This window comes from Zalophus californianus, chromosome 1, assembly GCF_009762305.2.
Source record: "Zalophus californianus isolate mZalCal1 chromosome 1, mZalCal1.pri.v2, whole genome shotgun sequence".
Taxonomy (NCBI): Eukaryota; Metazoa; Chordata; class Mammalia; order Carnivora; family Otariidae; genus Zalophus; species Zalophus californianus.
In genome coordinates this window covers 212,407,001-212,511,212 of record NC_045595.1, presented here as the reverse complement: position 1 = coordinate 212,511,212, position 104,212 = coordinate 212,407,001, and the positions used below count along the sequence as shown (strand labels likewise).

At 52.6% G+C, this 104,212-nt stretch overlaps 3 protein-coding genes across 19 annotated transcripts; 2 read left to right on the top strand and 1 right to left on the bottom strand.

Annotated features, from left to right (window-relative positions):
* Positions 1-2,344: 2,344 nt before the first annotated feature.
* Positions 2,345-59,323, top strand: RSPH1 (radial spoke head component 1). 13 transcript variants are annotated; one of them, XM_027582158.1, is made up of 10 exons: positions 2,345-2,482; positions 4,713-4,826; positions 4,931-5,036; positions 11,626-11,716; positions 12,201-12,336; positions 16,428-16,499; positions 17,810-17,972; positions 18,715-18,858; positions 41,793-42,026; positions 58,980-59,323. In XM_027582158.1, exons 1-10 carry the CDS (start codon positions 2,429-2,431, stop codon positions 59,078-59,080), a joined length of 1,215 nt encoding a protein of 404 aa, XP_027437959.1. In that variant the 5' UTR covers positions 2,345-2,428; the 3' UTR covers positions 59,081-59,323. The 13 variants fall into 13 exon arrangements, with proteins under 13 accessions (XP_027437959.1, XP_027437961.1, XP_027437963.1 ...); XM_027582160.1 differs by lacking the exon at positions 58,980-59,323 and adding an exon at positions 54,086-54,186; XM_027582162.2 differs by lacking the exon at positions 58,980-59,323 and adding an exon at positions 49,435-50,277.
* UBASH3A (ubiquitin associated and SH3 domain containing A) lies at positions 38,124-74,114 on the bottom strand. 3 transcript variants are annotated; one of them, XM_027582149.1, is made up of 14 exons: positions 73,997-74,114; positions 71,892-71,945; positions 69,288-69,489; positions 66,822-67,020; positions 63,510-63,679; positions 62,603-62,811; positions 55,878-56,004; positions 51,820-51,919; positions 48,575-48,697; positions 46,579-46,671; positions 44,346-44,490; positions 43,502-43,608; positions 41,092-41,201; positions 38,124-38,623 (listed from the first exon to the last, which is right to left on the bottom strand). In XM_027582149.1, exons 1-14 carry the CDS (start codon positions 74,107-74,109, stop codon positions 38,486-38,488), a joined length of 1,890 nt encoding a protein of 629 aa, XP_027437950.1. In that variant the 5' UTR covers positions 74,110-74,114; the 3' UTR covers positions 38,124-38,485. The 3 variants fall into 3 exon arrangements, with proteins under 3 accessions (XP_027437950.1, XP_027437951.1, XP_027437952.1); XM_027582150.1 differs by having other exon boundaries at positions 69,288-69,474; XM_027582151.1 differs by lacking the exons at positions 41,092-41,201; positions 43,502-43,608 and having other exon boundaries at positions 69,288-69,474.
* A 5,255-nt stretch (positions 74,115-79,369) lies between these two features.
* TMPRSS3 (transmembrane serine protease 3) lies at positions 79,370-102,788 on the top strand. Of its 3 annotated transcripts, none has more exons than XM_027585839.2 (13): positions 79,370-79,470; positions 80,867-80,999; positions 85,790-85,900; positions 86,732-86,848; positions 87,233-87,356; positions 90,917-91,042; positions 92,246-92,289; positions 93,015-93,180; positions 93,757-93,926; positions 95,651-95,746; positions 98,416-98,558; positions 99,190-99,342; positions 102,075-102,788. In XM_027585839.2, exons 1-13 carry the CDS (start codon positions 79,450-79,452, stop codon positions 102,090-102,092), a joined length of 1,422 nt encoding a protein of 473 aa, XP_027441640.1. In that variant the 5' UTR covers positions 79,370-79,449; the 3' UTR covers positions 102,093-102,788. The 3 variants fall into 3 exon arrangements, with proteins under 3 accessions (XP_027441640.1, XP_027441641.1, XP_027441642.1); XM_027585841.2 differs by lacking the exon at positions 79,370-79,470 and adding an exon at positions 80,268-80,311; XM_027585840.2 differs by lacking the exon at positions 99,190-99,342.
* The last annotated feature ends 1,424 nt before the right edge of the window (positions 102,789-104,212 follow it).

The window sequence follows — 104,212 nt, the reverse complement described above, 5'->3', positions numbered from 1 at the left end:
TATGGCAACTGCCAAGTACAAAGAAGATCATGATTATCTTTTTCCCAAACACCTCACTCTTCCCCACAAGAAAAACTGTTAAATTTTGGTATTTACAATCCTTTTTTTTTTGCAACTAACAAATAATGCTAATTGTAGGGTCTTGTGTGTTAATTTGCTTGTAAGTTGTTTCTTTTTTCAGTAAGTGATGTGTTTGGGCCTGAGATTTGGTTAAGATCACTACCTTCCATTATGTCACTGTTTCTGAGGGAAAGGCTGCAAAGTATGTGTGCTCTGGAAGATCTGTGGATGCTTCCCCTCATGGGTTTGGCATCTCTAAGGCTGTCGGCAAGATCAAACTGTTTCCTCCCCCTACTCGCACAGCAACAACAAACAACACACCTTGGGGTGGGTGTGAGGGGAACTTTCTTTTAATGATATGTGATTTCTTTGTAATAGTTTTATTGTTAACATTAGGTAGCTATCACAATAAATAACAATACATTAATAAAATAGTATCTTTGATCCCCACGGCACCTCCTTGAGATCGGAAGGGCTTATCCTCCCCAGTTTACAAAATAGGAATCGGAGGTTCAGAGGGCAGGTGAATTGCCTGAGGTCACCAAAGCCGTGGGAACCCAGAATTAGAACTTGGGCATTCTAGCTCTAGGAGAGTAATGTTTTCAGTGAACAATGATGACTTTGAGACCTGTTTCCCCTCCATTTAGATGAGTTTTTTTGAGTACTTAAATATTAGGTTTAAAGAAATAAAATGATTTGGGTTATTGTTATTGTTCAAGGTATTAAAACTCAAAACCCAACAATATTGAGATTTGAGACCACACAGTTATTTGTGTAATTTGCAAATGTGTAATTATACAAATGTACAATGCCAAACCACATAGAACAGAACTCTGACCCACAAGCTACAGCCTAGGAGACCAACCCATTATCTACAGTAACCAGTCCAGGAAGCCAGTGTGCTGTAAGTCAGACATGTAGGAAGTCATTCTGCTATCTCCACCAATTGATCTAGGAGCAAACACTAACGGCTGTAACAATTGGCCAGGACTTGATTAATAACTGAGCAATTCCTTAATCTTTGTCCCCACTTCCAGCTTAGGACCAACCAGAGAAGGTTCAGTTTGCACTGCTAACCAATCATCTAGGATGTCCCATTTCTAGATAATCACCTACAGCTTCCCTGAGCCAACAGCCTGCAATCGGGGCACACCTGAAGCCCCCTCTCGTTTCCACTGTAAGCTTTGCCGCCCCTCCACCTGCCTGTGAGCCTCTGCCAAAATGCAAGTGATGGCGGCTGACTTCCTTGCTAGGGCAAGCTCTGAATAAATGGTCTTTGCGTGTTCATTTGGGTGGTCTTTGTCTATTTACACATACAAAATAGAACTTCTTTTGAGTACCACCGATGAAGAAAGACCTCAACCATATTTCCATCTCACCTGGGATCTAAAGGCCCCGATGGACTGGATTTCACTGGCTTGGCTGAGCATCTACTGTGTGAAAAACACTTTTCTAGGTGCTGTGGGGGCTGATAGCTAGCTAGATGGATGATAGATAGGTGGACGGATGACCAGCAGGTAGATGATACATGGAGTCGAAGTCCTTTCCTCCTTGGGGTATAGAGGGGACTGGACTCAGGCTCGGGGTGGAGAAGGGATGTCAAACTCCGAAGGGCATCCGTGTGGACACGCCTCTGCTGAGGTTAGAGCTGACTCCTTGCGTCAGGAGGAGGTTTATAAACACGAGAAAAGCTCTCGGCGGACGTATCTCTCTGGACTGCCAACACCGAAGGGTCAGAAGAGCCCAGAAGGTGAGGAGGAGGGGGCAGGGCCCACGGAGGGACCCAAGAAGCCAAGGGGACGGGTCGGAGGAGGCAGTGCCCAGCGCCAGGCAGAGGTGAAGCCCTGTCCAGAGCTGGTCTCTGTGCGTCTTCTGTGCACCACGTCTTTATGGCCCTGGCGCAAAGGTGGCTCCTCGTTACAGCACCACCCAGCAGCCGACTGCAGGGTCCCGGGGCCAGCCACATGGGGTCCAGGTTTGACAGCTCGCGGGTACCAAGTCCGTCCCGAGTCCCGCCCCCCTCCCTCTGCCCGGGCGGCGATTGGTCGAGGTACCCCTCCCCGTTGCTATGATAGCACCGAAGGCGGCCAGCGGCTCCGCCCCGCGCCTTCCCACCCCGCCCCTTCCCGCCCCAGGCCACGCCCCCTGTCTTCCGGGGCGGCTATAGGCCGGGGCGCCCCTTCCCGTTGCTATGACAGCACCCGAACGCCGCCAGTGGCTCCGCCCGGCGCCCCCCCGCCCCTCCGCCCGCTGGGAGGCGGGGCAGGCCGCGTGTCCATGGCGACGGCGGACGCGGCGGTGCGGGCGGCGGGGACCTACCGACTAGAGACGCGCTGGTGGCGGCGAGGACCGACAGCGGGGCGAGGCCATGTCGGACCTGGGCTCGGAGGAGTTGGAGGAGGAGGGGGAGAATGACCTTGGGGTGAGCGCTCCGGGCGAGGGGGAGGCTTCCCAGCCAGGGACGGGGACCGCGCCGGCCCCAGAGGCGCCGCGTCCTGGAAGTTGGCGGTGAAAGGTGAAACGCTGACGTCTTCTTGCCACATCCCTTCTCGCGTCTCCTCCCCTCCGCATCCCGCCTCCCATTGAAGGCAACCATTTCCGAGTCAAAGCCCCTGGAAGCCTCCTCGGGCCTGCTGCCACTCTCCATCCAGGCGCTCTCCGCGGTCGGCTGGGTCACCCCGCCCTGCCGTGCTGTCCGGAGCAGTCCTTTCTGTGATGGAGCCTGGCTCCTCAGGATCGAGGTGGAGGGAGGAAAGCTGCTTCGCGGCAGCCTTCAAGAGATGCTGAGAAGGTCTCAGCGAAGGCTTCCCGAAGATTCTGCCCTAGAGACCCGGAATCCCATGTGCTTTCTTCAGTCTTGTGGGAACTGACCCAGGTCGTTGGCATTCCCCGGTTTAGGCAGCAGAGAGGCGGTGCCGGGTGCACAGCATCCGGCCGTGTGAGCTGGGCTCTCTGCGGGTGTATATATATGTCCACAGATTAATCACTCTACCCCAGAGGGTGACCATTTCCTGGCGGACAGGTGGGAACCCCAGCCGTGGTGTACAGAGTTCAGATAGTTTCAGAATTTACTGAGAAATCTATCACCTCCGCTGTGATAGATGGGTTGGTGCCTGCTCTGACATTTTTGCTAGCTCTGTGCGTCCATCTCCCAGCTTCTGCCCCGGTTACTGCTCAAGACTAGCATGTCTATGAAGCGGAACCACCTGGCCAGTAGGGAGGGCCAGAAGCCTGGGATCTACGTGCTCTCCAGACAGCCAGCAGCTAGTGCTAAAAAGCAGGACAAACTGCGGTGATTTACACTCCAGAATCCCCTGTGCGGTGAGGCCAAGTCGGGGACATCTCCTGACACCCCCCATGCTCCTCTTTCATGTCTGTTTCCCCCTTTATTGATTTCTCGGGGAGCACTTTTAAAAAATCACCTGCTCGGGGTCTGCTTCTGGGGGAACCCAACCTACAGCATCTGCCCAGTAAGCCTTCAAGTTTGTCTCCTCAGGTAGCCCTAGTGTTTTGTAACTCTTTTGTGCCCATAATTTTAGCTTTAAATCACAGCTGGGGTCATTTTTAAGGGTTCCCCTCCTGTTCAGTCACTCCAGCTCAGTATCGGGTGCATTGGGAGGTCTTCTGAGGGGTGGGGGTAGCTTCTATATATTTGGATTTAGACTAACCCTGAAACAAATCAGTAAGGTCACACATTTTTACCTTCTGTTCCAAGCAACGATTTCTGAGCTAGATAGTGCTAGGCAAGGGCAGACCGCAGAGGTGTTTGTTTCTGAAGTCCTAGTACTGTTTCCTAGTAGTGTTTCCGAGCTCGTGTTGCAGTAAGTCTTTGCAGATACAACTCCATGTCAAATCATTACTCTGTGCCTTCGCCCTTTTATTATTTATTATGTGCGCCCTGCACTCATGATTAGATGCTTGAGGAATGTTTATTTTGTGAAGGGTAGGAGAAAATAGGTGAATTACAAGCCTGTGTTAGTTTTTTTTTTTATTGATTTACTTTTAAGGTACATAATTATTTCCGTATTAGTCTTTGAGTGTTTGAAACTCAAGTCTCCTGATAAGGACTTTAAACTTGATAAGGAGATTGACTAAGTGGAGTTAGGGACTCTTGTGACAGCTGAGCCCTAGTTACTCCTCAGCTCCCCCATGTGGCTTCCCCTCCCACAGGCCCCTCCTGAGGGTAAAAGCTGTCAGGAGGCCGCAGGCTCCCAGGGATCCTTGAAAGAAGAGGTGGCTTTTTGCATTTTAAGTCCTGGATTGTTGGAGGAAGCCACAGGGAGGTATTTGTGTGGCTTGAGACCTATTCCACCTGCATCTATTACTTCCCACATGTTCCCATAAAGAACACAATTCGGAATACGTTGAGTTTTCCACAATTTGTCGATTTTGTCTACAGTGTAAAGGATTATCATGAGAAATTGCAAGCTCAGATGTTGGAGAGAGCGAGGGAGGCTCCCACCAGTGCCAGGTCCTAGGGATGTCACCTTGGACCGATGCTCCTCCTCGCTCAGGTGTGGTTACCTACCTCACCTGTAAGATGGGGCTGAGGATTGGGAGGGATTCCGTGAAATACTATTTACAAAAATGCTTAACCCATCCTTCGCGATTAATACACGGTGGCTGTAATTACCCCTGTCTCTTCTGCCCAGGAATACGAGGGGGAGCGGAATGAAGTAGGTGAACGACACGGACACGGGAAAGCAAGACTGCCCAATGGGGACACGTACGAAGGGAGTTATGAACACGGCAAAAGACATGGCCAGGTCAGAATGGGTGCCTTCGGTGGGTAGCTTTCTCCAGCTAATACTCTCGTGGTGAGCCCTGAATTCAGGAATGACATGAAGTGTCTGTAATCACTGTGTTTCAGGGAGTCTACAAATTTAAAAACGGTGCTCGGTACATTGGAGAATACGTTAAAAATAAAAAGCATGGTCACGGCACTTTTATATACCCAGATGGATCAAGATATGAAGGTGAGATGTGCTCACAAAGCAGAAGAAAGACAAGCGGGGAGTGGGTGGGAGCCCTCAGAAACTATGCAGGATTCTGTGTTCTGGACTTTTTCTGGGAAGAATGTGTCCAGTTTTCATCAGATTTCCCAGGAGGCCTGTGACCACACCCCTGGAGCTGTGGTGACAAGAGGTATGACCTCATGTAGGGAGGCTCACTGCTCGCTGTCCCAGCTTTTCTGGTCTGCAGCGTGAGGCCCGAACAGTAGGAACAGTGCCTGACGGAAGGCGAGCGCTCAGTACGCGTCGGCCGGGTACATCGCTTCCCGGTGAGGCCGTGTCCTTCGGGTGCAAGCCAGAGCTGCCTCCCTTGTTGCTGAATGAAAGTGGAACCAGGGAATTCTAAACCAGAGATTCTGCCAGTGTCCGAGAGCCAGGGGAAGGGTGCCAATGCTGGTTGTGTTAGAGAGGGAATTTCTGCTCTGTTTCCTATTTCTTAGAGGGCTTATTCCAGAAGGAGCACCATCTGCTTTTTAAATCAACCTTAAACAATTTAGAGTTTGATTTAATTCCTTTCAGACTGTTATGAACTTAATCGCATTGTTGTCATGTTGTGTTTGAGTGTAGACCTTTAATACAAGCTGAACAACATGTAAATGTATAAAAAAGATACTCAGAATAAGGGATCGAAGGAGTTTTTAACGTGAAAGTTAGCCAACATGTAAACCTTCTTTGGAAATAGATGTGAGTTTTTGTGTGTCCATGTGGCTTTGTACCTTAAAGGGTGCAGGGTGTAGTCACTGCTCAGAGATTTATTCTTGGAGGTCAGAAGCTACAATGTTAATTTTAGCTCAGTAAGTGAACAACCTTCCAGTCACAAAGTCTAAGTCAACACATGGCTGAATTCTTCAAAACTGTGTATGGGGCGACGGTCAGCCTAAGGGACGCAGAGTGGTTTCCTGCAGGTTAGCAAGAGCGCTCAGCCTCGGCCCGAGGTAGGGGGCACATTACTGATCTCCCAGCTCGGGAGCCCAGGGACGAGCGCACACTCCTGGTTTGGGGGCCACTTGAGCAGAGGCAGGGAGGCAGGGGTGCTTGGCGGAGCAGGGGATGAGGTTGGAGGGGTGAGTGGGTGCCAGACTTTGGAGGGGTGTTCGGACCACCTCTACAGATTGTGAGATGTGGGGATGGAGGGTCAGTGAGGGCTTGGGAGAGGAGAGGGAGCACCCCTCTCCAGCGCTGATCCTGTTGCCGGCCGCAAGGAGCAAATAAAGATGAAGATGTTTAGTAATAACACCGTGGAGAGACAAAATGCTATGATGACTTGAAGTTGGCTTTTCTGGAAGCTCTCAGGTGGCAGGAGGCGGAAGAAGACATGAATGCTTGGCCGTTGGTGCTTGTGGAGGAGAGCATGATGTTGGAGCCCAGGAAACCCTGATTTTCGTTTCAGTCCTGCCGTGTGGCCTTGGGCAATGTGCATGATCTCTCTGGTTTTGGGTGCTGTCCCTATAAAAACGTGTTTCAGTTATTACACATCCCTAAGGAGGTGGCCAGCGCAAAGACCCTAGTTGGCAGGAGCCACCACCAGAGTGATGCCCCACCAATGTCAGTTCCTGTCTCTTCCATGTTTTGCTGACCCAGCAGCGGAGGGACCCAGCAGGGCAGACAGTGACTAACCCTCATTTTAAGTGGGAAGAGAGCTTCTTGGAAGGGCATTTCATTTTATTTTTGTTTTGTTTTATTTTATTTTTTTAAAGATTTCATTTATTTATTTACTTATTTGGCGGGGGGGAGAGCGCTCATGCACACGAGCAGGGGTGAGGGAGCAGAGGGAGAGGGAGAGAGAATCCCAAGCAGACTCCGAACCAAGTGTAGAGCCTGACTCGGGGCCTGATCTTACGACTCAGGGACCATGACCTGAGTTGAAATCAAGAGTCAGATGCTTAACCGACTGAGCCACCCAGGCGCCCGTTTCTTTCTTCCTTCCTTCCTTCCTTCCTTTCTTTCTTTCTTTCTTTCTTTCTTTCTTCCTTCCTTCCTTCCTTCCTTCCTTCCTTCCTTCCTTCCTTCCTTCCTTCCTTCCTTCCTTCCTTCCTTCCTTCCTTCCTTCCTTTCTTTCTTTCTTTCTTTCTTTCTTTCTTTCCTTTCCTTTCTCTTTCCTTCTTTCCTTCTTTCTTTCTTTCTTTCTTTTCTTTCTCTTTCCTTCTTTTCTTTCTTTCTTTCTTTCTTTCTTTCTTTCTTTCTTTCTTTCTTTCTTTCTTTCTTTTTCTTCTTTCTTTTTCTTCCTTCCTTCCTTCCTTCCTTCCTTCCCTATTTTTTACATTTACTTATTTATTAGAGAAAGAAAGAACATGGGGGTCGAGACAAAGGGAGAGGGAGAGAGAATCTCAAGTAGACCCCCACTGAGCACAGACCCCCGTTGGACATGGGGCTCAATCCCATGACCCTGAGATCATGACCCGAGCCAAAATCAAGAGTCAGATGCTCAACTGACTGAGCCACCCAGGTGCCCTTATAATCTAATTATTTTTCTCGAAAATTTTCTGCAAAATACTTCTACGTTTTTCATGCCATGCTGCCCTGGAGACCAGCTCTCATGGCCAAGAGAAGAGGATGGAACCGTTTTATCATGGTCTTTTTTGGGGGACGAAACCAAGGGACGTCTTGGCCCCCGGGGCCCTGGCTGCTCAGCTCCTGAGCGCTCACACAAGCCAGCTCTGCGCTGCTTGTCCCCAGCCCCATACTCAGCTCAACCGTGGCCTCAGTGGGAATATTTACACCGCAGAAACCGGCCTGTGCTACACATCTGCCCTCCTTCTCCTTCTTTTAAACTGGTAATTTACCAGGACACAGTGACCCCTTAAAGCCCAAGTCCTCCAGGACTTCTGCACACTCTCTCTATCCTCAGGGCGGCTTTAGGTTCGAGCCCCTGTGTTTGCTGAATTACTTCAGTTTGGGTTCTCCATCACCCCTGCTCACGCTGCTCCTGGCACACATCACGCGTCTTCCTTCATTGGTACCGGCCCCAGCTCCTTCTCTCTGGAGTGCTAGCTGCTTCCTGAACACGCAGCTCTTTCTGCGGCTGGGGCTGCGACTGCGGGTTGGCCTCCCGCCCGGGTGATGGCACGCTCTCCCAGGGCAGCTCTGTTCCTGGAAGCGCTGCTTGTCTGTCTCACAGAGTGCTCGGGACCTGTGGGACTGAGAGAGAAAACATGTGGACGTGCCCTTCTGTGGATTTGTTGTTGTCGACAAACATGGGGTTCTCTCATGTAAACACATACTTCTTGGATGGTCCACATGTTCTTGGCATGCTGCGTTATGCTTTCTCTTCATGCGGAAGCGGGTCCAGTTTTCTTGTAAGCCAGGAGCTTATGCAAGTTTCAGGGGCTCTATTTAAGAGGCTCTATTTAACATTGGCATAAATGTGAATGTTTATTTGTGATAAAAAATCAAAGTAAATAAAAACAACTTTAAAATACCACAAACAGTACAAAATCTGAGGCAGTGACAAATGGATGTTTAAAAAAATTCATGTCTGACATGCCTGCTGCACTCCTTTTCCTTACTTTTCTAGCTAATAATGGAATGTCTGTCCGACAACAATTTTGTGATATCCCTTTCTACAGAGAAAATAGAGAATTCTATCTTTTGTCTTTGATCAAAAATTGATCAAAATTCATTTTTTTAAAAATTATTCATAGGCTCGAAAAGCGTCATTCAGGGTAACAACTTGTTATTAGCAATGCCACGTGTGTTTTTAGGAGAGTTGTCAACCTCGGAAGCCTCTATTAAGTTTCTTTCCTGTGTGAGCTGTATGACTGGAGGGCGTCGGAAGTGTCCTGGTGCAGGGATCCATCCTCAAGGATCGACTGCATTCACTAACTAGTTTGCTGTTGTCATTATGGTAGAGGGGTCAGGCAGTTTACGGTATCTTTGCCAATTCCAGTATTTCTCAGCAACTCAGCAGGAGGTTCGCGGGAACCGGCACGGAGGTGAGGAGGCAGGGACAATTGGTGAGGGAAGGGTCCAAGTAGAGGCAGGGGCTGGGAACGGTGCGGCGTCCGCACGCACGGAGCTGGTGTGCAGGTGGGGCACCCCGGGCGCCCGGGGCTGGAAAGCTGTGTGGGAGCCAGGTGATGAATGGGAATAGAGTGAGCTGCTGGCCGGGGCCTGAGGAGAGGTCACCGGGCCTTGGGGGTGGTGCTGGATCGCTAAATACATGCAAGCGGAGCGAGTGTGCTCTAGGGGCAGCTGGGCGGACAAAACCTGCGTCCAAATCCTTGCTCTGCCCCTGGCCAGCCGTGACGCCTGCTGTTGGCACGCTCAGCTCATTGCCGCCCGCGTGCCTATCCCTGCCCAGAGCTGCATCCGGGGAGCCCCCGGCTCAGCTTCCCTTAACCGGACCCGCACGCCGTGCCGCCCAGCTGGAGGGGCAGGGGGAGGAGGGGGGTCGCAGACGGGGGGGGGGCAGCAGGGGGAGGAGGGGGTCGCAGACGGGGGGGCAGCAGGGGGAGGAGGGGGTCGCGGACGGGGGGGGGCAGCAGGCGGAGGAGGGGGGTCGCAGACGGGGGGGGCAGCAGGGGGAGGAGGGAGGTCGCAGACGGAGGGGGCAGCAGGCGTGCCGCCCAGCTGGAGGGGCAGGGGGAGGAGGGGTCGCGGACGGGGGGGGGCAGCAGGCGGAGGAGGGGGGTCGCGGACGGGGGGGGCAGCAGGGGGAGGAGGGGGGTCGCGGACGGGGGGGGGGCCAGCAGGGGGAGGAGGGGGGGTCGCAGACGGCGGGGGGCAGCAGGGGGAGGAGGGAGGTCGCAGACGGAGGGGGCAGCAGGCGTGCCGCCAGCTGGAGGGGCAGGGGGAGGAGGGGGGTCGCGGACGGGGGGGGGGGCAGCAGGTGTGCCGCCCAGCTGGAGGGGCAGGGGGAGGAGGGGGTCGCGGACGGGGGGGCAGCAGGGGGAGGAGGGGGGTCGCGGACGGGGGGGGGGGCAGCAGGGGGAGGAGGGGGGTCGCGGGACGGGGGGGGGCAGCAGGCGGAGGAGGGGGGTCGCGGACGGGGGGGCAGCAGGCGGAGGAGGGGGGTCGCAGACGGGGGGGGCAGCAGGCGGAGGAGGGGGGGTCGCGGACGGGGGGGGCAGCAGGCGGAGGAGGGGGTCGCGGACGGGGGGGCAGCAGGCGGAGGAGGGGGGTCGCGGACGGGGGGGGGCAGCAGGGGGAGGAGGGGGTCGCGGACGGGGGGGGGCAGCAAGGCGGAGGAGGGGGGTCGCGGACGGGGGGGGCAGCAGGGGGAGGAGGGGGTCGCAGACGGAGGGGGCAGCAGGCGTGCCGCCCAGCTGGAGGGGCAGGGGGAGGAGGGGGGTCGCAGACGGGGGGGGCAGCAGGGGGAGGAGGGGGTCGCGGACGGGGGGGCAGCAGGCGGAGGAGGGGGGTCGCGGACGGGGGGGGCAGCAGGGGGAGGAGGGGTCGCGGACGGGGGGGGCAGCAGGCGGAGGAGGGGGGTCGCGGACGGGGGGGCAGCAGGCGGAGGAGGGGGGTCGCGGACGGGGGGGGCAGCAGGGGGAGGAGGGGGTCGCGGACGGGGTGGCAGCAGGGGGAGGAGGGGGGGTCGCGGACGGGGGGGGGCAGCAGGGGGAGGAGGGGGGTCGCGGACGGGGGGGGCAGCAGGCGGAGGAGGGGGTCGCGGACGGGGGGGGGGGCAGGCGGAGGAGGGGGGTCGCGGACGGGGGGGCAGCAGGCGGAGGAGGGGGTCGCGGACGGGGGGGGCAGCAGGGGGAGGAGGGGGGTCGCGGACGGGGGGGGCAGCAGGGGGAGGAGGGGGGTCGCGGACGGGGGGGGCAGCAGGCGGAGGAGGGGGGTCGCGGACGGGGGGGCAGCAGGGGGAGGAGGGGGTCGCAGACGGAGGGGGCAGCAGGCGTGCCGCCCAGCTGGAGGGGCAGGGGGAGGAGGGGGGTCGCAGACGGGGGCGGCAGCAGGGGGAGGAGGGGGTCGCGGACGGGGGGGCAGCAGGCGGAGGAGGGGGGTCGCGGACGGGGGGGGCAGCAGGGGGAGGAGGGGGTCGCGGACGGGGGGGGCAGCAGGCGGAGGGAGGGGGGTCGCGGACGGGGGGGCAGCAGGCGGAGGAGGGGGGGTCGCGGACGGGGGGGGGGCAGCAGGGGGAGGAGGGGGTCGCGGACGGGGGGGCAGCAGGGGAGGAGGGGGGTCGCGGACGGGGGGGGCAGCAGGGGGAGGAGGGGGTCGCGGACGGGGGGGGCAGCAGGGGGAGGAGGGGGGTCGCGGACGGGGGGGGGCAGCAGGGGGAGGAGGGGGTCGCGGACGGGGGGGGCAGCAGGCGGAGGAGGGGGGTCGCGGCCGGGGTGGGGCAGGCGGAGGAGGGGGGTCGCGGACGGGGGGGCAGCAGGCGGAGGAGGGGGTCGCGGACGGGGGGGGCAGCAGGGGGAGGAGGGGGGGTCGCGGACGGGGGGGCAGCAGGGGGAGGAGGGGGGTCGCGGACGGGGGGGCAGCAGGGGGAGGAGGGGGTCGCGGACGGGGGGGGGGCAGGCGGAGGAGGGGGTCGCGGACGGGGGGGCAGCAGGTGAAAGCCCCGCCCCCCCCTCACTGGGCTGCGTCGTGTCGTCCCTTCCAGGGCAGTGGGCGGACGACCAGAGACGCGGCTACGGCGTCTACCACTACGTCAATAGCGACACCTACGCGGGGGAGTGGCTCGCTCACCGGAGGTTTGCGTCCTCTCTCCCGTCCCGCAGACCCGCTTATGGAGGGGGCCAGGGCGGCGTCCTAGTATGGGGCAGGACTGCGGCAAGGGCCCGCTAGCCAACTCTGCCAGGCAGTCCAAAGCCTTCGTGGCTTTAAGGCGGCCACGCCAGATGCGACATTGCTGGGCGGGTGCAGACTCGCAGGGAGAATATGCGGTCCTCCGCTCAAGAGCCCCCGGGGCCAGGGGGCCACGGAAGCGCCCCCCTGCGCACAGAGCCACAGCTCCCAGGAGCGCTGCCTCTGCGCACGCGGAGCGGCTGATGCGCCGGACGGGCGTCGCCGCCCAGCAGGCGGTCCCCCTCCCGTGCCCGCGGAGCAGGAATGAGCTCTGGTGGCACAGATGGAGAAGTTAAGTGCAGGCCACCCTCAATTTAAATGTGTCTTATGAACCTGGAAGACTCTTCACTGCGCTGGAACAAGACGCACTGTCCTCTCTGTCTCAACCAGGCACGGGCAAGGCACCTACTTCTACGCAGAGACGGGCAGTAAGTACGTAGGCACCTGGGTGAATGGACGGCAAGAGGGTGCGGCCGAACTCATTCACCTGAACCACAGGTACCAGGGCAAGTTCTCCAACAAAAACGTAAGTCGGTGGGAAACGATGTGTGCCCTCCTCCCCCAGTCTACGTAAATATGTTGACGAGGAGTACTAAAAACTCAGGGAACCCTCCCACCCCCTCCAAATACAGAAAGTGGGCAGCCGCGCCTCTCCGTGAGCCTCTGACGCCGACAGAGCGCAGAGAGGAGGGGCACTGGGTTCTTTTTTTGCATCTCACCAAAATCCGCCCTCTCGCCGGGCAGTGATCCATCCCATCCTTATAACACGGGGGCATCCTGCCTCTCATACGCGCTCCTCATCATGGGTAGATCAGACGTGAAACATTTCCTGTGCTTGAGCATGTGGGTGTTTGGACTCTCTTTGCCCTGGGAGGCACGGGGCTGGAGCCCTGGGAAAGCAGACCCACGAGCTTCTTCCTTGCTGCAGGCTAGCCCACCCACCCTGGGCGTGGACTTGGGCATGAAGGTGTCCAGTCCGCAGTGCTCACAATTGGCCATTTCTTTTTTTTTTTTTTTAAGATTTTATTTATTTATTTATTTGAGAGAGCGAGAATGAGAGAGAGAGAGAGAGAGAGAGCACATGAGAGGGGGGAGGGTCAGAGGGAGAAGCGGACTCCCCGCTGAGCAGGGAGCCCGATGCAGGACTTGATCCCGGGACTCCAGGACCATGACCTGAACTGAAGGCAGTCACTTCAACCAACTGAGCCACCCAGGCGGCCGCAATTGGTCATTTCTGTTTGGAGGGCTCTATGGCTGTGCTAAGCCTTGCTGGGATGCAGAGAAGCTCTGCATATTCAGCCCCCACCATGCTGGCGTTCCTCGTGTCTGCGAGCCAGCGTTGGCCAGAAACTTTCCCTGAAGAGTTTGCCGAGCAAATTAAAGGCAGTAGAAGTTGACGTAGAGGGGGGCGCCAGGGTGGCACAGTTGATTAAGCATCTGATTCTTGGTTTCATCTCAGGTCCTGAGATTGAGTCCCACATCAGGCTCTGTGCTCAGTGGGGAGTCTGCTTGAGGACTCTCCCTTTCCCTCTGCCCCTCCCCCTGCTCTCTCTCTCTCTCAGATAAATAAATCTTTAAAAAAAATTGATGTAGGCAATATTGAACTAATTTAATGAAGTCACCTCAGACTCTCTTAAAACTCAGTTTTCATTTACATAAAATTCATTCCCTAATTACAGATTCTACTTTTAAGTCTTTGTAGAGCAGCACATCCTCCCCAAATCTATATGTTGCCTATGTAATTCTCAGCAAAATTCTCATGGGATATTTTTTGGCCCGGGGAGCTGTGTGGAGGGAAAGAGAATTTGACAGAAGTTAATCGGGAAGAATCAATGAATGCAGCTGAGCCTAGACTAACCTGGAGAACAAGAGCTTTGTTCTGCTAGTTAGTGAAAACTATGCAAATAGCACACAAGTACCGTTGACCCTTGAACAATGCAGGGGTCAGGGGCACTGACCCCTGATCTCCGCCCTCCGCCCCCCCCCCCCCCCCCCCCCCCCCCCCGCACAGTCGAAGATCCCACATAGAATTTGACTCCCCCAAAACTTAACTACCAAGAGCATGCTGTTGACCGGGAGCCTTACTGACGACATAAACAGTCGACTAACACATACTTTGTATGTTACAGGTGTTATACACTGTATTCTTAACCACCAAGCAAGCCACATACTTTGCATATGTATTATGTACTATATTCTTATAATACGGTAAGCTAGAGGAAAGGAAATGTTATTAAGAAAATCATAAGGGAGAGAAAGCACATTTATGGCACTGCTCTGTATTTATTGAAAAAAATCCGCATATAAGCGGACCGGTGCAGTTCAGACCTGCGTTGTTCAAGGGTCAGCTTCCGTTCCACTTGTAAAGCCCCCAGGTGCTCGGCGCTCCACTGCCCACCTGAATTCCAACCCTCCCTTCTCCCCCTGGCGTGGGACCCTCCGCACATCTTTCTGTGCAGCACGTGCGCAAACGCTTACGGACAGCACGGGGCTGTCACTATGTAAATAGGATCGCATCACATCAGGCCACAGAAATATGCACAGAGACGTCTCTCTTTTTGCGCATTTGGGAATATTTACATAGGTTAGATACTGCCATTGCTGAGTCTACAAATATTGACATTTTGAATCATGATTGATATTGCCACAGTTGCTCTAAAGGGCTCTGCCGGTTCATACTGTGGGGAATAGACTCTGAGAGCCTCTGTCACGTAGTCTCCAATGTTGGATGTCACCAGTCTTCAATGTTTTTGCAAATCTGATGGATAAAAAATGTCTTGTTGTTTTAATGTGCATTTTCCCGGTTCCTAGTGAAGTCCAGCGTCTTCACACAATTTTGCTACTGGTTTGACTATCTTCCTCAGAGAATTACCTGTTCGTATCCTTGCCGACAAGTTGTTAAAACATACTTTAATAAGTGCATTACCGTATGCACTTGAATCTGCCCCTAGACCTTCTAATCTGCTTTCATTGATCTCCATGGGGAAAATCTGTAAGCAGATTAGAAAGTCTAGGGACAGATTCAAGTGCATACGATAATTTAGCTCCTGAAAAGGGCGTCCTTTAAACTAATGAGGACATGATAGGGAGAAGTCAAGGAGTGGTGCTCAGACAGCTTGATAACCATTTGGGAGAAAAACAAAGTCAGTTTGTCGTCCAGCGTGAGATGAAGACACGCACTAGAGGGAGTGAAGGTTTAAATGTAAACAAAACCACGGGGAAAAAATAGGTAAATGTTCATTAACTTTGAAATGAGGAAAGAGGACTCTCCAAACAGAAATATAAGGGAAAACCCAACAGATTTTGCTTGCTCAACATAATCCCTTATTGATTAGAACGCGCCATAAAGAAAATTTAAGAGATAAATTACCAACGGGGTTAAGATATTTGTAACATTATATATAAATACATAAAGCATTTGCATCCATCAATGTGATTTAAGTGGTCAAAAATGTTGAAAAAAATCCAACCCTACTAATAGCTTAAAGATGTGACTTCATGATGAGATCCTGTTTTATATATCTTTAAAAAATGTAAAGATAGAGCACAATGTTAATGCCCAGGAAAAATAAGAGCCCCTTGTTTGAAGACAAGGGGCTCTTAAGTGCTGTTGTGGGAAAGAGAATTATTGGAGCCTTATTCTGGTCAATATATAAAAAAATAGGTGTGCCTATATATTTTGTGAGTATATATGTACACACTGTGTGTGTGTGTGTGTGTGTGTGTGTGTGTGTGTGTGTGTGTGTATACAAGAAATTCCACTTCTGAAAACTTCTCTGAGGAAAATATCAAGAATGTACATAAGACATGTCTCCGAATGTGTCTCCTGCAGTGGTCTTTGTCAGCATAGCATCGGCATGCCAAATATTAACAATAGTAGGTGGGTAAAATAGATTCTAATTCTTAAGTGAAAGAAAATACCAGATTGAGAACTGGCATTGTGGAAGACTGTTGGTAAACATGGGAATTCATTTATGCCATGTTTCTAAGTAGAAGTAGAGTATGAGTCAGTGTGTGTAATTACGGTCAAACTCTTATTTAGAAAAATCTGTGTACTGGAAATAAGGAATAAGGCTATAAAGACTATGTCACAAGATACATTTTTTAAAGATTTATTTATTTATTTATTTAGAGGGCAGCAGGGGGAGGGGCAGAGGCAAAGGGAGAGAAAGAATCTCCAGCAGACTCCACGCCTACTGCGGAGCCTGTGGAGGGGCTCGATCTCATGACCTGAGCCGAAATCAAGAGTCAGATGCTTAACCAACTGAGCCAACCAGGGGCCCCAAGACCATGTCACAATATTATTAGCACTTCTATCTCTACCTCGTTTGCCTGTGGGTCTGGACTTAGTGAAATTTTTGTAATAAATACATTACTTTTGTAAAGATAAAACTAAAGTTTAAATAACGAAGCAAACAGGCTCTATACTTGGTAATTCCATTGGCCATCAGTTCATAAAAGCTGTCTTTAATCCGCATTGGCTGTCCCACTGCCTGACTTGGGGCAGGTTTTCTGGAGGTGACACCTCTGCGGCATTTTGCATGCTCCGTTGGGTGGTGAACGTGCTCCGTGGAGTGGTGAAGAGTGAAGCCCTTCTTGGTCTCTCTTTGCCCGCAGCCTGTCGGCCCTGGAAAGTACGTGTTTGATATCGGATGTGAGCAGCATGGGGAGTACCGTCTAACACATGCGGTGAGTGGCAGAGTGCATAAAGCATCCTCTGTCTGTAGGCCAAAGAGCTCCCTGGGGGTATTGAGCCCACAGATCCCATCAAGTCACATGGAAGTCATGCCAGCTCTTGGCAACGTTTGTGCTGTCATCTCCCTGTGTGCGCGTGCCTCGGTCCAGACCCGAATTCCCGGAACCAAGCAGTATCACGTCACCGTTTCCGCGGAAGCCCCCGTGCAGCTGTGGTCAGGGGGAGAAGCTGGCCATTGCCATAAGCCCCCAGAACCGCTCCTGTTCAGGAATAAGCCTGGGGAGTTAAACACAACCTGAGGGCCTTACTCTCAGGCCGCACCTGAGCTTTCTGGGATGACGACCGGAGCTGTGATAAGCAGAGAAACCGGGTGTCCTGGTGCACAGAGGACGCGAGATGGCAGGTGCTCCGCGGCGGCTCTCCAGGTGTGGTCCGGGGCCTGCAGCATCGCATCACCTGCGCATCTGCTAGAGACGCAGGTGATAGGGCCCCACCCACGACGTCCTGACGCAGAAGCTCCGACCCCTGTTTTCACGAGCCCCCCGGTGATTCTAGGGCACTGGCATCACCCTTCCTGGGGGATGGAGCTCAGAAATTTGGCAACCAAGCCATCTAGTTCTGAGCGACTCAGTGGAAGTAATAGGTAGGTCTCTGTCCTCTTTGTCATAGGAATCATCCTCTAGGTGACAGGGACATTTCCCACATTTATTGATACTCAGATCTTGGGAAATTTGTGACAGTTACAAAACTGGGGAATAGGCTGGCACGCTCGGCCCAATGGGCGTGTGCCGGCTGCTCAGTTGCCGGAATTGTACACTCTTACAAAAGATCCCATGTTTAAAGAGATCAACTCTCCCTCTGCTTTCATGGGATTTCATTTCCCCCATAATCCTTGATTCTACAGCTTTGGTATTCAGGCCCTTCCATGCTGTATGGTGGTCTTAGGATGACTCCAGCCCTTTCCTGCCAGGGAGGCTAGCTAATTATACACAAAGAATCTGAGACCTGGACAATGTGGCCGAGCACCTGAAAGCCACAGCTGGTGTCGGTCACTTCTGAACTGCTCCAGAAGGCTGGGAGTGTCAGGGCCGGAAGCCGCTCGCGGCAGGAGCAGGAGCAGGGACGTGCCACGTGGCGATGCCTGTCTGCGCCTCGTCCTGGCGTGTCCAAGATCCACCTTTGAGCCGAGATCCCAGCGGGGGCAGCTGACAGCTGGGCGGACCACTGAGCCTGCCATCATGGTGGCCGAGTGTCCCCCCCCGTGTACACACATGCTGGTAATCTCACATTTCTGGTAAATTAGGAAAGAGGAGAAGAGGAAGAGGGGGAGGAGACGACGATGATGACCGTGGTTCCCAAATGGAGGGCCACCAAAATCACAGAGCTGGCTCTGTGGCCCCCAACCCTCCCCAACGAGCAGCCGCCTACGGACGGGCCTGGCCCAGAAGAGGCTCCAGGACCCGAGGGTACGGGGCACCCCCGGGGCACCAGCGCTGGGCGCCTCCTCTCTGTGGGCCTGTTCTGTGTGCAGGATAATGTGGGGGGTTGGACCCTCCTGGGGGTGGAGGAGGGGGGCAGTGGGACTGACTGGCTAGACGGACAACTGGTTGGTCCCATGGGAAGCACCGCTGCTGAGAGCCCGCCCCGCTTGGTCAGCGACTGCTGCGGGCCTGAGCCTGGGCCAGGGCTGAGAGCAGCCCGGTGACAGCCGCAGCTGGCCGTCCCCACCCCGGTGGTCCTCCTGAGAAGTAGCCGAGGTGCCGGGGGCTGTTAGAGAAGGCTACACCGGGCAGGAGTCCTAATGTATTGGGGTTCCTCCAGCCAGAGAGGTCTGGGGTGGAGACAGCCTCAGGCATGGCAGGGTCAGGCCTCCCCTCTCTGGTCTCTGCTTATGGGCATTCCCTTCCCTTTGGAAAGCAATGCTCATCGACTCTCGAATTGTCACCCATCAGTCCTGTTCCCTGGGGAACAGAGTGTGGCTTCTCGGTGGCATGTAGACGTGCCCCATCTGAACCCCTCACCGAGATAGGGCATGGGCACTCCAGATCTGGGCTGGACTGGGTGACTTCAAACAGGAGAGGGGGTCCCCGAAGGGGGTGGCGGGCACACTATCAGCAGGAGGGAGTGGGCGCTGACAGGCCAGGAAGCAGCCGTCTGAGACCCAGGCCCGCAGCCTCCGTGAGAGTGGTTCCTGTGGCTTCATGTCAGGTGGTGGGGAGCTCTCGGAGGAGGGCCAGGCTCTGGCAGATGTTTCCGAGGGGGAGACCGACTCCATGAGGCCTGGGCAGGACGACGGAGATGGCACCTGGGAGGAGGGCCGAGAGGATTTCCGATATGACGCCATCGACCAGGGTGAGCATGCACTCGGGCCCGGGGGGGGAGGCGGGCGCACACTGAGGAGGGCTCTCGGGTTCTCCTGTCTTTGACCTTGGCGTCCGTGGGCTGCCCTGGGGACTGGGACAAGATCTCAGGGGCCATGGGGATGTTGCTCTCTCAGGCACTCTCCGACAAACCCCTGACTGTGCGGGGTGGGGGTGGGGGGCCTGCTGCCCTGCACAGCCTCTCGCTCTCTGTCACATGCTAATTATCTCCATTTTCACCAAAAGAGCAGCCTCAGGCTGCAGAGTCTCACTAGAGATTCATAACATGACTTCATTTTTTTTTTTTTTTTTACCTGATTTTACCACGGTCGAATCACAGGGGTCTGATTAGGGGCCAGCAGTGCTGGGAATCAGCCCTTTTTAAGTGGGTTTGAATGTACCATTAATCCAGAAGCTTCTGCATCTGCAGGTCACAGGCCAGGGATTCGACTTTCAGTCTGCTTGAGGCTTCAGGTTCCTAGAATCTTTGAAAAATCTTCCAAGTGCTGTGGGCATCCCCAGGGAATTCAGAGAGGGCTTTCTTCTTGGAGCCCAGTTTCTTGTGTCTGGTTTAAGGCAGGTATCTTGGTGGTGAGGGACCCAGTGGTCTGGTGGTTGCTGGGCTGGGGACCCCGTGCAGGTTAGTCTGTCTCTATTGAAAATTAAGAACAAATACCTTTTTTGAAGATTTGTACTCCCCATTTTTTTGAAGATAATCTCTGCAATAATGAACTGTAAAACAGGTTTCTATCTCAAAGTGTTAGGCGCACATAGAGTTAGGCTTTTGTTGGCAAGTGAGTCGAACTACGTCGTGGGGCACCGAAGAAGCCTGTGCTGGTGGCTTGGCGGCCTGTGGCTGAGAGTGCGGGGGCTGACGCCAGGGTTTCCCAGCAGCAGCCGGGGGGGACCTCCTGCTTGTACCCCACTGCATCCTGCATTTGTCCCCAGTGCCCTGAGGTTTGTGAGGATGGAGGAGGCCTGCATCTGCAGAGCATTTAAATGGTATATGGATGCTCCCTACGTGGAGGCTATGGCTGATCCTGAGCACGTTCGGTGGGGGGACACCTTGCTTGCCCAACCAGGGGGCACTAGAGGCACCGAGGGCCTGATGGGAAGCGCGTGGAGAATCTGTGACTCGACTGCCGTGTGCCCGCCGTGTGACCACCACTGACTGCTGTGTACAGGAAGGTGCACGGAGCAAGTGCGGCAGCATCAGAAGTATTTCTGAGAGTGGGGCAGTGGGGGAGAAGGGAGGGATGGTGCTAGCACCTTCCAGGGTAGATGCCAAAATGTCAGAATGCCTTAAACGAAAAACGGGCTAAAGTAAACAATGGGCCTAGTAGGCAAACGTTTCAAGACAATAACAAGAGCTCAAGCTTTAACACGATTCCTACATTATGTCCGAGGTTCAGCCTGCTAATCTCTTTTCATCGCCAGCAGTGAGGGTTATAGAGTTTACTTCACAATAAAAAATAACTCTAACTTTCATGATACTTTCAAGATAGCATCTTATCAGAATGTAGCAAGTCCTTGCCTTTCTTTTGACTGATGCAAGGGCCGAGCAGTGCCGCCTCACATTTGTAAAGCTGGTCATATGTGGACAGTGTGTGCAGGCAAAGATAGTTAGTGAGCTCAGTCTCACGGGCATATTCTCAGCATTGACTTTAATTTATCTTTTGCTCAGTTTATTGCTGGTGTTACAGGATTTTTTGTCCCCTTAGGTCTGTGGTTCTTGGTCACACCACTTCAAAAGATGAAGAGGTGGACCAGTCGGAGAGTGGTGGGCAGCAAAGCAAAGTTTATTGAGCAAGAGCAGAAAGCTCCCGGAGAGGGAGGGGTCCCGAGAGATTTGCCCTTGGAGAGTCTAAGTTTAGGGGTTTTTATGAGTTCTTTTGCTATCTTAAGCAATCAGGGTGTGCTGAATCGTGCCAATCAGGGCTCTGGTCAGGTATCTGTCTACCTATTAGGTTAATGTCCATGTGCTGATTGTCTTTTTTTTGCTGCCATCTGGGGGCTTATGTCTTAACTGCCCCTTGCCCGTGATATTGACAAATGCTTTGGTGGTGAATTGTCTTATTTTAGGACATTTTGCAGAAGTCACTTCTGCAAAGGCTGCAAAGCAGAATGTTGGTCTGGTCCTGTCTAAGCTGCAGAATGAGATGTCAGTGCAATTTTATTTTAGCTGTCCTGACTCTGTATTTTCTTGTTGGGGACCCTGGCCCTGACTCCCTAACTGTCCAGTGTACTCCTAACACTGGTACCAGAGAAAAACTACAAAAGTCTGTATAAGATAAAATTTAACATTGTATTTTTTGCCCGATAAATGCTTAATATTTATAATATTATTCATTGCAAAAGATCTGTTAGCACACAGAATTTCAAAATACAAAAAAATGGGTGTGGAATATACTCATGTTTCTTTTCTCCCCCCAGGAATTGTTAGTTTTGAAGAAGAAGAAAGTAAACAGTCAGAACTACTAGAGTGAGATGACGTGAGTGGGAAGAATAGGAGATTTTATCCCCAAAACGCTCTGTTATTTGGCCCGTTGATGCTAATCCATTATTAATCTTTCTTATTAGTTGTTAAATAGTGCACAGTATGAATAAATGTCTTCCTTATCCTTTGTTTATGGATGAGCCTCTGCGAGTTCTTTAAGCTGGAAGTCTCCAGGTTATTTGGCTGTGGTTGTTCAGCCCTGTTTTCTCCGGGGATAAAGAACGAGGTCGTGCACCCCTAACACTGCAGAAGATGGTTCATGGAGGTGGCCTTCTGGCCACACTCGTAGAGTAACACTTACTAAAGCTTCTCTCTCCAATCTCCCTTGAGAGAGCTACGAAGACCCTAGAAAATAATTCTGTGTGCAAGGTGCACAAAACAGCACAGTACACAGACTTAGGGCAGGGCGCCTGGGCATCTCGGTTGAGCATCTGAATCTTGATTTCAGCTCAGGTCACGATCTGGGGGTTATGGGATTGAGCCCCAAGGCGGAATCTATGCTCAGTATAGAGTCTGCTTGTCCCTCTGCTCCTCCCCCTAGCTCGCTCTCTCTCTCAAATCAATCAATCAATCAATCAATCAATCAAGTCTTAAAAAAAATTAAGTTTGGGCTCGGGCAAGAAACCATCAGCTGCCACTGGAGGGGCTGCTTCTGCCCATTCCATGGCTTCAGCATCACAGTGTGGATTTCGGGGGTCCCTGCAGATGGTTAAGGGGCAGGGCTTCCCACAGACATGGCTCTGACCTGTGATGCACACTCCTCAGGTCCTCCGGTGGGCAGTGGGGCTAACGCCTAGGCCACACTCACGCTGTCTGGGCCCCTCCTGGCTCGCCGAGCACCACTGTGAAGACATGTGATTCTGGAGGGGCCCCTTCTCTCCCGCCACCGTCTCCCATCTCCCCAGGTTCACGTCTCCAGTTCACCCCAGAATGGTCTCTGTAGTTCGTGTGCCCAGCACCATGTGCTGCATCTATGGTCATTAGGTCCCAAAACATGGGGCTTTTTTAAGACCAATGCATTATGAACATGGTATCCAGGCCTCTTTACAAAAACACACAGAACATTATGAATATGAAATTGCATTAAGGCAGATACTATTTTAGAGTAAGAAATTTCAAAAAAACTACAAACTAAAAAGCTGGTGAATCCACAAATAGCACATCTAGAAAACTATCAGAATACTGATATTCTAACACTTCTACATTTTTGCCAGCATACTCTTTGTTAGCCTCTTCTTATGAGAATAATTTTGCAAGATTTCCTGTAGGGAGATCAGGGAAGTCATCACAGATATTCCTTTAGTGTGGTTTATAATTACTGACCATTGAGGAGATAGAACAACCCACATCTTGGGGTTCACGAAACTGCGTCAGGATTGTGTGCTACCAACATGCAGTCTGATAAAATCCTACTGTGTGTGATTCACATCAAATATTGTATATGCTGCATCATCACGTTTCTGACGGGAGAGAGTCCAACTTTATGTGTCTGGTGATTGAAGTAATATCCACAGACTAGAGCCTGGCGCTGTGCTCCTCAAACCTCATTCCCCCACTCCCATAGACGTGGGAGGAAACAAGGGCAGGTGGAGATCTGACCTTTGACCCCATACCTATGTGTCAGAGTGCTGGGCAAGTCACCAAAGTGGGTGGCAGGAGTATTTCTGGAAGCTATTCCAGAGCAGCTAGCAAGAACTGAATTACACGTGGAAGTTACTACAAATCAGGAACGTGCATATTTTCCAGAAACCCACACTGCCAAATCCATCCCCAGTTCAACTTAATTGGCGCTCCCTTAGTGTGTTCTAAAAGTGCCTGCGTCGGCTCTAAGTACCACCCATCACAAGGGGACAGGTGTCTGAATGCCTCAGAGGGAGAAGGGACAGGGGACTTAGGTGGTTGTGGTGAAGCACGCTGTGTGAGGCACGCTGTCAGGGTGTGGAAGGGCCTCGCGCTGGGGAGTCTTATGCCCTTTATTGGGATCAGTCCCTCCCACATCACTGGTTTGCAAGACCGAGCCGCTGCCCGCAGAATGTTGCAGCTCCTGGATGTGTCTGGGCTCTCTTAGCTTGTTCTGCTATCCCCAGTAGTTCTTATTCCTAGAAGTTACAGCTAAAGGCTTGGTGGATTCACCATTTGTGAATGGCTGACTAAATTCACCATCCTGTGCGTTGTGTTCTTCCTATGTCATCAGGTCAGGAGAGGAGTGTGTCTGGACTGCGTTAGTCCCCTGCTGCTGAAAGTGGTGTGCATGCTGTTGCTTTGGTACTGTAGAGCCTCCAAGCTCCAGGCTCACTTACCTCCAGGTTTCAACACGGGCTAATGATCGTTGTCTGGATCACCTTCATTGTTCTGTTAGTTTCCTGGGGCTGCTGCCATAAGTTACCATAAACTGAGCGACTTCAATCAGCAGTTCTGTCACGGGTCTGGAGGCTGGAAGTCCAAACCTGAGGGCTATGCAGGGCTGTGCTAGCCCAGAAGCTGTAGGGGAGGACGTGTCCTTGCAGCTCCTGGGGGCCCCGGTGCTCCTTGACTTCCTGACACCTCTTCTGTCTGGATCACCACATCTCCTTCCGCCTCTCTCGTAAGGGCCCTTGAGAGGTTTAATCACCCCTGCAAAGACCCTTTTTCTGAATAGGCAAGATTGACAGATCCCAGGGATTGGGACCTGAAATCTTTGGGACCACCGTTGTTCAACCATGATTGTAATGGTTACAATTATGGTTGAGCAATGGTTCTTCTAAATCTACTGTCCCTTCTACATTTATTAGGCAGGAAAGTTTTGGATTTCTCTGGTTCCCATGAAATATAGTCCTCCTGGAAGACAGGATAAATGCTTCTTTCCTTCTCTTGAATAATTTTAAAAGCAGGATGTTAGTTTAATGGATGCTCCAAATGCTGGCACGTTGGTCTGTCCTGGATCTCTCTTTTTTGAGCAGTCCTTGTGGACTCACGGATTTTCATTGATTCGGTGTGGTTTCAACTCACTGTGATCCTTGCCTTTATAGTGCTTAAATGGACAGCTCTGGCCACTGGTAGCTCTCCTACCCACTTCTGGTCCTTTTGACACAACCCCATCAGTCCTTGAAAATTTCCTTACATTTTCCGGTGGTTTTGATGTTTTGTAATTTTTTTTTATGTAATTTCAATCTTACAGAAAAGTTGCAAGAATAGTAAAAGGAACTTGTATATTCTTTATCCAGACTCCGGAATCATTTCTATCTTGCTCCATTTGCTTTAGGAAGAGAGCATGAAAAAGAGAGAAAGCACAGTATATGTGTGTGTAAGCATATATATGCAGTTCCATAATCATCCTTATCTGCGGGCAGTATGTTCCCAGACTCCTGGCGGATGCCTGAAACCATGGGTAGTACCGAACTCTGCATAGACTTTCTGTTCTCCTATACATACATACATGTAATAAAGTTAAATTTATAAATCAGGAACTGTAAGAGATTAGCAACAGTAACTAATAATAAAACGGAACAATTGTAACCATACAGCGTGATGAAAGTTGCATGAATGTGGTCTCTGTCTCACACAGTATCTTACTGCCCTGAGCTCAACCTTCTTGTGATGACCGGAGATAAGATGCCCACGTGATGAGGTGGAGTGAGGTGAGTGACATAGATTTTCTGACCTAGGGTTAGGCTGCTTTTGACCTTCCAATGATACATCATCTGCTTCCGGATGGTGGTTGACCGCGTCGACACAAAATGAATAAACCTTTTAGAATCTCTAAAAAAAGAAAGAGAGTTTTCTTCAGGCCCAGTTAGGACAGCTGCCTGGGAAACAAGCTCTTCACAGAGAACAATGTGCTCTGGAGAATGGACAGTTTTTACAGAGTTATATACTTTTTTTTTTTTTTTTTTTTGTATCTTGTGAAAGCCCAAGAGATTACAGATTAGCATAGAGGCAGGAATCACGAGTTTTTTCGTAAAGGAATGTGGGGAGCAGGGGCATTGACGGGAATCCGAAGGACGAGATGTTCCTCAGATTATTCATTCACAAAGCAGGTGCACGATGTGTGGGTGGTGGACCAGAAGTCAGCTTTTGGTTTGAACAAAGTGTACGCACCATCATGCTGACTTAGAAAGAAATCTAAACTGGCGTTATAGCCCAGGGCTTCAGAGGGTTTTTCTCTCAACTGCCGCAACCGTACCGTGGAGAATGGAACCACAGGCGAGGCGGGCTAAGGTAGACAGCTACTACTTTTTTCAGAATCATTTGAGTGTAAGATACGCCTAACTATTTCAGAGTATATTTTATAAAGATAAGGACATTCTCTTGCGGAACCACCGTGTAATTAGCAAAATCAGGACATCTCACACTGATAGGATTTGCTAGAATTTCCCCAGTCCACACACCTTCATTCAAATTTCATCAGTTGTGTCCATATTGCTCTTTCTAGCTAAGGCAAGTGATACTGAGCGTTAATGCACGTGCTTTTTGGATGTTTGCGCGTCATCCTTTGTGAAACGTCTTCTCAAATACTTTTCTGGTTTTTAAGTGGCTTGTCTTCTATTTTGGATTGTAAAGATCTTTATTCTGGATACGGATCCTTCCCCAGATGTGTGTTTTCTGTCTGTCCGCGGCTTGCCTCTTTGTTTTCTTGACAGAGTCCTTGATGAGCAGAACTTTGCAGTCTGGTGAGTCTAATCAGGCAGATGTAGCCACAGGATCTGAGTGTCCTCCTTTCTCGCTTTTTCTGCTCTTGGATTCTCCGTTCACCTTCCGGGGCTGTGTCTGCCCCGAACCCAGTCCTCTGGCCCTTCAGGCCAGGCAGGGGCCATCGGGGCCGAGGTCGCTCTGCACGGTTGCAGCGGCTGCAGGCTGAAGCCACACGAATGGACATCATGCTCACCACCTTTTCCTGTAGCTGTCAGCTTTCTTCTAAGAAGCTGGCTGCCTTTTGTCCCCTCTCCACTGGCATCCGGGCCTTGTTTTGTAACTTGCACAGAGTGGATAGCTGTTATCCACGGGAGGGCCGGGCCCAGAAGGAGCTCACCAGGTGTGGAACCCGCTGCGTGTAATGCTGGGGAGGGCAGAGTCCTGTTCGCCAAATGTCTTTGTCATGAATGGAACAATCACGACATTCCTCTCGACCTCAAGACGGAAACAGTTCATATTCCAGGATGTCCAACACCGGGGCTGTCCCCTGGCCTCCACCAGCCCTGTGGCTTTGTCTCCTTGGCCTCTGCCCTCTGCTGGAGCTGTCCTGGGGGCCACATCCTTCCCTGCATGATTGCCTTCCTGGGTGAGGTTCTTGGGGCACCATCTCAGACAAGCTCCTCCACCTGCTCATTCAACCCAAAGGGATGGCCTGGAGCCTGTCTACGCTCCCCTCCCTAGCTGGGGATCCAGCCTCTCAGGGCTCTCTCTCCTGCCAGGTGCACGAATACCAGTTCTTGCTTGCTGTTTGGTTTGGTCTCAGTTTTGGGTGGGCAGGTAGGGCCATCTGGGAGCCATCCTGAGCCACCTTGTTAGAACAAGAGACACTCCTGGGCACCTGGGTGGCTCAGATGGTTAAGCGTCTGCCTTCGGCTCAGGTCATGATCCCAGGGTCCTGGGATTGAGTCCCTCATCGGGCTCCCTGCTCCTTGGGAGCCTACTTCTCCCTCTGCTTCTTTCTCTCTCTCTGTCTCTCATGAATAAATAAATAAAATCTTAAACAAAAAAAAAAGAACAAGAGACACTCCTATCACCCAGGAAATTCCAAGGGAGCTAGGAGCTTTGTGTCAGGAACCAGGGTCATAAACCAAATATCTCTTATCACCTTGGAAACGACAAGGGTTTTAGGATGATCAAGAACAAAACCTCAACCGAGTAAATGGAAAGATCTAATTGGCTTTATTGGGGGATTCACGTATGGGGCAGCAACCCACTGGACAAGTGGAAAGGAGCTCCAAGGGGTTGCAGGAAATGGAAGGCTTTTGTAGGCAGAAATGGGTAGGACAAGGGAATTATTAGCAAAAGACGAAGAGTGGTTTCGGGCAAGGTCGCCTTCCCATGGGAAGGCAGGGGGGTCTCATCCTGCCGGCCACCGGCTAGTGCCGATCAGGGAATTCCAGGCTGAGGTTGGAAATCCCGCCCCTGGGGAAGCCTGCAACTCTAGTTCGGGTGGTATGAAGTCTTGGCGGGGTACAGCAACAGTTTTGCATCATTTGCATCTTGGTAAATATAAGGTAAAGGTAACCTATGTTCATAGTTTTTATTTTATCAAGATAGTGTCTAATCGAGCTGAAGCTTTCACTATGTACTTTGATTTTGGGTTTCTGTTTTACCTGGACTCTCTTTGTGTGGCTTTTCTTTGTCCCTTTGTCCTCTGCTAAGGAGAGCTTCCCGATTTATTTTTATAATGGCCTGTGTAATGACAACTGCCCCACGGAACGGAAGGCCCACCGACCCATTGTCCTCTGAGAGCGGGATCCCAGCAGGACACAGATGATACTCTCAAAACAGGACAATTCAAGGGGGCACGTCGTAAAGTGTCTCTCTGGAGGCGTGAGGACTGGGTGTAGAAAACTGGCTTCGGTCTGGGATCTGGGAAGGAGGCACGCGTCGGGCTCCTCGTCGGCAGACCAGGGCTTCCCATACCTGAACGTGTCACACAGCACTTGGTAGGCATCTCCTTCGTGCCTGGGGACTCCCGTGAGCAAGGAGCCAGCAACACACATGCCAAGTCACTGTTGTCTTGCCATCGCATGCCTCCTTGAGGCGCTGGGGCCCGCCTGGTCCCTGGTGCTTGGGCACTGCTCCCACTCTGGGATCCCATTATTCCTGCTGAGGTCGGAATCCAGTGCCCGCTCTGTATCCCCCAGCATCCCCTCCAGGCTGCAGAGGACAGCCCCCAAGGCTCCGTAAGGACCTCTGTGCAGTCTTGTCCTCTGGGCTCCCGCCGGGGAGAGGCTGTGATGAGGGCGCGGCTGGGTCACTTGCAAAGAACACTTCTGTGTCCCGGAGCCTTTGACTTCTGTCCTGTACGGCAGGCTGGGACCCCAGACGGTTTCACCTCATTAGTTCTGTAACACCCTTGTTCAGACTTCAAGTAGTCAACCTGGTGACTTATTAACCACACCTTTGGGGCTTAAGTCAACGTGTAAATCCCAGGCCAGGGCAGCTACGTCAAACACTTGAGCGAATCTTGACTCATGCCATCCCGTTTGGTCTGGCACTTGCTCCCAGGTTCCTGCTGGGCCTCTGGGGGACCCACAGTCCTCCCCTGTGCGGGCAGCTCCCTCCTGGAAAGGTCCGTGCCCCCCCCCGCCCCAGCCCGGGCTCCCTTGGACTCAACTCCTCTCTGGCACCGGAGCGATGAGACGTGGTGGCTATCCAGAGAACTAGCATTGGATCGGAGGCAACTCGCCCAGGAGCAGGTGTAGGGAGGCTTTTGTAGCAGAGAAACGTTGGTTCCCTTCCACGGGGGAGGAGGGACAGGAGGAGAGGGAAGGGGCGGGAGAGGAGGGAGGGGAGGGGATGCTCCTCTGCAGATGTGCGGCTTCAGGGGAATTTGCAATTCCAAGTCTTCAGCTCCTCATCCATTTCCGCCCAAATGTCTCCACTGTGTGCCTCTCTACTTCTCACTCCCTTCCTCCAGCACCCTCTCCTGGAGTTGAGCATTTTAATTGGCCCTCGGCTCTGCCTCCCTAACAAGCAGACCCATGCTTGGTCCTCCGCTCACCCGCCCAGTGATCACCCGAGGAGCACCACTGACTCCCTGCGCTTGCTCTCGTTTATATGTCCACAGTTTTGCATTTCTCTTTCCCGGGGTGTGTGCCTCCAGGGCCCCGAGAGGCCAGGGGATGTGCAGTCTGTGTCATTACTAGTAGTTATGGTAACGGAGAGCTGCAGCTGGGGGTGCCCCCATCCCTTGCCATCAGCAGTGTGAACGTGAGCAATAGGGACGCTACTGCATGCCGTGGGCGACCTACCTCCTCTCCCAACAGGCAAGGAGGTGACCACGTACGTGTTGCACGTGTGAGTAATCCAGGATCCGATAATGGGAGGAGCTGTTTCTTGAGCCACTCTTGAACTGGTTACAAGGTTGCGGCAGGAAAGAACCCCCCCCCCCCCCCCCGTGAGGGTAGCTTGAAAGGGACTATTTACAAAGATGAGGGAAACCTTGCAAGGGAGCGAGCTGTGGAAATAGATACCCCAAATCCAGCGTCCTCCTTCATGCCATTGCCCCCCGGGCTCCCCATCGGCCCAAGGGCGCAGGAACCTGGGTGATGTGTCCACATGGGTCAGCTTGGGGACAGAGAGGCAACTGGAAGCCATCCAGCTCAGCCACTGCATACCTAGCCCTTGGCACAGAGCCTGGCACAGTGCAGACACTCAACAATGAACGCTAAAGGAACACTTCCGGCAGGGAGAGTCTGGGGAAGAGTTGCCAGTTTTGTGAGCCCACCTGTGCATGCTGCACCGCTCGGGTCCAGCCCCGAGCCGGGCTGTGCGTACACTCCTGGGGCCCCTCTCTGTTCCCCGGGCCCCGTCCCCGGGTGCACATCCGTCCTGTGGTCCTTTTTCCCGGCCATCGGGAGGAGACGAGAATGACTTTCAAGTGATACCCTACCCATGCCTCCAGCTTCCCTGTACTTTGGATTTTACCCAGGGGCAAACCAGAGGGAGTACGGTGGTTTGCTCAGGTCCCGCCCGGGCAGCCCCACGTCCCACCCGGGAGGCCTGTTGCTTTTGTCACAGCCACGTGAGAGCAGAGCAGGCCACTGCGGGCAGAGGGGCCCACGCCGTGTGACCGCTGAAGTTCCCCTGTTGCCTGTGGGCAGATGGTGTGGTTTCCTCCCACATCTGGACTCGGCAGCAAGAACTTAGGCTCAGAGCTCATAGTGAGCCTCTGGGCAAAGCCGCAAACACCCAGAGGCCCCCTTGAGGATGGAGTCCCAGGAGCTGCCGTGGGGATGGGGCTACTGCTCTGCAGAGCCTCAGACTGGCCTGGGAATCTCTGCGTGGTGAAGAACCTGCTATTCTTCACCGAAAGTATAGAAGAAACAAATACGTATGTAGACACACAAGTGCATGAATGCACACATGTGTATGAGTCTAAATAAAGTCATGGGACCATCTTCCTGTCATATAGGGGTCTTGCCTTTGAGCAAAGCTGACGCCAGCGCCTGGTCCGCAACATCAAGGGGCCGTCTCTGTAAGGGATTTGCAGTGGGATTCCTTTACAAAGCAAGTTTTCCTCCAGCAGTGGTTCTCACACTCGGGCGAGCACCAGAATCACCCGGCGGGCTTGTTAAGACACAGATTCCTGGGCTCCATCCCCAGAGTGTCTGATCCCCTGAGTCTGGGGTGGGACCTCCGTGGGTGCATTTATAACAAGCCCTCAGGGGATGCAAGTGCTGCTGGCCTAGGGACCACACTTTGAGAACCACCAGCTTGGAGCCCCTTTGACGTGTCTCAGGGTCACAGCGGTCAGGACCCTTGAGCTGATGTGTCCAGGTGTCTAGCCTTCCAGCCAGCCGGCTTCCTGATGGTCCCTGAGTGTTGGGTGATGTCAGAGAGGCCCTGAGGATTCCACGAGATGAAGCAGGAATGTACTTAACCACACGACCTCCAAGGAATAAGCCTTTGCTTGGTTGTGGCCGCCACCGTCCGCCTCAGTCCACTCAGGTCCATTTTATACAGCAGCGACCCAGAACACATCTGCCGAGTGAAATAGATTGGAAAACAGGTGCCTAGAATTTGGGTTTGTGAGAGTGTGTAAAATAGGTTACACGACATTACTGGGTTTTATTGCCTTTTGCAGATGCAGGATAAAAGTTTTTCATCGTGCCACAAAGGTATGAACTTTGACAGTTGCAGGGTATGTTAATAACATAAGGAGGATTATAACTGAGCGCCAGTAGGTTTATTACCACAATAAAAACAGCTGTGAAATACATTATAAGCCATTACACTCGGGGGAAGGGGCTCGGTCCGGTCTGAATGAGGAACAGGTGGTGCGTTTTTCTGGGCTGCACCTGCCATACTCAGCTCCCCGCTCACTGTCCCACCCACCCGCGCACGGTGGGAGCTCCTCCAGGGCAGGGTCCGAGCCTGCGGTGCTGTCCCCAGGACCCCGGGGGGATGCAGGTAGCAGATTCCTGGAACAAGATGGCGTGTCCTCACGTTGCCGGGTCCCCTCCCTGCTTTCCCCTTCTTCATCTCCTGAGGGCGCTTCGCATTATACACACGTCAAGGCAAACAGCACCGTTCCTTGTTGGCGGGCATGCAGACCCCCAGGGGACGGTGCTAAAATGCAGCTTCTGGTCCAGCGGGCCGGTGAGGGGCCCGAGCCTCTGCATTTCTAACAAGCTCCCAGGTGATGCCCCACGGACCACGTGTTTGAGAAGCAGATTGGAAATGACGTATTTGGTGTTTCCTCACCTTTTCCTCAAGGCTGGCTGTAGTTCTCCCGGATAATGCGCTCTGGGGGCCCCAGTGTTTAACCATGAAGTGGACCATGGCACACACTCAGCCCTTCCTAGCTGTTCCCAGATCAAGGACGGAAAAGTGGTCCATGGATCCCCGAGGGCAAATAAAACACGCATTTTCCAAAATCAATCACTAAACGCAACTGCATTGTCCTTCTGGGAGGCGTTTTGCGGGCTCTCCCTGCAGGGAGCTCTTCCCAAGTATTTCTCCGTTGGGGTTTATGTTGGTTTTGTGCTATGGCTTGTTGGGAAAATACTTTGGTTTATTGCACTGAGGAATGGTTACCTCATTATGGATGGCACGCAGTGAAGGATACTGAGTTCATAGTTGAAAGAAATACACTTTTGCAGAGAGAAGGAGAAATCTGACGTTTCCAGATCATTCATTTTCCAAATGACTTCTCAGGGAACTTCTTTGCTTGCAGGCTTCACTAAGAAGATGTGTGTGTGTGTGTGTGTGTGTGTGTGTGTGTGTGTGTGTGTGTGTGTGTGTGTGTGTGTGTGATTCTTAGCTTATTTTTGTGGGGTTTAAGTTTTAGAAGCAAACGGTCCTCAACAGTTGGAAGTGGCATTTGCTTGGAAGCAAACAGGGGTGAAAAGCTAACGACTCTGGAAATGTTCTGCAGCAACTTGCAAACATCTTTTGACATGACTGGATTCTGGTTACACTTGTGATGGAGCATCTCTAAAATCCCCTACGTCTCTAAAACTTCAGTCCGACTTAATAGTTGGACGCCCGCCTGCAAATTTGCTCTCAGTGGCACGGTGTGCTGGCTTTGTGTGGCTTCCTCGTGTGGCTGAGCCAATGGGGTCAGAAGAGGCAGAAGCATCCCGTTGAACAGGGAGGCTGGGGAGACGAGGCGCGAGCCCCCTCCAGGCATGGTCCAGGCTCCAGAGTCGCTGGCAGGGTGGGGAGCTTGAAGGAGACGCAGCCTCGGTGGGATCCCAGGATCGAACAGTCTGCCCAGGTCCCAGACTTTCCCCCCAGCTCTGCTTCCCTCCCGGCTCCAGTGCCTACTGTGGTGGTCCTCGGCAGGCCTGTCCTGGCCTCTTCTCACTAAGAAGAGGGGGTGACCTCTCCCCGCAGAACAGTGTTCATACCACCTGTCACCTGTGGGCTGAAGCCGGCTCATCCCAGCTCATGAAGGCTGATTTCTACATTTTTAGGCATTTTAGAAATCTGTTGTTAAGACATTGGCGGCTCAGAATCAGCGTTCGTGGGAGCATTTACACCCTGGAAACTGGCAGACCCCACAAAGACTCCAGCTCAGCCCACAGCTGCTCACTGCTCGGAAGACGACACTTCCTCCAGAACAGAGGCTAGGAGGCTGTGATGGGTCGGCCCGCTGACAGTCTGCACCCAAGCCACACAGAGATCGTGCTTAAGGTCACAGCGGGCAAGAGACAGAATGGGGTACAAACTCAGGTCTCCTGAGACGCAGTGCAGTCCTTCGAACAACAGTTCGAATAATGTCTTCTTCGTTAGTGGAAACTATTTCTGGCAATTCCACCGATCCAGGTGCGTGCACCGTCCGTGGGCCCCTAGGGCACGTGGGGGTGGCTATGGGACAGGGACGCCTCTGCCGTAGCGTCCTGCTGTGCTGGGATCGGCCCTGGGCCCAAGGACGCTGCAGCCTTTTGATGCTCGTGGCACACTTCCCACATCTAGAATCTGGGTGGCAGGGGGGCCCGGCTCGTGCCTGGACTTCCTCTGTCCTCGTGTCACAGGACCCTGCCCTTCAGAGCATCACACACTGCTCAACTCAAGATAGACACATTTTTTTCCTGATGTTCGTCTCCAGAATAGCGCGTCTACTCCACAAGGGTGTGAAATAGTTACGCCAGGTCCCCCCCCTCCCCACACCTGTGCTGTCATGGGTGCCCAAGGGCCTTGACAAATCGCCTAGGACCAGGGCTCAGGGAACACATCAGGGGTTTTCAACGGGGGACGATTTTGCGCCCCAGGGCATATTTGGCAAGATCTGGAGATGTGTTTGGGAGCGTGACTGTCCAAGGGGCGTGCTGCTGGGATCCTACTGGGTCAGGGCCACGGGTACTGCTAAACACCCCACAATGGGCAGGACAGCCCCTGCCCCCTGCAACAAAGAGTTCCCGGCCCCAGATGTCAGCAGTGCTGAGGGTTTGAACCCCGGACACACAGCTGTGCCGTGAGTCATGATCACAGGTGCTGGGCCCCCAGGAGGGCTCCGTGAGCGCTTCGTGGCTTACTGTGGGGAGGTGTCACCTTCGCAGTGCTGGGCCCTCCTACCCAAGGACCCAGCGTGCCTGTCCAACCAGACCCGTCCTCTTCTGGGCCCATGGTGGCAGGTTTAGGTTCTCAGGTGTTCTCCTAAGCATAGTCCTGCGTATCTTCTGCTCTGTTGTCATTGCTGTGTACATGGGATGTTTTCTGTCACCGCATCTCCCAGTGACGTTGGCATACACGAGGTCTGTTGACGTCTGAACTTTATCTTTGAGTTCAGGCACTTCCTGATTCTCCTCTTGTGGTCCTAGGATCTCGAGTGACTTTCTTGGGGCTCCAGGTCTGTGGTCCCCGCATCTGCGAGTACTCCCGCTTGCTTTCGGTGTGCAGGCTGGAGGGAGGGGGCTCTGCGTGGTGAGGAGGGGGCTCTGCGTCCCCACCTCTACCCTCTGTGGCTCCTTGGACTGGTCTGGGGGCCTGAAGGGTGGAGGTTCCGGCTAGGGCTGTCCGCGGGGTTTTGTGAGCCCCTGAGACCAGGTGACTAAGTGGCTCAGAGTGGAGAAGACCACCCTCCTTCCCAGCTTGGCTCTGCAGAGGAGGGAGGCTCTGGGAGCACTGGGGGGGTGACCCCAAGTGGATACCTGGTCTTCCTCCCGATGGGCGTGTGGCAAAGCCACCAGTAAGCGCCCCTTACTCGAGGGCTGAGAAGGGCAGTGGGCTCTGTGGGGAAGCTTGGGGACTGTGTCACACAGACTCCTTCCTGAGCGCCTGTGAGCCCCTGGCGGCTCCTGGATGACCTGGGTGGGCGTGAGCCCAGGGAGCATAGAAACCATGCTCTTTCCCCAGGTGGGGAACGGGACGGCACCTGGGGATCTGTGTTCTTGCCTTTAACCCTCACACTGACCTAACTGGCCCACAGGGAGCCAGACCTTTTTATGTTTAATGCTTAAAAATAAGTACAATAAAGGGGGAAAAAAAGGTCGGGAGAGGAAGCGCATGGAGGTGGGTATCCAACCGGCTCGGTCAATGGTGCCGTCTACCACACGCCTTGTGCCAAGCTACACGACGTGGCTGGTGCTCAGCCAGTCAGGGGTTTGTAATTTTTGGTGTTTATACCAAGGTTTTCTGGGCACTGTGTTGTCCTAGGGCTGCCGTGACAAGGGACCGCAGCAGAAGTGTATCTTCTCACAGTCTGAGGCTGGAGGTCCAGGGTCTAGGCGTGGAGCCAGCTGGCTCCTCCCGCGGCCTGTCTCCCGGGCATGGGGATGTGGTCCTCTCTGTTCCTCACGCGGTTGCCCTCTGTGCCTGTCTGTGTCCTGATCTCATAGGAACGCTGGTCAGATTGCATCAGGACCACTCTAGGGACCTCACTTTACCTTATCACCTCTTTAGAGTCCCGCAAATAAGGCTACATTTGGAGGTGCTGGAGGTCTGGACTTCAACTTATGAATTTGGGGGGCACACGATTGAGCCCGTGAAATTCACCAACATGACCAGATCTAAAAAAAAAATTCTCAAATTTGGTTCTAAAATAAGACTTGCTTCGGTGGGAAATTACGATGGCTGTTTCTTCTCAGATAACAGAGGGTGTTTGCCAGGGACCAGTGGCCCCAGACCTGTCACCACGCACGTGTCCCTCGGAGGCTCCAGATTCCCCATCAGGCCAGACTCAGGCTCCCTGATCCTTTGCGGCCCCAAGGCCATGACCCCCTGCCCCTCCATCTTCTGAAATAGCTGGTGGTGGGTCAGGGAGAGATCTCCCTCACCGCGCCTCAGGCTCGTGAACACGAGTGAATATCCGCCACATCAGGGGAGTCAGCAGACGCGTGGAGAGCTCCTTTCCAGGCCTGTTTTTTGCAGCCCCCCGTGAGGAAACCAGAGATGCTGTGGGTGGGCTGGGAGGGGGTCTGCGATAACAGGAGGCCATTCCCAGAGGACGTCAGCAGGGGTCAGTGTCGGCTTACAAACACACAGGTGCTGGAGCCCACAGAGAGCTCACGGATCTCTTTTTTTCTTAGCTTTTTCCTTGGTAGAATTGCAAACTTGCACCAATCCGTGATAAACTTCCATCCCTCCCTTTCTCTAGCGCGGCTCTGTTCTCAGGGCCCCGTCCTGACAATGAGGCTCATTCTGGAGGCTAAAAGGGACGGAACTGGGCTTTCCTGCCATTGCATCAGAATGGGAAGCTAGTCAAAACCAGAATTACAGAATTTTAAAAAAAATGGAGTTTCCCTGCTCAGCGGGGAGCCTGCTTCTCCTTCTCCCCCGCCCCCCCCCCCCCCGCTTCTTCTCTCTGCCACTATCTCTCTTTGTCTCTCTCTCAAATAAAAAAAAAAATCTTAAAAAAAAAGAAATTGGAGTTTCTTGCGCTTTTGGCCTTGGAATTTGAGATTCAAGCCCATCTCATCATCTCTTGCAACCCCACATCAGCAGCCGGGCAAGGAGGAAGGCCCTCCCCTTCATTACCCAGGGGCAGGCAACCCAGCCAGCCTCACCCTCCACAGGGCGAATCCGGACACCTTGGGACCACCCCAAAGACAGGGCCACTTGCTTGATTTGTGAAGTTTATTCATCATCACAATTAGTGATGTTGGGGTGGCACCAGGGTATCTGGGAGGGAGGACAGGGAAGGCTTCCTCCCGACCATGGTACTTGCTGCAGAGAAAGGCAGCATCCAGGTGCTCAGAGGCAGGCGTAGACTTCGTGGGAGGTGCTGCCCTCCCCGCCCCCAGTCCCAGGGGCCGGTTTGCTTTCTGGTCAGTACCTGTTGGGAGGCATGCAGGGTTGTTTCCCTAAGACTGCACTGTGTGGGAGACCAGGTCCGGGAGCAGCCTGTGAGTGGGCTGCCCTCTGCTCTCTGTTCTGCACCAACTGCAAACATCTTTATGTTCGGAGGCAGAAAAATGACGTCACGAGTAAAGGAAAACAAGGGACAAACACTTTTATCTTTCCCCCGGGAGGCCCGGTTGGACTGCACAGCGAAGAGCCTTTTGTGTGGCCTGTGTGTTCTTTGTGAGTGGCTGGTTCCCCGTCCAGGTTCCGGGGTCCACCCTCTCTGCTCCTCAAGAGCTCCGAGGACTGTGTGTCCACAGCTTCGCCTGGGAGACAGCAGGGGAGAGCTGGGGGTGGGGCTGGCTCTTCCTGTCAACCTCCCTCCTTGCTCTGTGAAAGGCCAGGGTCAACCATGGTCCCAAACACTGGAACGGGAATGTGGTGGGAGAGGAGGAAGGCCAGTCGGGTTCGCTGCGCCGTGGTGGGACTTTGTCTGGGATGCTGAAGGCATTGGCTGTGGGGACAGGTGTGACCAGTGGGGGCTGGGTCGAGGATGCCACGGGAGAGACACCAGTCACCCACCTGGACCAACTGCTGGAGAGTCAGAGGCACCACAGGATTGTTAGCATCTGGGCAGGAGTCCCTGTGCTGGTGGTGGGTCTCTGCGGTGAGTCGGGGTGGGACACGCTCCCCCCATTTGCAAAGCCACCTCCCCCTCCACTTGACCAAAAGGGAGAAAAGGAGAAGCTGGGGAAGGTCTGCACCGAGTGGGGTGTCTCACATCCTCAGAGTGGGGCCCCGGTATAAGCAGCCCCATGTGTGGGGTGTGGGGATGGAGATCGTCCCCAAAGCCGTCCACATCCTAATCCCAGATCTGTGACTGTGTCCCTTACAAGGAAAAGGGGACCGTGCAGACGGAATAAGTTGTGGATCTTGAGATGAAAGACCATCCTGGACTATCGGGCAGGCCCTCTGTAATCCCAAGAGAGCTTACAAAACGGGGATGGGGTCCAAGGCAGAAGGCCACGTGGTAGTGGAAGCGGTGGGGACAGGGCAGGGGGGCTTGACGACGCTGCGGTCTGGCAGGGCAGGCGCCTCGGGGGCGGGGAAAGCAAGGGGACAGACCCCTCCCCCACCTCCGCAAGAGCCTCTGGGAGGAATGCAGCCCGCTGACCTGTCTTAGAAATCCCGACCCCCAGGGCTGTAACAGAACTAATCTGTGCACGTGTGATTAAAAATTTGTGTTGTCCCTAATTGCTGCTCCGCGGTGACTTGTTACGGCAGCGACGGGAAACTCGTACCCAGGGTGTGGACACCGAGCCGGGGCTCTGTGCCTTTGAGCTGGCTGGTGGTTTCTTATTCCATTTTATTCACTCTTATACCCCTTTCAGCCTGTGTGGACACGGCCCCAAAGTGGACTAGAACTAGGAAAACAACAGGGAACACGACTCATCAGAACACAGCACATAGAGTGGGCGCGTCCTTCCAGTCCTCCGTGGTGGGTCGCCACGGCTCCTTCCCTCCCGCCACGTGGCAGGTCCACACGTCTCAAGGGCTGCGCTCACAGGGTAACGGTCCACCGGTGCCGCTGTGAAGGCGACAGCGGATGGCGAACCTCCGGGGATCCAAAAGTGCATTTCGTGCGTCTATAAATCACATGCGGGCGCGGAGGACGCTCCTCCTCCCGGCGCCGAGCAGAGCCTGAGCGCGGCTCCTAGCTGCCCGGGAGCCAGTTCCGCCAGTTAAATGCCGAGTTCGAGCCGTGGGTCAGCGTCTTCACGGGAGGATTCACCAGTTCCCATTTTCCTTCCTCTTTATTTTCCTCACAGAAGCACATGCCCAGAGAAGGAATCTAGGACAGAGTTTCCAAACACTTATTAATATTTTATACCAGGTCAATTGATTTTACACTTGCTCCAAGGCTAGCCAGCAGGTCCTGCGAGGCCGGGGACGCGGGCGCCATGGGCCCACACTGGCATCGCTGTCCTAAACACGATGCCCACGTCCACGTCCCACACAGCCGTCCTGGGGCGGGGGCCGTGCCCCTCCCATGGGTTGTCACAGTGGGGTGCTGTTGGCAGGGGCAGAGGCCGGGGATCCTGCTAATGTCCTACAGGGCACAGGAGCATGGTGTCCCCCAACACGGAAGCACCCTGCCCGAAGCCCGAAGCTCGGCAGTGTCCAGGCTGCAAAGCCCAGGCTGCTGCTTGGGGACTGACTTGCATTCTCAAATTTAGCGTCCAAAGAGATACTGGCATTGTCTGCAGAGCCCAGAAAAAAACCGCTAAGTGAAACTTTAGACCTCCATGTCTTCATCTGCAAAGTGAAAGCGTTCGCGTAGATTTTTGTTTTTAAGGCTTTTTGGGGCTTGTTTGCATGTTTTGCTTTCCTTTTTTCCCTCTCTTTTGATGCTGAGAAATTCCTCAGTGAGACAAAATTTGCAGAAATTCCAACATGCAGGGGGATCCCTGTGGAGGCTGGTGGTGACTCAGGGTGACTCTCTCCTGCTTAGAGAGACTGTGTGTGTGTGTGCGCGTGCATGTGTGTGTGCGCGTGTGGGTTCATGGGCGTGTGCATGTGCACACGTATGCATCTTTGTGCGTGTGTATGCGTGCACATGTGTGCATGTGTATTTATGTGTGTGTACATACGTGTGTGTGCGTGTACATTTGGGGGCAGCACGGTGCAGTGGGCAAAGGGAAGGCTGTGAACGGTCTCTTTCCATCTGCCCCTGATTTGAAGGCCCATGGTTCCCCAGAGCGCCTTGGTAAATGTCTGATATGTGCAGGCAAGTCCAGCTTATTTGGGGAGGGGGTGAGGTGGACACCAAACTGTCAGGATAAGAAAGTCGCAGGAATTTGGAAGTTCAAGGCTGGCATCTTGAGAAGGGGAAGCCAAGGGTCAGGGGAGTGGGTGGGAATCTGGCTTCGAAGACCAGTGGGGTTTTGGAATAGCACCAAATTTGCGATTCTGTCTGCAACTGGCACGTGCCCATGACCAGGAGCCCAGGACAGCCTGGGAAGGGGTGCAGGATCCGGAGCGTGCAGCACGGGAGCACATGAGAGGGAGATAGTGACATCAGCAAGAGCGACGCTCGGGGAGCAGGTGGTGCAGGGGCCACAAGGAGAACCCCCAGAAAAATCCATTGTCATCCAGCATAGCCTGGAGGCTCGAGCCCTATATTCAGATAGCAGTCAAGTGGTGGCCCAGGACCAGAAGGGCTTGGGAATATCTGGGTTGCAGTTGGGACACCCCACCTTGGAGACACTTTGGAGGGGATACATGCTTCCACTCAGGTCCAGAGGAAACGGGACAAGAAGAGAGAAGGCGCACGCAGGTAGTGCTCTCTGACTCACCCCCCACGTGAGGGAGGACCTGGCTTTCCCTGGCAGGCAGGGCGGGGCTCTGAAAGCCAAGGACCTTGCCCAGGCTCAGAGCCGGTGTTGGCTGGTCGGGGCCGAGGGTCTGCTCCTCTGTGAACAGACTTTGGCCGCTCATGGTCCTGTGACAATTTTGCACCAACAAACCAACTCAGGGACCCAGTTCTTCACAGGTGTTGTCTCTACCACTGCGCTCCCAGCCTCAAGGTCATCGGTCAACTGATTAATTTGATAAAATGGACAAGGACAGGGGGGCAAATCTGGCCCTGAGTAGATTTTCAGGGCAGGAGCAGGGGCTGGGTCTGAGCCCCTAGTTTGCCTGCCGTGATTCACCTCACTAACGGATAAAGCCGCCTCTGGGTTACTGGGTGATGGTCAACAGGTTGGTGCAACGTACCCACTGTCCTTCTCTACATGTTGGTTACCTGTAAGTGTTTGCAGAGCCTCAGCCCAACCACGGGCACTCAGGCTACCGCAAGTCCTGTGTGTTCCATGGCGGGCTGACTCCAAAGGCAAGAGGGTGGGCGTTCCCCTGCCCCTGGGTCCCCAGAGCAAGCCAGGCCAGCCTTTGTTCTTTCTCTTTGTGTCCACATGGTTTACTCCCCACTGGACCATTTGTTCAACTACTGGAGCTGCAGGGGATAACCATATCTTATTTTTTGTAACAATAATAATATATGATAATAGTAGTCTGGGCAGCAAATGGCCAAGTTGCCATAATGGTGATAAAGACGATAAACTGCTTCCGTCAGCCCCTGGCCAGGGCTGCCCTTTGCATAAGAGCAGGTGCACACATTCTCAGAAGATGGGGTGGGTGGGGTGGTCCCTGCTGCCCCGGGTGGGCTGGACACCTGTTTTCATTCTGAGAAGGAAGTATGATGACCCTGTGGGCTCTGGGGGCCTGACTTCATGGCCCAAAGAGAAAGGGGCCGGCACGTACCTTTCTCACCAGCTGGGCGAAGTCTCCACTGTCCCGGGGCGGCAGCCCAAGGAGCGGGCGAGTGCAGGAGTCCAGCGCCGAGCCATGGCTCACAATCAGAATGACACCCACTGTAGGGAAAAGCACACCTCGGGGTCAGAGGAGACACAGAGAGAGTGCCTTTTATTAGAACGAGGGTCCGCAGTGTTACCGGGGGCAACAACTTTGTGGTGCACAAAGCCTGAGAGAGCTGGGGTAGGAAGCGGTGTGGCAGGTACCGTGCATAGTCCGTGGTGCTTCACGTCCATGGGCATGGTCTGGGGCGGTAGCACCTGCCGTGAGCTTCGGGGATGGGACTGCGCCGTGATCCAAGCTTCCATCTCTCACAGGATGTTGTGGTGGCTGCCACCCAGGCTGGGTCCCTTAGCTAGAGAATTATCAGCCAGTTGGCCTCCATGAGCCTGCTGATGCCTCTTGCTTCGATAAGGACATTCTGAGTCCATGGGTGGAGCGAGTCTCCCACCGGCAGCGTGACTGATGCGGGCACCAAGCACAGCGGGAGAGAGCTGGCCCAGCCGGACGAGTCCGGGAGGTGCCCTGGCCGGACCCACTGGATCCACCTGCCAGATGGAGTCGGGCGGTGGGCTTCCCCCAAGGGCTACAGCTGACACAGAACAATCCGTTCACGCTGTCTCCTAACACGACTGTAAATTCTCCAACAGGACCGAAGCCCGGATATACTCTTCCTGTGTTATTTCCTGTTCATTCCATTCTCGTATCTTTGGCTTCCCAAGTCATGGTGCGGCGGCCAGGTATCATCTGGGAGGAGGACGTGCAGCTTGGACTCTGGGCCTGTGCGGTCAGCATGCGGGTGACTTGGGCATGTGGGCTCCAGCCCTCTGAGCTTCAGCGTCACGGGGAGTATGGGGCCGTCATGTCACAGACCGCACAGGAAGGTGAGCAATTAACAGGTAATATTTGTGAAGGGCCCCCTGCCCGGGGACCGGTAGGTGTTGGCTTTTTCCCTCCAGCCCACCTGGCTTTTTCATTCCTCTTCTGTGGCTTGCCATACCTGCCACCCTCCTGCCTTGCTCACGTTCTCCCCTCTTGGGCACCGTTTGCCTTCCAAATCCTGCTTGTCCTACAGCTCAGGTGCGGCACCCTGGCAGCCTCCGTGGCACGTGCGGCCCTGTGGCCAGGCGGGCTGTGTTCCCTGCAGTGAGCAGCACGTAGACAGTGCTCAGTGGGCTCAGGAGCTGATAAACCAGATCTCCATCCCTGCTCCCGAGGGCCTCACCCCTGTAGGGGGTCCTCAGAAGGGCGGAGCCTCCTGTGGCCTCTGAATTTCGGCTCAGGACAGAGGCTTGACATGAACAGCAGAAAAGCAGCAGGCTGAGGAGGGACCCTGGCCGTGCAGTGGAAGGCTCTAACGTCATCTTCCGTCCTGTGGTGCTCCGGTGGCAGTCAGTGTGAGGAACAGGGCTTTGGCGATCAATTAAATGCCACTGAGGCGCGGTTCCCAAAAGAACACTTCCCAGGATACCAGCCCGTCGAAGCAGGCAACGTAAAGCAGCCTCATGCCACTCAAAATTCTTAATATTCTAGATGCCATGCCCCTTTCCCCAATCATATTCAAACTCCTTGAGGGGGGAGCACGTGCTTCTTCACTTGGGTTTTCCCCACCGTGTTTTATTTGGCATCTGACACAGCACGATGTTCACTACACACTTGCTAAATGTAAATTTTTGAAGGCTTAGTTTTTAGCTTTTCACTATGGACACTTTCAGAGATACCCAGATAGGCCCAAAGGTGGGCCTCCCGCCTCGCGGAGACGCAACTGTGTGACATTTGTGCATCGTGTGCCGTCAGAGCGCCCCCTGCTCCTCCCCCGCCATCGCCGAAGTCCGGGTGTTTCAGACACTGCCGGGGGCGGCCCCTCCCCGTGAGGACTTCCGCCCTTCCACACCCAACCTGCCACTGTCACACCTAACAGAACCCACTCAGTCTCTTAGGCATTTCCACATTCAGATTCCACATTTGGATTTTTCTAAGGGTCTGAACCATCTACGGATACAGATGTTTTGTGCCGATCGGCATTCAAATGTGGTCTGACGTCTGGTTCTTCCATCTTTAGTCTCTTGTTTCCTAGGAGGCAGACATGTGTGGTTTGTGCTGACCCACTGTCCTGGATCCCATTGGCTCCCCGTCTCAGAATCGGGGTCCCCAGGGTGGCAGGGGGGATGTGTCTACGCACTGCGTTACTGCAGAGCCCGCCGTGTAGCTCCGTTGATTGGGGTGGGGGGCGGAGGGAGTTGCGGCATTCCTAGGTTCGTAAAATCGTCCGGTTTCCACCCCAGAGGTAAGACTCCAACCCCCGGGGGGCTGCCCATACCCAGAGGTGGGGGACGGGGAAGGAGGGGGAAGCACTTACCGTCCTGTGGGCAGGCGCTGATGATCCGTCCCACACTCACCGCACACCGCTCCACATACTCGTCATAACTCTCAGCCGGCAGGAGGGAGGCGAGAGGAAACGCAGGCCTAAAGAACGAGAGAGAGGACCCCTGCCAGGCTGGCCTGCCTGCTGTGTGGCCAGCTGGAGAAGGAGAAGCCCTGCTGAGACAGCCCTGCCTCAAGGCAGCTCGTGGTCCACAGCGACACTCCGGTTGTGTGTCCCCAGCCAACAAAGGGCTGACGTCCAATCTCCAGCAAGTGCCCTCACGGAACACCAGAGGGTTTTGTGATGGCCAAGAGTCAGCCGTGAGCCGAGAATGACAAAACTTGTCTCCTTGGCCACACACCCTATAGCCAGGCTCCTTGAGCCCGTGGCTCACGAGGCCGGCGGCTGGGCTTCAGTGTCCAACTGTGTAGAGTCAGTTTTAGCAAGACTCCTGCTAACACTGTGAAGCCAGAAGCCCCACCCTTGGTATGGGCTCCCCCTCGATACCCGAGCAAGCCCTGCATGCCCCGCCACCCCCCGGTGATGTCCGGTCCCTCTGGCCTGCCTTCAGCCGGCTGCTGCTAGGGCAGTTTATGGAGAATTACCCACCCTCTTAGTAGCTTTCCACCCCCCACCCCGCTCCTCCGCTAACAGCCCCCACTTGGCCTCGTTGTGTTCGGAGCTGAGTCCCATTCTGCTCCCCCGTGACAACCCCCCAGTGCAGCATTCTCCCCGAATACAGCCTTTCGTACCGTCTTTCATGGGTGTCGTGAATATTTCTTCCTGAACAAGCACTAGAGAAGCACTCCACCTGGCAGAAGGCAAGAGGACAGCATACCTATAATCCGTGCTGACGTTGAAATTCGCCTCTTTCAGCTCATCCAGGGTCATGAGGGTCGGGGTGGTTTTGCCAGACTCCCATTTCGTCCACTCAAAGATTCCGGGTTCCACTCTTATCTTAATTCTTTTCTCCAGTTTGAGCTCTGGATCCAACAGAACACAAGTGTTGGTCATCCTCAGAGTCCATTTTGGTTTTATGTAAGTTAAATCTCTTCCAATACCTAAACAATACCTTTTAAAAAATGTGGGTTTTTTTTTTCTTGGCAAGTATTGTTCTGTGATTACTTGTAGCCATGCTATTTCTGAGCCCAAAACCACTGTGTGTTTGGAAGGTATCTGAGGAGCGGTGATACCCGTCCATCGGGAAGGGACCCGGGCTGGGAGGCACCACCAGCAGTGGGCTCACCCTGGCGCTCACCCCGATGGTCCAGTACAACTCTACAGCCAGACCGGCACCGGGCCTGGTTCTCGGTCAAGAGCGAGAGCACACAGTATTGGCCAACCCAATAATCCCTGGAAAAGACCGGCCAATGGAGAGCACATTGGGCACACTGAGGCCCCGTCCTGACAAACACCCCAGACCGAGCAGAAGGTGAAGGGCAGAGGAAGCTGTCTCTTGGAACATCTGGACTTCTCCCAGCTACCCTTCCCAAGCATTTTCTCCCTCAGCTAAGAGAAGGCCTGTGGCAGAAGGCCATCTCTGTGAGTGGGGCAAAGAAGACCCGCATGTTTTTGTTTGAAATGGGGCAAATGTCATTAAGCTCAAATGCTGGAAATAAAATCAGTTCCCAAAATGCATTCCAGGTCCCTGGACCGGTTCCTTTGCCAAAGCACGTTTAGGAAAGGGAGTTCCACGGTCTAACCCGGCTCCCGGGCTCTCTCCAGCCCGCGGAGGGCCCGTGTCCACGTGAATAGGTCACATGAAGGAACAGTAGAAGTTCCCAAATGGGCTTGGCTGATCCTTCTGTGGAGCCATCTGGCAGCCACTTCTCTTCGGGTCACACCTTGGGAAACGGTCCATCCGGACAGCCACTGAGCTGGCATTGAAACTAAGGGTAGCAGGTTAGCATCTCGGAGGCCAGTCTGGAAGCAGATCGGTCCCGTTCCAGGACCTAGGAAGAAGGCCAGTGCCTTCTTTTTCCTGAAGGAACACGGGGTTTATCACCTGGTAACTTTATCAGGCATCATGATAACAAAAAGGATGTTCTGCATGTAGGCTACAAGTCCCTGAGAGAATGTACTAGAGGCACTGACGTTACCACTACCAGAGAACATTTTCGAGAACTTTTTATTTCATATCTCAAGCCCACGCGCTGTTAGAGCCAGCTCTGCACCTGCTCCTCCATGTCTGCACCTGCAGGAAAGCCCCGGGCCCGGCCGGTGGGTGGGTCTCCATGTAAAATCATGCTCTCTGACCTCAGTGGGCTCTCCATGCTGCCCAGCGGCCATCCTCCGTCTCCCCACCGTGATCTGGCCCCTCTCTCTGATGGGCATGTCATACCTTCTGTGCATCCCCAAACCTCGAGAAGGCCTTCCTTTTCTCACTTTCAGCTGGTGGCCTGACCCCCTCTGTCTCTGAGAAAGTAGAGGCAAGCCGCCTCCCCCACATTTGCACACCTGCTGCATCTGCGTCCACATGCTCTGCCCTCTGTCCCATCGCTGTGGAGCATCGGCCCGTGCTCCTGCACAGCGACCTACACCACACACACCCCCTACAAGGAGGGCAGGGCAGGGGTTCAGTGGGAGATGCAGAACCAACGCCCCCAAATAGGCTGCTCTTCTCTGGCAGAAGCTCTAAAAAGCCCGCCGGTGGCTTCCTAAGGGACATCAGCTTCGAGGGTGCTGGACAGCTCCCAGGAGCCCAGCCGCTTGCCCTGGAAGTCATGGGCTTTGGGCTCAGGAGGGACCATCGCCATTCCTAGCTCTCTGGGTTTTTCTGAATGCCCCTCCCCAGATTTTTTTTTTTTTTTAACACATGGTGGATGTAGACCAAAGGTGGACGGTGTGATGACAGGCTCCTGGCACTCGGTTACAATCCTGGCATTCCAGAAATGTTGGTGGGCTCAGTGCCTGCTCATAGCTCTTGGAGGGCTGCCCCATGGCCGTCTGATGACTTACGTGGCCATTCATCGCCCCTCATCCAATTCTTAGCCCCGTCCGCCTCCCTCTCCCCTTGGAGAATAGCCACGAGGTCAAGGCTACATGGGAGGCTCGCTGCGGTGCTCACCGACCTTCCAGGATGTGTCTGGCTGTCTGCACACAGCGGAGGGCCGGGGAGGTGAAGACAGAGGTGACTCTGATGCCACTGTCCAGTAGTGCTTCCCCTGGAAAAGAGCAGGTGGAGAAATGCCTCTTCATAACTGTGGCCTCCGATGGGCAGCTCACCACCTGAGGGAGGCAGGACCTTCAGGGGCCCCGAGATTCCCACCCCCTGCTGCACACGCCTGTGTTGCCCCCTTGAGTGTGGCTGGAAGCCATGATGACATGAAGTGGAGCTCCTGGGACTGTGTTGTGTCGTACGGCAGAAGGGGATTATTGCAGAGAGGCCTGACCATTCAGGTGAGCACGTTAAAAGCAGAGATTTTTCTCTGGCTGTCACAGAAAAGAAGCCGGAGATGTTCAGAAGTATGGGGATTTGAGAAGTGCCTGGCGGGCTCTGTTGGTTGAGCGTCTGACTCTTGGTTTCGGCTCAGGTCATGATCTCAGGGTCGTGAGATTGAGCCCTACCCGTGTCGGGCTCCATGCTGAACATGGAGCCTGCTTAAGATTTTCTCTCTCCCTTTCCCTCTGTCCTCATACCTCCTCCTGCTTTCTCTCTCTCTCTCAAAAAAAAAAAAAAATACAGTATTCAACATGTAAGAGATTCCCTATTGCTGGCTTCAGAGATGGAGGGGACCACATGGCAGGGAATGTGGGGGGCGCTGAGAGGTGAGTGCAACCCTTTGCAGATAGCCAGCAAGGGAATGAGGACTTCAGTACTACAACTGCAGGGAACAGAATCCCCCCAGTAGCCATTGGGAGAGACTGGAACTGCTTTCAAGAGGCTCCAGATGGGAGCCCAGCCCAGGTGACACCTGGCTTTCATGCTGTGAGATCCTGAGCAGAGAACTCAGCCATGCCGTGCCCGAGCTTCTGCCCTATGGAACCGTGAGCTGACATGTGGGGGCTGTTTTAAGGTCGGGGTAATCTGTGCTGGGGCAACGGGGAGCTTGAGACTACCCGAGGCTCATGCGAGGACAAGCCTGGAGGTCACATTGCCTCTCACAAAACCAGAGGGTCTGGTCCTTGGGAAAGAAGGGGATCTTTTCAGTAGGATATATGCACAGTGCCAAGGCCAGAGGCTGTAGAGGAAGGTGTCACAGGCTGGATTGTGTCCCCCAAATTCATATGCTGGGGTCCCAAACCCCAGGTCCTCGAGTGTGACATGGTGTCTTCATAATGGTGGTCAAGTTATGATGAGGTCACTAGGGGAGCTCTGGTCCACTCTGACCAGTGTCCTTGTAAAAAGGGGGAAGTTTGGATACAGAGACAGCGGGCACAGAGGGACCCGTCTACACGCCAAGGGGAGGAGCCTGGAGCAGACGCCCTCGCGGCCTCAGGAGGAACTCGGATTTCTGGCATCCAGAACCCAGAGAGAATGCACCTCTGTTGGTGAAGCCACTCCACTTTGGCACTTTGTTATGTGGCCCCACGGAGCCAGTGCAGAGGCCATCTACTGCCCGCCTGGACACCGAGCTCCTTCAGTTCACACACCTTCCCCAGTTCCCGATTCCAGGTTCTTCATTCATTAAAGGAAGACCAGATGGATTTATTGGCTTCTTGTGTTCCAAAAAGTCAATCAATGGAACCAGAACCCCAGACATAAAGCATAAGCCCAAGCTGACAGATTTTGAAATAAAAACAAAGAGAAGATGTGTTTTTTTAATTTTTAAAGTAACACCCATAGTGTACACAGTGGTCGTTGGTTTTTCTCCCCTCTCTTGTTCTTTCCACGCCTATCATTCGTTCCTTCTGACTTCCCCAACCGTCCATCCTGGGTCCAATCTCTGCACTTCCACTCACTAGCTGTGTGATCTTGGGCAACTTACTTAACCTTTCTGTGCCTCAGCGTCCTCATCAGCAGAGTGGGGATAATGCTAATGCCGACCTCAGCAGGCGTGTAGCTAAGGCTCAGTATGCACTAGAGATAATCATTGCTGTGATTATTGTAATTATCCCCAAACATACCTGCCATCCTGGACTGGAAAATCCCACATGACGATAATGGTGGGTCGTTTTCAAAGTCTTTGATACCATTGCTCCTTCGGGGTAGACTGTAAGGGAAGTTGAGGTCCGGCCGGTAGTATTTCCCTAAAGCATAAATAACACCAGGCGTTCAGGTCCATCAACTTAGTGCATATTTTAAACCCCCAAGATCGAGACCCATATCATAAGCAGGGTTATCACTTAAATAGTTGTCAACTGTGTTTTTTCTGGAATGTGCTCTGCGATGTGGATTCAATTGGAGAGAAATTGTTACTCTACTGTGCACACATTTCTTCAAATACAGAAAACACAGGTTTTCGCCTCAGGAAACATGAGACCCTCTTTGTCCCCTGAGGACCCCTCACAAAGATTCACTCATACAATTTTCCTGTCTCCATTACTGATTTAGCTTAACTTGATGGGAATCCCAAGTTGGCATTAATTAAGGAGGTGAAATTCTGCCTGTCCCCATAGCTGACAGTGTGTCATATTGTCTCCGGGGATGGAGTACCCATGGCCAAATGTTCCCGCATTGTGCATTATTCAGCCGATTGCCGAGGCATGCCTGGAAATCAGGAAGATCCGCAGGAACTCCCCCCGACCCTCCATCTGGAGGCTGCGAAGCATTTGACCTTGAGCTCTATGACCTGATTTGCACCAGTCTGGTGCAAATCCTGGCACCACGGGTTGCCAGTTATATGATTAGGTCTGCCTTATCAGTAAAAGGGGGAAATGATAGAGCTGTTACAATGAGTCACTGTGACCCCAGGGCCTGGCTGAGGGTAAGTGGTCAACAAGTGGTGGACCTCATCTCACTGTTGAATTATCTATCACCCCTGCAGAAGACACTGTGCCGGGTCCACCCCTCACATCCTCCCACGCAGCCCCAAGCCTCCCGGCTGCCAGCAGGTTCTAGCCACCAAGCCGCCTTTCCTGGAGACCTGCTGCACATCCAGGGCAGGCCCCATCACGTGCCCTGCCCGAGCACACCAGCCCAGCCCTGCTCACGGCATCCCAGCCCTTTCCAAGCATGATTTTCCTGAAAGCTCCCTCCCTGGAACGTCCATTGGCAGAGACATTGTTTGAAGAAAGGCCTTCATTAAATGCCAAAATACACGTTGTGTTAGCTGGAACAGTGGATTTTTTTTTTTTCCCCAAGAGAAGGTCTATTGACTGTGTTGTATTCTCAAAGGCATCTGCTCCATGTCGGTCTCTTGTCCTCGGACACTCTATCTGTGAGGGTGGAGATCAGAGCTCAGAAGAAGACAAGGATCTGGAGCAACGTTAGGTTCTGATGGTGCAGAGCCTTACAGACAGGGGGTGACCTGGCAGCAGCACTGAGAAATGAGGGGCCATACAAGGTGTGGGAATTTGGCCCAGAAGTGAGCCAAAATGAGGAGGGTGAGAGGAAAGGTTGGCCTCTCCCCCAAACACCCCACTGTAATACAGTAAACATTGCAATATGCAGAATTTGGACAAATTAGACTGTCAGTATTCACTGTAGGACCCCTTTGCCTGGTGCAAAGAGCCACCAGGAGCCTCCTTCAAGCTGGGACTCTCCAGTGCCTTTAAAGTACTTTCCCGAGATGCCCTTCAACAGATGAATGGATAAAGAAGATGCGGTCCCTATATACAATAGAATATTACTCAGCCATCGGAAAGGATGAACACCCAACTTTTACATCAACATGGATGGGACTGGAGGAGACGATGCTAAGTGAAATAAGTCAAGCAGAGAAAGTCAATTATCATATGGTTTCACTTATTTGTGGAACATAAGGAATAGCTTGGAGGACATTAGGAGAAGGAAGGGAAAAATGAAGGGGGGGGGATCGGAGGGAGAGAGGAACCATGAGAGACTATGGACTCTGAGAAAAAACTGAGGGTTCTAGAGGGGAGGGGGTGGGGGGACGGGTTAGCCCGGTGATGGGCATGAAGGAGGGCAGGTGCTGCATGGAGCACTGGGTGTTACACGCAAGCAATGGATCATAGATCACCACATCAAAAACTAATGATGTATTGTATGACTAACATAACATAATAAAATTAAAAAAAAAAAAGGACTTTCCCCTGTAGGTGACCTGGTATTTTGCCTGAGTGACCAATATTCTTCCTCCTTCCACGACGTCCCACCACTGGTTTTGGAGCTGGTTGTTTTGTGTTGGTCCTCACACCATCACCACCACCACATGCACACTGACGTCAGGTGCCATTTCAGTCTGTGGTTTCAATCATCGTTGTCTTACAAGAACGTTTCTTCTAGCTGCATGTGTGAATGCCAATTCATCCTCATAGCCACCTACCATCCTATTGTTTCTCTCCTGAGCCTTTGTGTCTCTGACTGATCTTGTTTTATAGATACTACCACAGCATCCCCTCCGTGGGTTCTTGCAGATACGTTCAGTCATGATGTAATCTGCTCAGAATTTTCCTGGTGTGTGCTGATCATCTGCCAATGGTTTTCCCTTAGCATTTTCCCCTCTTCTTAGCCTGCTGGGCTCCGGGAGGAATTCCAAAAGAGCTTGGCTAGCTCTATGTTCATTCAATATCTTCATTTATATAGTTATCCGTGGCTTAGAAATCATGGCATGCTGGGCTTTCCATTAAGGGATGTGCATTGGTACAGATGTGGATCATCGGTAGAGACTGCCTGTGGGTGTGCTGTATTTACAAGCACCGTCCTTAGTTCTTAGCATCACTGGTATCCCCAGTGAACTTGGGGTAAGCAAGATGCATGTTCAGAATACGTCCATCTGTTGAGTAGCACAGTTAAACATTGTAGGGAAATGACCACAGCAGTGAAGATGAGCTCAGAGAGATAGAGCAATGAGCCTGCAAGCTAGGGTTGTGCCAGCAGCTGAGGGTTCAGAGACCTCAATATACTCTCAAGTCAATGCTGGTCACTCACCAGCTACCATATGTGTGCGTCCAGAAGAAAGACGACTGTCCATGTGTCACACCAGCAGATGGCTTACTGTTGATGGCCATTCCTCCATCTTTCACACAGCATTTGAGGTGAGATACTCACAGACAGCGTACACACTCAGTGCATGAGTATAACGCCCATGGAGAAAGATGTAGCGCATACCCCTCTCACATATACTATCACTACACAGTCACTCTCAAGAATGGTGCCATAGGAGAGCCGGCTCAGGAGGTCAAGAAGGGATGTCATTTGTTAGATCTACCTACTTTCCGGGTTTCGATTCTGCCAGGACATTACCTACCATCTGGAGTGGAGCATTGCTGTAGCCATGACTTCCCGAAGATTTGATCCACTCTCTCGCCGTGGCGCACCACCAGAACACTCCTCCTCGCTATTGTGGCCTGAGATGGTGGAAAGAAAGACATGTGCATTTTTACATCTGTATTCTTAGACTTACTCAGTGGGCACCTCCCCTCGCCATCCCGTAGGTGGCCTAGAAACAGGATCTCTTCCTTCCTTCCTCAGTGACTACAGCCCATTTCGTTGAAGTCATTGCAATGAAAGAAGATTAAGAATTGCAGGTGGAAATCTCTTTAATTTCTAGCAACTTTTTATTTCCTAGGCATTATGACACTACCAAGAAAATGAAAAGCCATAGGAACAGCCTATACCATACAGAGCACATCAACTCTTCTACCTTTCTGTTTCTTCCAAGTCCTTACCCCTGTCCTCGTCCCTCCATGTGGCAGTAACAGAACACCACGGCCTGGGGGCTCATAAACAAGAGTCTTCTATTTCTTACAGTTCTGAAGGCTGGAAATTTGGGATCAGGGTGCCTACATGATTGGGCGAGGACCCTCTTCTGGGCCAACTTCTTGCTGGTTCCTCACAGGGTGGAAGAGGCAAGGGAGCTCTGTGGGGTCCCTTGTATAAGGGCACAAATCCCATCATGGGGGTTCCACCCTCACGACCTAACCACCGCTCAGAGTCCCCACCTCCTAATGCTAGTACATTGGTGGTTAGGATTTCAACATATGAATTTTGGGGGGACACAAACATTCAGACCAGAGCATCCCTACACAGTGACTTCTTAGGACATTTTCTATATCCACACATATATGTTATCATGTAATAGATATTACATATTTTCTCTCTATATAGATACTGCTGTTAGTACCCTTGGGGCCCAGCATATTGGAAGCATGCATGTCAGAGGCTGGGACACAAGCTTCAGTTCACAAACTCCCCACTTAGGGAGCTTTGGATCTCATTGGGACCAAGGGACAAACATGGAAAGATGAGTCATTAAAGAGGATGAGATGAGACGAGGTGCAGAGCTGACAGTACCTGCCATAGGAGGTGGGCTGAGGGGACTTCAGGTCGGACGTGGAACTTGGTCATGCCTGGAGCCAAGATCACCAGGGATGGATGGGCCAAGGTCACCAAGATGGACAGGCCAAGGTCACTGGGATGGATGGGTTACAGTAACCAGGGATGGATAGGCCAAGCTCATCAGGGATGGCCGGAATGAGAAGGGCACCTGGGCAGGAGGCAGCTCTAGCTGCTGGTCTGCTTGTCCTTGCCTAGCTCCTTTTCCTTAAGTGCACCCTTCGCTCCCACTCCCCATCTTTGGCCTCATAGGCAAACACACACCTTCTAAGACAGAGCTCCAAAGGGAAATTCGTCTTGTTGTCTTACAGTCATGAAGTATGGTTGATGCCTATTGGCACCAGGATGCCTTTCCCCAGGAGAGTGGATATTAAAATATCTCACCCCCTGCCCCTGTCAAGGGCTGATCTGCAAGCAGATTGCAAGACACACATGGGCTCCCAGGCTTAGTCTGCTTACTGACAATCTCCGAGTCCTATCGATGCATTGGGCTGAGGTTTTGTTTTTTTTTTTTAAAGATTTTATTTATTTATTTATTTGAGAGAGAGAGAATGAGAGAGAGAGAGCACATGAGAGGGGGGAGGGTCAGAGGGAGAAGCAGACCCCCCGCCGAGCAGGGAGCCCGATGCGGGACTCGATCCCGGGACTCCAGGATCATGACCTGAGCCGAAGGCAGTCGCTTAACCAACTGAGCCACCCAGGCGCCCCGGCTGAGGTTTTGAATTTACAGCATTTTCTTCCCTGGAGGAGCTGAGAGCATTTGAACTCCGAAATGCAGAGCTTTGCAACAGGAATATTAGGATAAAGAGCAAAGTCCTTGGGGAGTGGAATGGCTTCACTCCTGGGGCCTAGGGGACACCAGGACTATATTGTCTCTTTAGACATGAGAGGCGTGGGGGCTGGTGTAGCCAAGCATCACCACCTGCGGACTTTAAGCAAAAGATGGATTCAGTTTAGAGGCTAGAATTCCAAAATCACGGCGTCAGCAGGGCCACTCCCTCTGAGGTCCTAGGGAAGGATCCTTCCTGGCTTTCTCAGCTCCTGGAGCCCCAGCAATCCTTGGCCTTGGCTGAGACACTCCAGTCTCTGCCCCAACGCTCACATGGCCTCCTCCTCCGTGTATCTGTGGTCTCTCCTCTTCCCTGTTGATCACACATCCTGTTTGTGTTTCCTAGCAGCAGCTGTGATTGGATTTAGGGCCCATGGGATGCTCCCCATCAAGACCCTTAACTCAGCCCTCAGACAAGGACACTCTTCCTCATAAAAGAACACTGGCAAACCTCATATCTTTGGGACCGTTCTTCAGCCTACTAGCATCCATGTATCGAAGCTGATGCCACAGTCTTCTTTTCCTACCACACGGAGGGGTGAGCTCAGACCAGGTGAGGAGGGGCCAGCTCGCAGGGAGAGGTCTGTGAGGCTTTCACCCATTCAAAGCTGCAGCGAGTTCAGATGCAGGCCAAGCTATGAGCTGACCCTTCCATTCCAGCATCCGGTCCTCCATCTGGAAAGGGGGGCAATGGCCTCAGGGAGCCCCATTCCAGTCCATGCCTGCTCCCCTGCACCCCACTAAGGGGGCCGAGTCCAGCTTCTGCTGTGCCTTCCAGTGTCTGGGCAGTCTGGGTAGGGGAGCCCCGTTTTTGTCCATCTCTAGCTCCTGGCCAGCAGCTACTCAGCCCGGGCTATTCCCTCCGACTAAACACCTGTCTAATGGGGATGCCCTGTGGCCTTCCCAGCCCCAGCGTCCTGTGCTCAGCTCCTGTCTGGACCAAGCCCACCCCAGCCTGGAGGGGCTGGTGGCTTCTTGGGGGAAGGAAGGTGAGCTTTGGATTTAGGGCAATTGGCTCATGAGTCCTGATCAGGGCCTTCATTAGGTCATTCTATGATTTAGCCAGTGAGAATCACGAGCCAAGCCCCCAGCCAGGTGCTGAGGACATAGGGACGAGCCTGACGTCATGGCCCTGCCTCTATACAGGGACAGACTCTCAGCACTGAAGGCCTGGCCTGCAATGGGCACCTTGTCCCATGTAACCCTCCAAAACAACAAGTTCGGGGGTGCTTAGGTGCCTGAGTGCCCCTCGCAAGCTTGCTACCCTCTATAAGTCTCAGTCTTCAGATCTGTGAAATGGGGACTAACATCTCCCATGCGGTTGGAGATGGCTAGGCTGAAATCCTAATGTGATGTGGGGGCACAGGGCACAGGACATGGAGGGACCACTTCGGAAATGATGCAACAGAGAGGCATCTCCACTGAAGTGGGAAGTGGTCAAGGGCTAGTTGCAGGAATGCCTTGGCCCCTGGGGGTTCCTGTGTAAGGAACCAGAGGGCCAGGCTGCCCACCACCCAGACAGCGCCAGGGACACCATGTCACTGATTTGCTTTGGGGGAGGGGCCGCCTGCTCCGTGGAGGCCCTGCGGGCAGCTTTCACTCCTGGACGTGCCCCATGCAGGTGGTAGGACTCACGTGGCCCTGCTGCGCCCCAGAGCCTGGCCCTGCGGCTGCTGGCCCTCCAGGTTACCAAGTACCAGCCCCCTTCTTTCTCCCAGAACTGACTTGAAAGACCCCCATCTTTGGGGGCCCTGGGAAAGGTGACTTCTTCAAGGTCACACAGCATGCTGATGAGATAATTGGTGTAAGAGTCTGGGATTCTGGGCAGGACTGTGTCCCCACATCTTCCCTGCCCCATGGCCTGATGCCATGACCAACTGAGTTACAGACACATGCTGCATGTTCTTGCAACATCCAGAAGGCTGCCTTCAAGAGCTTAGAGCCCGGCTCACAGCTAAGGGACGTCCACCCTCTGCGCCAGGGTGGATGGAGCAGTGTGGCCTGTGTCTGAGCAATGCAGGCAGAGCCTCTTGCCGAGCCACCCAGGTCTGTAGCTGTACCTGAGGGGCCGAGTCTACCATGGAGTTCATTTAAAGTGTGGCTTCCCTTTACTCATCTTATCAAACAGGGAATTCTGTCACCTGTAAAGCCTGGATGCTGCTAATGTCCCTTGGCGTCTGTGAAGGGTAGAGTTCCCAATTTCGCCGGCTGCTTGCCTCACCATCCTTTCTGGAGATCAGGTCCATGGCCAGGCTGAAGGTGTAGGTCCTGCGGGAGAAGAAACGAGTGTGCTCTTGTCATGAAGACATTGGAAAGCAACTGTCTGTATCTGGTCATGCATGTGCCTGGGGACACATGTGACAAGATGGGCAGGGAAGGTCGTTGTTGAGGATGAAACACAACCGTGTGTTCAAAGAGCCCAGTGCTCAGCACATAACAAGTCCTGAGTAAATCCCATTATGGGCTGAATCATGTCCCCTCGACATTTAGAGTCCTGACCCCCAGCATCTCAGAGTATGACTTTATTGGAAACAGGGAGTTTAAAGAGGTAAATAAGTTAAAAGGAGGCCAGTAGGGTGACCCACTTCTATCTTATAAGAAGAGACTAGAGGGTACAGAGAAAACACCAAGGATGCTGGCCCAGAGGACAGACCATGATGAGGCACCAGGAAGGTGGCCGTCTTACACACCTAGGAGAAAGGGCCACTGGAGAAACCAGACCTGCCCATACCCTAATCTTGGACTTAAAGCCTTTGGTCATGAGGGAAGAGATGTCTGTTGTTTAAGACCCCAGGCTAGGGGCGCCTGGGTGGCTCAGTTTTTAAGTGTCTGCCTTCGGCTCAGGTCATGATCCCAGGGTCCTGGGATCGAGCCCCGCATCGGGCTCCCTGCTCCGCGGGAAGCCTGCTTCTTCCTCTCCCACTCCCCCTGCTGGTGTTCCCTCTCGCTGTGTCTCTCTCTGTCAAATAAATAAATAAAATCTTTAAAAAAAAAAAAAAGACCCCAGGCTGGCGTACATGGTACGTGGCCCAGGCAAACTCGTCCGCCATCTGCGTAGATTTACCTTCTGAAATAGCCAAAGGTGTGAGGATAGATGTGGCTGGGATGCAAGAATGAACAAGCAGTCAAGAGACACATTAAGATCTGAGGAAACACATGGGAAAGGGTATTTAGTGGGATGGCTGGTAAAACAGGAGCTGAGGAGTTGCAGGCAGTGAGGAAATTGCCACCTGTCCACGGAGCCAAGAAAGATGCCGTGAGGTGAGCACACATTCAGGAGGTCTGGGAAGGATGGAGGGAGAAGATCACAGCTAACTAGAGTCGCGTGAACTCCAGGACAGGAGGGGGGTCGAGTGTGTCTGGAAGGAACAGGGGGAGGGGCCAGTGGAGAAGAGTGAATGGTCACTTACATCCCCCGAGAACAAGCAGATGGCCAAGCTCCCCAGGGGAAATTCACTTTAGGAAAGGGGAGATCATCTTTATAAATTCTATTTTAAAATAATCTATAATCAACACCCCAAAACCAAATAACCCAATTAAAAACGGGCAGAAGGCATGAACAGACATTTTTCCAAAGAAGACACCCAGATGGCCAACGGACACATGAAAAGATGCTCAGCATCACTCGTCATCAGGGTAACTATCTCCTCTCGTTATATTTATTTTTCAAAGTTTTGTTAGCTCCTCTCCCGTTTATTTTCCCAGATACACTTTTCAACCATTCACTGAAGTTCCAGCAAATGATCCCATTGGAATTTTTCCTGGCATTTCATTCAACCTGAAGGTTCAATGAATCCAGGAGGAATCGATACATGCACGACTCGTCTTCCTCAAATCATGAACGTGGTGTGTTTCTACGTCCTCAGCCCGTGTGGGAATATTAGCGTTTCTCCCGTAGACGCTTCATGTCCTGGATTCTCCCGCAACTACCGCTGGCCCCACCTGTCCATGCTGAGACCCGATCAGGGCCAGAGCCAGGGGCGCCTCGGGAGTGTTTGCCCTGCAGCCCAGCCTCCGGCCACCAGCCTTCCACCGCCACCACCTCAGGCCTCGGACCATTCATGCCCCCGTGGTGTTTCAATTTGGTGAACGCACTTCTCAAACTGTCGGCAAGTTGTACCTTTTCTTTTCAGACTGTCACCCCCCTGTGCTGTGCTGGAAACTCCCATTGGCAGGATCCAGCTCACGTAGATTTCCTTTCCTCACATATTCTCACTGTCAGAGGCCAGCTCCCGAAAGCTGCGGGCTGTAGTTGGCCATAAGTGGACCAAGAACACTGGTGTCCATGTCCAAACCATTGACATTTCCCTCCTCCCGGGGCAGAGGCTCTATTTACAGTCTCCTATTGACAAAGGAAACGTCGGTGGGTTTCCCCTTCCTGAGGATGAGGCGGGGCCCGCACCGCGCCCCAGCCTCCCGTCCCACACAACAGAGCCTCCTTATCTATAAATAACATCTGTAAAATCTACAGTTGGAGAGAAAACCAAATTGTTTTTTTGCTTGTCTTTCAAATGAAATATAATCAAGATTCCAATGAGAGGAGAAAGGAAAGAATTTAACATTTAAATATTTCTGATTTTTTTTCCTCAGGAGAACTGCTTAATGGTCAACTTACGCCACAGAAGTAGATGGGTTTAAAGTCTCCCCGGCTTTTAAAAGGGGCATAGCTGCAGTCTGTGGGGTTGCATGGGCCACGTCCCCATCTTAGATTCCTGGGGCGGCCGTAACAAGGCACCACAGACTGGGCAGCTGAAACAACAGACATTTATTGTCCCCACCCTGGAGTTCTAGTTCTGAGATTCAGGCGTGGGCAGGGCTGGCTCCCCACGAGGCCCCTCTCCTAGGTGTGTGGACACCCTACTCTCCCGTGTCCTCATGCGGTTTCCCTCTGTGCCTGTCTGCTTCCCGATCTCCTCCTCTCTTAGGGGCATGAGTCAGATTGCACGGGGGCCACTCTAGTGACCTCATTCTTCCTTAACGCCCTCCGTAGAGACCCCATCTCTACAGTCACATTCTGGGGTGCTGGGGGCCAGGACTTCAACATAGGGAATCTGAGGCAGACAGAATTCAGCCCATGACAGCACCTTTTTATTATGTCTGAGGTACTTGCCACCAACCTGCTCTGCGGTTTTGGAAGTTACTGGACAGGTATGGCTTCAGTGTGGAAAGTCTTCTCATCATGGCCAGAAGACAGACTGTTCTCTAAGGCCTAACACTCACGGTCTCTCCACTCTTTGTTCTAGATTTTGCTACGTACGTTTTTCTATGTGGAGCATTGAGAGCCACTGTGATTCATGAAGACACTCTCCCATTGTATCCCGCTGGTCACCTCTCATCTGCTTAACGGTCACGGACAGATATTGGGGTGTGATTTTGTCATGCAGTGAATCCAAAGCCTCCTGGGACCATTGAAAAAAGGCTGAAGTTGAACTGGCGATGGGCTGGTGGGTGGTGGATATTTCAGTGGCCAAGCGGAACAGCATGGCTGCAAACTCAAAGGTGTCCCCTCTGGCAGGCAGGGGCTGCTCCTGGTGCAAGTGCACATCTATCCTCGGGCACTGGAAGGCCAGCAGGTTGCACATGCCAAATATCAGTCCTGCAGCCCACGCAGTCTGAGGTATGTACCTGTCTGCCCACGGCAAGCTAGTCTTTGGATGGTGCCACCAGACAACATTTCCCTCTACTCAACAGTTTAGTGATGTGTCCAGCCATTCAAGGATCATCTTCTAACTTAACAAGCCTTAGGGGCTTAGTAAAGTACACTTTTGGCAGTTCTAGAAGACTTGGCCAGAAGGACTGAGTCTGACGGCAGTGCTGGCTATCGGCCAAAGGGTCCATAACCACATGTCTCAGTTGGTCAGGATGTCTTGCTGCTCCCTCAGGGAGGATGGGGGTGCTTTCAAAACATGGCCAATCAAACACCCCATCGCTGGGCCTACTACTTAGTTTTCTCTCTTTTTGTTGCAATTTTTCTTGGTATTTATTAATTCATAAGGGAAACTTGTTTTGTCCTTAGGAAGAATAGTTCCAGCAATGCCAGGCTTAAAGGCTAGACTGGCTATGCTGGTCACAGGTGGTTGACAGATTAATTGTGAAGCCAAAAATATAATAACCACAAACTCGTCTCCTACAGAGTCTTTACCGTGTAGTCCTAGAAACATCCGGGTTTGCCAGTTGCCTGGTGGCAGCGAAGCTCTCCCATCCTGAGCGGGGAGTAGAGGACCTACCCTGCCCCTTCTGGAACTCAGTCAGCTGGGGTGTAACCAGCGTCTCCCGATTTCCTTAAAGCATTCATGGGACCTGGTGACAGACAGAGCTGGTTCTCAAGGGAAACAAGTGCTTCCTTAATAAGTGGGACGTCATCCGACCTCCCCACTTCCCTGGGCCAGAGTGTGCTCAGGTTTCCAGGACAGGGGCCTGCATTGGATTAGCTCTGCAGTTCCTTGGGGCACCAATGTGACTTTGCGGTAGCCCACAGGACCCATAGCCATGTCTACCCTGAGAAAATGGCGCTTCTCCAGATGACTGGTCTACCGCACCTGGAATGACCGTGCTCATTTCGTGGAAACTGTGTCCCTTTTTGCATCGGGTGTGGGAAGGCAGAGATCGCCCAGCGTGCGTGGTGTGTGCAACCCCAGCCCTGGATTTGTCTGACTTCTCCCGTTTATTCTCTCTTTGACCTGATGTCCTCATATTCTTTTCTTTAAATTTAAAATGGGTGAATTTATATTTTGAATAAGTAATGCATATATATGGTTCCAATATTTACAAATCATGGACGGTAGAGAGCAAAGTCTCCTTCCCAAGTCCCCCTTCTCCGGGCCCCTCCCCCAGCGCCCGGGGCACCGCTGTTGGAAGTTTCTAGAGATGCTCCTTTCCAGGGAACTTTTAGGCACAGGCATGCATATAAATACACATCACACACACACACACGTACAGACAATCATGCTTCACTTCCCCCTCCCCCCCCAAATAGTTCTGTACTAGGCACAGTGTTCTGCAACCCGTCTCGGATCTTTTCACATCAGCCCATAAATTACTTCCTCGTGACTATTTTTAAACACAGCAAGTGTTCCATTGCATGGAGGTAGCCTAACTTATTTCACAAATACATTATTTCATAATTGCATGATCTCTTTTACAGACCATTTAGGTCATGGTGGAAAGCATACACACACCCTTTTCCAGTTATCCAATCAAATGCTGAGTGGCGTGCCACTCCGGGGCAGAGATTTTGTAGATGCCCTTTAAGGTCCCTGGTCAGCGGACTTTAACTTAATCCCAAGGGAGATTATCTTGTGTGGGCCTGACTTATTCAGTTGGAAGCTCTTTAAAAAAGGCTTAGGGCTTCCCTGACCTCAGAGATTCCGAGTAGAGAGCAACTGCTCTCCCATCTGCCTGGGGGGTCCTTCCCGACTGTCACACGGAGACAAGCATTTCAATCACCATGGTTTCCAGCGGCTGTGTTCCCTTTCCTCCCTCCCTTGCCCCAACTGTGCCACACAGCACTTCCTAGTAATAAACCCTCAAATGGATGTGTATATACGTGGTGTGTAACATATACATATATTACAGTATAAATAATATGACATAAATAGAAACTACTATATTATTATGAAATCATTTTTGTATATTAATTATAAAATAGATATTTTAGAAATGTATTCATATTATGTATGTATAAAATATATACAATAATATATACATATAAAAATTACTATTCTACTGCTTTGGTTCTCTGGCTAAACCTTAATTGACTCTGAATTTGGTATCAGGAGTGGGGTGCTGCTGGGACAAATCCCTAAAATATGGGAGCGGCTCTGGGACTGAGCAGTGGGTGGAGGTGGGGAGAATTTTGAGAAACTCGATGAAGAAACTACTTTGGACAGATCGTTCGTGGTAATATGGATGCTGGGAGAATCAGGAAGGAGTCAGATACACATTACAGGCAATTGGAGGAAGGGGGATCCTTACCGTGTAGTGGCAAAAAGTTTAGTGAAATTGTTGGTGGAGAGGAGAACCTATAAGCAGTGAAGTTGGTCATGGAGCTAAGAGTATTTCCAAGTACAGTGTTAAAGGTGTAGCCTGTTTTATTCTTGTTGCTCCTAGTGACACATGTGAGGAAAGAGGTTAATTGAGGGAAGAAAACTGAACAAAAGGAACCAGGATCTGATGATTCCGAGCAACCTCAGCCTCTCTAGACAATGCTAGAAATGCTCCAGTGAAGAGATTCTCCCGCTGAACATGAAGAAGCAAGCCACCAGGAGCCTTACAGCTTCTAGGAAATGAGTTCTGCCATCACCATGTGCGCTCAGGAGAGGACCCTGAGCTTCAGATGAGACCCTAGCCCCTGCCCAAACCGGACTGCAGCCTTGGGAGACCCCGAGCTAAGCCATGCCCAGACTCCTGATGCATGAAAACTAGGAGATAATGAACGTGTGTTGCTTTACGTGGGAAGTTCAGGGTCATCTGCTGTAGAGCAACGGAAAACTAGTCATGCATTTTAGGACTTTACAGTTGACACACTGAGCAGAAAGATAAATAAAGCCAAGCTTAGGCTCTCTGATTATGATCTCTTACGCCCACAATAAGGAGGTGGTTTTTGTAGTCGTTTCGGGATTATGATCTCAGAAGCCCAAGAGAGTAATTCACGTTTTCGGAACATTATCCACAGAAAACCATGAATTGACCAAGATATTAACTGTATACCTGCAGGGATAATGTTGCCGGCATGGAGAAGGCAATTTTTACTGATGATGGAATGGTCTAGAAGCATACAAATATGGCAACCACTGTTTTCATGGGGACGTTCTTGGACACTAACTCAGGGAGAGATGTTTGGGTGGCCGCTGGAGGCTGCACTCACCTGTGCTTAACCCAGGTATCAGACTCGCTGGCTTGCTCCGTGTAGTTCTCAGGTAGGAAGCCTCGGCAGCCTGTCCGCTGGGAGATCCCAATCACCCAGCCCTCGCTGGCTTCCTCCTGCTGAGTAGGGTCCACGAAGATGTAGTCGCCAGGACTTAGTGTAAGCTCGTCCACGTTCTGAGGTTTGTACTGGAAGAGGGCCCTGAGGGTCTGGAAAAGACGCAAGTGTTTTCCTTGAAGACACTCCAAGGCCTTCGTCTGATGATAGTAGCATATACGAGAATATGGCCCAGAATTCTTGGGATCGGTTTGGAAATGAATTCTGGTGTCTGTCCATCTATCTATCTATCTATCTATCTATCTATGTATCATCTATCTCTTATCACTATTTACTGATCTCTAATATGAAAGATCTTAGAGCATATTTAGACTTTCACATCCACCTTCCTTGGCATGAGATTATTTATAGCTTCTCATACAACAGGGAACATGGTGGATTCATTCATGCTAATTCCATGGGTCTGAAAGGGAGCATTGCCTACTTTCCATGTAAGCTAATCAATTTGCGGGGAGGAAGTCTTGCAATGAGGGTTCACTGAAATCATCATTTAAACAAATTAATAAGCAATACAACATATTTGTAAATTTTTGCAACAGTCCATTTTTTATTGCCAACAATGCTACCATTGTTTTTTCAAAATTTTTTTTGTGTGTCTGCAACTCATATATAAAAGAATGCTAGTTCCAAATTGCACAAAAGAGGGAATCATTTAAAAAACAATAGACGGTTTTCCTTTTCCTGAAATACCTCCAGAGGAGGGCTCCTGGGGGTCAGTGCTCTGCCGGGTGGGAACCATTTGTTCCCGTGGGCGGCCCTGGGTGAGGCTCCCAGGCCGGGGTTTGCTCACCTGGTAGTGCACAAAGCGCATGTCTCGGGAGTAGAGCACCGCGGTCCACTGGCAGCCATGGCCCGGGCGGATGGCTCTGGCCAGCTGCTCCAGTGTCCTCTGGTGGTGGGGGTAGAACTTGTGGGCCAAGGTCAGATGCAGCTGCTTGGTGCAAGGCTTCACGGTGCAGTCTGTGAGATCAGGTAAACACAGGATGATGCGTGCTTTAACCCACACCATCGGCACTGCATTTCCAGGATGGCCACGCACCCAGGAGGGGTGGCGCAAAGCCTTTCTGCATGGCACCTCCTGCCTCTGCCCACTCCTTCTCCCTGGGCACTGGGGCTTTCTTGGTAAGGCAAGGACTCCCCCCCAGACTGTGTTGTCTCCAGAGTTCAGCTTACAGAGGGGATGGTTGGGGACTGCAGACCTTACGAGGAACAGGAAAGAGGAGGGGTAGAGATATGGGTTGGGGGTGTTTGGAAACTGTGGACTTGCTAGCTGGTTTCCCAAACAGTTGACTAAAGTGGGTGTAGTAAACAGCTTCTCCTTCATTCCCTGGGTGTGCACATTACCCAGTGGCCTGGACCGGTAGCCCGGCGCTCTAGCTCAATGGGGTTTGGTTCAGCTGCAGAGTCTCAGGAAGAAAACACCACAGGCAACTCAACTGTGTCAAACATGACAGCATCTCTACTATTTCGCTCCCTTTGGTGAAGCAGGAAGCCCTCGGAGCAGCCAGCCCCTGGTCTTTTTGGCTGGCCTCTGCCCCGGTGGCCCCAGCCCTCACGGTCCTCATTCCTGGGCCCTGACTTCGGCCAGGATCTGCTTTCAGCTGAGCCACGAAGGAGTGCATGTTCCGGGGTGGTGGAGACCGACGGGAGCACACAGATTTGGTATTAGGTAGACCTGCTTCTGGTGAGGTGACCTTGGGAGCATCTTGGCCTGACTCAGCTTTCGTTCTGACAGCAACAGCTTGGGGACAGTGACTACCACCTGCTGAGGCTGCATTGAAACCAGTCTCTTCGTTCACATCTCTGGGCGTCTTTTAGTAAATACTGGTTAACTGCCACCCCCACGTGGGCAACCCATACAGCAGACAGGATCTGTTCTCCCCTAGAAAATGTCACCGATGTTGCAGTCGCTTCCTGGACCCAGACCCGCCGGCCCCACTGATGTCTCCCATCCCCTACACCCGCCTTTAACAGCAAACAAGAAACTGTCGAGGTGAGGAGCCAAAACTGAGACTGTTGTGTGGGTGGTGGGGAAATTCCTTCTTTAGGTGTTTCAGCACTGGGGGGAGGACAGCCTTGCCACGTGAGTCGGCGTGGCCTGGGAAAGACCCATGCTCAATGTCATCTGAGTCACCAGTGAACCACACACGACTTCTGAATGGGCCCTTGTCTTGTCTGCTCCTCGCGGCCCCTGCCTGTGGGGGCGTTTCACTGGGGGGTGGGGGGCCCACTTGCCCGGAGAGGGGCCCAGGACACACTGAAGCTGAAAGGCCCCTCCCCACCCTTCCGGGTCAGGCCCAAGGCACAGGCGTAGCAGGGCACGGCAAGAGATGAGCAGGGCTGGTCAGCAGGAACCCAGGTAGGGCCGAGCGAGACAGGGCTGGCCCCACGTTCCAGCTCCGACCACTGCTTAGGGGACTCGGTCGCTTTCCTGGGGCGGTTGTCACGAATGGCCATGGACTGCGGGGCTTGAACCAACAGAAGTGTGTTCTCTCACAGCCTGGAGGCCAGAAGTCCGAAATCCAGGCATGGGCAGTGCTGCCCTCCCTCTGAAGGCTCTGGGCAGTGTCCTTCCTGCCGCGTGAGGTTCCCAGGGCTCCTGGCGCTCCGTGGCTTGTGGCCGCGTCCCCATATCTCTGCCTCCCTCCTCCCGTGGCCTCCTCCCTGTGCGTCTGGGTGTCCTCTCCTCTCTTAGAGGGACATCAGTCACTGAATGCAGGGCCCACCCGACTCCAGTCTGGCCTTGTCTTAACTAATTATCTCTGTAGAGACCCTATTTCCAAATAAAGTCCTTTTCTAAGGTTCTGGGTGGACAGGAATTTTAGGGGACACTTTCACCCCATGACAGTGACCTTGGGCGGGCATGCTACTCTTTATAAGTGCCGTGCCTGCTCCGCGGCAAGGGGCCGACAGGGCATGGCATGATGAGACCACGTTGTCCTTTGGAGGCAAGGAGATTGAAGAGCCACCTTTGACTCTTGTTTATATAAAGGACACAGATCTGCAAAGACACAGGGTAAGCCAATAATCATCCAGCAAATAGAATCCCAGGGTCCAGAGGCACACCTCCAGGAGGAAATCCAGGATTCGGTGACCTCCTGATGTAGCCAGATCTGTGTCCAGGTGCGTCTGATAATGGGGCCTCCGGACGCCTGCAGAGGGCAGGGCGGGGTGTCCCCGCCCGGGCGCTTGGAGTCACAACACTGAGTGCCTTCCGTGTGCCAGGACCGATGGGGACACTCCACAGAAACAGGCTGTGCTGTTCGAAGGGTCAGAGGCCTCACCGATTTGCAGAGAAAGAAGGGCGAGGCCTGGAGCTGATAAGGCTTGATGAAGGCCTAGTGCTAACCAGAGACTCCGGAGGAACTCTCGTCTTCTGAGATCAAGTCCAGAGTCCCTCCCATGAACCCCAGCCGGAGCCCATCTTCAGACCAGTGCAGGTCTTGGGGGAAAAGGGAGGTTCGCAGATCCTCCAAATGGGTCTAGACAATCCTTCCTCAAAAGGCCAGGGAGAAAAGACCATGCTCCTCCCTAAAACATTACCAAAAACCAACTAGGACTTGGTTTTACACACAGCGCTGACCCCAGGAGGGGATCTGCCCAAGGTGGGCATGGGGCTGGGAAGCCCCCGATCCCCCAACATGGGCACCAGCCTGCAATCCACCGTCTTCACGTGGCCACTCAATGTCCCCACCTGGGACAGTTTCCTGGGGCAGCTGGAGTCTGCCAAATGTTCTCAAAAACCACATCAATGCAAACAAAGGTATTCCTACTTAGAGAAAAGATGACCGCTGGTTCTCGGAGTCTGCTTTCCTTTTGAAGGACAGCCTGGCTCATTAGATTTAGCTCCAGCTAAACTGTTCGGCCTTGGACTAAGGCCATGTCAGAGGAGCTGGCTGGAAAGGGAGAGGTGAGGGTGGAAATGTCCCGGGCCAGGGTGCGTATGTGCCCAGAGCCCAGCCCAGCCAGCCGTCTGGCCGCCACGGCAGCAAGGAGCAGCCCGCACCCCCACTGTACCGCAGGAGCAAGCTCGGCCCGAGACGCAGAGCGGTCACTCTCTATTAACCGCGCCTTTTGTGTGCAGGTGCCCAGGGCTGCCTACCTGCTAAGACAGAGGCTTCCGTAGCAAACATTATGGCAAATTCCCGGATGACGTCTGCAGGGCTGTCGTTCACGAAGAAGCCCAGATAGCTGATGGAAGAGTGGAGAACCAGAGGGACGACCGAGGGGAAGGAGCCCAGGATCCTGTCGCCCGCTCTCTTCAGAGCCTCATACAGACAGTCCACCTTGTGGTCCTCACACTGAGGGAGAGGAGACAGAGGATGTGCCTTCTTGCCTTTTGTTAGAAGGGCAACTATTAACTTAGTAAAAATCATGCAGCCAACTGAGCCTATTTCTGGTCGCATGCTGGAATGTAATTTATTTTGTCCATGTGTTCGGGGTTATGGATTTGTTCTATGCCTGGTCCTCAGTTTTTAGAGATTTCGGGTAAAATTCCAAATGGAAAATCCTTTAAGTGTCTAGGTTGGAAGTCCCTTGTCACCCTAGCTACCTCCCGTCCCTGCACGTCATGTCAACTCAACCCACAGGTGTGGTCGGCCTTGCATCATTCGGCTTCTGGAGGTTTCCCATAGACTCTGAGGCAGTCACAGGCTGCCCTGCTCAGAGCTCCCAGTGAGGAGGACAGTGGCCTAAGTCCCTGGCATCTGGCCACGCTCCCGCGGTGACCGAGCCCGTCACCGCCCCTGATGTGGTTTCCTTGGAGGTGGTCTGGGTTCCCAGGCTCCCTGTCGCAGCCGGCTGCCCTGCCCGGAGCAGCGTTGCCAGCTGAGGCTCTGCCCCCTTGTCCTCCCCCGCTCTCCTGCCTGCCCCTTTCTTCTTTGTGCCGCACAGGTGTTTCTCCCAAATAAATCTCTTAGCACTTCTAATTCCAGCTTGGGGTCTGCTTCTTGGGGGACCGTGAACCAACACAGGCTCTGACCCAGTCTCCCCACTGCCCCCCGGTTCGCTGCACACAGTTCAGTCTGACCACGTTACCTAGCGCCGTGCCCCTGCCATGCCACCCTCCACCCCGAGGCGGCAGGTGCTCCCCCTGTCACCCGCAGCGTGCTGTCTACACTGCTCAGCCTGAGCGCCAGGGCCGTGGGCACTGATTAGAGCCCTCAGTGCACTTCCCCACTTGCACGTCGCCCTCCTGCCTCCGGGGCTCAGCGGTGCCCAAGCCACTTCCTGGGCTTGAAGACCTTCCTCCATGTGGAAGACCCATGTGGCCACATGGGACCGTGGTGAAACCATAGTGAAACCCAGACCCTTCCCCCACCCAACGCCCCCTCCCGCCCCTGGCAGGAAATCAGCCCAAGCCCTGCTCTTCCCGGCAGCTGGTTCCCTCCGAATTTCCCACAGCACCTTTCATCCTCTGAGGAACCAGCTGCATTGTAGTTTTAATATGCATTTTTATGGCCCCTTCTGATCAGCAGCTGGCTCTATTCGTCTGTCTATTACATCTTTGCGGCCCTTGTGGGGCCTGGGGAGGCACATGACACATGGAGGGTGTAACTTTGAATAAGTGACCGTCTGTCCACATTGTATCTCTGGGTCTCGGGTAAGTGGAAGCACAGAGTTGTTACAAACAGAGCTCCGGGGGGACATCTGCTTGTGGAGGCTGAACGTTGCCTTCTACAGCATCAAAGGCAGAGAGACTCAGTCCCTCTACCGCTCTTCTGCCAGGAAGGGTGCTCGGCCAGCCCCGGCAGGGTTGGACGTGGGCTGGGGGTCAGTGGGGCAGCAGACGCAAGAGAAGGGAGGGTGCACATGTGTATCTACACCCGTGTCCGTGTGGGTCACGTGGTGTGTGTGTGTGTGTGTGTGTGTGTATGTGTCTGTGGGGACACGTGCATGCTGGGTGCAAGTCCCAGGGGGTTGGGAAGACGAGCTGGGAGGCCAGGTGGCCCCTGGCTGCCGTGATGAAGCGTGCCTGTTTCTAAGGTTACTTTCATCACTTGGCTGCCTTCCTTTCCCAGGACACGCAGGGCGGAGCCTGACTGTCACAAATGCTGTTGCTGGCAAAGGAGGGGGACCAACTCACACTGGTTTGCCCGGGACTTTCCTGGTTTTTGCGCCGGAAGTTCTGTGCTTGGGACTGTGCTAGTCTCGGGGTACAAAGAACAGTGAGGCATTTACCTTCTCTCGAGGGGTTAGTCTCCTAAGGGATGCAGGGTGGCACCAGACACATTGCCACAGCACGTGGACAGTGCCACTAGAGACACAAGCAACACGATGGTGGGAGCACAAAGGGCGGCAGCCCTTCTGCCTGGGGAGCGGGGAAGACTTAACGAAGGGAGGGGCTAAGTGAGTGGGGCTCTGAGGAATGCCTAGGAGTCACCCAGATGCGGGGAAAAGTGAAGGGTGTCCCACACTAAGAGGATGGCTCGTGCTGCAGCTGTGCGTCACCCCATGGAAATAGATCACGTGGCCGCCCCCCGTGACATCCAGCAGTGCTTAGATGTCACCAGGAGCTGCCCCGCAGTGGCATGTTAAGGGGCGTTAAAGGCGCGTGGGGCCGACTCACCGTGAAGAAGTCACAGAGCGTTATGTGAGGGAAGACCTCATGGGCTCGGTTCTTTGTGCACTGACTCTTGCTCTCTCTCCAGAACTCCTGCAGTCTTTCCAGCAGGGACCCCGTGGGGCAGAGGAAAAGGGCATACTCCTGGGGGATGGGATCATCCAGGGAAGGGTCATCACGATGACAACGCAGCCTGCAAGAGAACAGGCTGATTTCACCCGTGCCACGATGGCAGGACACTTTCCCCGCATGGGGAGGGCAGCAACTCAGCACCAGCGGTGTCCACACCGCACACATTCACCGCCAGCCCCCCTCAGTGAGGCTGGTGTGGCTGCAGCATGGCGCCGGGTCCCCCCACCCCAGGCTCTGCCCCACATTAGTCTGATTCTCGGACCAAAGACCAAGACAGTGAGAGAAGATGGCCTGGTCTTCAAATGGTCTTTGGGGGCCAGAAAATTTGTAGAAAACATTCACATTTCGTTCTATCCGACTTCAAATTGAGTGTAAAAGTCAAAACTAAAAAAGAAAAACAAAAAAAAACCTAGACAAAATGTAGGTGGCTACTCTGTATTTTCTTTGTATTCAGAAGGTTATTTTAAGGACAAGAAGAAGTGACATACAACCCCAAATTCCAGTTCATACTCACTGATGACAGAAACAAGAATTAAGACAACCCCAAGGCGCCATTTTCTCATCTGTCAAATTAACACAATGCTTTTGAAAGGAAGAAGGTTATGCTCCATGTGTCAAAGGTGCAGTGGATCTGTGCAACTTCTGTATAAAAGCAAGTTGTCAGGATGCACCAAGAGCCTTCAAATACCCATCCCATTTGAACTGACAATTCTACTTCCAGAACTTTCTCCAAAGGAGAAAGCAAATAACACTGCACACGAGAGGTATTTTATGGCAGGGTGATTTGTAACAGGAAAGACATAAAGATAAGATAAGTGACGGTAAGTTTATTTATCATGCATTCATCAGGAGTCATGGTATTGAGGAATTTCAAGTGATGCAGAGACGTGCCCGAGATGTAGATTGAGTTTAGCAGGTGGGATGTGGCCACTTGAGGAGACAAGAGCTATGCACAGATAGAGTCTCCTTAAGAGTAAAACACCAACAGAGGGCGCTCTGCCCCTTCATCTTGGCGCAAATGCATCCTTCACTGTTTGCTTTTCCTTTCAGAAACTTAGGTGACCAATCCACAGATAACACACATGCATGTTTTGTATCAATCATAAGCGACTGTTTAAATTATTCTGCAGGTTGCACTGTTTTTAGTCCACACCATGTTTTTGCAATTGATCCAAGTTGATGCATACGCATCCGGTTAAGCGTGTCCAAGGGCTGTGCATGCTCATCACACATGCGCGTATTTTACCCATCCATTCCCCTGCCGGACACTGACATTGGTTTCTTTTTGAATAGTTTCATAGCACGGTAATCAAGATCTTTGTACATGTTTCTTGGGCCCTTTGTATGTTTCCAAGGCACGGACCTGGACGTGGAAGCCCATGGTGGGCGGCAGTGTTGATACACACCCCAGACTGCAGCCAGGACAGGGAGAGAGCCCCCTTCCGCTCACCCACGTGGACACTTGAAACTGCTTTTCATTTTTAATGGCATCTTAATTGGCACTTCCCTGGTTAGCTAAGGTCGGCCCACTCTGGGTGGAGCCTAGGGGACCCCACTGTCTCCCCATGTCTTGGTGGGACTTGTGATCGGCTTGGCTGAGTTGTAAGTTGCAGGAAGTCACCTTGGCTCTCGAGGCAGTGGGTTTTGTTTGAAATTCTAATTTGGCAACCCACTTGAGAGTCAGCCTAGTGCAGAGGATTCTGGGTGTTTCCCTTTGTCTGGTAGAAGGGTTGCATAGTTTGCCCTTGGCCTAGAGTTTTTGGGGAAAGAAGGGGGTTCCCAGTGAGGACATGCTGGCCATTCAGAGACCGACTGTTGGCATTTCCCATCCTGCTCTGGGAGGGCACCCCAGCTGGCCGAGACCTGGTTTTTATTGCTTGATTTTCGCTGCGGTTTTCCAGAGCAGAGAGTGAGGGGACTTCCCACCTAGGGGCAGAATGACAGCATCATGGCACATTCAGGCGGGACTGGGTGCTGGAGAACGGGGTGATCCCAGAGCAGAAAGCCGAGGCCTGCAGTGGTGGGCGGCTTGCGGAGTGCATAGCTGATTGATGGCGGAGGCTCCTGGAACCCTGAGTTCTTCCCCCGGGACCCCACCACCTGGTCCCTGATGCCTCAGGGGGCATCCACTACCAGCAGTAAACTCTCTCCCCATCAGAGGTAGCCTGCGAGAGTGGGGACCTCTATTTTATATCTTCCCTATTTACTCAACAAATCACGTGGCTTGCTTTCTTCTTTGATAGCCACGTTTGGGTAAACTCAGGTTTTTAAGGGAAGAAAGGCTTGTTCAAATTTCAATCTTTCTCCTCTGTTTGCCATTTTAAATGCAGGTTCTTTTCCCCTTTCCCCAGGCGCTGGGTGGGCAGGAAGGGGCTCGCTCCCTGGCCGCCCGGCGTATGTGGGGCACCTCCCTGTGTCCGCCCTGCAGAGCTCTCAAAGCCAAGTACTCAGCACATCTGCAGACACAGCCCTACTCACCAATTGGATGCCTCTTCCGCTGTCTTTCTTCCAGTGGCTGCCAGGGCCTTTAGTCTATAGGAAAGCAGAACGAGAGGAGAATTCAGAGACCTGCCGTCTATTCTTCAGGGAAGCAGGGGAGAGGCAGGGGTAGTCCTGCAGCACATGGGACCTTCGGGGAGGCCCCCGCGAAGGCCTGGACTGCTAGACTTTGCAGCCGGTTGCCCTGCCCAGGCCTCCGACTCCATCTCCACGTGGCATCACTGTGGTTTCTGAAAATGCAGACCTGCTCATAACTCCCCTGCTCAGGGACTCTAGCCTCCAGTCCTGGGCACGGGCTCCAACCATGCCCACAGTCTTGCCTCCTTGGCCAGTCCACACACCCTGCACCAAAGCCAGGTGAACCCACTCTTGGATCTGCAAGTTGGCTACGAAGGGCCGAATCCCTGGCTTGCCCATGTGCCTCCCTGCCAAAATGCAGCCCTGTGCCAACATGCCCTTAGAGAAATGGCACTGCTTCTTCCAAGCTTGGCTCAAGTGTCCCTCCTCCAGGAAAACTTCCCCAACCCCCCCAGTGGGGTGGTCGTGTAGCCCATCCTGTTTCCTCACCACACGTATGGTCAGCATGCTTCATCTCTATAGACTTGCCTCCTCTACCAGCCTGCAAGGTCCCTGAGGCCCAATGGTGTCATACTCATCACTATAACCCAGGCTGTATATACACTGAATTAAATTTAACTGAATGGGACCAAATTGAACAGGATGGAATATGGCTAAGGTAACTCTCTCAGGAATTCAGCGCTGAAATAGCTGGAGTTGATGAGCAAACCAACATGGTGCTGCCCCATGTTGCTATTGGTGAATACTGATGGGGATGACATTGGTTTCAATTACAAGGACTTCTGAGCATGAGTCCGCATCCAGCTTCAGTAGTGTAATATAGGATGGGCTTTAGAAGGGCCAAGAGTGGGGTCCTGCCCCACCACTGCCTGAGCTCTCTGGGCTCAGTGTCCCTGGCTGCACCCAGGGGAAGGTGCCCAGGTTGGGGTCTGGCACATGGTTCCACTGCTTATTTCAAAGATCCCTGGTTTATTATCAACATAAAGGCGACAAAGTTCTGATTTGGGTTAGAAAAGAAAAGGGTGTAGCTTCCAAGTGATTTCAGCCAATTTGCTCAGGGTTGTGTTATAATGTTTAAGGAAACTTTGGTCCCCTCCCCAATCCAAAGTTACTTAAAGGGACTTCTTCTTTTTTTTAGATTTTATTTATTCATTTGACAGAAAGAGACAGAGCATAAGCAGGGGGAGCGGCAGAGGGAGAGGGAGAAGCAGGCCCCTCACGGAGAAGGGAGCCCGACACGGGGCTTGATCCCAGGACCCCAGGATCATGACCTGAGTCTAAGACGGATGCTTAACCGAATGAGCCACCCAGGCACCCCTTAAAGGGACTTCTGATGCATTTTCCCATGTGAATAAGTCTGTGAAAAATTAGTACCCCATGTCCCTATCATAGCTCATTGCTTTAAGGGACTTCTCTCTCTGACAGAATGGCTCTTAAGGTTAAAATTTTCCATACGGGGACCTTTTCCTTGGGTAAGCAGCATCGAGTCAATGCTGTTCCGGCACTTTCTTAACCATCTCTTTCAATGATCAGACACTGAAGAGATTTTCCCTACAGATGAACGGTTTCCCCGCACCCTTTAGAAATACGTTCTTGATGGTGATTCTCGCAACAGCTCCCTTCAACTGAGAGTCTGAAATACCTTATGGTGTTGTCTCAGTCACTGAACTGCAGAGAGGGTACAACCAGGCCCAAGCTCCTCCAAACCCGGAAAACTGGGGGTGTCCCAGTAATATATGACTCCCAATTTTTTACAAATTTCAGGGTCCCTCTACCAGCCAGCCAGGCAGCCAGCCAGCAGAGTTTGTCTTTAAAGGGCAAAGATCATGTCATTTATAAAAAGGAGAAAAAGGCCTAATTTTGAGACGGTAACTCTCACTGCAAGGTGCACCCCTCGGGCAGGAAGTAAGTGCTCTGAGCTGCCTGCAGTTGTGCGGCAGGGGCCAGAAGGGCTGGGGGGCCTGGGACACACACCCGGTGGCCCGCGGCAGTGCGACGGTACTCACGCAGTGTGTGCTGGGAAGCCCATTCCCAGGAGGGGGTCCAGGAGCGAGGGGGTGCTGCGGCCCTTGTGCTTGTTGGAGACCTTTGCGTAGAGCTGAGTCTCCCCTGCTGCCATCTCTTCCTGCCTGTGGACAGAAGTGAATAGATAAAGCCAGAGAGAGTGAGACAGGCAAGGCTGCCTGGGGGTGTGAAGAAAAACCTCAAGCCCTTTTGATCTTTCTGACAAAAGCTAATATCCTGTTTGCATGAGATGTTGGTTTTGCAGAATTCTCTTTGTGGGGTGCTGGGGTACAGCCTCCATCAGCCCTGTTTCCACATGGGGTTTGGGTTCCAGAGGTCCAACATGCTTACCAGAAGAGCAAAAGCTGGAAAGATTGACACTACTAAATTTTGACAAGGCTGTGGAATATTTGGAACTCTTACTCGTTGTCCGACCATTTTGGAAAACGTTTGGACAGTTTCTTATACAGTTCATCATACATTTGCTACGTGACACACTTGTTCTTCTCTGTCTACCAAGGAGAAATAAAAATGTGTGACCACACGAAGACTTGTATGTGAATGTCCATGATGGCTTTATTCACAGTAGACCCAAACTAGAAAGAATCCAAAAGTCCATCAACTGGTGAATGTATATGTAAGTTATGGTATATTCAGTCAATAAGTAGCACTCATCAATAACAACAACACACTGCTGTCTCATGAGACACCATGGATGAATTCCAAACAACATTATTTTGATTAAAAGAAAGAAACCAGACTCAAGATCACACATACTGTATGATTCTATTTAAATGAGATTTTAAAACAAGGTACAACTAAACTATAGAGACAGGAAACAGATAAGTGGTTGTCCAAGGCCAGGGTCTGAGGGAGTTTTGGGGGTGATGGAAATGTTCCATATCTTGATAAGGGTGTGTAGGTCTTCAAGACTGACTGAACCGAACACTCAGATTGGGTGCATTTTAAAGTGTGTAAATTAAACTCCAATAAAATTTATCTTTAGAAAGGAAAGGGAAGGCATACTAAGAACAATTAAAAACAGTATGCTAATAGGCCTGCTGGGATTTTGTGGGGGATTATGTTGAATCTATAGGCCAGTTTTAACAATATTGAGTCTTCCATTCCATGAATATGGTATATCTCTCTATTTACTTTCTCTTAGTAGTGTTTTGTAGTTTCAGTGTCTTGTACTTCTGTCATTAAGTTTATTTCTATGTGTTGCTATAGTTTAAAAATAATTCCTATTTCCATTTGTTGCCAGTATATAGAAATATAATTGATTCTTAAATATTGACATCACATCCAGCAATCTGAGATCACTTATTAATTCTAATATTTTGTAGATTCTTTTTGATTTTTTATGTACATGGTTATGTCATCTTCAAACAATGCCAGTTTCCCCCTTCCTTTCCAATATTTGTAAACTTTATTTCCTCTTCATGCCATATCGTTGTGGCAAAGACCTCCAGTGACGTGTTGAATAAAAGTTTAGGATAAGTACCCTTTATCATAGTAAATAAATTTTTTTTCACTCCTAATTCACGGAAGTGTTTTTTTAAATTCATTAACAGATATTGAATTTTATCAAAAGCGTTTTCTGCATCTCTTGAGATGATCATGTTGTTTTCCTTCTTTATTCAGTGAATGAGGTAGCTTATTCCAATTGACCTTTGAATGTTAAATCAATCTTGTGTTTCTAAGATAAAACTTTGATCATAATATGTTATCCTTTGTATATATTAATCAATTTGTTAATACTTTGTTTAGAATTTTTTGCATCTGTGTTTGTAAATTAGCTTGGCCTGTTATTTTCCTTTCTTGTAAGTTCCTTCTCAGGTTTTGGTGTCAGTAGAGTGATCAGCTCATTCTGATATTCCTGGGACTTCCTAGTCACAACACTGAAAGTCGCCCTTCTAGGAACCCCCTCAGTCCCTGGAAAACAAGGACAGTTGGTCACCCTAAGTGTCAGTGTTATTCTGGCCTCATACATGAGTAGGGGAATATTTCCTCTTTCCTGATTCTCTGAGTTTTTGTAAGATTGGTATAACTTTTTCTTAAATGTTTGAAAAGATATATCAGTAAAGTCCTCTGGGCCTAGAATTTTCTTGGAAAGTTTTAAATTACGGATTTAACTTATTTAACAGATACAGGAGTATTCTTCTTGAGTTGGTTTCATTAAGTTGTTTTTCAACGAACTTGATCATTTTATTTAAGTTGTTAAATTTCCTGGCATAGAGTTACCAGATTTTCTTTATCTTCTTTCAATTCTGTTGCATAATTTTCCGTGTAGAGGTCTTGCAGTATTAGTTAGATTGTTCTTAAGTATTTGATCATTTTTTATGCCAGTGTAAATTATTTTTTTTAAATTTCACATTCATACTCTGTTGCTGGTGATTAAAAATACTATTGATTTCACATTATTTTACATTGAACTTACATCCAAATATCTTGTTTGACTTACTTATTAATTCCAATAACTAATCTCTAGAATTTTAAAAATATTCTATGTACAAAAGGAATTGTGTCTATGAATAATATTTTTATTCCTTTCTTACCAGTACATATTCTTTACTTTAAAATTTCTTTTTGTCTTTCCTTGTTTTCTTTTTTCCTTCTCTTCTTTTTTCTTCTCCTCCTCTTCTTTCTTCTTCTTTCTTTCTTTCTCCTTCTTCCTCATCATTTTCCTCCTCTTTTATTGTCCTGGCTTCGACTCCAAATGTTGAATACGTATGGCATATTATCTATATGGTGCGTCTCCCTGTGTTGTTCTCCATTTTAGAGGAAAATGTTTCAATATTTCATCTTTAAATGTAAGTTAATTTTGTTTTTAAATATATTTTTTCTTTGAGGAATTAAAAAGATGAAATAATTTTATAATCAAATGAACTAAATAGCTCAAACTCAAAAGCCTCAAAGTAGAAAAAGCTTGTGACCAGAAGAAAAAAAAAGTAGATTTTGGGTCTGAGATATAGCCTCTACTCAAATATATTTTTCTTTTCTCAATAGTAAACCACTTTCTGAGCAATTGTGCTTATAACATATTAAAATATAAATTTCTCTCTTTTTTAAAAACCCTATTTATGTTAAGCCAGGAAATGCCCAATCTAGCCTCATCCCTTTTCCTTAGCTTGAAAAGTTATCTTCCAAGGCCAACCGTGAAAAGACAAAGGCTTGTTGATTGACACTTTTTTCCTGTGGCTGACTCCCAAAGCCTCCCTCTCTCACTAATGGGATCAAGGTGGAGACTGAGGGGCGCCTGGGTGGCTCAGTCGGTTAAGCGTCTGCCTTTGGCTCAGGTCATGGTCCCAGAGTCCTGGGATCGAGCCCCACATTGGACTCCCTGCCCAGTGGAGAGCCTGCTTCACCCCTGCCCTTCACTCTGCTCTTGCTCTCTCTCTCAAAAAAAAAAAAAAAAAAGGTGGAGATTGAGACAATGCCCGGAACTCAAGTTGTGTGCAAACGGTTACAAAAACTTCACAGCTCCTAGAGGACCCCTCAGGGGGTCCCCTCCCCTTCTCATACCTCTAAACAAAGACCACGGAAGACACCACCTTGGTGAATGCCAGCCCTAGGTATGCTGATTTCTATTTCCTTAAAGTTTCATTTTGAGATTGATGAAGTCAATTTGTAGGTAAGCTTTCTGAGAGGCTACTGTATGGTGGTAGAAGTTCAGCCACCATCATGGGTCATCTCCCTGCTATATCCAGGCAAACTGACCTCATTTGACACACATCCCAAGATGCTAACATGTTAATGAATTAATATGACATATGTGAATTCATGATTGCTTCTGGTTTTCTACATGTCTACTCAGTATTGTTCCGCCACCTTAGTTTATGATCAGCTCATCCATGTACCTGGAGCCTATCACACACTCATCACTGTGTCAAGTGCCACGATGATACATTCTAGACTGTCCTCTGAGAGTCGTACTCCATTGGGGCATCACCTATAGCACTCAGGTGAAAACAAAGAAAGAAGTAAGTTCTAAGTTTTCTATCCCTGTCTTTGAAGGCAAAGCTTCGTTCAAGGACTAGCGAGAGCAGTTAAGAAAGATGTAAGGGAGGGGTGTATGAGCTTGAAGGATCCCCAGTCTTAAATCCAAAAACATTGAGAGGTGTGTGGGCGGGTGCTGGAAGGCAGGAAAACAAAACTGGGTTAAACCACAAGTGGCTGAATATATCTCTCTAGCTATTGTTGTCATTGGCAAATCCTGCCAACTCTATCTTTAAAATCCCAAATCCAGCTTTTGCTCCCCATTTGCCCCACCAGCATCTTGGTCCAAGTCACTGCCATGGTGGCCCAGGTTTTTAGTACCTTCCTGCTGGCTTTCTGTGAATTCACCTCTGTCCCTACACTTGGTACGCATGCATAGATCTGACTTTGCCCTGCTCAGCTCTTTGGTGGCTTTTCATCACATGGAAACCAAACCAGAGTCCTTCCAATGGCTCAGGCCTTCCATGATCTGCCAATTTCCAAGCATATAGGTTTTCTTGGGGTTCCTCCAACACCCCCCAGCTCAACTTCTCCAGACCTTTGGAGTTGATGGCCCTGTGCTTGGAACAATCTCCCCTCTTAGCTCATAAGATCTTCTTTATCTCATCAATGAGGTCTCCACTGAAATACCACTTCTTCCTAGAAGTCTTCCTCCGCCACCCTGCCTGATCACTCTCTAAGCCTCTCCCAGCCTCATCTCTTCCTCGCATTTGTCATCACCTGAGACCACAGATGAATGCTTTGTCCTCTCTGCCATCTGCTCTGAGTCTAGATGCCTGGCTCATGTCAGATGGCTCATAAATATTTGGTGAATAAATGAATGCATCTAGCTCTGCTCCACTAGACTTCCAAAGGGGCTCAGTTCCCTGCCCACAGCAGCAGGGCTGTGTTCTCCCCTGATAAAACATCTTAAAGCTGTATTGTGTGCAGAAACCCCTCAGAATGCAGAGGCCCCTTGCAGAATGGAGTGTGAAGTGTCTCTATGGAGTGCTCACTGTGAGAACAACTTCAGGTCCCCTCTCTTTTGTCTGCAGAGCAGCTGTAAGTCAGTCACACCTCGGGATAGAAACCCCTGCCAGAGCGTTTTGCCTGCCCCTCTCGGTGTGCTTGCTCAGCACCGGGCAGGACCTATCTGTTCTCTTATAAAAGGAGCGTCTATGTTCCCAAGACTCTTACGTGAAGTTTCTGAAAAGGTTTGCTTACCTTACTTACTAATTAAAGGCAAGTCACATTTTTCCCCTGCCCGGTCTCTGCAGTCTTACCACCAATGGCCTCTTGATAGCCACATCCAGGTCGGGTTACACAGATGCCCGTGATAATGCTGTGTGCTGTGATGATTGAGTCGACAAGGCTGAGTGACTTGGTGGAAGTATTTCCTGATTGGTAGAACCTGTTGGCAGCCTGCTTACCATCACGCTGGCTTTTATAATGAAAAAGGAAAATATTTCTGCTTTTAATGATGGCGGCCCCAGAAATGGTGAGTAAAGTGGGTGGGGGAGAGACGATGCTTCTGAGAGAGGATTTCTCAACGTTTCTCAGTGTTGTGAAACCGACCGACGACGGCCTGGTTGGGAAGGGACTTCCATGCCTAGGTTCAAGGTTTCAGGAAGCATTTTACCACTTGTTCTTATTCTGATCATAAATATTTAAGCTGCGTAATTTGCCACATGCTGATAGTACGCGGCAAGTATCAGCAGGAATCAAAAGCAAAAATCCGGATGTGAATTTACTAGTTTTCTAAGATACTTTTCAGAGCCACTTTTGAGATGGAAATGAAATAAATATTTTTAGTGCATAACTCTCGCTTCAATTTTCCTAAGACCACGTGAAGCAACACGAAGAGAGAGTTTGTGTTAAAAGGCTTAATAGTTTCTTGTTGAATCTCAAACATTACAACCAGTAAACAGAAATTGAAAATGGGTGATTTAAGTATCTATGTTTCTATGCCTGTTGGAACCTACTTTGAAGAAGCAGGTTCCCAGAGAACTCATGCCTGACTGATACCTGGGAGGGTGAGCTGGGATTTAGTTGGGAACATTCCGCCATTTCCTTGCTCACTCCGCCCCTCTTAGAGTTACAGGAATGATTTCCAGAGGCTTCTGACCTCTCTGGCTTTGCGATGGGTGGAATTCTCTTGGAGGAAACAGAGCCCCAGTGTAGCTGGTGCAAGCTGGTGCATAGCTGGTCCCCAGCTGCTCCTCCCTTTGCTGTGTGGGGGACTGGGCACCCAGAGGGCACGGATACTTTCATCCTTAACTAGGTCATGCCCGCGAGAGCCAGGGAAGGGCTGTGTTTACAGAAAACTACACATACTGTGGGTGAGTGTCTGTCCCCTCCCTGGTGCCATCTACATTTTTTGGGCGTGGACATTGTGTGAGTATGAAAAACTTCTTATGGTTATGATAGGTGTCCTATCATATGTGTCCTATGCATGTGTAGGCAAAGGGTTGAGTTTCCGTGGGACAAAGAACAACGGCAAAAAAGAGAAGGAAAGTGCTTTGAAAGTGATTTATCTTCTGAAAAATAAAGGTACAGTAATTTCTAAATCGTAAAAGGGCGTATCTCTAAAGATTGCTAGTCAACTGATTTTAAGATTGGTAGGAATACACAGTGAGAAAGTCATTATTTTAGCAGAATTCAGTTCATAGTTTTTCGTTAACTCCGGAAGTTTCTCTGTTACCTGCTGTGGCTCAGAAAACAAAAAACAAAAACAAAAAAAAAACGCGTTCTCGCTGGACACATACTTTTGATTAACGGGTACTGAATGTGCTTTATGTGGATTGTTGGATTTCAAAGATTTAACATGACAAAGATGCGTTGGACACTACAACTGTAAATAAGGGAGCAAACGCTTTCTGTTCTTCCTGGTGAAGGAGGTGGAGCCAAACCTCAGAGGTCCTGAAATAGTCACCATGGGGGAGACTGACCCACCTGCCGCGGAAGCCCCCTTCTCCTTCAGATCACTTTTTGGACTTGACGATTTGAAAATAAGTCCTGTTGCACCAGGTAAGTGGAACCAGGTGTGATTTCTGGGGACATCCTCACCAGGATTTCTCACACCCACAAGCTGGATGCTTGCACTTCCTTGGGTTTATAGAACCCTGGAGAGGGGGGCATTAGAGAGGGGCATCCTCTTGTTCAGCCCCTTGCCAACTCCTGGAGACAGAAGCTTGCATTCCCTGGATGGAGGTTTTCAGAAATTGAGGCTCCCTTTGCCCCTGGGAATGAGGGGTCAGGTCCTGCCAGAAGATCTCCGAGCCCCCCAGAAAGTCCTGAGAACCAATGTTCATCAGCTCTTCTGGGAAACTTAGAGTAAGCTGGGCATTGCTGAAGGTATTTGATGCCTAGAATAAAATCCAACAGCAGGAGACAAGAGTTGCTCTGAGCAACAAGGAGAGTTGGTTTTGTAAATAGGTCTCAAATGCAGGACTTGGAACAGTGAGCCGGAATGCTGACCCCTGGGGCCAGCACGGGGGTTGCCTGGGGGCTCTGGCTGAGGTTCCAGAAAGCATGGAGCGGGGGCCGCCCTAATGATTCCTTTTAAACCCTCTGGACAATTGAGGTTGGGGGGTGGTAGAGAATACGGGAGGCGGGAGGACAGGTTCCAAGAAAAGGCAAGGATACATAATTTAAAAATACAACGCAAAAAAATGAACATAAATATATATTTAAGAAATACCCTGCTATCACCTGACCCCCAAGATTTACCTGGTTTTTATGTTTGCCTTCATTCTCTTTCTGTCCTTGCCCATAAGTACGCATTCAAGCACACTGTAGGTATAGACGGGTGTTTCCCCATGTGCTGCTTGGTTTTTATGTATGCCTTTTGTTTATAACATCACAACATTCCATCAAGTAGATGTGTAATTTACATAGTTCTTCAAATCCTCATTTGTCATACAATTGTTTCTAATATTTTTATAGTACAGATAAGATGAGCTTGAATGACGCTATACGTATTCACCTCTGCTAATTTTGCTTATTTCCTCATGATTAATTCCTAGCAGTGGGAATTCAGTAGTGCTTTAAATAAATAAGCAATGTATTGTTCATTATAGTAATTTAGAAAACGCAGTTAATCAAAAAGAGTTTTAAAAATTACCCACAATTTTACCATTACTCAGAGATAACCTTATTTGTGCTTTAGTATTGGATTTCTTGCCTTTTTCTGATCTACACACCTGTATTTTCCTTTGGAAGTGGCATATTCTATTTTGAAGCTTTTTTTCCCCCCCAAATGAAACAATATCATGTTCTTCTTTCCATGGCATTAAATAATTAAATGTTCTTTAGGGGTTGGCAAACTATAGCTCATGGACCAAATGTGGCCCACTCCTTGGTTTTATAAATAAAGTTTTATTGGAACACAGACACATCCATTTATTCACCTATTGTCTATGGCTGCCTTAATGCCACAGTAGAGTTGAGCAGTTGCAACAGAGACTATATGGCTCATAAAGTTTAAAATATTTACTAACTGGTCCTTTACAGAGGAGGTTTGCCAACTCCCTTTCCCCATCATGGAACTAACTCTATACATGTGTTCTATCACCAGTTTCTTCTGATGGGCGTTCAGGCTGCTTCCCGCGCATCAGTATTACATATGCCACCTCTCTAAGTGTCCATATAGGTAGAAATTTATGTACATCAATGATGGCATCTTCAGATAAATTCTTGAAAGTGGTTTTACTAGGTCAAAAATTCCATTTTTAAGCCTTCTGGTTCGTATTTCCAATTTGACTCTCAAAAAGTTTATACAACGTATACTCCTCTTGACTATAAGTGGAGGTCCATTTCCTTTCACTTTGGGCTGCAGTGGCGATGCTACAACAGCAATCATAATAAATATTGTGAGGTTGATATATAGTTACATTTGATTTACAGTTTTTCAAATTCCCAGAGAGGTTGGAGGTTTTTTCGTGCTGGTTGATCATTTGCATTTCTTTTTTGGGAAGCTGCTAGGCATTTTGCTTTTTATTCCAGGCATGCTCTCAAAGACAGAACAAGGAGGGGGAGTGGGGCCATGGTAGTGCCCACAGGGCACCATGGCAGCTGAGCTGTAAAGGGGCAAATGTGAACGAGACAAAGGTTCTAATTGAGCAGCAATCTTGGAATCTATAATTAGGATGAATTTCCTAAATCTAACTCTTAGACACAGAGCAACTGGAAATGATAAGAGGTCATTCTTGGGGTTCCTGCTGATTTTTAAAGTGTAAGTGGAGTGTGGGCTCTCGGTAAGGGGGAGTTATTAATTTGGTGCAAGCTTCTGGGGGTGGGAAAGGCTGGAAAGAAGAGTCTGCTCTGTAAACTCAAGACCACTAATTGGTTGCCCTGGAAGGAACTGGTCTCCCATGCTGAGATAAAACAACCTCCATTATCATGATGTCATGCATCCATTCCATTGACTGATACAGTTGACCCTTGAACAACACAGGGGTGGGAGTAGTTTGCTGACTCCCCACCTAGCCAAAAATCTACTTATAACTCTTGGCTCCCCCAAAACTTAACAACTAATAGCCTACTATTGACCAGAAGCCTTCCTGATCACGTAAACACTCACTTAACAAGTATCTTGTGTGTTACACGTATTATACAGCGTGTTCGTACCATAAAGTCAGCTAGAGGAAAGAACGTGTTATCAGGAAAATCTTAAGGAAGAGAAAATACATTTGAGGTACGGTATTATAAAAAATCCGCGTGTAAGTGGACCCGCACGGTTCAAACCTGCGTTGTTCAAGGGTCAACTCTATTTATCAAGGACTGCTGCACACCGGGTGTTGGTCTAGGCTCTGAGAACACAGCTGCAGAGCAAATTGCCTGCTCAATGTGGCCAAGACAAAGAGCTTGCCCTCTGCCTCCCCCTCCTCGTTCTACATCCTTCAGGCCACGGACTGCGTGCCTTTCCTTAGTCTCCCTAACTTCTCCCTTTTCCCTCTTCCTCGTTCCTTCTCTTACTCTTCTTCTCCTTCTCTCCCACCCTCCCCCCCATTTTTGTCTTCAAATTCTTTCTTCTTTAAGGAGCCCTGAATGATATTGGCCATTTTATAAGCACACCCTTTATTGCCAGAGGGTGAAGCTGTGGGTTTCCAAAGACAGGCCAGGGGAGATTTCGGGAGGCTTTCTGTGGGAGCCCTCTCAGCTCAACATCTCTAAGCCTAGGGTGTGAGAGGGAGGGACATCGTGTCCTGAGTAACCGTGTGCTGGGAAGAAGGCTGTCTGCCCTTCCTACACTCCCACCTTCCCTGGGGACAGGGAAGTTGTCCCCTGTGGGGACAACTCTGGCATAGGTGTATTTTCAGGATTGATGAGACAGCTTGCATGAAGGGGCCTGTTCTCCTTGGAGTAAATGTGCTGATGGAAATTCTCCTGGTTGCCCAGAGATGCTTGTACTTTGGGGCATTGTGACGCTTATATAGGGCATCCTCTTTCTCATCCAATCTGTCTGGTTCTTTCGGCAAGAACTGGGTCAGGTCTGGGGTTTACCCTACGTGCAACCGAACAAATCAGCCTGCCCAGTTTGCTGGATGTTGGCAGGAGACAGGAGACTCCCGGGTCAGACACGGAGGACGTTGTTACTCGTGGAACAAGCAGCACATGCATCCTGTTCGGGTCAGTTACCCATGCCCGCCAAGCCCCACGAGTCAGTTACCCATGCCCGCCAAGCCCCACGGAGGTGGTGCGGAACAGCCCAGGGATACTCTGCAGGCCCAGGGGGTCTGCATCACACGAAGGAACCCAGAACCAAGGCAACTCAAATCTTTTATAATGGAGTGCAAGCAGACCTGCACACACTTTGTCCCAAAGGAAGACATTGTATTTGTTAAGCCAGACAATAAGTAAACCTGCTCCTTGCTCTAGAGAGAGACATCATCTCTATCTTCTAAGGCTGCTTGCTCTGCCAGCATCCTCAGGGAGACAGTCTGGGACGAGGCTGTTGGTGTCACCATGCACCAGACTCACGGAGAATGGGCTGCTACATCATCTGGTGACTCCCTCAGGGGCCCCAGCCCTCCCTCTCCTCAGAGTACCCTGTTTGGGTTTTACGTGTCACCGCCCTCTGTGGGGAAGCGTTTCTGGGGACCTGGGCTCCGCTTCCCTCCTCTACCAGTTTCCTAGGGCGGCGGAGACAAAGGACGACAAACTAAGTGGCTTAGAACAACACAGGTCCATTGTCTCATGGTTCTGGAGACCAGAAGACTGAAGCCCAGGGGCCGGCAGGGCTGTGTTCTCGCTAAAGCCTGCGGGAAACCCTTCCTCGCCTCTCCCCAGCTTCTGGTGTTTGCTGATGATCTTTGGGGTTCCTTGGCCTGTAGGTTCATCACCCCCATTTTCCCATGGTGTCCTGTGTCTCTTCACACCATTCCCTTCTATGCATGTCTGTGTCTGGCTTCAACTGTCCCCTTTTTAAAGGACACCAGTCCGATGAGATTAGACCCACCGATGGCTTTGTTCTAATTTGATGGCCTCTGTAAAAACTCCATTTCCAAATAAGATGATATTCTGGGGTCCAAACTTCAACATTCTGAGGGGTGGGGCGGGACACAGTTCGGTCAGTAGCACCAGCCCCTAACCCGGCGTGGACACAAGTGGGTCAGGGGTGGAGCGCATGGGGCTGAGCCTCTGGAGCACGTGTCCCCGGAGGGGTGGCCTTTGGTCTCACTACGGCGACTTTCTTTGGGCCAAAACATTCTCTGCTTTGAGGGGAGAGAGGATGGGTAGCTCAATTTTGAGTTTTATTTTATTCAAATCCGCTGCTCTGTGGCTCTTTGCTCTTCCCCCACCTTCTCGGTTTCCAGACGCAGATGCGGTTGCGGCACAGTTGCTGTCCCTGCTCCCACTGAAGTTCTTTCCCATCATTGTCGTTGGGATCATTGCCTTGATATTAGCACTGGCCATCGGTCTGGGCGGTGAGTACGATTCATTATTTAGTGGGCTCTCGAATGCCTGTCCAGGCGTTTAAACTTTGATGAGCTCCCCGCTCACACCGGCGGGGTGCTGCCACCCAGCCTTAATCACTGGAGGCAAACGTCTTTTGGGCTTGCTGACTTTGAGTTTTCTTTGCCTGCATGAATGTAGGGCCAGCCTGGGGCCCAGGAGGGGCTGCTGGCCGTGCACGGGGCTTTGTCACCAAGGAACCTGCCCAGTTAGAAGTACTGAAAGGCAGCTGATGAAATAGGATTCTGCGGGTGGGAGGGGGTGAGGGGCCGGGAGAACACAAGGAGGCCATTCATGCAAGGCCAAGCCTACCTGCTATTTTAAAAAGAAGGTTCATGTGGCTTTTGAGAAAGTGAGTCATTTGGATGGACTCTGATAGGGAACAATATCTCTTCTTCTCTTTCAAATGACTGGCCCACCTGCTCAGCTGTGTGGTCCCTGGTCCCTTCTCTTCTTGCCCAGGGTCGGAGACAATAGGAGGTAGGCTGGGGGCCGAGTCGTCCTCACTCTGGAACTCCTTGCTCAGCTGGCTTAGCCAGTCGGCCCACAGCCATGCATTTTCTTTCTTGACCTTGAGCCCCAGACCTGTGGCTCAAGGCCACGGTGAGACAAAGTGGGGTGCCGCAGCCCCACCCTCTGGAATTTGGAACAGAAACTGGGCTGAGGGAAACAGGCTGCAATTTCAATGCAGGTTTCGTTATTGATGGCCAAGCTCAAGGTCCCGTGGCCAGTGGATGGTTGTTAGTGTCGTCCACTGAAGAAGCCAGCCCTTCCTTGACGCCCTTGTCCCCTCCTTTCCTCAGTCCACTTCGATTGTTCTGGAAAGTACAGGTGTCGCTCATCTTTTAAGTGTATCGACCTGACGGCTCGATGTGATGGGGTCTCAGACTGCAGAGACGGGGAGGATGAGTACCGGTGTGGTAAGGCCAGGCTCCTCACGGTGGAGGACAGCCCGACCCTGACCTTGCCCATCCGTGCAGTGGGCCCAGACCCATGCCGCTCTCAACGCACATCCTTACCTGTGACCCACCTGCCACGCGTCCCCAGGGGAGACTGAGCTGGGAGCACGGGGCGGGGGAGGACTGTTACATGGGGTCCAATTTCAGTTGGGGGAGAACACACATACCACCTCAGGGGGTCCAGGCGGTAAGAACGGCCCCTGCTCTGCAGGGTGGGGGTGCTGCGGGCGAGGGGCAGGACAGATTCAGCAGAGCAGGGAGCTGAGCTGGCTGCGGAGCGATCTCTGCCCGCGGGCTCAGGCTCGGCGGGCCGCTCACACCCTGACCGTCCTGTGCACCGGGCAGTCCGCGTGAGCGGCCAGAACGCAGTGCTCCAGGTGTTCACAGCCGCGGCGTGGAGAACCATGTGCTCTGACGATTGGAGAGGCCTCCATGCTAACGTCGCCTGTGCCCAGCTGGGCTTTCCAAGGTAACGTAAAGAACATTTCCTGCTGATGGTAAAGCATTTGATCGTGGTGACAATGGGGAGAGAGAGAGCCACCTCTTAGCGGGGCATTTACGGGGTGCGGCTGCTCACCGTCATGCCGCATCCCCACGGCAACCTTGATGTCATCCTCGCGCCCCAGGTGGGCACACCAAGCCCCCGCCTGCTAAGCGGCTTGATCAGTCACACGGGAAGGGGCACGTTTGGGGGTGTCTCATGGTCCGGACAGGACCCCGGATGCACACAGGAAATAGAGAACTTCTGAGCCGCCAGCTGCTCAGGCCATAGCCAGAGGGTGGCTACGTGGCCCCCATGCGCCGGGTGCCGGTGGCCCCACGGATGTGTGCGCACACTTCCCAGGAGCCCCAAAGACCCAAGTTTGAAAAGCCAGCCATTTAGGGAAAACACAATCACTTCAAACAGTGGTTTGGCAACACGTAGGAGGGACAGCGCTGGGAGTGGGGTCTTCACTTTCCAGCGTTTGGTTTTGTCTACGTGACGTTTTGTGCCGAGGGGACACATTTCTCTCCTCCTCTCTCCCGGCCCCTCCTCTGACCCCCGGCCCTGCTGTCCTCTGTGGCCTCCCACCACGGCACCCCAACCCCCTTTGCTCCTGGCCCCCGGGGTTCAAAGCGGGTAGACTCTCTGAGTTCCCAGGCTCCTGGGTGTTTGCACCTGAATCCCCATGTCCTCAGCCCAGTTCCCCGACTTGGGCATTAAAGCCGGAAACTGCTTGGAATCCAGGGAGCCTCAATTTTTAGATCTGGTGCATCATTCTCTCAGCTCCTTTCTTCAGTGCCCGTGACACCCCAATGTCCCCCAGCCTGTGTCCCTGAGACCGCCTCCTTCTCACCTGTGACAACCTGGATTCAGGAATTCAGGCAGTTCAGCCCTGTGACAACAGCCAAACCACCCACACAGATGCCTCCCAGGATTATGTAGACTTCACCCCTCGCAGACAGGGAGGAGGGGCCTCACACCCCATGCGCACACACACCACACGCACATGCACAGACAACACGCACATGCCACACACATGCACACGCCACACATGCACACACACGTGCGGACACACATGCACACGCCACGCGTGCACACGCCACACATGCACACGCACACCACACACGCACACCACACACACGTGCACATGCACACCACACCACATGCACACACACATGCACACACCACACTGCAAACACGCACACCACGCACGTGCACACGCACACACACCACATGCACACCACACCACATACACACACACCACATGTACACGCACCACATGCACACACACATGGGCACACAGCACCCACACACCCCATGTACACATACCACACACACCACACACATGCACACCACACAGACACACCACACATGCACATACACCACGTGCACAGACACACCACATGTGCACACACACCACACGTACACGCACCACATACACATGCACAGACAACATGCACACACCACACACACACACACCACATGTGCACCACATGCACACACCACATGCATACAGCACACGCACACCCCATGTACACACACCACACACCACACGCACACAACACAGACACACCACACACGCACATACACCACGTGCACACACACACCACACGTGCACACACGCACACAAACATACACCGTGAATGCCACCCACCACATAAACACACACAAGCATTCACATACGTTACATCATATACCACATCGTACACATGCATCACACACATACCACATCAGACACAAGTATACACACAACACACCACATCATACACATACTACATACCACACTGCACACATATCACACACTACATTACTCATATGTACACAAACACACCACATTACACAAACACTAAGTCACACACATGCACACTCACATGCCTCATGCAGACACACGCGCGCGCACACACACACACCACCACCACCACCACCACCACCACCACCGCAAACAGCTGAAAGCTTCCCCGGGCACTTCTGTTCCCTATGGAGGCCCTTTCTTGGACTCACTGGGGGCGCCCCTACTCTTCCTGGCTCCCCTCCCTCTCCCTCCTGGAGTGCCATCCCTTCCTCTGGACGCCCAGGCCCCCGTCTACGGTGCAGAAGGGCCCGGATCCCTGTGCGCCCAGCCACGCTGACATGGTCCCTCTTAGCTTGGCGTGTGCCCTCAGGGGGAGTCCAGCCGACATGGTTTTCCCAGACCGCCCCTCAGCGCGGCCGCCTTCCTTCCCTAGGAACCCGTTCTTCCCTTCTGTACCAGTGCTTCAAGTCCAAGATTTACTTCTGTAGCCTTTTTGCTTTTTCTTCCCACTTCTCTCCTTAAAGCCCTTCTTTGATCTTCTCTGCTCGGCGGTACCCCATGTCAGCTATCTGGATGACAGCAAAGGGATTACTATCAAGCCGGGTTGCCTGGGTTCGAATCCCTGTGTCCTCAGCCCAGTTCCCTGACTCAGCCTCCAAAACGGGGACAGTAGTAGCACCTGCTTTGAAGGGCGGTGCGAGGTTCGCGTCGGACTGAGCCTGGAACACAAGAACGCCCCGGGGGAGCTGGTGGCTGGGGTGGTTACGACCACCTGGAGGCTGGGCCATTTATGGGGATCCCGGGGTGGCCCTCGGGGCCGCCGTGCATCTCACAGCTCTCCGGCTCATCAGCTTGTCACCTGGTGCCTGCCCTATCGGCGGTTGAGCCGTCCCGGGAGGGCTGCGAGGGTCATTGCTCTCCAAACTCAAACTCGACTGCACTTTGTATTCTACATCTAGTCCCCCCCTGTCCCCCGCCATGGCATTTCCGTAACCACATGCAATCCTGTGTGATAAACGGGTGTGTTAGGGAGTGAAGCGAGCCAGCTGCCTCATGTTTTGTTCATTCCATGAGAAAAGGGGAGGATGCCCTTTCATTTACTACCCCTCATCTCATAACTCCTTAAACACTTGATTTTTTTTTTAAAGATCACGTCTTCTTTATTGTTGTTCTCCAGAAGACCCGTTTCCTGACACTTTGCACACTTGCCGAGGGGCCCTGAGCCTTTTCCTTCGGTGTCCATCTCTCCCCGATGGGCACCCGCCCCAGCTCTGGCTTTCATTCTGTGTCCATCTCTCCCCGATGGGCACCTGCCCCAGCTCTGGCTTTTTCATTCTCCCTCACCTATTCCTCTTGGATTCCCAGCATCCCCACTCTGGTCCCGCCTGAAAATACTCCGCCTAGTTCCGTGTTCTGCTCTCTCTGGGGCTTGCTTCAGGCCAAGCAAAGGTCAGTTCAGCCAGATGCGTCAAGGGGGGCTACTTAGCTACATCAGGAAGTGGGCTCCCTGGCGCATGCCCAGAGCCTGCCATGGGTGGAGGGGCCGTGGGGTGGGGGCCAGATGGGTCCATGGTCCCAGACAATGCAAGATCTAGAATGCCTTCCTAAGCCAGCGGAGGAAGCTGTTGATGGTTGGGGGAGGGAATGACAGCCCCCCAGTACGATACGTGTAGTTATTCTGACACGAACACTGGTTGGTTTGAAGCCCAGAGTGAATTCACACTTCAGGTCTGCGTTTCCAATGTACTTGCAGCTACGTGAGTTCAGACACCCTCAGGGTGGACTTGCTTGAGGAGCAGCTCCAGGGGGACTTTGCGTCCATCAATCACCTCTTGCCCGATGACAAAGTGAGCGCTCTGCACCACTCCGTGTATGTGAGGTGAGCGGCCAGGCGGTGCCGCGGTCCGCACTGCGTCACCTGCTGGCTCTGTTGAGCTGTGCACGGCCCCACGAGGACCCAAGCGACTTGAGAGTGTGTCTCCAAATGCAAGGTGGGGGCTTGGCCGCCTCAGTTAGACTGGGTGGAGGGAGCACTGGTTGGGGTGCAAGAACGCAGCCCAGAACAGGCGAACATGGCCCGACAGAGAGGGGGAAGAGGGTGGTAAGCAGTGCTGCATGGGTCGTGCTGTTCTCATTGTGGGCCCCAGGGGTGTGTGCGGAAAAGGGCAGAGGGACAAGGAAACTGGAAAGAACGAGATTAAGAAAGACACGTAGCCTCTGTCTACAGAGTACTTTAACATTTACAATTCCTATTCCATGTTTCCCCCAGCAAATCGTGAGAAAAGTAAAAGGAGGTGCCCGTAAATGATGGTGCCCACAGCCTAGTGTGTCCCCTGCCTCTGCAGTCAGGCATCCCCATGTGCTCCTCCTGGCACTTTGGGCCAAATCCCAGGAGCGTGTTCTCTGCTCTGGGAAACAACAGCTTGTCAGCCTGTCCATCACATAATTGATAGTCACCGCAGACTTTGTGGGGACAGCTCATCTCTTAAGTCCTAAAACCTCCGTCTAGTGACCCCCCCCCCTTTTTCGTGCATGATTGCGTGAGCGGCCTGGGGCTCTAAAGGCAGGGAAAGTCACAAAGGGACACAGGTGGATTCTAAGAAAAGCACATTCCCTGCCCCCCCCCCGCCCCCCGTGCAAGGGCGAGCACGTGTCCTTTCTGGGGCAATCACAGCTCTGCTCTGGGGAGGAGCGTGATCCAGGCTGCAAGGACACCTGCCATGCTGTCCGAAGGGCCCTCTGTGTCCTCCAGGGGCCAGCGAAGAAGCCTGGGCTAAAGCTGACCTGCAAACGGTGCCAGTGATGTTTATGCCACAGCCCTCCTCCTGCCTCCCCCATAACTGGCTCTACAAAGCTCAGAGGCACTCAGCCACCTGCCACACGCACAATACTTCACTGTAGCCAAATGTTTCGGAATGGGTGACCTCACACGCATGTGGTTTTTTTTTTTTTTTGATATGGACAAAAATTGCAATCTGTATTAAACAGCAGGGAAATAGAGTTCATTTTTCTTTTATCCCAAGATTAAGTTGAAAAAAAGTGCTCATTTCCCTGACCGTAAACCTCCTCTTTTGCTCCTTAGGGAGGGGTGTGCCTCGGGTCGTGTGGTTACCTTGAAGTGTGCAGGTAAGAGATTTCGCGTGGCAGAGAGAAATGGAAACACGCGCGCGCTCACAGACTCCGGTCTCCCTCGCCTCCTCAGACTGCTCGGGGTCCCCCCGTCCTAGGTGCCAGGTGGGAACCCTGCAGACCCCACCTGATGGAGGAGGAGAGCAGCGTCAGTCTGTCTCATCCATTAGCGGGCTGGGGGGCGGGGGGTGGGGAGGCAGCCTGGAGCAACTTCTCTGCCGCAGACAGGACCGTGGTCCGTGACGCCCTGTCACTCGGCGGTGGCTCCAGCAGCCTGACTCACTGTCACTTTCTCCTTCCCACTCCCCCTTCCCACCTCAAGGAAAAGTGTGCCCAGGCTGGTCAGTGCCCCAGGCTCCCTGCCCCATGGCAGGCGCCCCTGGCAGAGGGAGGGTTCACACTGCAGGGGTGGGGTCTGGAGAAGTCAGGCAGGTGCACCGTAGCCCTGCATGACTGAGGAGAGGGCTGCAGAAGGTTCCCGTGCTCCTGGTGAGTGGTGGTCATACGGCGGTCATAGGCGTCGTGGGGAGGGGCGCTGCCAGCACCAGACCTTCCCACTGCGCCCTACGTCTGCTCCCACCCCCGCCCCCTCCGGCTCTCTTTCTGGGCTGTGAGCTCTGCAAGGACAGCAGGCTGTCAGGGGGGATGGTCTGTGGGTGTGACAGCAGGTTCCCCAGAAAGGTCTGTGGGATCGACCCCCAGCCCTTGTTCTCTCTCTGCAGTCTGCGGTCTGAGAATGGGCTACAGCTCACGCATCGTGGGTGGAAACGTGTCCTCGCTCATGCAGTGGCCGTGGCAGGCCAGCCTTCAGTTCCAGGGCTATCACCTGTGCGGGGGCTCTGTCATTACCCCCGTGTGGATTGTCACTGCCGCGCACTGCGTCTATGAGTGAGTGCTTGTCGCCCGCAGACCCCATCTAGACGGGGCCGTGTTAGGATGGGGAAGATTCCAGTGGTCAGCAGCAGGCCCAGAAAGTGGGCAAACCGACCGGATGGTCACAAAGTAATGTCCAGTGAAGTGGACCCATCACTGTCCCTGCTGGCTGTGACTGGTGACGCTGAGCTCATTCTAAGGATTTCAGACCTGCCTCTCTTACGGAGAAGGTAGAAAGCTTTGGGCAGAAGCTTCCTTGCAGGAGGGAAACGGCCGACCTCCCTCTAGAAACTTACAGGGGAGCATGCTGTGGCCAAGAGACTGAGAGGTGGCCCCGGCCGGGTGGGCACCGGCCTCCCAGGCAGGGTCTCGGGGGAGGTGAGCACGGGCGAAAAAAAAAAAAACCACAGGAGGACTTCCAAACCCCAGAGGTCAATTCTCCACTTTTGTTTTTGTTTTGGCTGCTGTCTGATGGAGAATGGGCCCCGACAGACCCCTCAGATGCTGAGAAGTCTGGAGGCGAAGGCATCGAGGCCTGCCTGGGGAATGCACGGGGTGCTCCTGCTTCAACTCTCCGCCTTCTCATTTCAGCCTGTACCTCCCCAAGTCCTGGACAATCCAGGTGGGGCTGGTTTCCCTTTTGGACAGTCCAGCCCCTTCCCATCTGGTGGAAAAAATCATCTACCACAGCAAGTACAAACCCAAGAGGCTGGGCAACGACATCGCCCTCATGAAGCTGGCCGGGCCGCTCACCTTCAGCGGTAGGTCTGGGTTTCCTGCTGCTCTGTTGCTTTCAGTTCTTTCAAGAGAATTTGTAATCACCCCTTGATGCCTTTTTTATGACGCTGCTTTGCAATCCTTGGCTAGACAATTCCAGGAGTTGACTCATTTCCCTGCTGGCCATGGTTGATTATCTTTTCTCATTAAAGTTGTGATTTTCCTGGTTCTTGGTATAACGAGTAATTTTCGACAGCATTCTGGACATCGGGCTGTCACGTTAGGTGACGCCGGGTCCATATACCTCTTCAACTTCTGCAGGTGGTCACCCTGTTCGCTGTGTGTGACTGGCCTACTTTTGTGGGCTGTGCCTCTGATGATGTTTGATTTTAGAGACCCTGTGGTTCTACTTTGGTCAACTCGGTTCGTCTGGTGCCACTGGGGTTCCCACGGGTGCCATTTTCTTCCCGTTGTTGCCGGCTGGAGATGAAAGGGACTTCCCCCAGGCCAGGCCACAGGTGCCTCGAGGTGGTGGAAGGGGGTTGCTGGCCCTGTGGGGTTAAAGAGCTCTTCCCAGAGCTTCTTGAGGTGAGGTGCACCTGCCCGGTGTCTTGGTCATGGCTTATAAAGAGGGCCACTTAACAGGTCAGTCAGCTGGGGATCGTCCCCGTGGCCACGTCTTTACTGGGCATCTTCAGCTCCCTGAACTACTCAGAAACAGTCTCTCCCCGCTAGCTGCTGCATCCGGCAGACCAAGTGTCTCCCTGGGAAATACCTAGTCCTAACCTCTGAAAGTTTCAAGAATACCAGAACACACAGGATAGAGCTTCCAAACATTTTGCAGATGCAGACAAAGGATTACGAACCTACTCTTAAATAAATTAAAGCCCCCTTTGCCTTCCCCGGCATATAGCCGCACGGGTCCCCAGAGGAACATCGAACAAGGCCCCTGATGCCACGGAACCGTGGCCCGGGACCAGTGCGTTCATCACACCGCACATCTCATGTTCTATGTGTAATGCTCTGAAACTAACATTTCCGGAGAAGCAAAGAGAAATTGTAATGGTGGCGTTCGTTTATCGTTAATGATACTTGGTTATAAAAAATGAGGTGCCAACATCTGCTCTTTGATAAAAATTAGCGAATGCTCTTACCACTTCTCTGCCTTTCCATTACCGTCCCATGCGGAAAGGCTTAGCGCATCTCAGAGTGTCTTCACGAGACAGCCTCATGGCAGCCGTGACACTGTCTCTGCTGGAGGGTATATGTGACACAGCCCACGGGGACAGGCAAGTGTCTTGCCTCCAGGTGTGCCAGGAGGGACCAGAGTAGCCATGGAGGGATGTTTCGTAAGGCAGTGTGCCCATGGTCCAGACCAGGAGTGGGCAGGTTAGGGCCCCAGGACCCAGTCGGACTTGTTGCCTGTTTTTGTGAATAAAGTTCTGGTGGGACACGACCAGATCCGTTTGTGTACCACTGCCTGTGGCTGGCTGCTTTCAGGCCACGGGGGCAGACCACGCGGCCCCCCACAGAACCTCGTGTATTTACTAATTGGCCCTTCACAGAAAATATGCCACCCCTGGTCCAGACCCACTCACAGTGCCACAGGTTAGGATCTGGAGGGGGAGGATCCCTGTGCTGAGCTGGCAGCTTTTAGACCAACCAAAGGCTTGACCTTTCTTTGGGAGAGTGGACACTGGGGAGAGTCATTGTTTTCTTGGACTAGTGCTTCAACTGAGTTCGAGGTTGCTGTCTCCCCTTGCAACAGAGATGATCCAGCCCGTCTGCCTGCCCAACTCCGAAGAAAACTTTCCTGATGGAAAAATGTGCTGGACGTCAGGATGGGGGGCCACAGAGGATGGAGGTCAGTCACCTGAAATCGAGATTCTGAGCCCAGGGAGCCCAGAGCCACGAGGCCCAGCGTGGACGCCCACCATGACACGCTGCCCCCCGTGTCACAGTGTGGCATCCCCGTGGGAGACCCACGAGTCCCAGGCAGGGGGTACGGGTCAGCTGCTGGACACACGCTCTCGGCAGAGCGGTTGTGGGTCAGAGTCATGGTTCCGCTTATCTTGGGGAAACTGCAGACGTTGTCAGGGAGAAATAAATGAAAAGGAGGACTAGGGACACTCCTTGTTGGGGAGATGTTCACCAAATCATCAGGCGGTTCCCCCCCATCCTCGCCACCATGCTAGCAGAGTACATAAGGAGCCCATAGAGAACCCTTCCCAAGGGTTATTCAGGAGGCAGACATCTGTACCTGGTGATGAATTTTCATCTTGCGTGCTTTGGAAGATGTGCTCTTTCATTAGAGGAAGCAGATGTATGGAAACTTACTGCTATAATCGTAACGGTAATAGTCATCTTAATGAGAACAGCGCATGCCAATGGAACCCAGCCCATCCTTCCATCGGGGTGGGGCACACCTGTGCTCATCACTCATAGGTTTTCCACCAATTCCTTTCCTTCGGGTAGAAAATGTAAGAGTTCCTTGGCGGGGGTGGGGGGAGGGGGACTGTTGTAACAAAGCTCCATAAACGGAGAGGCTTAACCAGCAGAGACTCATTCTCTCCCAGCTCTGGAGACCAGAAGTCTGAGATCAAAGTGTCACAGGGCCGGTTCCTTCTGGAGGCTCTGAGGGTGAAGAACTTACCTTGGCCTCTCCTCCAGCTTCTGGTGGCTCCAGCCATCCTGGGCATCCCTTGGCTTGTAGACACATCACTCCAGTCTCTGCCCCATCTTCTTGTGCCCCCCCTGCCCCGAGTCTCAAATCTCGCTCCCCTTTCTCTTATAAGGACACCGGTCTTTGGACTTAAAGGCCATCCTAAATCCAGGATGATCTCATCTTGAGATTCTTACCTTAATTACATCAGCAAAGACCCTACTCCAAATAAGGGCACATTGTAAGGTTGCAGGTGAACATGATTTTGGGGGGTGCAATTCACCCCAATACAGGAAGTTCAGAATTTTCCTCCTGAGGCTTATTAGTTGAGCCTAACCCCCCTCCCGCCCCAAACGTCCAAGGCACATGGGGCTTACCCAGATCTACAGGGTTTGTTCTCTTCCCCCGGGCAGGGTCTCATCCCCGCGGCTTGCCACGTTCTCTTGCCTATATGGGAAGCTTCCTCCACAGACACGTTGAGCTCCGTTTCACCACGTACCAGGTGCTGAGCCGGATGTCTCCAGGCCGTCTGCGCCTCACAGCAGCCCCTCGGTGGGGAATTATCTTCATGGCCATCTTGAGGGCGAGGAGCCTGGGGCTGAGGGGAGCTGAGTGCCTGGCCTGGGCTCACACGACCAGGTGGTGGGAGGTCGGGGTTTCCACGTCCACACTCCCCCCACAGCCCTAGTCACATTGTTTCTCCAGGACTTGTGGCGTCAGAACATTAGTTCATTATTTTACCAGATCCTGTGGGACGAGTAGGGAGAGATACCACTCTCAGCCAACCTCTGGCCAGTGGGCCCCAGGCAAGTGGGGTATGGGTGGATTGGAGAAGCCCGTGCAGAAAACAGGATGCAGCTCACACTCAGAGAACTCTTCGAATGTGGCCTCGAGGAGTGTAGACCCGCACCCCACCTGCTGATATGTGCTAGAGACACGGGAATAGGGCCGTGCCCTGCTTTCAGCCTATAAAACATAAAGATACCCGGTTTACAAACAGGTTAAGTTAGAGGTGTGGATCCCTTTGGGTCAATGGTGGGGCTGACCCAACGGCAGATGTATCAGTTCCTGTTGCTGTTGCAGCAAGACCAGACTCATTGGTTTCAACCCCAGGAAGGTATTATCTTCGGTTCCGGAGGTCAGGAGTCATCCATCTCCACGGGCTGGAATCCATGTGTTGGAAGGGCTGGTCCCTCCTGGAGGCTCCGAAGGAGAGTCTGTTTCCTGGCCTTTTCTAGGTTTCTGGCGACTGCCTGCTGGTTCGTGGCCCCGCCTCCGTCCTCACAGTGGGCCAGGCAGTGTCCCCCGCCCCCCCGGCTCCCCCCCCATATCACATCTTCACCTCTGATGCTTGCGGTTCCATTTAGAGCCCACCCAGGTAGCCCAGGCCCGTGTCCCCATCTCGGGGCCCTTCTGCCGGGGAAAGTGACACAGACAAAGGTTCCCGGATTGGGAAGTGGACACCTTTGGGAGGACACATTTCTGCTGACCACACGAATGTTCTGCCTGCAAACTTCACGGGCACGGGCCTCAGTTTCCCTTTTGTAACCTGGATTGTTCTGAGGCCCGAACGGGCCGGTGTGGGTCAAGCGCTTGGCCCAGGATGGACCCTGGGGAGGTCCATGCTGGTTACTGCTGCCCAGCCTCCTCCTGCTTTGGCCACTTCAGGGGAGTGCGTGGCCCTGATGGGAAGCAATGGGCTGCCCGGCCCGCTCATCAGGAAGCTCGCCACAGACCACGCGCCGGCCACCTCCAGGAGCGGCCTTCTCTGCCACGGGAGTGTGGTGGCGTGGCCCCCGCCCCTGCCCCGGTGCATGCCCTGAATTCCCAGCAGGGCCCCTCAGGCATGTACTGCCTTCCCTCTGACACAGGTGATGGCTCCCCGGTCCTCAGCCACGCAGCTGTGCCTTTAATCTCCAACAAGATCTGCAACCACCGCGATGTGTACGGCGGCATCATCTCTCCCTCCATGCTCTGCGCCGGCTACTTGAAGGGCGGAGTGGACAGCTGTCAGGTAGGGGCCCTTGGTGGCCTCTGGGGGCCACCGCGGCAGGGGAGGCTCTGGACGGTGACCCAGCCTGTGGGACAGGCCACTGCAGGCATTGCCCTGGGACTGACTGAAAAGCAAATTTACAGGGTGTGGGGAAGATGTTTGCTCAAGATAGCACTCCCTTGCCTGGCCACCAGCCGAGTTTACCCGGCGCTCCCATTCCGCCTGGGTGCTGGCGGCGGGAGGAGTCTGCAGGGTGCCCCCCGCCCCAGCCCTGGTTCTCAGAGTTTGCAGGGGCTGCAGGCGGGTGGGCACTGGTGCATCTGGCCTCCAGAGCCACAGTGAGTGCGACTCCAACACTGTGGGGGTCCAGCCCTGGCCGGGCAGACCCTCCCTCTAGAGCGCTCCGCGGGCTGTGTGCAGCCGCCTCCACCTTCATGGGTTCAGTGCCTCTAGAATCTGGCAGGGAGACAGCTGGGGGAGACCGTCCCTGGGGGGCCAAGGACCCCACTGTTGGGAGTGCCAGCATCAGTTCTCGGAGGCTGGGCGCGTGAGCGTGGAGGCAGCCTTGCCCTGAGTTTTGTGATGAGAAGGGGGGGGATCCTGGTGCTGAGACCAGGGACACCCCCTACAGTGCTATTTCCTCACCAACCAGGGAGACAGCGGAGGGCCGCTGGTGTGTCAGGAAAGGAGAGTGTGGAAGTTGGTGGGCGCAACGAGCTTTGGCATCGGCTGTGCCGATGTGAACAAGCCCGGGGTCTACACGCGCATCACCTCCTTCCTGGACTGGATTCACGAGCAGATGGAGGTGGGTGCAGCTCACGCTGGTCCCCGTCATTCGCCTCCAGCGTCCTTTCCTGTGGCCCCAAGGCTGCTAGGCAGGGTCAGGTGCGACACTGAGGGGTCGGTCTGGCAAGCAGTGCCCTGTGGCCTCTGGGTGTTGGACGTAAGCACGGCTAGTCCCACAGGCAAGGCTAGGCGTGGGGGTGGTCCTGGGCGGTGGGTGCACACAAGGGCAGCCACAGGATGCAAAGGACAGACTTTCTCCACCAAGTGGGGAAAAGAAAAGGGGTGAACGACGCGGAGGCCCTGGGGAGGGGGTGGGTCCGATGGGCGTGAGTAGAGGGTGGGCAGGGTGCAGACAGTGGGGGAGGGTGTGAACCTGCAGGCCCCCAGTGCCCACTGAAGAATCTGGACCTTGCTAAGAGCCAGGGATGGGCCGGAGGGTCTCTGATCTCAGGGGGCCGGGGCAGCTCTGGGCTTTGGGGGAGCCTCCCTGAAGGGGGTTGCCACAGGAGGGAGACAGGTCAGGGAGGCCGGCTTCCAGGACCAGGGCAGGCAGGAGAAGGGAATGCCACAGGCAGCCAGGAGGGACAGCCACCCCTGGGGTGGCAGGCCGGAGGGGCAGCGGGGCCTGGCCACCCAGGAGCCTCAGCAGCACAGCCTTCTACCTTGTGGATACCCAGCAAGTATTTGCTGACTTCATCTCCGATGCTGAGCCCCCGTCACGCCTTGGACAAGTTTCAAAGAACTTGGGTTTTGCCTTTTTGTTTTTAAAATTAAGGCCAAATTTATGCAACAGGAAATTAACCATTTTAAAGTGGACAATCAGTAGCCTAACATCTTTCACGGTGCTTTATAGCCAGCAACTGGACGCTTTGGTGCTCCCTGTTCAGAACCGTTTTCGCAACCTCATTAAGCAGTCACCCCCCCCACCCCCCCTCCCCCACCAGTCTCTGGCAAGCAGTAATCTGCTCCTGTCCCTAGATCAAAGACCTTTTAAAATGTTCCTTTCAATTGGAAACAATTGGCTAAAAAAGACATCAAACACCTCATGTGTCTTGGGTGTTACTTTCCACTTCCTCTGGGAATTTTTGCTTTGAAGGAAAAGCTGCATCATGGTTGCCCTTTTCCAGGCTGAGGCCTGGTTTGGCTTGTAGTCTTGCTGAGCCGCCATACTGTGCATCCTCTGCGACCTCGAATAGTTTCTACCCTCAGCGCCGCTCCCGGCAGAGCAATGCTAGAAGACACGCCTTTTCCAGAAATGCCTGTTGACACTCCTTTTGTGAGCCAGCACACCGGCCCAGTGAGCCTCACAAGGGACACGTAACACTCTTAAGCACAAAATGCAGCCCAAACTCATCCACCTCTTTGGAAGCAAGAGAACAGATGTTTGCAAGAGCAGCACCCCCTCCCCACCCCCTCCGGCTGCAGTGGCCTTGATGACCGTGAGTGGGACCCCAAGGTGCAGATGATCGCGGGGCTGTGGGGGATGGAGGGCGGGAAAGGGGGAGTCACCCACAGAGCCACTGAGGTGCTCCCACCACGCAGCCCCGCTCAGGGACAGACGGTCCACGGGACCAAGCTAGTTGTCATGAAAGTCAAGTTTGAAACAGATGTGGGTCCAGGAAACCAGCTCCCCGTCTTCAAGCTGTGGAGGAGGGCCGGGGCCTGGCGGGGTCAAGTTTCCAACGTCCCCCTGGGAGCCTTCTAACAACAACGGTGCTGGGTGATGTCTTGCCCTGTTTCCCTCAGCACTGGCCTGGGTGGCAGGTCCTGGGGCTGTCCCCATATTACAGGGGAGGACACGTTCGTAAAAGCCCTGCAGCTGGTGACAGCAGACTGTGACTCCAGCCTCGCACCTGCTGCACAGCCGATCCCCACTGTGGGCCTGCACCGGAGCCTCCCTGGCTGCCTGTGTACCTGACGATTCCCAGGACACTTCTCCAGAGGGTCTGATCAGGGGATGTGGGGTGAGGGCCCTGGCGATTCTGATGCACGGGGTCTTCAAGGGAAGACACTTTGCCGAAATACCGTTGGGAGCCCTGTGGCTCCCTGGGAGGGCTTAAAAAGAGCTTCCACCCCCTCCCCCCACCTGGATCCATGCTCCCCTGCCCCGATGAGCACGTGCACGAGTGCTGGACGGATGGCGGCTGGATGGCCCCCTGGAGGCCTGAGACATCTTCGTCACCAGCTGCCTCGGTCTGTCCACTGGGGGCCAGTATGAGAGCTGCCCTTTAGCAAGTCTCTTCAGGTGTCCCGGGGAGGGGCGAGGATCCAGAAGAGGCTTCCCTTCCCGTGGGAGGTTTTCCAGGGGTCTGCATTTTCAGTTGTTTCTCTGAGTACGCCCACGGACCTTCCAAGGGCCCACACGGGTCGAGGGGCCTTGGCCCGGTCATGAGCTGATGGGACTGCCTGCTGCGTCATCTCTGCCTTCATCCACTGTGCTCTGTATGAGGGCTTAAAACAAACCTGTTCTGACTCAAACCGGGACTCAGGACCATGACATGACGGCTGGAAAGGCCATGTGGCAACTAGGGAAAGTGCCCCAGGTCAGGGACAGCCGATGCGGAGGCAGGTGCTGGTGGGAGTGCTGTCTCACACGCCCCGGGGCCCGCCAGCAGAGGCCACCTTTGTCCCCACGCACGGTGGGGACCAGCCCACGCTCACCCGTGGCAAAATGCAAGTGCCCACTCCATCTCAGTGTGGGAGGCCGGCTTGAAGTGCAAAAGAAGGTAACGACTGTGTTTTCATTTCTAGAGGGACCTGAAAACCTGAACAGAAGGGGACAGGTGGCCACCTTGACTTCCTGCCGTGATGGAGACCCCCTGTCCTTCCACGGGTCCCTGGGCAGAAACTTGCAATGGGAGCGCGAGCCTTCGGTGCTCTTCTTTCTGGCCCCATCCGCAGAGCCGAAGGAAGGAGCACCTTTCTGTCCCTCCACCTCTAGAGCAACCGGCTTCCGGCTTCCAGCACCTCGACAAGCCGCCAGGGGCGTTGGGCGAACATGGCCTGATGCTCCTTGGTGACCTTCGCTGAGAACAGATGTGGGAACTCCTTCGTGGTGTGACTTTGTCCCACTTGGTTTTCTCTGCCCCTGGACACAGGCAAATCCCATACAAACAACGCAAGTACTCAGTAAGGACTCGAGGCCCAGAGCCACAGGGGGCCAGTGTCACTGCACGTTTTTATCCCTAGGCGCTGGAAGCAACCCAGACTTCTTACTTCCAAGGGCCCTTTTCGCGTGTGGGAGCTTAATCTACAGTGATTAGTCATAAGGTTTACCTCTAGTCTTTCTTTGTAGCATTTGGTGCTTGGTGCATTATTTGTCTCTTGCTTCCCGGGGACATGTGCTCCCATAAGGCCTCCGTCAGAGCTTGTCTGAATGAACCCTGACCGCTCGTGTACATTGCAATCCTGAGCTAAACTGGAGAGCCTTGATTACTTTGATCTCCTCAACATACATTGTGGGTTTTGCACTTTTCTGTCGGAACAGCTTTCTTTTCTTTTTTAAAGGTTTTAAGTGTTTATTTAACAGAAGGAGAGAGCGAGAGAGAGCGAGCATGAACGGGCGGAGAGGCAGTGGGAGAGGGAGAAGCAGGCTCCCCGCAGAGCAGGGAGCCCGATGCGGGGCTCGATCCCAGGACCCTGGGATCATGACCCGAGCCAAAGGCAGACGCTTCACCCACTGAGCCACCCAGGCGCTTCCTGGAACAGGTTTCTCAGCAGATCAGAGTTACACCAAAAGACTCAGGAGCAGAGTAAGATGAGAAGGTGCTGGACTGAGGCAGGACCACCTAACCCCGCACAGGGGTGCCGAAGGCACGGTGGACAGTCACGTGTCATCAAGAGGCCAGAGTCTTCCCTGCATCTCTGCATGGCCTTGTTACCCTACCACGCACCTGCAATGTTAGAGACCCCTCCCGGTTACCCACACAGCCTCTGTGGCCCCCAGGCACACACATAACAGGGAAGAGCTGCTCGTAGGCAATCCCTGTCCAGACGCACTTTACCACAGATGAAGTTATCACATATGAATCTGTCGCCTTGCCCTGAGGCGGCCCTAGGAAAGCTGACGAGTTTCCAAGAGCGAGCAGGTGCCCGGGGAGGGAGAGGCTGCGGGGAGCCTCCCGGCGTGTCCGAGACGGGGATGCCCAGGGAGAGAGGGAGCGCCGAGGCAGGCTGGCTGCTCAGCAATCACCCTAATTACTATTGAATTTTGTTAGGAAATATTTGCTGTCTTACAGTCTTTCAAAAGGTCTTGAGTAATGCTAACGGCAGGCAATGAATCAGCGTGTACGTGCGCCTGGCACAGCTCTACCGCACTTCCTGTGTGCACCGTTTTATCGTCACAACAACCCTCTGAGGCAGGAGTTCTCACTAGTCCCGTCCCGCGGATAAGGAAACTGAGGTGTGAGTGGGAGTGATGTTCCCAAGCCCACGTGCCAGGCCAGTGGGGCATGTGCTGGGTTTGTACCAGGCACATCGTACCAGCAGGAATTAATGCAATTGCCATCTGCAAAGCCACGCTCATTAGCATTTGAGTCTAAAGAGACTTGGCCCCACCCGTTTGAACTCACTGGAGACATATCAGTCATTCAAAGTCACGGTAGACTGCTCCACCCCTAGAAATGTTTGGTCCTCATGAGGCCTTTGCTGGCTCCAGAGCAGGTCCATGGGTGGAGCTCTTCCCATTTGGCTCCTTTCTTCTGTGGCTACAGCTTCACATCCACGTGATGCCCGACAGCCAGGTTAGAGTGGGAGCCAGGAGACAAAGTCCTGGGTGGGGCACTGCTGACCTGTAGCCAGAGAAACAGCCCGGAGAACATGCCACAGGGCAGGTGGGCTGCTTCCCCTGGTGGCTTGACCCGCAGAAGCAAGTGCAGGGCATGCATGTC

Coding starts and splice junctions, on each gene's coding strand:
- RSPH1 (XM_027582157.2), top strand. CDS start 2,429: ATGTCGGACCTGGGCTCGGAGGAGTTGGAGGAGGAGGGGGAGAATGAC. Junction 11,717..12,200: donor GAGTGGCTCGCTCACCGGAG/GTTTGCGTCCTC, acceptor TGTCTCAACCAG/GCACGGGCAAGGCACCTACT. Junction 42,027..43,576: donor GTCACAGACCGCACAGGAAG/GTGAGCAATTAA, acceptor CATAACTCTCAG/CCGGCAGGAGGGAGGCGAGA.
- TMPRSS3 (XM_027585839.2), top strand. CDS start 79,450: ATGATGGCGGCCCCAGAAATG. Junction 79,471..80,866: donor TGATGGCGGCCCCAGAAATG/GTGAGTAAAGTG, acceptor TTCCTGGTGAAG/GAGGTGGAGCCAAACCTCAG. Junction 81,000..85,789: donor AATAAGTCCTGTTGCACCAG/GTAAGTGGAACC, acceptor CTCGGTTTCCAG/ACGCAGATGCGGTTGCGGCA.
- UBASH3A (XM_027582149.1), bottom strand. CDS start 74,109: ATGGCAGCAGGGGAGACTCAGCTCTACGCAAAGGTCTCCAACAAGCAC. Junction 63,680..66,821: donor GGAAGCCTCTGTCTTAGCAG/GTAGGCAGCCCT, acceptor CTGATCTCACAG/ACTGCACCGTGAAGCCTTGC. Junction 46,672..48,574: donor TTTCCAGTCCAGGATGGCAG/GTATGTTTGGGG, acceptor GCTCTTTTCCAG/GGGAAGCACTACTGGACAGT.